Source organism: Juglans regia, chromosome 9 (assembly GCF_001411555.2).
Source record: "Juglans regia cultivar Chandler chromosome 9, Walnut 2.0, whole genome shotgun sequence".
Taxonomy (NCBI): domain Eukaryota; kingdom Viridiplantae; phylum Streptophyta; class Magnoliopsida; order Fagales; family Juglandaceae; genus Juglans; species Juglans regia.
The window spans coordinates 20,571,714-20,711,220 of NC_049909.1; the positions used below are offsets into that span (position 1 = coordinate 20,571,714).

General features: G+C 36.5%; 18 protein-coding genes, 1 non-coding gene and 1 pseudogene across 31 annotated transcripts; 10 read left to right on the forward strand and 10 right to left on the reverse strand.

The window, feature by feature from the left end:
* The first annotated feature begins 317 nt into the window (after nt 1-317).
* On the forward strand, nt 318-6,605 carry LOC108990864 (hydroxymethylglutaryl-CoA synthase-like). The gene is made up of 12 exons (XM_018964967.2): nt 318-568; nt 2,168-2,274; nt 2,907-3,039; nt 3,405-3,548; nt 3,778-3,936; nt 4,169-4,242; nt 4,347-4,422; nt 4,779-4,834; nt 4,919-5,006; nt 5,140-5,280; nt 5,378-5,527; nt 6,058-6,605. Exons 1-12 carry the CDS (start codon nt 506-508, stop codon nt 6,271-6,273), a joined length of 1,407 nt encoding a protein of 468 aa, XP_018820512.1. The 5' UTR covers nt 318-505; the 3' UTR covers nt 6,274-6,605.
* Nucleotides 6,606-7,417: 812 nt separating this feature from the next.
* Nucleotides 7,418-9,379, reverse strand: LOC108990870 (bifunctional dTDP-4-dehydrorhamnose 3,5-epimerase/dTDP-4-dehydrorhamnose reductase). The gene is made up of 2 exons (XM_018964976.2): nt 8,768-9,379; nt 7,418-8,064 (listed from the first exon to the last, which is right to left on the reverse strand). The coding sequence occupies exons 1-2, from the start codon at nt 9,221-9,223 to the stop codon at nt 7,612-7,614; spliced, it is 909 nt and encodes a 302-aa protein (XP_018820521.1). The 5' UTR covers nt 9,224-9,379; the 3' UTR covers nt 7,418-7,611.
* A 1,602-nt stretch (nt 9,380-10,981) lies between these two features.
* On the reverse strand, nt 10,982-15,696 carry LOC108990865 (homeobox protein HD1-like). 4 transcript variants are annotated; one of them, XM_018964968.2, is made up of 7 exons: nt 15,277-15,670; nt 14,820-15,144; nt 14,555-14,675; nt 12,500-12,693; nt 12,166-12,297; nt 11,304-11,440; nt 11,006-11,216 (listed from the first exon to the last, which is right to left on the reverse strand). In XM_018964968.2, the coding sequence occupies exons 2-7, from the start codon at nt 15,123-15,125 to the stop codon at nt 11,192-11,194; spliced, it is 915 nt and encodes a 304-aa protein (XP_018820513.1). In that variant the 5' UTR covers nt 15,126-15,144; nt 15,277-15,670; the 3' UTR covers nt 11,006-11,191. The 4 variants fall into 4 exon arrangements, with proteins under 4 accessions (XP_035549908.1, XP_018820513.1, XP_018820514.1 ...); XM_018964969.2 differs by having other exon boundaries at nt 14,820-15,129; nt 15,277-15,661; XM_035694015.1 differs by having other exon boundaries at nt 10,982-11,440; nt 15,277-15,696.
* A 2,958-nt stretch (nt 15,697-18,654) lies between these two features.
* Nucleotides 18,655-28,954, reverse strand: LOC108990852 (ubiquitin carboxyl-terminal hydrolase MINDY-1-like). 3 transcript variants are annotated; one of them, XM_018964945.2, is made up of 12 exons: nt 28,661-28,954; nt 24,577-24,695; nt 24,387-24,493; nt 24,216-24,303; nt 21,916-22,942; nt 21,737-21,791; nt 21,541-21,622; nt 21,281-21,361; nt 20,694-20,798; nt 20,557-20,606; nt 19,727-19,853; nt 18,655-19,152 (listed from the first exon to the last, which is right to left on the reverse strand). In XM_018964945.2, the coding sequence occupies exons 1-12, from the start codon at nt 28,815-28,817 to the stop codon at nt 19,060-19,062; spliced, it is 2,091 nt and encodes a 696-aa protein (XP_018820490.1). In that variant the 5' UTR covers nt 28,818-28,954; the 3' UTR covers nt 18,655-19,059. The 3 variants fall into 3 exon arrangements, with proteins under 3 accessions (XP_018820490.1, XP_018820491.1, XP_035549872.1); XM_035693979.1 differs by having other exon boundaries at nt 19,081-19,191; nt 28,661-28,925; XM_018964946.2 differs by lacking the exon at nt 24,577-24,695 and having other exon boundaries at nt 18,663-19,152; nt 28,661-28,798.
* Nucleotides 28,955-34,283: 5,329 nt separating this feature from the next.
* On the forward strand, nt 34,284-40,181 carry LOC108990828 (agamous-like MADS-box protein AGL19). Of its 2 annotated transcripts, none has more exons than XM_018964924.2 (7): nt 34,284-34,967; nt 37,910-38,030; nt 38,694-38,764; nt 38,875-38,974; nt 39,379-39,420; nt 39,533-39,574; nt 39,784-40,181. In XM_018964924.2, the coding sequence occupies exons 1-7, from the start codon at nt 34,786-34,788 to the stop codon at nt 39,901-39,903; spliced, it is 678 nt and encodes a 225-aa protein (XP_018820469.2). In that variant the 5' UTR covers nt 34,284-34,785; the 3' UTR covers nt 39,904-40,181. The 2 variants fall into 2 exon arrangements, with proteins under 2 accessions (XP_018820469.2, XP_018820468.2); XM_018964923.2 differs by having other exon boundaries at nt 34,301-34,967; nt 38,691-38,764.
* Nucleotides 40,182-40,831: 650 nt separating this feature from the next.
* On the forward strand, nt 40,832-42,794 carry LOC108990827 (protein STAY-GREEN, chloroplastic-like). The gene is made up of 4 exons (XM_018964922.2): nt 40,832-41,161; nt 41,303-41,476; nt 41,903-42,070; nt 42,162-42,794. The coding sequence occupies exons 1-4, from the start codon at nt 41,036-41,038 to the stop codon at nt 42,501-42,503; spliced, it is 810 nt and encodes a 269-aa protein (XP_018820467.1). The 5' UTR covers nt 40,832-41,035; the 3' UTR covers nt 42,504-42,794.
* A 5,448-nt stretch (nt 42,795-48,242) lies between these two features.
* On the reverse strand, nt 48,243-53,254 carry LOC108990871 (protein FIZZY-RELATED 2-like). The gene is made up of 10 exons (XM_018964977.2): nt 52,519-53,254; nt 52,303-52,425; nt 52,053-52,157; nt 51,347-51,526; nt 51,026-51,088; nt 50,726-50,920; nt 49,595-49,696; nt 49,455-49,517; nt 49,263-49,331; nt 48,243-48,695 (listed from the first exon to the last, which is right to left on the reverse strand). Exons 1-10 carry the CDS (start codon nt 53,047-53,049, stop codon nt 48,642-48,644), a joined length of 1,485 nt encoding a protein of 494 aa, XP_018820522.1. The 5' UTR covers nt 53,050-53,254; the 3' UTR covers nt 48,243-48,641.
* A 2,704-nt stretch (nt 53,255-55,958) lies between these two features.
* Nucleotides 55,959-56,971, reverse strand: LOC108990848. Its single transcript, XM_018964943.2, has one exon. The coding sequence runs from the start codon at nt 56,904-56,906 to the stop codon at nt 55,959-55,961; it is 948 nt and encodes a 315-aa protein (XP_018820488.1). The 5' UTR covers nt 56,907-56,971.
* A 2,560-nt stretch (nt 56,972-59,531) lies between these two features.
* On the reverse strand, nt 59,532-60,575 carry LOC108990851 (annotated as a pseudogene).
* A 785-nt stretch (nt 60,576-61,360) lies between these two features.
* On the forward strand, nt 61,361-64,012 carry LOC108990861 (histone deacetylase complex subunit SAP18-like). Its single transcript, XM_018964959.2, has 6 exons — nt 61,361-61,586; nt 61,748-61,780; nt 62,701-62,811; nt 62,898-62,993; nt 63,526-63,600; nt 63,695-64,012. Exons 1-6 carry the CDS (start codon nt 61,413-61,415, stop codon nt 63,725-63,727), a joined length of 522 nt encoding a protein of 173 aa, XP_018820504.1. The 5' UTR covers nt 61,361-61,412; the 3' UTR covers nt 63,728-64,012.
* An 89-nt stretch (nt 64,013-64,101) lies between these two features.
* Nucleotides 64,102-67,932, reverse strand: LOC108990859 (PGR5-like protein 1A, chloroplastic). Of its 2 annotated transcripts, none has more exons than XM_018964957.2 (11): nt 67,486-67,932; nt 67,086-67,210; nt 66,789-66,885; nt 66,591-66,691; nt 66,318-66,374; nt 66,026-66,102; nt 65,478-65,529; nt 64,887-64,997; nt 64,711-64,808; nt 64,504-64,579; nt 64,102-64,412 (listed from the first exon to the last, which is right to left on the reverse strand). In XM_018964957.2, exons 1-10 carry the CDS (start codon nt 67,685-67,687, stop codon nt 64,510-64,512), a joined length of 990 nt encoding a protein of 329 aa, XP_018820502.2. In that variant the 5' UTR covers nt 67,688-67,932; the 3' UTR covers nt 64,102-64,412; nt 64,504-64,509. The 2 variants fall into 2 exon arrangements, with proteins under 2 accessions (XP_018820502.2, XP_035549905.1); XM_035694012.1 differs by having other exon boundaries at nt 64,102-64,395; nt 67,486-67,930.
* Nucleotides 67,933-69,165: 1,233 nt separating this feature from the next.
* On the reverse strand, nt 69,166-74,008 carry LOC108990840 (disease resistance protein RPV1-like). The gene is made up of 5 exons (XM_018964938.2): nt 73,482-74,008; nt 71,663-72,818; nt 70,875-71,159; nt 69,827-70,789; nt 69,166-69,744 (listed from the first exon to the last, which is right to left on the reverse strand). Exons 1-5 carry the CDS (start codon nt 74,006-74,008, stop codon nt 69,166-69,168), a joined length of 3,510 nt encoding a protein of 1,169 aa, XP_018820483.2.
* A 6,871-nt stretch (nt 74,009-80,879) lies between these two features.
* On the reverse strand, nt 80,880-81,397 carry LOC108990843 (60S acidic ribosomal protein P2-2-like). The gene has a single exon (XM_018964939.2). It carries the CDS (start codon nt 81,342-81,344, stop codon nt 80,997-80,999), a length of 348 nt encoding a protein of 115 aa, XP_018820484.1. The 5' UTR covers nt 81,345-81,397; the 3' UTR covers nt 80,880-80,996.
* A 1,380-nt stretch (nt 81,398-82,777) lies between these two features.
* On the reverse strand, nt 82,778-86,346 carry LOC108990844 (glyoxylate/hydroxypyruvate reductase HPR3). The gene is made up of 2 exons (XM_018964940.2): nt 85,816-86,346; nt 82,778-83,528 (listed from the first exon to the last, which is right to left on the reverse strand). The coding sequence occupies exons 1-2, from the start codon at nt 86,299-86,301 to the stop codon at nt 83,004-83,006; spliced, it is 1,011 nt and encodes a 336-aa protein (XP_018820485.2). The 5' UTR covers nt 86,302-86,346; the 3' UTR covers nt 82,778-83,003.
* A 6,353-nt stretch (nt 86,347-92,699) lies between these two features.
* Nucleotides 92,700-98,908, forward strand: LOC108990863 (YTH domain-containing protein 1-like). Of its 5 annotated transcripts, XM_018964962.2 has the most exons (10): nt 92,729-92,865; nt 93,155-93,295; nt 94,686-94,786; nt 96,357-96,586; nt 96,668-96,919; nt 97,034-97,110; nt 97,265-97,646; nt 97,913-97,966; nt 98,469-98,530; nt 98,690-98,908. In XM_018964962.2, the coding sequence occupies exons 3-10, from the start codon at nt 94,696-94,698 to the stop codon at nt 98,757-98,759; spliced, it is 1,218 nt and encodes a 405-aa protein (XP_018820507.2). In that variant the 5' UTR covers nt 92,729-92,865; nt 93,155-93,295; nt 94,686-94,695; the 3' UTR covers nt 98,760-98,908. The 5 variants fall into 5 exon arrangements, with proteins under 5 accessions (XP_018820509.2, XP_018820507.2, XP_018820510.2 ...); XM_018964964.2 differs by lacking the exon at nt 93,155-93,295 and having other exon boundaries at nt 92,700-92,865; nt 98,606-98,908; XM_018964965.2 differs by lacking the exon at nt 93,155-93,295 and having other exon boundaries at nt 97,913-97,970; nt 98,606-98,908.
* Nucleotides 98,909-106,596: 7,688 nt separating this feature from the next.
* On the forward strand, nt 106,597-108,396 carry LOC108990866 (geraniol 8-hydroxylase-like). The gene is made up of 2 exons (XM_018964970.2): nt 106,597-107,559; nt 107,652-108,396. The coding sequence occupies exons 1-2, from the start codon at nt 106,669-106,671 to the stop codon at nt 108,255-108,257; spliced, it is 1,497 nt and encodes a 498-aa protein (XP_018820515.2). The 5' UTR covers nt 106,597-106,668; the 3' UTR covers nt 108,258-108,396.
* Nucleotides 108,397-108,866: 470 nt separating this feature from the next.
* LOC108990853 (geraniol 8-hydroxylase-like) lies at nt 108,867-110,855 on the forward strand. Its single transcript, XM_018964947.2, has 2 exons — nt 108,867-109,980; nt 110,104-110,855. The coding sequence occupies exons 1-2, from the start codon at nt 109,087-109,089 to the stop codon at nt 110,707-110,709; spliced, it is 1,500 nt and encodes a 499-aa protein (XP_018820492.2). The 5' UTR covers nt 108,867-109,086; the 3' UTR covers nt 110,710-110,855.
* Nucleotides 110,856-120,502: 9,647 nt separating this feature from the next.
* On the forward strand, nt 120,503-122,319 carry LOC108990855 (geraniol 8-hydroxylase-like). The gene is made up of 2 exons (XM_018964950.2): nt 120,503-121,451; nt 121,576-122,319. Exons 1-2 carry the CDS (start codon nt 120,558-120,560, stop codon nt 122,161-122,163), a joined length of 1,482 nt encoding a protein of 493 aa, XP_018820495.2. The 5' UTR covers nt 120,503-120,557; the 3' UTR covers nt 122,164-122,319.
* A 12,024-nt stretch (nt 122,320-134,343) lies between these two features.
* Nucleotides 134,344-136,192, forward strand: LOC108990854 (geraniol 8-hydroxylase-like). 2 transcript variants are annotated; one of them, XM_018964948.2, is made up of 2 exons: nt 134,344-135,286; nt 135,410-136,192. In XM_018964948.2, exons 1-2 carry the CDS (start codon nt 134,393-134,395, stop codon nt 136,013-136,015), a joined length of 1,500 nt encoding a protein of 499 aa, XP_018820493.1. In that variant the 5' UTR covers nt 134,344-134,392; the 3' UTR covers nt 136,016-136,192. The 2 variants fall into 2 exon arrangements, with proteins under 2 accessions (XP_018820493.1, XP_018820494.1); XM_018964949.2 differs by having other exon boundaries at nt 134,344-135,250.
* Nucleotides 136,193-139,085: 2,893 nt separating this feature from the next.
* Nucleotides 139,086-139,159, forward strand: TRNAV-AAC. The gene has a single exon. It is a non-coding gene; the product is annotated as a tRNA-Val (tRNA).
* Nucleotides 139,160-139,507: the final 348 nt, after the last annotated feature.

Genomic DNA, 139,507 nt, shown 5'->3' on the forward strand with positions numbered 1-139,507 from the left:
TGTCTATTCATTTTGATTACTGATGTATTTAAATTTTTTTAATAATTAAAAAAATAATTATTAATATATTAATATTATTTTTTTAGAATATTTAAAGATGTTTAAAAAATATGAAAAATAAATAAATAGAATTCCCAATTTCATCCCCACATGTGCCACATGGAACGGCAACATTCGTAAATATGAAGAAGTGATGTAGTCAAAAAAGGAAACCTGCCTGGCGTTGTTTGTTTTGGCACGAAGCTTCAAGTCAGAGGACTTCTCGCCAGTTGGCGCTCTCACTCGCAGAGCTTCTCAATATATATATATAGACAGATGCATACATGGAAGCACCTACATCTGAGCATCACCACAGCTTCTCTCTGAGGATCACTCGTAGATTTCATTTTCTCTCTCTCTCCTAACCCATCTTTGCCGGGAACTAGGAGCTACCCTGCGAGGGAGAGAAAGGAAGTCGTTGTTCGGAATCTGAATTTCCAAGTGAGAAGGAAAGCAAGGAGCAAAAATGGCAAAGAATGTGGGAATTCTCGCCGTGGAGATCTACTTCCCTCCCACCTGTATTCAACAGGTGACCTCTCTGTCTCTGTCTCTGTGCCTCATTATTTCAGTTCCTGTTTGGATGTTGAGAAACGTGGGAAATGAAAAGAAAGTCTAATTTGTAGTCTTCTATTCTTTTCTTTTTCTTTCTTTCCTTTTTTTTTTTTTCTGGCAATCTTTTTTAAAAAATTGGTGATTTACGCTGGTTGTTTTGGATTAAAGAAAAAAAGAGGTAAAGTTGGGTTCAGCTATTTGGATAGTTCAATTTAAGTTCGGTGAAGTGGAGGTGGAGATTTGTTTTTTGCCAAATCTTGGACTTAATAATTGGAGATTCGTGTATTGACGTTTCAATATGTGCATCTTTATATTTTCGCTCTCTCTGTTTCGGTCATTGAAACTGACGTAAAAAGGAGGAAACTCATATAGTTTACATGCTCAAGGCGTTTTGATCATTGAGCTATTCTTCAAGGTGTTATTCGTTTACTTTCCCGAGAATCAAACAGAGCCTTCTTTTCCCCCTTAAACTTCCCTGCACGTAAATGAATGAATTGTAAAAACATGTTTACGTTTTATGTATAGTGGTTTTAGGTGGCTCAGATGGGGGGTATTTTTACCTATATTATGATCCAAATTTGGTGGAATTGATTTTAATATCTCACATATGTCTATCCATATGGTTGTTATATATGAAAGTTTGGTAATTTAGTCAAAACTCTGATCCCATGGGGGTGGTCAACCACCACCGATAGACTCCAAAGGTAGTGTTAAATTACACTTAATTGCCGAATGATGACGTTTTAAATAATGATCGTTTTGTTTTATAATGGATGAACAAATTGATGGGTACAATTATTCAACATAAGAATTGAGACCGGTAGATTTGTGATGTGAACAGCTTCTTAAGAGAAAACATTTGTGAAATTTAATTCTTCTTTATCTGTGTTTCTTAAAAGATAAACGGAATAGGAATAACCAACAGTAATGAAATGTACCCAGGGAAGAACCAGGAAAGAGTTGCAAAGGTGTATGCCTATGAAATTTAAATTAGAAAATATTTTTTTCTGATAACAATTATAGTTTTTATGGGAAGATATAATAAAATTAAATTAAACACACGGTTCCTAGAATATATTCGCTAATTCCCAATTGTACAGTTATTATTTTCCTAATCACCAATTGTGCAGTCATATAATTGATATTCTAACACTCCCTCTCATGAGTGGGATTGGGCCCTCCTTGATAAGTAGAGACTCAACATATGGAATATAGATAATTAATTGAGATGTAGGGGAAGTATGAAAGTTTTTGTTTGATTCAAGATCTTTGCTCAAATACCATTTAATTCACTAATTATCCCAAAAGCTTAACCTTCTGAGAAGAGGTTAATTAAATTAAATAATTTAATTAGTTTCCTAACAATATTGAACATCCCTTCGTTATAAGACTGAGCCCACGTTTTTTCTCTAAATCTATATACTTCAACCATCATGGTTGAAATGGACATTATTTCTGGCAATTTATTAACCTGCATGTGTGTTACTGTAAATGAAACTACTTACATCTGCAGTCCTTTTGGGTTTTCTGATAAATTTTTTGGTTACTTATATCTTCCTTTTTGTATGGGAAATAGGAATCATTGGAGGCTCATGATGGTGCCAGTAAAGGAAAATACACAATTGGACTCGGCCAAGATTGCATGGCCTTTTGTACTGAGGTGGAAGATGTAATCTCAATGAGGTTGTGATTCTACATTCAACCCTCGCTGTTATTCTATACTGCTAGCAGATTTAAGTTTTGTTTGAAAATTTCCACTGCCTTTAATCTGTATTAATTAGAACATTATTATGACCTAGTGACATTTTGGGAAGTTTAATAACACAATGAAAGTTGAAAGGGTGCCTCATTAGAGGAGATGTTGTCAGTCCAATATGAAAAATTAAAATTTACAATGAGAACTGAACCCTGCTTACTCAATTCAGGAATTGGAAGACTGTATGGTTAATAAACCATACCAAGTGTATCTTCTAGTGGACTGTGGTGAAAACCCTGAAAAAGGAAAAAATATTGAGTGAATTTTCCGTCTGACATGGTATTACTGTCCTTTTCATACGAGAAAAGATTCCATTTATCTATTTTCATGTCTGCTAGAGCACCATTAGTTACGTTTGAGCTTATCATGCTGGATTCTATCCATTAGGAAGGCCCGTGTTGATATCTACTTTTACATAGAGCCTTTCACTATTATTTTTGGCATGTCCTTTGTTTACAGTCATTGGCTTCATATTTACCTTTTTGACAATTAATTATAATCATAACTTTTTCTATGCATCTTGTGTAGTTTCAATATTCATTGACTTTTCAATTCTCAGTTTGACAGCAGTTACATCCCTCCTTGAGAAATATGGGATCGATGCCAAAGAAATTGGTCGCCTGGAAGTAGGCAGTGAGACTGTAATAGACAAGAGCAAATCAATTAAGACCTTCTTGATGCAAATCTTTGAGGTTGTCTTCTGGTCATTGAAATGCATATCCTCTTGTAGTTTTTTCAGTTGCTCATTTCTGGTGATGAAATATGATATCGAATTTGTGACCATATGATGATTTTTTAGAAGCTAAACATACATGGCTAAATATATTGAATTATTAAAAATCTCAGCTGCAATATGGTTTCAAATCATGATTCCTGTTTGCTCGCCTTTGAAGCAACATTTGTTTTTGAGAGGGTTTTCTTAAATTTGGGTCCCCTGTATTGCTCTTCTACAATTCTTTATATAGTATATTTGTTTGTTAGTAGTTTAAGTCCTATCATTTTCAAAGTCCTGGTCTTCAGAGATTTCAATTGACTTCTCTCTACTTGGCATGAACAGAAAAGTGGAAACACTGACATTGAAGGCGTTGACTCAACTAATGCGTGCTATGGTGGAACAGCAGCTTTGTTCAACTGTGTCAATTGGGTTGAAAGTAATTCATGGGATGGGCGCTATGGACTCGTTGTGTGCACTGACAGTGCGGTATGACGATTTCCTCTGGATGTCATATGTTGCTTGGACTAATGTCCAGGGGCAGACTTGCTTTATTTCTTATGTGAGATAGTTATATAGTATGAATGCACAAAATTGATAACTTTTGAGTTTTTATATCACTGGTTGAATCATTCTAATTCGCAATCTTATTATTTTGATGGATTTATGCTATAATGTCTACCATTCACCATTTACTTATTGTGGTTTCCTTTATCAGGTCTATGCAGAAGGACCAGCCCGGCCAACTGGAGGAGCAGCTGCTATTGCCATTCTAGTAGGACCTGATGCTCCTATTTCTTTTGAAAGCAGATTCAGGGGGAGTCATATGGCTCATGCCTATGATTTTTACAAGCCGAACCTTGCTAGTGAATATCCGGTAATTTTACTGAATTCTGAATGTTATTATCTTGTCAATTTTAATGACTATGTTTTTGTACGGTTCATTTTCATGATTGTACTGTTTCTTTAGCTTTTGGTCGGAAATTCGTGATTATAGACATATGAATTCAACCTGTACCGTCCACATGCTTTTCAAACAATAAGATTCACAATTTGGTGACCAGTTGCTTGTTCGAGTGATTTTGATCTGTCGACAAATACACTTGCAGGTTGTTGATGGGAAACTTTCTCAAACATGTTATCTCATGGCTGTTGATACTTGCTACAGACAGTTCTGCAAGAAGTAAGATTCCCTGGAAGTTCCAAAAGTTTTTAACTATGTTCTAATAGAGCTTTTGGTGATAAATAGTGTACCATGAAAATGTCTTAATATTTTGTATTCTGCAGGTACGAGAAACTAGAAGGCAAACAATTTTCGCTTGCTGATGCTGAATATTTTGTATTTCATTCTCCATATAACAAGGTAGCATATTATCGATAACGAAATTCTCCTTTGGACTCATATTTCAATCCTTTTTTTTGTTATAAGTAAATAAATTCTACTAATCAAAGAATAGGCAAAGCCTGGTACATGTATAGTTTGCCCTAGCTAAGTAGGGGCTATAGAGATAAGGAAATCATGAAAATCTAAGCCATTAAAGTCTACTGCAATGGCCCAAGTACAAAGAGTTCTAAGAAATAAAACTTTCAATTCCTCCATCGATCTCTCTTTGTCCTCAAACGTCCGTTCATTACGCTCCTGCCACAAATTTTCAATCCTAAAATGCCTAAAGCAATAACTTGTTTACCTTACTGATTTTTTTCTTTGAACTACTGCAGCTTGTACAAAAAAGCTTTGCTCGCTTGTTGTACAATGATTTCTTGAGGAATGCCAGGTTCTTATTTCTTCATCTCTCTAGATTTTGACTCTGCCTGACACGTGTACTAGGTGAATAATTATATCTGCTTCTATTTGCCAGCTCTGTTGATGAGGTTGCTAAAGAAAAGCTGGGACCGTTTTCCACCTTATCTCTAGATGAAAGCTACCAGAACCGGGACCTTGAAAAGGTACTTTTGAACTCTGTATGTGATTATTATGAAAAAAGAGAGAAGTTATTGTCTTTTGCTTCTCTGGATAATTTTGGATTGTCTCATTCTTTGGAATTTGTTCTGATGATACCTAAATATCATTGTTCTGTAGGCAACCCAGCAACTTGCAAAGCCCCTATACAATGCAAAGGTGCAGCCTACCACTTTAATACCGAAGCAAGTTGGCAACATGTACACTGCGTCTCTCTATGCAGCATTTGCATCCCTTATTCACAATAAACATACCACATTGGTAATTTTCTAACTACTTCATATTCAACAATTTGGCTTTTTCCCTTGAATCGTTCATATTTCCTAAAGAGTTTTGATTTTTGTGTTATAACTTGCAGGCAGGTCAGCGGGTGGTACTGTTCTCATATGGGAGTGGCTTAACAGCCACAATGTTTTCGTTGAAATTCCAGGAGGGTCAACATCCCTTTAGCTTATCAAACATTGCCACTGTGATGGATGTCCAAAGGAAATTGGATTCAAGGCATGAGGTATTTCTCTTATTCTTGGACGATTCATTATGTTAATTGTACCTACCTAGAGCCCTGTCAGCATGGAGATCTTTGATTTACTCCTATTTTTAATGTCCTAAACTTTTGACCCGTCTTATTCTTGATGGCACAAGGGGTCTTAGTTTGATAATGTTAAAATATAAATTAAATAATTAAATCCATCTCTTCTCAAACTTTTCAAACGTGTGGCGATTTATCATGATATTAGCTCATGCTTAGAGGGAGAATTAGAATATAAACTAAGTGATTTAATTCACCTCTTTCTATCAGTTTAAGCTTTTAGGATAAGTATTGAATTAATAAATATCAGTATTTAGGGTCTCTAAAAGAAGATAATAGAAAATAATTTGGGTGCAAGAATATACGACAGATGATGAAGCCATAAAAAAGTTTCTTGTTTTTTGAAAAACTTATAATATTTGAATAATGAATCATTCCTTACAACTTTCTACCTCAGTTGTCCATATGTGGTTTTCAAGCATTTTAATGTTAGTGCGGTTCTCATGCAGTACTCCCCAGAGAAGTTTGTTGAAACCATGAAGCTAATGGAGCACAGGTATGGAGCCAACGACTTTGTGACAAGCCAGGACATTAGCCTTTTATCTCCAGGCACATTCTATCTTACTGAAGTTGACACCATGTATCGGAGATTCTACTCCCAGAAGGCTGGGGACAAGGCCAATGGCACCAAATGTGAGAAGGGTTCTCTTGTCAATGGTCGCTGAGAGTGAACAAATTAGAGCACGTGTGCCAGAACGTTGGCTGACGTGTTCTTAGGTGTTGTTTGTCGGTAGAAAGAACATCCTTCCATAATGAAGTTTTTATGGCAAAGCAAGTAGTTTGTCAGCTTATACTGTTTTGAGGTTCGTTCGTTCTTTGTTTTTCACTTCCTATTTCCACTTTTCAAATGTAAGTTTATCTTAATAATCATTACCCTTGTTCAAACCAAAATGTCATCTCTCTGGATGATGATAATGTAACAAACGCTGAAGTTCTTGATATTATTATACATGCACTCTGTTGAATCAACCGGAACGTTGTCTTGTTTTCAGTTTTCATAGCCCTTTTAAAGAACTGATTACAAATATCTTTCCAGAAAGGAAAAGAGATCTGACTGTGTGACATCCTTTGATGAAGAATCTACCATTATTTCTTGTGATAATTGCTTTTGTTTCTACTTTCCATGTACGAGTGAAATTATTAAGCGGCCTCCTAAAAAGCTTCAAAAACTTTTCATGCTGAATAAAGATAACAAAGGTCGACATGGTATTTTAATAGAGGGATTTGTGTACAGGGCAGAGCAGCCTCGAGGATATATATATATATATATATAATATATATATATATTTTATTGGTACCCTTCTTGGGAGTGCACAGACTCTCGACAAGGAATTTCCTGCAAATGCATCTTGGATTTAAGGAAAAAGTCTCACAGTCCAATGACTCCTAGAGATTATTTGCACTCAAGGAGATTTGAACCTTAAACCGGAAGAAGCATATCCCCAAGCCCAATGCCTTTACCACTTGAGTCAACCCCTAAGGGTTCGAGGAGATAATTCTGTTGCATCAATGCACCATTCCATGCTAAAAGAAGTACTTTGAAGGTTAATAGTTAATGTTCTAATTTTTCAACGACTCCATGTATAGATAGTCTTGGAAGTTTACTTCTAAATGTCTTAACAGTTCATAACTCAGAAATTTTCCATTGAAAACAAAAACTTAAACCCAATGGAAAACAAAAACGTAAATCCCCAGGGGACTCTTGAGGGTTCCATACTTCCTCAACCACTGCAGGAAGGGACATACCTGGAGTGAGCTACCTTGGGATAGCTCAAGGAAAAGCAAGAGGTGGAGTTTTACTAACTACAATGCAACTCAAAAGAACACTTCCAATTAATTTATTCATCCTCAAATTACAAATACAACATTCAAATACCAATAGGGCAATCGTGTGTCAAATGGGAAGAAGGGGGAACCCATATGGTGGATACATCCCATCATCCCGCAAGAACAAAGTAAAGCAAATCTCAATAAGTAAACTGACAAGTTGGAGCATAAAACTTCTAGGCTCCAGCAGTCTTCTGATTTGGCTTAAATACGTACTTAATGAGTGACTCCTTGATGGATAAGAGTTCGGGGAATTCTGCCTTCAATTTCGAGGCATCGAGCTCATTGTTGCTCCTTGGGGCAATGATCACCTTTGCTTGCTCCTCAAGATTAAAGTTCTTCCATGTGAAGTTGGGGTCAATGTATTCCCTATACATCTCTAATATCTCATTGTGGCTGACCACGCCAGGGTTTGTGAAGTTCCATATTCCAGTAAGATTTCTCTTTCCCATTTCAATGGAGATTGGGAGTAGTTCATCCAAGATCGTCATTGAGTTTGGTATGTTCACTACCTTCTCATACCTAGTGATCTTTGTAATGAAGTTCCGAGGGTTGGACAAGTCCGACGAGATGGGCATTCTGACGCGCAATGTACAGACATTATCATAGTTCTTGAGAAGTTCTTCCACCTTAAAAACGTCAAATTAGACCCACAATCAGTATCAAGCAATGCACGCATATGCCGAGGCTGCAGAGCCATTAACTATACTTCTTGCTCTTTGTTCCTACTTCATAAATCATGCGTGTCGAAAAATGAATCATCAATCTCATAAATTACACAAGAAGTTTCTTTTAACCGAGAGAAACGAACACAAATAGCTAAGCAGCACAGATCACCAGCAGAAACAAACAGCTTGCAAATTGAACATAACCGAAAACACAAAGAAACTCGAAATTTGAGTAGGGATTTAATTAATTGAGTGGGAGGTGACGTGGATATAATGGACCACATTCAAAGCACAATAAATCACTTCATGGGCTGACATAAACGTTATTTACATTAATTACTTTAACAATGCAGGGCTATAGAAATCCACCATAATTAATCATACGATCAGCTCAATTTCCACGTACAAGTTACACATTCCAAAACCTCATGCTTTTTCAAGAATCAATAGAGTATATCAGATCTAGATTTGCTTAAGCATACATTCACATGACTCATGTAGCGTGCAAAGCTGAATACTTGGAACGAACTCTCTAACCGTCACCAGAAGCCCAGATCTAAGCCTTAACATGTTAAAAGTTCATACAAGGTATAGCATTTTCGCATCCATTAGAGTACTTAAGAGAAATAAATCATAATGGGAAAAAGAGAAGAAAAAAACACACCATGGCCTTGGTCTTGGAATAGAACGATCCGACGAAGTTAGGGGTGTCCTCCTCCTTAAACCCGACGCCGGAGCCAAGCGGGTGTCCAGAATCGTACTCAAAGATACACCCGGTGGCGTAGTTGATCAAGACGAGGCCCTTCTCTCTGCAAACGTCGGCCAAGGTGAGGGTCCCGACCACGTTGGTCCGGATGGTCTCGACCTTGTGGGACTCGCACCAGTCAACGTTGGGCCGGCCGGTGACGCCGGCAGCATTGAAGACGTGGGTCGGCTTGACGGCCGCCAAGTCGGCCTCGAGCGACGCGCGGTCCTCCAGGCGTCCGGAGCCGTAGGTGAAGTCGATGCCCTGGGACTCGCAGAGCCTCCCCAGCAGCCCACCGATCCAGCCGGTGCGACCATAGATCAGGAATTTGTATGGCTTGTCGGTTGCCGAAGCTCCGTTGGCTGGGAAACCCATCACAGATGCAGAAAGAGACTGGAGAGAGATATGGATCTGGTGGGATATATTTGTGAACGTCGATACTTGTTGGGTCGGGATCCCAAAAAGAATATATATATACCGAACGGTCTCTCAGTTTTCTGACATGAACACTGCTTTCTTACATGAACACGTACGAGTAAACTCATTTTTCTCTTGAATTTTATTATCTTTAATTATACTTAATTTCTTTTAAAGAATTTCTTTTTATCGACCATTAAAGTAATAATTATTTAAATATGTGTCATCAGTTTTAATAAAATGATACAGTTATATTTATTGATTATATAAAAATATGCTGTATAAAAGTTGTAAATTTAAAGAAAAATTATATGTAGAATATTATGTATTTTTTTAAAAAAAAGTTAAATATGGGATTCAAATTTTCAAAAAGATTATGCGGTTATAAGTGTAAGGGAGGCGATTGATAAAATGTATGGTATATATCACTATAAATAATATATATTTTTTATACGTGATTATAAAAAAATAATTATGTATCATAATTTTCTTATATAAAAATACATGTTTCTTTAACATTTCCGTCAATCTGAAATGTTATCTTAGAATGACCTACATGAGAAAAAACAAATCAGATAACTATGAAAGCTTAAAAATATAAGAAGAATTTATATAATGAAACTAAACAAATTGTATTGTAATTTGTACACAAAACAAATAAAGAGAGATAGATATAAAATATTTTATCGCTTCTACTTCTCGTGTACGTCTATGGTGTTGGGGGTAGACTATCGAACTCTGTGAATTTTTTTCTCGCTTTGTTTCCTCTCAATCTCAAGTCTGATGAAAGGAATGGCATTTGGCATAGAGGTATTCAAGTAGGCTTTTTAGCATGTCGTGTCAATGCTACTTTCTCGCTACTCTCAAATTTGTTTGGCTATGTCAGTGATAGGCTCAAAAGGTGAAAGCTGAAAGCATCATGTCAATGTGTGAGTTAAATTTTTTTAATATGTCAAATTAAAGTTATTATGTTAATGAATTTAAGAGTATTTGAATAATATATTGTATTTGAGTGTTGAAAAATAATCTTAAATATTTTAAAAATATTTAAATTTAAAATTACAATTATATAATATATAAAATTAATTTTTAAAACTTTTGGGACAGTATAATAATTCTACAAGTTATTCGTCAGACTATGACTTCATCTAGTATTAGTCAAAGTTTAAAACTTGTAAGTAGACTTTAAACAAACTAGTAATTAGCACTTCTATGGTTATGAGAGTTAAGGAAAAAGATCCCTTCAAGTTCTTGTAGGATTCACATGTGAGAAAGAGTGACATGAAGTGAGTTTTATAATACTTATGTTGCTCGTATTAATATTTTGGACAGTAATAAATGAACAATAAATATTATAAGGTATATGTACTTTGTTATCTCTCTTTCACTTGAAGTCACGCATCAAATTCAGACAAAAACTCTGGCGCATATATATCTATTTAATTACCTATACATTAAAAGAAAAAGTATGCAACAATATTTGCAAGAATCGGGTCTCTCAAAGTCATGTGGATTTAAAGGAAACACAAATGAAGATAAAAGATATATATATATATATATATATATAGTAATGATACGTGCATTCGTGGAGTGCACACGTGCCGTGCTGTCACTTTGAAAAAGAGTGAGATCTACTATTAATTTTTTTTTTTTTTTACGTAAATTTCGTATTTATTCACTTTTTACAAAATAATTATACGACGTTTGCACACTTACTACTGTAATTATTATTTATATATATATATATAGCCATAAGGGATCTTTACAGTACTGTCGATCGAAACCACGAAGATACAACATCATCACATGTTAGCCATATATGTATTTTAATACAACATTAATCTACTACATAATTCTGTGCATGCATGCTTGATTTCGAATTTTACAAACATTCCAAGAAAGTTGCCTTCATGGCTTCCAACGGAGTCAGCTTGAGTATTTACCACCCGGCCTGGTCAACAACATTATACGTAGTACTGTTTATCGACATAAAGAAATTAAGTTGGTCTGTCCTCTTGTACTTCAAAGATTTGTCTACCTTTTGCGCTTGGACTTCAAAGAGGTCACAGAATGAGAGTTGCTGTGCCAGTTGCGCTTTCTTTGATTGATGAACCAATTATTGATTTGCTTCAGCTGCAAGCCTGTCTCCTCTACAAGTTTTGCCTTGTCATCTTCCTGAAAAATATTACGTACGTAGCTCCTAGTTAATGTTATTGACAGAAATTAAATTATATATGAAGGTACGTACGTAGTCCTAGTCCATATCCAGTATCCAGGTAATTATAAGATTTACTTAGATTTAGATCTGGAATTACGATTTGGTAGAATGTGATCAGAAATTAGCTGGCTAAGATCAATGAAAACTCTTGTTTGAATTAGTTATATTCATGATTTGAAGTTTGGCATGCACTTCATAGAGAATCCCAGTACTGGAATTTCATAGTAATTCCGGCCCTGGGATTATATTTGCGTCAACTTTTCAAAAAACCTGCAACCAAAAGTGATACCATGAAACTAAATTTGAGAGAGAGAGAGAGAGAGAGAGAGAGTTAAGGATTAATCGTGCATGCATGGTGGCTAATTGCGTTAACATTTTTCGTTCATCTGTCATGCATGTTAAAAAAAATAGCGTTCTCAAGAAAACAGTGCAGAATGTGTGAAACATGTTTTGGTCGTTTCTATTTTACCCATTATCTAATATTCATGTTGTCGTTAGGCAGTAAACAAATTAATGATCAAGACATGATCATCTGGATTTTATATGAGGAGCAAAATGAAATGCTTGACCGGAAACCAAACAACTGAACAAGTAGGAATATGAACATTATCATTGCTGATCATGCATGAGAACCGTAAATGAATGAGATCATGATCATGAGATCGGTTGCGCGCTTGCTTACAGTAGGGTAAGGCCATTTTGAGTGTTCCTGCCACCAATTCTTCAATACACTTGTTGTGTCACCCGGTAATTTTCCTGCCCTTCTTTTTCTCAGTATCTCCTCCCTTACATCTTCAATTCTTGACTTAAAACCCTGCAAAACAATACATAGATATTCACGTAATTCGATTTACCCTTCCATGCATGGAAAGAGTACCATAGGTGAAATGGTCATGCATGCATTCTTTTGTTTTTATCAATGAGCTCATGCATGCATGCATGTCTTTTCATGAAAGAATAATAATCTTTAAAAGCTTTTCCAACTACGCTGATCGATCAAGATCGAATACGATCACCTGCTTCAGTTCAATCTTTAATTCCTGCCTAACTCTCTCCATCAGCGACCTTTCAGATTCTGTCGGAAGCAGTGGACCAAATCCCAACATGTCATGCCCATCAGCACCGGATTGATCTAAAGCGAAATCCATGATCTGCAGATCATCCTCATCATCCGACATTGTTCCACCCGTACCTTCATCCAGACTCACCCCTGGAAATTAATTATGTTACACACCGCTAGCTAGCTAGCTGATCAATTCATCAAATTAACTTAAAATAATGTAAAACAATTTTAAGAGAGATACGATCGAGTTCCTTTTCATCTATTAATTTTTTTAAAAATAATATTTATAATCGTAGACTTAATATTTATAGTCGTAGACTTACATGCGAGCGCCGCGTAATTTTTTTAAAAAAATAAGTAAATACAGCATCCACTTGATGGCATTTAAAAGCATATATAGCAGTAAAAAGGCCTCCGAAGACCTGTGACTTTCCTGGAAGTCACCATTGATCAAGACAAAAAATCCACAACCAAACCACCTACCACAAGGACTTCTTATATATTCAAAGCATGCAATTAGAAGGGTTAATAATTCCATTCCAAATTTCCATATAGACTAGCTTCTCTCTCGACAGAAGAATACCAAATATACATCAAGTATTTCAACAACCAAAGAAAAACTAAAGTACTACTACTGCCTAGGCAAAGGTAAAATGTAGCAGATCAAAGCCAATTAAGAATTTCATTTTGCGATTAAATTCAAATATTAATCATATGGTTGACTTACTTTTAAATTGGCTAGAATGGAATATTAATCAGTATTTCTATTAAAAAATTCATTCACATATATAAACCGGTGCCTAGCTAGCTAGCTTCTTGCATTCAATCATATTTTAGTACCCTAGACTCCGCTAGCTAGCTAGCTAGCTGTATCATAAATACTAGATGAGGATAATCATGGTCAGTATTAATTTATTACAATCTATAGTCTTGTAGATGGATGCAGGTGTCATGCATACAGCACGCATTAATATCAAGTAGTTAGTTGTACATGTGTGTATATATATGTAACACCATCGGCCGCCAGTACGGCCTTCATGCCAAAAATAAATAAAAAAAATTCTGAGCATCACATGATGATCATCCGTAGTTGAACAAAAGGGATTTTGCAAGTTCTTAGAGATTTTGCATGGAAATGTTATAAACCTCTCGATAGCACGATATTATATATAGATCAAAACAAGAGCAGAAGAGCTTAATCAATCATGTGATCTACGATATTATATAGATGCAAGTTCTAAGAGATTTTTTTCATAGCTAGCCCATAATATTAATTCCCAGAGATCAGTATGATTAAGCTGTAATAATTATATATAATGCGTCTTTATGCCCAGTAGTCCGAACGAATTGCTCCAAATTCTAGGTCAAGAAGTCAGGATTTGCTCACGGTAATATATATATCCATCGTAATTGGAAAAAAACATGTGCGCAAAACCAACGGCAAAAGATCATGGATTCTATGAACTTATACGACCTTTAAACAAAGTCTTGACCGATGGACGAACCAAATTAAACATGACAAAATTAAGTTGATGGATATCATGATCGCTTAAAGAATTCTTTCTAGAAACCAAATATTCTCGGATCAACCTTATCGATCGTTTGGTGGTGGTGGTGGGAGTACCTTCCTCACCAAACTAACTAATCCTTTTTCCAACCGTAGGTTATAGATATTTTCTTTCTGGCATGAGGGTAGGTCCTACAGCACCCACTTCCTCCAGCTCGGCCATCCAAACTTGCAAGAACCCCAGAAACGTACAGTCTCTTATCTTTCTACCTACCGAAACTCAATATCAAATTGCATCAAAAGCAAAGACAGAAAACAAATTAAGCATGCATTATCATCTTCATTACATGACAAAAACGTCAAATAGAAGTGGTGCTTCTTTGATGGCATGTTGTATCTATTGAATTGTAGCTTTAGATTTTAGCAAATGATACGAAATTGAGAAAGAATAATAATAGTAACAAGAAATTTGCATTGAGATGGATAAAGGGAGCTGGATACCAGTGAGGGCTTGCAAGGTATTTTCAATTTCACGGCAACCCACGACAGCCTCAACGGCGTGGACTCGGACATGTTGTTGAAGCTGTTCTTTGAAGCTGCACAAAACTAACAAATATTGTGCCTGTAACAAAACCCACAAAAAGATCAAAACCCTCAGGTTAAACCTTAAAACAATCAAGAAGATAATACAAATATTCGAAGAAGATCGAGATCAAAGCTGAATCAAAGATAGCATGTGTTATAAGTGAGAGACCATCTTACGTACCAAGAAGTTGTCGAGCTCTTGACGCTCATGGGGAGAGAGGGAATGGGTACGCAGCGAGGCATACGACCGCAGAAGATGGTGAGACTGATCTAGCTGCGCGTCGATCAATGGTAACTGATCAATTGGAGTGGCGACACGGAGGCACGCCACATGGGCCGCCAGAAGCTGCTCACAAAGTGGGTGAGTGGCTATCTCCGCCTTGAATTGGCGTTGGTGCTCACCGGAAACTGCCACTTCACCGCTAAAACCACCGGTACTGCCACCACCAATCATTCCCAGGTTCGGTGCTTGCATTTCTATATCCATAAGACTAAACGAGGCGCTTCTATGAGAATCGAAGAGACAGAATTAGAGAGAGCTAGCGTTCAAACGGGCGATAGAAACAAGCGAGGTTTGAAAGAGGGGAAAATTATATAGAGAGAAGAAAGAAGGGGGTGTTCGAGGGTTGAGGACTTACCACGAAAGAGACCCTTTTGCAGTACTGGAACTTGAAAGTGGACTATAAATTGTTCTGGTGTTTTGTCTGTTTGTGTTCCGGACAGCTTTAAGATTTTATCGTTAATGGTGTAAGAGATCGTCCGAAAGAGGACGTACAACGGACTAATTTGAAACTTCCTGCACCACGTCCGAGAGAAACATATCCATCCATGAAACTGATGAGAGAGAGAGAGAGAGATGGCTAGAGAATCATAATTACTATGGAAGAACTGGGCTGGAATCGAGAGTCAGATAAAAAAGAACACGGGATATAAAGCTGCTTCTGTGGTGTGACAATTTGATGGCCTTTTTCGTTCTTCTTTTCTTTTTCCCCTCTGAATTTGTTGGGATTTTCCTTTAGCTTTTAATTTAAGATAACCTTTCGCAAGTGGTGGTTAGGTTTGTATTTAAAGAAAAGAATTGGATTGTGTATACAAAGACGATGAAGCCAAAATATTATCTGAATATTTTAATATTAACGTTCTTCGTATGCATGCTAGCTAGCTCCATCATTCACTCATAAAAGGTTTGAAAATTATTAGCAATCGTTTGGGGCACTCCACAATACAATAATATGTCGAGCACCCCCTTTAATTCAATGATTAATGGAGCTAATTAAATGTATAAAAATTAAAAACATACAAAAAAAGCTAATTTTTTTTTATTACTATTTTAGAAGAATAAGTTTTCCAACTAAATGGGTTGCTGATGAAATTTATAATAATCGAATCTTCAATTCATTTTAACTTTTGTATTAATGATATAAAAAAAAAGAAGAAAAAAAGTCATGATCTTTATTATAAGTTGAGATGTCACTGTTCCACCTCCTAATTGGCTGGTGTGAGTATTTGCGGAAACAAGAAAAAAAAAACTAATTATATATCAGTACTTATTGATTAGGTTCAAACTTCAAATACAAATGACAACCCACCAACTACGTGCATGCATGGCATATAGCTCCGAATTCTGGTAAATTTGTGTAATCATTTCCATGAAGAAGTAAATTAAATATATTCGCCATTATTGTTGAGCAAATAATATCAAATATATATATATATAATAAATAAAGTTTATATAGTTGTAATGGGTTCTATATATAGTAATTTAATAAGTGCGTGCATGCGCTAATTACAAGTAATCATACGGATAAGGGTTTAGTTAATATCGATATATAGCAAACCTATAATTTAATAAGTACTTACTCATGTGTACGATATTAAACAACATGCAAAATTATTTACGTACGTAGAATGACAAACGTATTAACGTCATCATTATACAACTGATCATGTGTTCGTTTTAATTTAGAGAAGATGAGGATCAGTAATATCTATTACCTCCACGATTCTAAAAACAAATTAATTATTTAAGAACTAATGAAAGCTCAGTCTAGCTAGCTAGGTTTATATATATATATATATATATATAAAATCTCGACATGGAGTGTGTTGTAAGAAAAAAAGAAAATGTGACCCGATAAGATTTTTGGGATATTCTTAAATAATCCGTTAATAACGTGTCAGCTTTACTAATCTAATTCCAGTCTAATCTATTACAGTAAAAATTAAAATAAATTTGGACCCCCTTGTCATGTCGATGATCAAATGTCTACATACAGGCAATTTAAGCATTTTTTTATTTTTATTTTTTGGTTTTGTTCTTTTTCTTTTTCTTATTTTCCTTCCGATTCGGCCTTTGGCACCAAATATTACTGTAGGAAGAAGCCAAAAACAAGCACATGCAAAAGCAAAAAAGCATGCACTTATATGTACACGAGAGAGAGAGAGAGAGAGAGAGGGGTGGGTTTCCGGTGATTAAAAAGCCAACGGCGTGCTCTCCAAGCCCACAGCGGGGTCAACCTCACAGCTGTCGCTTTGTCGTTTTCTCAGCCCCCCTAAAAACAAGAGAATGGTCCCACACTCCCACCACGAGAAACTTGGAGATGAGTCATCATATGATCCAGAGTCCACGCTCTCACCGGGCCCTACAATCCTCCTCACCTTGTCTTTCTCTTACTCCACAAAACAGGTTTTTCTTATAATTATTATTCTATTCCCACGAATTCTTTATAATACCTATATATTTTACAACACTGAATAATTAATATGTGTGATTTTGAATCAATCAATTTGACAACGACACGAATTTTTCTTTTTCTTTTTCTTTAAGCACATTCGTCTAATTCATTATACTTATTGCGATGGATAATACTGCAAAGACAAAATACAACTTCAGAAAATACAACGACAATAATGGTGGGCTGGTTGTCGCTGGTGCTGAGTCATACGTATATGACGTGCCAGGATCTAGACCGTCCTTTTGGTTCCTGGTCGTAGGTCCTACCTACATGAAACAAATGTTGATTAGGTGGATAACTATAAGCGGCTGGTAGACCAAGGCTTTTTAATTGACAGACAAACTGGATTCCGACATGTGGCAAAACAAGATTGTTCGCATTAGACGGAGAGAGAGAGAGAGAGAGTGGGCTGGCCACGGCCTAAAAAAGGACTGGCTGGTCACGAGGGAAAGGGACTGTTGCTTCAAGGGAGGGCACCTGAGTTAAACTCTTTAGTCTTTATGCATAATAGATGAATTATGTAAAATCATCTAAGATAAATTTAAATATGCTTAGATATTGAGTTGAGTGAAATCAAGTAACCAAACGAGGCCTAAGTGAACCAACGGAGATTTGAACTAGTAGCATAAAACCTCTTTAAAAAAAAAAAAAGGTAAAACAGATGATATTTTGAAAGAGGTCTTCTACACATCTGCTTAATTTTTCACATACACTACACAAGGCGAGATGTGGATTTTTTTTTTTTTTGTAAAGTTAAACGTGCGTTTAAAGAGAAACACTAATAATTAATTAAATCGTTTAACTGTAGACATTTCATCTTCTCTAGAGCGTCTCTCTTTGTTCTTTTCTTTAGTTTTCTTTGATAAATCGTTTATCTGATTGCTCTTCATGTGTTTCTCTCTGTCAATTTGTCTAATTGGATTTTTGCACAGATGAGTACTAGGAGAAAAAGGAGAGCGTTTAGTCTTGATGAGGCTATGGGTTTCTAAACCGTCTATAGCAGAGAAGCCTTTACATCCATACTTGATTCCTCTAATATTGCTTGCTTAGGCTATTGAGAGATGAGTTTTCTCTTTCTCCAATTGGGTTCCACTCGCCGTTGCTGTCTGGACAACCATCGAGAGTCATTTGATTTCTGTGTGAGTGGTCGAGAGGAAAATCTATTTTCAGGGAGGGAGAGTCGAGATGGACCGGAGGAAGAAGGTGGACCCAGTTTGCCACATAGTTTTCGTGTGGCGTGTGATCAGTAGACCAGACTATGAATAGATTTCCTCAGTTTGAAATCAATATACAGTATAAACATTATATTTGAATGGAAACACCAATTATACAAAAGGTTTTATACAGACAAACTTGTGGGGTTCAACGTGGCCTAAAGTGGTCCTCCTCCATACCATTACCATTCCACCCAACACAAATATCTCCAACAACAAAGGCTATCACAAAAAGGACCTACCTACCATTATCTTCAATCTTCTTCGAGGTGGTCGAGAGAAGAGGCTATTATTTCAGGATTAACAAAAAACAAAAAGGGAAAAAGGGAAAAAAAAGGGGGTTAAGATTGGTGGGCCATGCACTATTTACAGCACAAAACTTTGTCTAAAACCATGTGTATGGTAAATAAGGTTCGAGTAATACCATTGAATACAAAGGGACCCACACACCATTTACAGCAAACTGCATATTTCACATCACCGTACACTTCTCTTTTGATTTTGCTTCAGGCTTGGGGGACGAAGACGAGTACGGATTCCGGCCACGGCCATTGTTTCTTGGCACCTGCCAAATGCCATTCGTTCAAGAAATCCATATATTTTCCTTGCAATCATGAGGTAATAAAATCATTGAAGAGGACTAGAAGTCACGCTCTGGTTGATTGTAGAGTATAGTCAAAGCGAACAAAAATTAAAATGAAAGATACTACGGCAGAAACATACCATTTTTATGCGAAATGATGTAAAATTTCGAAAGAAAACCTAATCTCAAATGCTCAACTGAATAAGAGAACCTAATCTCATAGAAAAGATTAACAGCTGAAAGAAAATGCATGGGTTATGACTATCCTTTCACTATCTCCTGACATCATATCAAATGATTGGCAAATAAATAAAAAATTTCTCAATCCCACATTGCGGGATAATAAAAAGATGACAGTTAAAAAATTATAAATAGGATTTCCCTAAAATGTTTATTCAGCAAAAGAAAATACAAGACTTTATATCAAAATGAATTTTTCTAGAACATCTTCAAAAAATATTTCCCCACTGCATTTATATGAGGTATCAGAAGAATAAGAAGTCCCATTAAACAAATTCAGGAAGATATAATCATCCAAAGATTAAACAAACTCTACCTGGGGACCGGTGATCAGCCTTGAACTTCCACCACTAACGGATGGTTGCTGCAAATTTTGTCGTTGTGGTTGTGGTTGTTGCTCAAACTCTTGTTGTTGCAGAGCAATTGCCAATTGCAGATCAGAACTGCCATAACAAAGTATAAATATTTTAACTACAAATTGCAACTCCACCAGCAAGCTATACTCAAAGGTACTAAAGGAAAGAATAAAAAAGAATGAAACAATTCTGAACTTTAATGTCTAGAAAGTAAAACAAGATTGATTTTCACATTTTTCTGATTATATTCAATTATTTTTTTTTATAAGTATTACATTCAATTATATCAGGCATTTAATTATCTCATACTGAAACAATAATTAACAAAAATATTGCACAAGTCATAAAGCCACAGACTGATCCAAATACGAATGGCAGGCAGGTTTGGGGGGAGGGATGAGACACAAAATTCCCATCTCTTCTCATCTCATCATTACACATTTTCAAATCTCCATACAAAATATAATAAACAATTCAACTTTTTCAAATCTCAATTCAACTTTTTTAAATCCCAAAACAATAATAATACTAAAACACTATTTTAAACACTAAAACAAAATACAAAATCCTCATCTAATCTCCCAAACCTGAGTTTTATGATTTTCTTGTATCTTTTTCTCCTACATAAGTTTATTTCTTGTATACTACCAGTATAACTAAGATTGCGCCTTTTAAAGAAGTCTTATCACTCATCAAAAAATGAATGGATCTAGAGGTCATGGGTCTCATCTGTTTTCAAGCAAGAAATAAATAATCAAGTATGCACCAGTAACAAAGTCAAGATAATTACCTAACATCCAAATCCGCTTGTGCAGAGCTATTGATGGTGGCAAGAAAGTCCTGACGTATTGAATTCAAATTAGTATCATGGACAGAACTGCTGTCAAGCTCACAAATCATGTAGGTCCAGAAAACAGAAATACATACAGCAGTGCTGGTCATAGCATTATGTTCATCCCAAGTGTCATTTGAACAACTTTCTACGTTAAATTCCTTAAAATTACCCGTCATGAACAAGGTATCCCCATTGACCTGAAATGAAAAGCATGGGAAGAATTATAATTAGGACATCAAAATTCAATATAACATCAAACTGTCCTAATATTGAAGACACCATTTGGTAATCATTTTGCAAGCATCTTCCCCATTTAGAATCCAAAAAGAAAACAAATCGCACATATTGGATTTCAAAAGCTTCTCCAGTCTTTGCATGGCACTCCGAAAAACTTACATGAAAAGATTTACATAATACATAACTATGGCACCTTCCAACCCTGGAAAGAAGCATAGCCCTGCATTAAACCCATTTCAAGAAAAAAAGAAAGGAAAAAAAAAAATCTACTAAAGATGAAATTACAACACATTGTGACTCTATAAAGAAAGTATTACTCAAGAATCAGCACATCAATCAGGTTTTGACGAGGATTAAAGTAATTACTAAACGTTGAAAACTTGACAATAATTCATAATGTGGCCCACTGAGCCAGAAAAAGATCACAGAGTAAGCAGTTTACCTCGTTTAGTTTTTCCCACACCAAATCAGGCTGATTTATGTAACCTTGGTCTGTAGCTAGAAGATAAAGTTCTCCATCAAGCTGCAATGAGAAGAGATTTGGGTAGCATCTAAGTTTTGACGTTCAGGAGCTGTCAAACCTAAAGCTTATAAAACTACACATGTTTTCTTTAAATTTTCAGCATTAAAAAATGCAACCAGAAGTTCAAAAGCATAATTACTGAACCCTTCTAAAAGAAGAGCCGCAAGGCTCTTACTGACCTTAAACATGGCACTGAAGTGATTATTACGGAAAAAAACACAAAGTTCACGTTCTTTAAGACCATCGCGTAAGCAGAAAAGGCTGCAAAAGCATAAACAAGAATCATGTAGTGAACTTTGTGGTATCCAACATAGCAAAACCCATGGATTAAAAAAGAAACTAGGAGTTATATGGCAAAACAGTAAATCAACATACCCATGAATGGTCAACTGACTAGCATTGTTTTTCAAAAAACTCCTGATAAGCTCACCTAAAGCCAATCAAAAGCAAAAGAGTCTTTCGTTTATATAAATTCAAGATCATATTAACTGGACATTGATAGAAATAGACATTTCACACACATCACATATCAACTTCTTTGATACATCACTGACCTTGTTGTGGAGTGATTTCATCTTTGGACCTCGGACTGCAGTCATCTATGGTGCTTTTGTCAGCTTGTTTCGCAAGAACCATCTCACCTTCATACACAGGCTCCCGGTCCTCAAGAACTGCATTTCTTGATTCCAATATACATTCCTCTCCTTCATATATGGGCTCACTGCCATCAACACTTGAATTCAAAACTTGGGCAGCATCAATGTGCTGAATTCTGCCAATAGGTAAATCTGAATTGGCACTTAGTGAAGATAGGCGTGATAATTCTTCTGCGCCACCACCACCTAGTTTATCTGCAGAGGCATGAACATTGGTTGTAAAAGTGGATTGCTTCCTAACTTCACGCCCTCTAGAAAGGGAAGCAGTTCCACTTTGGAGCATCGTGTCAACACCATTATTCTCGAACACATCAATGTGGAGGGTACTTTCTTCAGATTCCACAAAAGCTGACCGATCAAGGTGGACTCCCACATCAGTCTTTAAGGATGAAGTAGCTGCTTGCCTTGTATTATTTTGTACAGAAATAAGATCATTGCCATTGCTTCTGGCATTGCAGTCATCAAATGCAGACAGTTCCAGTTTAGGGAAATTGTTGTCTTCAACGCCAACACACTTCTCCAATTCATCTACAGGCATAACATCCTTGAGGCGCACACTTTCATATGACCTGACAGTTTGAGTCCCTCCATTAATATTGTCTAGAAGACTATCACCCACTGAAGTTGGCATTTCAGCCTCAGTCTGCTTCAATGCTCTCAAAATCTCTGCTTCCTCTTCAAGGTCTCCTTTTCTCGCTTTCTGGTGATCAGTGACCGGACACGGAGAATCATCAAAAGATGTAGCTTTTGAAAGGCATGGAGAAGGAACTCCTAAAGTTGCAGTTGTTGCAGCAGCAAAATCAACGCAATCTTCTTCAAGGTTGATCTTAGATATTGCCTCCATATTGTGCGTTTCAAGGGCTACAAGCTCTCCTGTGAGTGCATTGTAGGACTTTGACCCAATAGCAATAGCAGTATCACTATCCTGAAAAATATGGAAGCTTTTTTTGGATCAGGTAGGTTTGGGGAGTGAGATGAGAATTTTTAGTTTTAGATGAAAGTTTAAAATATTATTTTTAAATATTATTATTGTTTTGGGATTTGAGAAAGTTGAATTGTTTATTATATTTTGCTGGGAGTTTGGGAAAGTTGTAATGATGAGATGAGATGAGAAATACCTAACTAGAAAAAGGAAAAAGATCTAGGAGATCTTGAAAAGTATAAATAGAAAAGGCAGCACCATTCTCGGCCGCTATCCAATGACACAGGGTTTTGAGAAAGAATGTCTTGAGGTCTAACATCAACTTCTCATAATCTTTGAAACTGAGTTCATTTCTCTCTTTCTCCAATACACATTGTTTTTTACAATTAACAATACCACTTCCATCGAAAAAGAGCTAGGGAAGAAACCCAAGTACACTGGGGGTATACATAGGCAAAACACCTACTTTAAGGAAGGTTAGGGAAATCACCACATAAGCATGGTGAGTTCAGGTTCCACACAATGCAGATTGATGACTACCAAACTGTTCTTTTCAACATGTTAGAAGATCCACCATTGGACAAAGGACCCAATCTATTCTGATAGAAGGCAAAAGGTTATGTTCACGAGACCATTAAACACCAGGGATTGATGAAACCTATGAGAACCACTAGATAGATTTTCTCTTGTATACATCTTGTGTAGTTGGGCTTTGTGTGATACCCAGTACTGAGTACTGACAGATGTGTGTAGGTGGTGTATGAGATCCCACATTGCTTGGGATGGAGAAGTTCTTGCTCCTCATAATGGTTCCAACGAGGCTCCAATTGTGCCATTGATTAGTCTTTTTGAAGTAGTAGCTCGGGCTTTCCCTTGGGGCATTACACTATTGTCTTTTGAGTTCTTCAATAAACTTCTCAATTACTTATCAAAGAGAGAGAGAGAGAACCAATAGATAGATGACAACAGAAAACATTAAGGTAAAGCATGACCATCCAAATTCTTGATAAGAGCACAAAAAATGACCAATGAGAGGTTTGCAAGTTAAATATTCTGTAGAAGGACAAACTAGATATATAGGGCATGCAAAATTGTAGGAATCCTATTGCAAATCATCAAACCCATTGAGTAGAAGAAACATCAGTATTTTTTTATTTTTTATAAGGGTAGAGTAAACATCAGTATTATTCCATCATAAGAGCAACCCGAACTAGTCTCTGTAGAAACCATGCTAAATAGTATGAAATAGTATGTATGACGCCAGAAAGGTGCAAACCTGTGGATCAACTATCCAGCCATGATATAGTGGAATATCCAGTAGATCAAAAATGGCACACTCCGGAGTAAACTCAAAATCATCTATTCTGCAGGTATTACAGAACATATGGTCAAGACTGTAAGGAAAACAACAACAAAATGATCTACAAAAGAATAAAAAGCTTCAAACCTCCTAAATTTTAGGTTCACATCAATGCCAGTTGCAAGTCGAGGAAGCAGATCGATTGCATCAGCAATGTTCTGTTGTTGATTTTCAACATAGCCTGCATCCTTATTCTGCAACATAAGAAGAAAAACAGTTCATTTAGGTACACCAGCAAATTGCTGGCTTATTAGTGACAAAGAGATAGTGATCTTACATTGAAATTACTGTTGGAATCAATTAATCTTTCCGCAACTAATGAAAGCAATTTTTCCTGTGATACTTCCACAGTATCCGGACTCAAATTCAAGTTATTCCTTAGCAAAAGAACATTACCTGCAGCAACCCTGAGAGTAAACCACCTACTTGGCGGTAAATACTAACAAGAAAGACCCAAGAAGATAAGCGCAACAATTAAGTACAGTAGGTTTTTAAATTACATGAAAAAATAATATCATTTGGACAAGCATCACGTGGAAAGATTATTCCCAATCAACTTTCCATAAAAACAGAACCGTTGACTAACACTAGCAAATTATTTCAAATCCAAATTCAGACTGAAACAGCATTAGGTGATAATGGAGAAAATCACATTTTGAATTTTCGCCTCAACGTTTTGACAGAAAATTATACAATTATGGAATTTCATTGGCCCTTGTACAGTTTCCAAGAAACCAAAAAAAATTAAAAAAGGGGGGAGGAAGGGGGAAGGAAAGTTTTAGAAAGTTTAGAGCTCAAGGGTTCTATCAATTCAGATTTCTCAAATGGTAAAATAGATGGTTTCAACTCCAAGTCAGCTCCTATTACTCCCTCGGATAAATAAATAAATTGGGAAAAGGAAAATGAGCAAAACGGAGTGGTGCAAGAAGCAAAGATGCTAAATATTGAAAACTGAAGATCTTTAATAATAATTTTATTGAATACAAAAAGAGCAGTTTAACTTCAATGAACATTACTTCCACCAATTTTTTTCCTGAAATAAAAATTATAAAACTATTAATGATTAATACCTTAGAGGATGCTAATGAGATGATAGAATCACACAGAATTCAGATAACTATGAGACCAAACATAAATAAAAAAAATAAACTATCACCAAGAGATTCAATTTCATTTATTTTGCCAATTTTTCCCATCAAACTTACAGATTACCGGAGAAGGAAAATAGTAGAAATGAGAGTCACAGAGAGAAGAAAAAGCCAATAGGGTTCCTATGTACACAGGAAGTATACAAAATAAACACCTAATAACATTCTAGAAACAAAAAACAAAAACAAAAATTCACTAGCAGACCCTCCATTAAGCACAATGGCGGAAAACCATTGAAGTAAAGAATACACAAAAAATTTCCAGATTTCCTCTACAGTACGCTCATTATTAAAGCACCACTCATTCCTTTTCCACCAAATACACCACATAAGACACAAAGGAACCATCTTCCACACAGCAGCCACTTGAGGACAGCTATGAAGCCCATTCCAACACGCAAGTAAATCCACTACTTTCATAGGCATTACCCAGGCCAGCCTAGCTCTGCAAAAAAGGCCATCCCACAAAGCCTTAGCCACCTCATAGTGTAGAAGTAAATGATCCACTGATTCACCATGTTTCTTACACATGAAACACCATTCCATAACAACCAAGCCACACTTCCTCAAATTATCGATCGTCAAAATTTTCCCAAGTGATATTGTCCATATAAAAAAAAATGACTTTGGACGGCACGTGAGACCTCCAAATACACTTCCAAGGAAAATAAGTGCAATGCTGGACAGTCAACGCTTTATAATATGACCAAACTGAAAACTTTTTACTCCCCGTATGCTTCCATAACATTATGTCCCTCTCATTACCTCCAATACCCAGAGAATACAAGAAGCTGAAAAAATCCGCATCCTCACCAAGTTCCCAATCCTAAACAGCTCTAATAAAACAAACATCCCACTGCAAGGCTCTATTAGAACGGATCAACAAATCTGAAACGGATGCACGCTGATTAGCTACCATGCGAAAAATAGCCGGGAACACTCTAAAAAGAGCATGCTCACCACACCAAACATCAAACCAAAAACGGATCCTTGAACCCTCTCCAACAACAAAATTAATATGTTTAACGAAATCCTCCCACCCCTTCCTAATGAATTTCCAAAGGCTCACACCATAAGTCCCCCTAACTTCCTTAGAACACCAACCCCCCAATCACCTGCATATTTCCGATCAATAACCCCCCTCATAACAATTCCTCTTCCAATTGATTCCTCCACAACCACTTCCCCAATAGAGCCTTATTAAAACTACTCAACTTTCATCTCTTATTAATCCTTTTCATTGATAAAAATAAAAAATAAAATAAAAAATAAAAAACTATTCAACTTTCGAACCCCCAAACCTCCATTTGCAATATTCCAGCTCACAAGATGAAATTTATTCTCCTCTCCCACTCCACCCCACAAAAATGCACAAAATAACTTCTCAACCGGGTTTTCCACTCCTATAGGCAATGAGAATGAAGAAAGATAATAAGTCAGAAGGTTGGAAATAGTACTTTTGATAAGAGTAATTCTACCACGTTTTGACCAATATTTTCTCAATCTTTTCAACCACCCCATCCCAAATATTCTTAGCCTTGAAGGACGCCCCCAACGGAAGACACCTCACCTCTAACAATACCTAATACAACTAATGGACTAATGTATGGTAATTTTTAACTTTTCTGGAAAGCGGAACATCTAACAGAAGACTCAATATTTCAGTCATCTTTTGTTAATTTAGGTCCCATTTGGATGTTGAAACGTACTGAGATTAACTCAGTTCAGTCTAATTTTAAACTGAATCTAACATCCAAACATTCAACTCTTAAATCACTAAGCATCACTCAATTCAAAACCTCTTTACACATTAAACCTACAACATTTTTTAACTCAACACCTCTTTACACGCGGGACTCACAACCTTTTTCAACTTCTCATAAATATATCTAAACTCATCTTAACATCCAAACACATCTAAACTCATCTTAGGTGGGTCCCACAAAACTCATTCCACAATCTTAACTCACAACTATTCATATAGAACTCAACTCATCTCATCTCATCTCAACTCAGCTCAACATCCAAATGGGACCTTAATTTACTTAGCAACCTAATGGACAATAAAGAAGAAAAATGAAACATCATGTTATGAACCCACTAGGTAAAACTCACCCTTGAAAACTAGCTTACAAGGGAAGGGTGCTTAGGGCTTATAAACCATCAACTAATCTCATACTTAGCCAATGTGGGATCGTAACAACCACCACGCTCCGCAACCGACGTCCACAGCGGTCCCAGCGCTCACACGGGCTGGCTGTGCGCTAGGTCTTTTTCCTAACTCCGGGCGAACACTGTCATGCTGGCATCACCCCCGTGCCGCACGATTGCAACCGTCGCAACATGACCTTAGATGTGGGGTGACTCTGATACCATTTGTTATGAACCCACTAGGTAAAACTCACCCTTAAAAACTAGCTTACAAGGGAAGGGTGCCTAGGGGCATATAAACCATCAACTAATCTCATACTTAGTCAATGTGGGATCGTAATACATCACAATGAGTATGTGGGAGCAAGAGAGAATAGAAACCCTAAAAAAACCCTAATATCACGATCTTTACTAGGAAAGTGAATCAAGGTATGATAATTATAAAGATAAATCTCGATCTTGGCGCAAAATATTCAACAAGACTTATCAAAAAAAAATATTCAACAAGAATCCATCTTCATCCTGGGAAGCAGAACATCCAACAGAAGTCCCGAAATCTCAGTCCTCTTCCTCTAGGTTCATTACTGAGCAGACAATAAAGAAGAAAAATGAATCATCAACATGTGTGCGGAAGCGAGGGAATAGAAAGTAGAAACCCTAAAAATGAAAAACAAACCTAATAGCACGATCTTTACTCGGAAAGTGGATCAAGGCATGATAATTAAAATGATATATCTTGATTCTTGGCGCAGAATATTCAACAAGAAACCATCAAGTATGAAATTAATTGAGTATCCAATCAATCATCTCCTTTCACGTTTAGTCGACAAGAAGTTGTAGGAAAGCGGGAGGAAAATCTACATCTAAATTTTCCAATTCGGACAATACCTAACTACCCCTAGCGCATACCATTCCCCTACGATTGCCACGAAATTCTCGACTTCCTCTAAAATCAAACCAAACATTCTTTCTCCAGTTCCACAGAACCAAACCAGCCAAGAAAATAAAAAGTAGAAAATACTCGGAAAAAAACTAGAGGGGGAGCGAGACAGATGAAAGTACAAATGGCAAGAAGAGGGCAGGGGCCATTGTCGTTTTGGAGGACAATAGGGGTGGTGCGTCCCAAGAATTGAATGAACTTGGTCTTGTGCACGCACTCCTTCACTTGCTGTTCCTGCCGCTGCTGTGCTTCTTCGGGGGAAGGCGACGGCGACGCCATTTCCGCCAGAGATTTTAGCGACGGAGTGCTCACGCACTCGGGGTTTCTAACTTCCCGTTTTGTCTACCGTCTACACAGAGAGAGAGAGAGAGAGAGAGAGGGGGGGGGGAGGTAAGTAGGAACGGTATATGAAAGGAAGATGACGAGACTCTACGGTGTGTTGGGACGGTGAGTTAAGATACAATGAATTGGGATAAAAGTAAAAAATTAAATATTTATTATTTAAAATTTAGAAAAATATGTTATTCATTATATATGAAAATTTATAAAAATTATAATAATAAAATAAAATAAGATAAATAATTTCTTGTATTCAAGTGAGGGTTAAAATTTAAATATGATCAACCCACTTATATATATATTTAATAATTAAGAAAGTGATTATTAATAAATTGATATTGATATGTTATCTTTTTTTAATGATTAATAATGTTTAAAAAATACTTTACAAAAAATAAACTTATTTACACTGATGTATATATTTAGGATATACATCTTAATATTGTCAATATCAAAAGGGGCAATGCTAAGCCTCTTGATTCTGGGTTCCGATAATGGATCTCGATAAGTGTAATTTTTTTTTATATATATTTTTTAGTCTCCTTAAATATTTAAAAAAATAACAATATAATTAAAAAAATACTTTTTTATTCGTTAAGTAACAAAAAAAAAATCGAGATCCATTGTCGGTGACTTCAATATTTTCCTTGTCCAAATGCTTTTAATGGTTATTATCGCGGTAATAAAATTAAAGTTTGTAATATTAATTTTTTTTTTTCAAGTCAAGTTATATATTTATTGTCATAATGTTAATCGTGAGATTTATGATTCTTTTGAACACTTATAATATCTTATATTATTTGTAAATGGTATTAAAATAGTTTGTGAATAGTAAATAAATAGTTTGAGTTAAAATATTTTATTGAATTTTAGAAAATGAGAAAAAAAAAGATTAATATTAATGTTATAAAGTTAAAAAATGCTTGAATATTAATTTTTAATATTAATTTTATTTTAAAATTTGAAATAATTATATTATTTTATATTTTGTTTTAAAGTTTATAAAAATTATAATTATTAGATAATAATTATATGAAATAATTGAAAAATATTTGTATTTGAATATTATTTAAAAATGAAATATCTAAGAATATCTTATTACACAACAAGGCCTTAATTATGTTGAATATATGGTGATAAATACATATTGGGCAATGAGTAATATTACTATGTCCCATAATTTATACCATTCATTTTATCTTATTAATATGACAAGGACAATTTATATCACTCACTTTATCCTACTGACAGGACACCACTTGGCTTACTAACAAAATTAAAAATACAAACATAAAAAGGTTGAGGGAATGAACGGTTTAAGTTTTATTATTTTTATATTTTCGAGCATCATTTTATTTTAAATATATATTTTTTAAATTTTGTAATGAGTCACGGGAAACTATTTTGTGGTGTCACATCAATAGACAAAATGAGTTATATAAACTAAGAGGTATGGTAGTATTAGTCATTGGCCAATATATATTTATATTGAATGATATATATTTTTTTAAGGCAGAATAAACACAATTTATTCATAACGGGACATTATAATTTTAACTTGAGATATACATAATACAAGTCAACTATTATTTTTAAGGTTCTCCAATACGCAAATTTTTTTGTGACTGACATGGTCTATCTATTGTTATAACTCTTTATAGACAAACCATCTGAAAGATATCACTCTGTCCTAAGACAAATTTAATAAACTCTACATTTTGTCTTAAGACAGAATTAAGCAATTTCACATTTTGTCTAAAACGGAGTAGAGGACACACTCTATGAACAAAAATTCAAGAGATTATGTGTTTTTTTAACCTAAAACGAAGGAAATAACAGAAAACATAAAATATACAAGAAAAATAACGAATTACAGTTTGAAAAATTGTAGATTTGTATTTTCAACTTTAGAGGAAATAAAAAATACAAATACTAAAATGGTGGCACGTCTAAAAATATGACGGAACATCAAGTCTGAAGAAAACGATAATCCTGATCCCAAAAAACACACAAGATACATAAAAATGAATACTTTTATGATTACAAAATATTAACAAATTAATAATTATTATGATTGGTCATCCACCAAAGAATGTCCATTGTTATCACGTATCCAAGAGTTATTCACAAAAGGTGCATGGGGCCAGGGCATCACGGGCAGGACGTGTTCCCATTTCTCTAATCTTGCATTTCCTCCGTTTTAATAGCCAAATGGCAATATAGAAATATTCTAAAATTCTTTATCAAATTTTAGGTTAATAAAGGTTAAAATTGAAAGTGAGAGAAATAAACATAGAATAATATTAGCATATCCTCTCATTTTATCTCTTCATTTTGACTGCTGATGTATTTATTTATTCTTTACTTACTGATTAAGAAAATGATTATTAATATATTGATTTTTTTTTATAATTTTTAAAATTTTTTAAAGATATTAAAAAAATGAAAAATAAAAAAAAAATTTTGAGTTTTACCTAGACGGCACGTTAGCAATCACTACTAATCGGAAACCTAATATTACTCATAAACACATGAAATAAGTTCAATAGTATTTATTGGACATTTAATGCTGCGTGAACAATTCGTTGAGGCAATTATAAACGTTACAGAGTTAATTTATGTGTCAATCTCTTTTCTATTTTAATATCGAACTTCGAGAAATCCAAATTTTACTTGAATAAGGATGAGATTTTTTTCAATTCAGTCCCGTCCATACATGGGCAATGTGGCAATATGTTCGATACTTCCGTCCATGGGCTGGACATTGGGTAAAGAGTAAATGGATTACACAAAGTATCTTCAGGAGCTTTGGGAATATTCATGGGAATATTCAAGTATTCAACCATTCCCATAAGAAAAAGTAGACATTAGGGTAATCAGGCTCAAAGCCATTTAAGCTGAAAGGCCCAAAGTAATTAAAGCCTTTATACTTTCACAATATCTGGGCCCCCACCACTCTATCCGGCAATAATCTCAAGCGTTACTTTATACTTTTTGTTTCCCTTTCCTTTTATTATTATGATCGAGTCGTCCAGGGGACCAGGGGTTTAGCTGGTTCAGAGTAATGTGAGTAGAAATACTTTAATTCTATAAACAGACGTAACTTAATGTAATTACTAATTCGTTAATTCATAAATTTATTTTTATTATAAGAATAAATATAAATAGAAGTCACTATTGAGAGCATCAATTTTACACACATGATGTGATATCATATAGACTACACATCTCTCAAAGTGAGTATTGTGAACAATCAACTAGAAGCAGTCATGCAGTGAGTGTAAAGTGTATACTGCTATAATAACTTCTGTCTAATGTTACTCTTATTATAAATTAAACTTAACTGATTATACAAAATTATATTAATTTATACGATTATTTTTGTGTAATCTCTTTATGATTACAGCAGTTATATAATGCGAGAGCACATTCACGCCATGGGATAAGATGGAAAAAAGATAGCATTTTAGGTTCAATGGGTTTTTTAACAAAAAAAAATAAAAAATAAAGTTCGCAAGCCTTAGACTGTATCTATACTACAAAATACATTCACGCCATTATCTGGTGTCCAAAATGTGGTCAGAACTCACCGGTACTAGCGAAACTACTCGTGTCTCGCGGTCCTATTGCTTGCCGTATTGAGCTGGTGGCCATTCTCCAATCTTCATCGGACCTTATTTTCGGAGGATGTGTTTATGTCTCATTCATTTATTTATGTGTTTTCCCAATAAAAGACCTTTGAAAGGATAAAAAGTGGTCTTTTATCTTAAAAGTGGACTTGGGAGTTGTGAGTGATGATCAAATTAAATGACGTGTGATTAAATGATAGATTGAAATATAATAAATAATTTTAAATTATATAATATCTTATTATAAAATGATGTGAAAATAAAGATAAGTAAAAAAAATTATTAAAGACAGGATTTCGTTTGAGCACTAGATAGTGGAGTGACTAGCACTAGTCTCCAAGTGGCCCCAGCACTCTCAATGGTGAAGAGGAATTTTCCTCTCCCATAAAGAGTTGAAAGTTCAATGGGAGGGCTTGCCGCTTGTCCCAACTAATTATATAATTTAATTTTAAAAAAAATTTAAACTTTAAATTCTATAAATATGATAAGAATATAATAGAAGAGTGATGCTAGAGTCACCGCTGGTGGCTCATGCTAGAAGCCACTGCTGGCTCTAGCGTGTATTTTTTTATGTATTTTTTTTATAATTATTTTTATATAGATGTTTTTAACAATTTTAAATATTTTAAAAAAAATTTTATAATATTATTAAAAAACACTTCCTTAATCATGAAATAAAAAAAATATTAAAAAATACTTCTTTAATCACGAAGTAAAAAAAATATTAAAAAATATTTTTTTAATCACGAAGTAAAATAAAAAAATAAATTTTTTTTTACTTCATAATTAAGGAAGTATTTTTTAATAATATTATAATTTTATTTATTTATTTTTTAATATTTAAAATTATTAAAAACATCTATATAAAATTAATTGTAAAAAAAATATATAAAAAACACATAATAGAACCAGCGGTGACTCCCAATGGTGCGGTGGCTCTCTCATTTTCCTATAATAGAATAACAATTATAACAAGAATGCATAATTTGTTTTCGGATAATGATACTTGTCTCTCAAACTTGTCGTTCAAATATTTTATTTTATTTTTTATTTGATAATTAAATATATATAAAATATTTAAAAAAAAAAAAGTACTAGCAGCCGGAAGCCCACCTTTTTGCCTACTAGCTTTGTCCTTTGTTTTTTCATTTAGAGATGGTTTAGATTGAAAATGAATTAATTATCTTATTATTATTCATAAATTTCAGTACATAAATTTTATTTTTAATCATAATTTATCTCATCTCTCGTCAAACTAAAATGTTAATTTTAATTTCCTAAACATTATTTCTTTCAAGTTCTTTAAATTATTTTTTAAACAATTTTATCTCTTTTAAAAAAGTTTTGCAGGACTTTCACGGGCATTGATGGGAGTGGTAGCCACGTGACGATGCTCCACAGCATCACCCACACATACTGAGTTGGCAACTCATGATTGGTTTATTTTCTTTATCTCCATGTACGGAGGCTTCCACGATCTTGTACGGATAAACCACGATCTTTTATCTATCTCCATGAGGATGCCACGAGCAAGTGCTCCAAACTAGCCAGCAACTTCAGGGTCCCAACTTGTCCGGCATTAACTGGCAACCGACAGGAATGTTCACTGTCGTTCACCTCCAAGCCTCTATTCATCTGGAATGTTCACCGGATGGAGAAGTGGACGTTCTCTGTCCACGTTGCGCCAACATACGGGAAAGGCACCAAGATTTCCATGCCTCCAAAAGAAAGTTTTCACAGGTTTTGGCATATATATCCCTGTTTTTCTTTATTTGGGAGGTTTCCATTATTTTCTTCCCTTGTGTTTTACCATAAAAAGAAAGAGATTAGGTTCTTTCATTTTTCTAATCGGTCTTTCTTTCTTTAATTATTTATAAGTATTCTAGGGTTCTAGCAAGTAGCAGGTTAATCTTTATCAAAATGAAAGCCAGTTATGGTAATCAAATCAATCAATCAGTCTCGTGGGTTATTTTTTCTCTGAAATTTTTTGACCCGGGTTTCTGAGATTTTCTCCTCTTTCTTGGCTCTTTGAGATCTTCCTGGGATATTATTGTTCTTTTCTTTATTTTTTACTATTATTCTTGCCTAGATTTCCTCAACCCTATTCTATTTTTGGAAACCGTATCTGGGTCTTACATAGTAGCTTGTAATCTTTGATTTTAGATCCACTGTCCATTAGTTTCAGTTCAGTTTTCCATACAACCTACAACTTTTTCTTTTCTGGGGTTTTCCCGGAATTCGTTTTTTCCTTTTTAATTCTTGGCCTGGAGGTGCCGGAAATGGTGAGGGGGAAAACTCAGATGAAGCGCATAGAAAATGCAGCAAGCAGGCAAGTAACCTTTTCAAAGAGAAGAAATGGGCTGCTTAAGAAGGCCTTTGAGCTATCTGTTCTATGCGATGCTGAAGTTGCACTGATAGTTTTCTCTCAAAGTGAAAAGCTCTATGAGTTTTCAAGCTCCGGGTATGTTAAACATACCCTATTTTATTTCCGTTCATCTTCATCATTAACGTTCTAAACCCATGGATCTAGAAGTTCATTATGAGCTATTGATGAGCCAAGGCTCTCTACATATCAAATGTGTCTGATGTGTTTGTATTCTTTCTTTTATCTTTTTGGAGTCAGATGGTACACTAGTGTCTGCTGTTTTTGTTCACTGCAATGGTTTACCTGTTTCAAACAGAAATTTTAGCTAACTCATTCCATGGTCCAAGGATATTTCATGATCTTCTTCAGAGATCTTCATGTACTGACGGACCTGAAAAAGATAATTATTTATTATAATTACTTGATGAGAGAGCTACTAATCAGCTCTGTTAAAAAAACCTTAAGTAAATTAAGCAACCGCAAAATTAGCTCCGTTTTGATTATCAGCTTCGTTTTGGTAACCCTTCAAGAGTCCTTTATTTTCCGACGATTCATGAAATCTTCCGCTGTATAAATATAAACACTACCCTTGTACTTAATTACCCACAAAATAAAACACTCCCTTGTCGCGCGTGAATTAAGTTATGACGGAACAGGGAAATAGTTTCTTTTTCTGAAGTGGGAGTACTACTTCTGACTTCTGAAAAAGATGTTCTATTCCCTGTTTTCACTATCATGTATAGTGATTAGCATGTTATCATCCCTTTTATAAATTTTAATTCATCATCTTTGGAATGTATTCGACCACAGCTTTCTGCAACATTCTACGCATATGTTTAAGTTAATCTTCTGTTGGTGTTCAATGTTCTAGCTTGAATTAATGTTAGCAATTACGTTCTATGTTTTTGTCCAGTTAGGGCCCTTGGGGGGATAAGGGTCAGCAAAATATCTTAATAATCTGCTTCATTTCGCATAGAGATAACCAAAACTCAGAGAATTAAGCTTCTGTACATACGGAACGATCCCTCTACCATTAATTTCTTTCAAACCTCGAGACGTGTAGGAAATCATTAAATTATTACTATGGAACTGTTAATATATAAATAGTAATATTTTGTGAATCATATTGATATGTATTTAAATATATGAAGCAGGTTGAGAATTTGAGATATGAATTTGAACGTATAAAATAAATTGAGATATGTTTAACTTTTTAATTATGAGAAGTTAAAAAGATAACAAATCTCAATAATGACCGATTTGAGATAGGTTAACATGAATTTAACGTCCAAACATAGCCTAAAAAACCATGAATTAACTTCTTACTATTCATATCTCAAACTACTAGTTCATGATTCTTTTGTCATTGAAATGCACGCTTGACCATAAAGAGAAGATCTAGATTTGCATTTTAATGGGGAACTGATGCAATTGGCTCCGCTAAAAATCTCTAGAAACTGAGCAAAGATCACATATATACGTCACTATCATGTTACGGTCGATCGTGCATGGAAAGTCCACAGTCTTGCATGGAAACCTTGAGTCGGACGTACGTTATTTAATGTTGGTGGCCAATCGGTCAAACTAGATGTCTTTGTTGAGTGTGATAGATGTTAGCCGTAGGCATCTCTTTTGAGGCAGAGTTGCATTTAAATGGGTGGTTGTATAGCTTTAGGTATCACTTTTGCTATCTCATGGAGTCGTACTTGCACGTGCCAAGTCGTGAATTATATATGCTAGTGGTCAATCGGTCCAACGTCTAGACTTCGTTTATGAGTGTCATAGGAGTTGGTTGTGGGTATCACCAATTAATTTGCTATATATCTCATTAAGAAGTTATGTATATTCATGATAAATGTTATTCAAATATATTTATACTATACATCGCATCTATATGATATAGTCTCATTTATAAGATTTAAATTTTAAAATTTATCTTCTAAATCAAATTATATCAAGTTCATGCGTGGTCATATAAAGACTTTTGAATAGAGTTATTTTATGTATATTTGAGTGTTGTTAAACTTGGAGACTTATTAAATTAGGAGTTGAAATAAATCTCGATAAAAATTTGCCATTATTGGACTTCTTGAATCTGGGGACAATTTGATCTATTAGTTATGATCTCTACCTTCTCTTCTTTTATTTTCTCAATCATATATAATTTCGTCAATTCACCCAAAAACAGACCCATCATTTATATATTAATGTTCTCATATCACAAAATCACTCCTATTGGTGTGAAATTATCATATTTTAATGTTTTTGGCTATCGATCGATCAGAGTGGTTTTAATCACTTCTTGTGTATCGTGATTGGGAAATATGCTTATATGCACTTTCATTCTTGATCGAGCCTGCAAATAAGGTAGTACTGCTTGTTTATGAGAAGTAGTACTTATAGTTTATTGTCGACATATTTTCTCATTTAATTTGCTTCCTTTTTGGGTCTCCGTTGCTAATCAAGCATTCATGCTAAGATGGTGGGAAAAGGAGCATTTATCATCATGTCAAAAGTGCAAATGAGATAATCGGTTTGATTCTTTATTAAGAAGTTTAGCTTTCTATTCTAATTACCGTGCATGTAGTTGTTTTGACTTAATCCCTAGCGCATGGCCGTGAATTAATCTTCATGTTTAAATATTTCATCTCATTTCTAACTTGCTTAACTAAATAAAGTGTTACAGCCACAAAGAAATTTTACAAAAATAAATCTACAAATTGACATGGTTTCATATGATACATACGTTAGATTTACTTCACAATAAAAATAATTTTATAGTCTAACATACCATATCAAGCCACGTCAATATAAAGTTAAAAACCGTTTGTTCTTAAGACCAGCTATAATGTACCGGTTCTTAAATTTTAAATCACCACAATTCTAATTTGATCATGGATCACCCTTTGTTGAAGGCAATAATGAAAGGTCTTAATTAGAAACCATGTGTACCAATGAAAGGTCTTCAAATGCATTTTTTTTTTTTGGTAATCCTTTCTCATGTATTCTAATCTTCTCGTGAACTGAATGTGCTTCAGTGTAAGCAAGACAATAGAGCGGTATCGGAAGAGAACCAAGGTGGACGATCCAATTTCTATGGGAGTATCATTCCATAACTATGCAGGGAGTATCACCGGCAAATCTCAAGAAAATTTGCAGGTTTGGGCATTCCATAACCATGGGAGTATCATTTTGCAGCTTTCAACGCATTGGATTTAATATATATATATATATATATATATATAACTTGCCAAATAATATCATTGATCCTATTTTTTTGTCACTGTACATGAACTTCGTCTTTATTCATTGATTCACCCAATTCAGTCTAACAAACTAGCAAATCTGCCACAGTTTATTAAATTGTGACATGGGAAAGGTTGTAACTTGATGGATTTTTATGCAGATATAGCAACGTTTTACTTTTTTTTTTTCATTTTTCTTTTTCTAACTTCTTCCTGTTGTCATATGAAGGGTTGCATTTTTTCTCTTGAATTGCAATTTCATGTGCGGATGATGGTTTACGATTAGGAATACTATTCTGATGGGTCTCTTAAAAATATGATCCTTTTATATCACTACAAGAAAAATAAATATTTGTGATGGATTATTTACAACAATAATGACTATTTGTAACGAAAACAGACTACTTTTAACAAGAAATAGTCATTTTCGCAGGAAATTATAACTAACCACAAATTATAAGTAGTTTTTTTGTAGTGTATATACACCATGTATCAAAAGAAAGCTTCATTATGCATGCTAATACTTGGGAAGAAAATTAGGTTATTAAATTCTAGTCTTTGGTTGTACATGCAGCAGCATTTGATCAAAGAAGATTATGAGAGTGTTAGCTTGGCAAAGAAACTCGAGATTCTTGAAGTATCCAAACGGTAATTAGAGGCTTAATTAGTTTGAGAATTAGCAATAAATAAGTAATTTGAATATTGTACTACAATCTACATGCTTATAGTAATTCATTGAAATAATTTGAATATTGTAGAAGACTCGCTGGAGAAGGTTTGGAATTATGTTCAGTTGATGAGCTGCAAGAGGTAGAGAACCAGTTGCAGAGAAGCCTTTGTAAAATTAGGGCAAGAAAGGTACGTAAACCCAATTGATCTAAAAATATCATGATGAACAATATTATATATTAACTCCAGGTTAATTAGTATTTTTTTTTTATATATAAATTTTGCTACTTACAATCCGATTTTATTATAGAATTCACTACAGTTATCTAAAATAAAAGAAATAAAACTATAAATACGTTTTTACGCGAGATGCCACATCAGCTATTTGTATACAATAAATGGTATGATATTAGGTTTGTCAATAAGTGATGTGTTTATACACCGACTTATAAGTAGCTGAGTACAATTATATTACTCCCTCAAATTAATGGGATATATATATATATATATATATATATAGCTGAGGACATTAATTTTAATTAAATAGTAACAGTACTGTAACGCAATTGATATGATCTTGGCTGTGTACTCAGAATCAATTATTTACGGAGCAGGTGGAGCAGCTCAGGAAAGAGGTAAAGGCATAAAACTAGTGTTTCATGTGTTCTGTATATAATTCCGGTAATAGCTGATAATGCAAGCATGCATGCATGTTGTTTGTTTGTGTAATTTCCTTTTATTGATCAGGAGAGATGCCGACGGGAAGAGAATGCAAAGTTACGTCAGAAGGTAATAATTATTAATTTTTCTCCTCCTATATATATTATGGGCAATATTCTGAGACATTGTACTTGAATTAATTACACATGAAAAATGACCCTTTCTCTATGATTAAAATTGTAATTAATTAATTAATTTTTTTATTAACCTCGAGTGTTTGAGAATAAAATCTCCACTAATGACGAAATCTAACATTATTTATTAATGATGGTATGCAGTGTGGGATGCAGCCTGCAGTAGTACATGACCCAAACCACCAGTCAAGCAATCAGCAAGTTCTCCGCTCAAGTAGTTTGGACGTGGAAACGGATTTGTTCATAGGACCCCCCAAAAGATAATTAAAAAAAAAAGGTGGTCACTACCCATATATATATATATATATATTCTCTTCAAGAGATAGAACAATTAAAGGCGTTATGATCTGTGATTATAATTAAATGTGTTAATTAACGTCGGACAAAAGGAGTTTAAGTACCATATAACAATAATAATTAAGTGTTGCTTGTTTAGTTGTGCAAGAGTGTATGTATATATGAAATGACCAAACCTGTATATGCATGTATCTCTTTCGGATCCCCACCACAAAGTTCAAACAGGCCGGCTACTATTTTACTTTTGTCCATATCCTTGAATTAAAATTATGATTCAGGGTACCTTCATACCTACAGTGGGGACTATTAAAAGGATGCAAAATAATACATCATTTATTATCATCCTTCCTCAGTCACCTGTCACCCTATCAACATTAATATCTATATTATACATGATTTATTTTTTTATTTTTTTCTCTTATCGAATATGTTATGTTGTATATAGATGATGAGTAGATCAAGAGTTCATCTTAAAAATGCTACGGCCATAAACAAATTTCGTAAAAACAAATTTAGATTAACATGATTTTATATAATATATTAGATTTATTTTTTTATAAAAATAACTTTATAATTTATATAATTTATTTATATTTAAAATATTTCTAATTTTAACTTTATTTCTCTCAAATCCAGTTCGAATATTGTGGACAGACAACAAGCTGAGAAAAAAAAAAACATGTATTTGATAAATAAAAACCTGGAAAATATCGATACGCTTTTTTTATTTTTTATATTTTAATTAAGAGAACCTCATAGAATGACCGTAAGCTGTTGAGTGGTGGTTGATCAAGTTTGGGCTTTTAGGCAGTTGAGTTTACTACTCATACACGTCACATTTTATTTTATTTTTTTAAATCTATTCCTAGAAGGATCCAAAATCTTCCGAGCTTTTAGAGACGCTGATCTAACAAGCAAAGCATAAACCCAAAGCTAAGGATTCGAAAAGCACAAGCAACCCAAAAGCAAAAGCCTGGGGACTGAGATCGTTCAGAGTTCGTAGAGATAATTAGTACTGTCAATATTTGGGTGTCCTCAAAGATTGGAGCTGCTACATAGACTGGTCTAAGCCGGTCTCATTCATACTCAGTCGAGAAAGATGGCTGCTTTGACTGCCCTTCCTCCTCTTTCATCAAAGCTAAAACAGCCTTCTCTCTTTGAGCAACAAATCTCTGTTCTTCCTTATGGAAAGCGAACCAAGAAGAAGAACCTGTCTATTGTTCCTGTAATAATCCTTTTCCTTCTTCTTTTTTCGTTTTAACTTTTTTTGGTATTTTTGGGAGTTTTTTAACAGAAAATAAAAGGGGTTCTACTAGTTTTGATCGGGAATCTGTATCATTAGTTATTTTGGGTTTGATTGGCTCAGGTAGCAAGATTGTTTGGACCGGCGATCTTTGAAGCTTCGAAGCTGAAGGTACTGTTCTTGGGAGTGGATGAAAGAAAGCACCCGGGGAACCTTCCAAGGACCTATACGCTTACGCATAGTGATATAACTTCTAAGCTCACTTTGGCCATCTCGCAGACAATAAACAACTGTCAAGTAATCCTGATCTCTAATCTCTGACACGGTGACAACCATGCATACATTCATACATACATGTTCCCTTTTCATCGTTTGTGTATAAATCTTGTAGTGTTATTGTTATTACGGTTTGGATCACACTCTCGGTCAATAGTGGTGGGTAAGGAACGTAAGGAAACAGGGTCATCTAGTCACGACTCACGAGAGTGAGTGAAAGAGATCATGGGCAGGGAATTGTGAATCTGTTGTTTAAAACAAAGTTTGGGAAAGGAGTATAAAATTCTGCAAGAAGAAAAAAAAAAAAAAAAAAACAGAGGAAAGCAGGGGATTACAGAGAGTAAATAGAATTAAGAAATTGTTGCTAACATGTTCTTTTACATTTATTTATCGTGAAATAATGTCTCAGAAACTAAAAACTGGGGTAATTCCGATTTAGAATTTCAGTTGCAAGGGTGGTACAACAGATTACAAAGAGATGAAGTGGTGGCAGAGTGGAAGAAAGTGAAGGGAAATATGTCTCTTCATGTTCACTGTCATATAAGTGGAGGTCATTTTCTCTTGGATTTGTGTGCTAGGCTTAGGTACTTCATCTTCAGCAAAGAACTCCCTGTGGTAAAGTTCTTGTCAAGACCTTTAACCATGAACTAATAAGCTCTTCTAATTTTGTTAAATCAATGTCTTAATGCAAGATTTGCATGAACAGGTTCTGAAGGCCTTTTTCTATGGAGACGGTAATTTGTTCAAGCAGTACCCGGAATTGCAGGAGTCTTTGGTTTGGGTTTACTTTCACTCAAACGTTTCAGAATTCAACAAGGTGGAATGCTGGGGCCCGATCAAGGAGGCTGAAGCACCAACCTGTGGCGTGCACAAGGACAAGATGCAGGCAACCCCACCAAGCAACAAGAGCTTGCCCCAACCATGCCAAGAAAATTGCGAATGTTGCTTTCCACCAATGAGCTTGCTCACATGCTCAGAAGAACCACCACGAATGAGTGAGAGTGAAAATGAAAATAGTTTTGGGACCCAACATAGCCGTGAGCGGTAGACCCAACAAATCTAAAGATGATCTGTCCCTTTTCTCGTTCATTAATGTTTGTCGCAACACATTGAAAATATACGCTCTAATGTAAATACACGCCTACCTCTTTAAAATTGAGTAGCAGGGTTGTAATCGGTTGGGTCTGTCTTGGACATATTGTTGACTTAAATCAGTCTAAATCGGTTTTGGAATGCTGAGAATTGAAACCGACGGGTTCATCTATAGAACCGGTGTTAGAAAGTACAGTGAAAAAATACCTTAAGTTTAGTTTATAAAATTGCTTCAATAGTTTTTTCAGATTGATAAATTTTAAGCGTTTTTTTTTTATGGTGAAGTGTATTACGTAATATAAAATTAGAATAATATTTAATAAATTTATAATTTAAATATCTTATTAAAAGAGAACAAAAGATTAAATTTTTGTATATTTCAAGTAATTTCAAAAACTAATTAAAGAGGACTATTTATAATTTACCTACATACGGCTGGCCTTAAAGGCCAGCCTTCAATTGTCAAATTAAATGGCAGTACGTTATTAGCTTTAAGCCATGTATTACAAGTAAATAAAGCCATGCATTACAATGCAATGAAGGAGGGTTAAAGGAGGGTCAGCCCCACGTGGGCCCCTTCCATAGTATATTAGTTTAATTAAAACATGCACTTAATAATGCATAGAAAAACCTATTAAAAATTGCATAATAACATTCCTACGGGCAAAAACTGAAAGCCTAAAACGTGCATATAAAAAACAATTAGCCAACATAAACAAAATCTTAAAAAATATACTAAAATAATTGCAAATGCTTCCACCAAAGTGTAAAAATGTAAGTCACTTCAAAATGTTTAAAAACGTACTTATAATATATATATATATATATTATACTTATACCATATTATAAGTATGTAACTTAATATGTAAAGATAAAGAATAGTATGTTAATAAATTAATATTAATAATCATATTTAAGAGTACATTTATGTCAATAAAATATAAATAATAAGATTAAAATTTTATGTTATATTAATTTTATAATATGTATAATATATATAGCATATAATATATAACATAATACATATATATATAGTTCGGTTCCATTCGGTTGATTTTTTCTTTCAACCTTAATGAGAAGGGTAGGGCTGTAAAATGTAATAATCTTATAATTCAATATCATGTTTATATATTAGTTGCAGAAACTTCATTAAATTTAATAATTTTTTTTATTTTATAATTTGATATTTTTAATGATTTAATTCATCAAAAAATAAATAAAAGAGTACAAGCAAAACTTGAATAATAACTTGACTTGGCTTGAGCTCGTTAAAGAGCACGGGCAAAGATCAATAAATAACTCAATTTGGCTTGAACTCATGTTTGATTAACTCGAGCTCGGCTAGTCTCGGCTCGCTTCGTTATTTGAGTCCAGCTCAACTCAATAATCTAAAAGATAGACTCGATTCGAATTGATTATAGCCCTAGAGTGGCGTTACAAATAACGGACGGAGTTATAGTTAAGAAAAAAGGATTGCTCATGTTTTCTTTTTTTCCTTTTTTATAAGTAAGATGTTTTATTTATAAATATTACGAAATTGTGGATTTTTACCATTGTGAAACACGGTAGAGAGGTGGCAAATAAAAAGGAGTGTTTCCTATCCATGAAGAGGATGCGGTCCATTTTGCCAAGTCATGCACTGCAGATTTCACACTACCCAGAACTTGAGAGATGTTTCAATCAGGGTTTGCTTTCAGAATGGCTGAGATTGTGTTGATGATGGGAATGATTTTTCATCTTGACTCTGTAGAGGGCTTACAAAATGCCTTATGAATGTTTTGCGAGTCTCCTTCAAATATGATCTGTCTAAACTTTTTGTTTTGCCCTTCAGAAGCCACAAGGACTTGTTAGTTCAAAAATTTTAAACGTGACTCGAATGTGAGCAATCTTTTTTTTTTCCTCCATATGAATTTGTCCATTTACTCATCATTTTTCTCGGTGAACCTCACTAGCTTATGATTTTAGGACTTTGACTTTGGTGTCTGATGTAATAATCCAGTGCGATTTGTTTATCCTTTTGAGGGGCAGTGGTCCTGTAGGCATATGATGCATTCTTTTCAAGTTAAAGAGCATGAGCAAAAATCAATAAATAACTCGACTCGACTTGATCTCATGTTTGATTAACTTGAGCTTGGCTCATCTCGGTAAGCTCCTAGCTCCAGCCTTAGCTCAAGTTATTTGAGTCCAGCTCGATTCAGTAATCCAAAAGATCAACTCAATTCAGATTGATTACAACCTTGGCTTTGTCCAGGCTTGAAGACGGAGCCAGGCTCCCGACATCCCCGCTAAAAGAGGAGGGGCTAGCAACTGCAAGTTGCCAAGAAAAGTTCGGGAGCGACCCCTCAACTCTAGATGCAGGGGCCAGAGGCGATTGGAGATGGAGGCCCTAAATCATCATCATCACTTAAGTCAACGAAAATGAGAGGATCCAGGGAACCTCCCGCAGGACCAGCCATACTTGGCCCCTCGGAAGAAGGGGGAGCGGCATAGGTGAGGGGGGGAGGCGGACCCGGCGATACCCTCTGGGTTTTCGACCTCGGAGGGAGGGGGGGGGGGGAACGTCCTCATGTTCCACCCCCACTTCTCTTTCCCCCTCATCTTCTTGGTCATCTTCTTCCTTTTCGACATCATCTTGGATGTAGAAGTTGGGATGTCTCACTTCTTTTTCCTCCCCTCTTCTTTCTTCCTCCTCGCTCGCAGCCTTGGAGGGACTTCGCTCCTTTTTCGGGGTTCGGCTTAGGGACTATGCTCCCATTCTAAGCGACCAACTTCTGTGAATGGCTCGGAAGCGTCACGAGCCACCGCCACACGCCCCCAAGAGCATATTCAAAGGTTGTGAACAGCTCGGATTTGCTGGGTCTGCGAGGATGGGGTGCACAAAGGAGCTGAAAAAAGTGCGCCTGGAGGTTGCACTCATCCAGTTCTTCCTCTAAAGGTAGTAAGGGGTCGAGGAGAGATGCAGAAGGAGCAGGTTGGGGACACGTCATAGTGGAAGGCCCGGTAGATGAATGTGAACTTTCCGGAAATGACGTGGTTCCCCACGTCGGAGGAACCCGAATCCCTGGGCGCGTGGGTTCTTGCCACCCCTGCTTGTGGGTGTCCTGACCCTGGGAGGCCCCGGCACGGCTTCCTGATTCCCCAGCACGACCGCGGGAAAAAGAAGAACCCCCGACCTCACCGCTTTGCTTCTCCTGGGGCGAATCATGACGTAGCTTTGATCGTTTTGCCCGACGACTGGAGGAACTCAATGAGCACTTCCGGGCCCAAGGAGAGAGGATACCACCCAAGAAATTTCTCCGATAGCATACGAGCGATTTGGCGTGGATAAGTAATTGTGGATGTTCTCGTTTGAGAGGACCAGATCGGTCTACGATTCGTTAGGATGGGCTCGCACCCAAGCTGTCACCAACTCCAAGCGAGCCTCTTCCCTTCGATTGAGGGTAAGTTTCATGCTCTTCGCAGAAGTGGGGAATCCCCTTGTGGGCGGCCTCCCCCTTGAGGTACTCCCAATTTGAGCCCAACACGAAGAAAATTTTTTGGGACCACTCCTTTATGCTTGAGTGGCACATCTTGAGCGAGGTGATCTTCCGGCTCGGAGATTGAGCTTGGAAACTACATATGCTTCCCGACTGGTAGTTGAGGCGGTATATGTACAAGAACTCCTGAGCCGTCAGATTATGGTATTCTTCAGGGGTCTAAAGAGAGAATGAGAGAAATGGCAGGAATACAATGGATGGAAGGAGGAAATGGGTGAAGAAGAAAGGGAAGTGAGCTTTCATATAGTGGATGAAGGATGGAGAGTGCACAGGAAACGAAGCGACTCTGACAGCAGCAACGTCAGCAAGCGCCACGCGACACACCGAATCTGAAGCGACGATAGGAATGGCAGCCGTTGTGTCAAGAGAGTGGGGGGCATGGACCAATGAGGTCCCCGGACACGAAGGAAAGGGCAGTCAGCACATCCAATCGATTTTCGGGAGACGGGACGACCTTGGGAGAGGAAGAGAGATGCCCATTGAATGGGTGGATGACCTCGGGAACTTGAAGCGATGGAAGCCAAACGGGTGGCACCATGATTAAGGGTGCTATGAATTCCCACCACGTGCTCATGATAGGAATTCGCGGGGTACTGTGAGGGAGGGCCCCATCCCAAAAGGGCCCAAGCCCAAGGAGGTCAAGTTACAGAACCCTAGACCCTTAGACGAAACCCTGTCGTGGGATAAGAGCCCGGGCCAAAGGACCGCGTGCTGAGGCCATAATCGCAAACCTACCCGGAAAGGCCTTTCGGCACCAAGGAGAGCGTCTCGAGACTCAGCAGCCTACCGAACTCTACCGTATGGCACCGTGTAGGACGCCCTATTGTACGTTGACGGTTGGACATGCCCAATCGTGGCCTCATCAGACTCAAGGCACGTCGCATTCAATGCATGTGTCAGAAGGCCCAGCACGCACCGACGTGCCACCAGAGTACGCAGGCAGTAGGAAGGCTCGGTTACGACCTGACACCCAACCCTGGCAGAAAGATGGCAGCATGTCTGACCAAATACGACTTGACACGCCACGATCTCCCTCGGCCGCCTAAGCTGCGGACTGACATACTATTGCAGTTGGAGAGGAGTGGTAGCAGGTCTGACTCGGGTATGACTCAACAGTAGAGCCTGAATCAGGTATAAATAGCAGCCATTCCTTATACGGGAAGGCTCTCTCGAAACCCTTTACTATTCTCTCTAATATTTTGAGCTTTTCTCGTCACTAGAGGATTATTCACTGACTTTGGTATCCGAGTGACTCCGGATGTCACTGGAGCCTTTTCTCCCTCTTAGTTACAGGTGGCGTGATCTTGGTTATCGCAATACTACTTGGACTGCGAAACAAGACATCAATAGAGTGCGATTTGTTTGTCCCTTTGAGGAGTAGTGGTCTTGTGCCATGAAGCATTATTTTCGAGTCTTGTGCATGGGATTCTTTACAATGATCTGTGCCAGAGATTTTAACTACTCAAATAAAGATTGACATTACATATACTCAAAATATTAAATGTTGTTGGTAGATAATATTATTTATGTCTGTTTCTTTCCTGATTATAGGGAAATATTTGATGTGAAAAGTTGTAGGAAATCCATGTCTTATCTGGGTTACCATGTCTCTGTTTGTGTAAATATATATCTTTATGTATATGGATATAAATGTTCAGAGGAGTCTTTTATTAATTATTATGCAAAATCTCGATGCCATTGTCATGGCAGACCGTTTGGGAGTGAAATCTCCCAGCAGGGCAGCCTCTTGAGAGGGATTTCGGCCATCAAATGCTGATACTGAGAAAACAGAAACCCTTTTAGGTAAGAACGAAGAGAAAATATTCAGTTTGTGGATTGAAGACCCTCTTGTCATGAGGAAACATGTAAATTTACACTGCCCCATATGTCTTAACAACATGGAGCCTTGCGGTGAGCACAGAGCAAACTATTAATTAACCACAGACCTGAATGGGCAACTGAAAACATTAGAACCACTCGGATTTTGATCCCTAAAAACGGTGTAGAAACGTTATAGCTTTCCCTCAATTCTCAGCAAGATAATTAATTATGTGTGAGAAATGGAGATTTATGAGACATGCTGATCGAATGGGCAAAGGAGACATTTTCAATAGAAAAAAACCGCCCACTCTGCTCTCTGTGTCATGGAGACAATGACAAAAGAAAATGATAGTCATTTACATATATTACAGAAGCATGCCATGGTCAGACCATGCTAGTATTCTTCCTTTTCAAATATACAACGGAGCTGTTAAAATAATTGTTTAACACCTCCTCCAGCAACAAAAAGAAAAAAAAAAAAAAATTCACTGCTCGTGTGAAAAAGATGTCCAAAATCAGGGGTTCCATCACTTCCAACTCCCATCCTAGCATTGTTAGGTCCTTGCAAGTTCTCTGCATATTGTGGGTTGGGTCAAGCAGACCAACTTGAGTCTCTCTTAGCACAAAATAAATTTTGAACCCGAGGAATATATAATGTCTTATTCCCCATTGACAGAGATGTCAATCCATGGTATAAACAATCGAATTATTTCCCTTAAGCCAAATGTCGGCGATGATTATCGAATTGTAGTTCTTCCCAGAAATGATGCTCCAATCTCGCTGTCTGTGTTCTGCATTAACATTTATATTCATATGAGTTGTTTTATCTTCACTACTGCAAGCTACTTGATCCAGATTTTATTACCAAGGTGCCAAACTGGAAATAGATGTGGGCGGAGCTTAGGTTATGAACAGTTATACGGATACAGTTCTTTACCCATTGATGCTTCTCCACTTCTCAATAGAGTTGAAGGTACAAAAGGTGCAGGGAAAGAAGCATGAAACAACTAGATGTGATGAGGGATGTTTGCTCTATGTATGTGCTCCATGCATGTATTTAGGTAGGTACCGCATGAAGGTGAACTGGCCACTTTCCACTGAAAAGGCAAAACAACTAATACAAAACACTCGTCCACACTTTTATCTAAGAAAATAATGTTGTACCTCTCCAAAGGATGTGTACTAAAAGCAGTAAAACTGTACAGCAGAGGGGATATCTGCTGGAGTTGAGAAAACAGTTCTTAAGGTGAAGGATATCTATATCAACAGCAATTTAACTGGAGGGAGACCGGACTTAGGACCTAAATGAAAGCATCAAATCTACCAAAAATTTAGGACTCATCTAATGGATCATTTACCTGTGATTTAGCGGAGGGGAACACATTCCAAAACCTAAGCGTTTCATCTCCAGCTCCTGTGACAATGGTCTGTAACAACAAGGGTTATTACAGTTAAGGAAGAGCATAAAAATGGGAAATAAAATTACATATCTGGCCTATTTGTTAACACAAAATCTCAATGATTATTAAAAAAAATAAAGGACAAACTACCTGTCCGTCAGGTGAGATGGCAAGATAGAGAACTCGAAATGTATGGCCCGTAAGAGTTGCCAACTACATGAGAAGAAAAAAATTAATTAAAAAAAATAACCGATAAGATATACTGGCATCACAGCAGATAAACTTTGTACCTTTGACATGGCAGGATATCTCCAAACTATTATCTGATTTTGGGAGTATCCATGGGTGCTGACAAGTTCATTGACATTCTTGGACCAAACAAGATTGCATACCTGCCACATGCACAGTGGAGATCAGTACATCTCCATATTGAGAGAGAGAGAGAGAGAGAGAGAGAGAGATCTCCTCAATTCTATGATAACCATAAATCATTATTGTATTTACTCATCAATAGTTCCAAACTAACAAGTCCAATATATCTAGATGCAACTTTGAAGAAATATTTTTAAATGGTAGGCTATATGTGTAACTCTTCATTAGGATTTTTTAGCAAATTTTCATTTAGGACTGAGAAGAGTGAGTATTTGACTAGTACAGATGCATAATTAACACATATAGGTCGCAGAAGTGTGAGCCGCGGGGATAGGTCTCATCATGTGACAATGGATTTTGATTGGAAGCAAAAAAACTACTTTAGGAAATAATAATGATAATAATAAAAGCAGTGGATCATCTATGAAGGATCTAATATTAAGCTAGTATCCTCTTTTAACACAAAGTAAACTTAGTTCAGGCCCCACATATAGTTCGACTAGTCCAACTGAAAAAATACCAGGAATGTCCTCCTCGTACTACCAGCATTTCAAATGCATAAACTAATGACTAATGCTATATATACCACACTCCCATTCCACCTTTCATCCCACTATGTAAAATGTGGCATTTTTATCACCCTTGGATTATCCTTTATTTATTTTAAAGAAAAACTCAAGGTTGATGGGCAATGTCACCTCATCATAGTGGGTGAAAATGGGATGAGAGTGCTGTTTGTACAATTTTCCTAAACTAATAATTATCTCTAACACTGGAGTCTAAATTTCAACCCCATATATTCAACCCTCCAAAATGGAAAATGAATCTTTCAATGCAATGTACCACATATTTAAGCCCCATATTAAATAGCTGATATTGTTAAATGTCATAACTTTACAAACACTTGAAAATATCATCTTTCTATTCTCTGTCATTGAGACAAGAAAGTGAAAAGACAAGGAAAATAAAGGTTTACATAATCCATGAGTATACCAGAACCACTAAAAGGAAATCATTGAGGTCAAAAAATAAACTGGCAAGCAGATTACCTGACTTCCAGTGTCCATGCAACTCAAGTGTGAATTTGTGGTTGTATTCCAGAAACGAATACATCGGTCTGCAGTTCCTCCCCCTGATGCAAGAAGTCCATTAACATGGGGAGACCATGCAATAGCTTTAACTGCTGCTGTATGCTCACAGTATTTCAGCACAGGCTGAGTTGAATTTTGATTCCAAACAAAAAGCTACACATATGTGCAACAAACTATCAGCCAAGAATGCAAAGAGCAATGAACAAATAACTGTGAAATGCAATTAATCAGAAAAGAAAATGAAGTGCCATCACATACTCTGTTATCATTGCCTCCAGATGCTAATTCACGATTATCATAAGACCACTTTAGTCCACAAACCTAAAACACACAAAATTAACACTCAGGCTGGGAAAAAAGATCTTAAATATAAATGAAAATTCAACAGACATAGGCAATGAAGAAGATGGCAGAAACAGCAGCATATACATATAGCGATTTCTTGCATTCACAAAAACTAAAGAAGATGCATCTGAAAGCAGGATGAAGGTACTGAAAGAAGCCCTGCCAGCAGGGGAAGGGGGAGGTTGATTAAGAAAGAAATCAAATTAAGTAGAACACGATGTATGGGAATCTGACCTCTGACTTGTGTCCAGAGAGTTTACTAACAAAATCTTCCTGAGCACGTATATCTCGTTGAAAAATACTCTTGTCCCGGCCACCAGAAGACAAAAGAGATGAACTCCAAGCTAAGGCCCCGACACGGAGTCGATGACCCTCCATAGTTCTTACCCTTTTACACCGAGATGCATCCCAAATCTACATAGGATGTTGTCCAATACATTAGCTAAATATGATAGGTAGCACATATTATGCCAAAAATCTCAAAAACAAGTAGGAAGTGTTTAATTGACCAGTGGGGGAATGAACACAATGCATTTTATGAATAACCCTCACTTTTCAGAATCGCAGAAGAAGAGCACGCCCAAGCCACCCTGTGCAGGGCTGGCTGGCCATGATGGCCATGCTGGTACCAGCCAATCAATTTAAAGGAGACCACTAGCAAGTTGCACTATAACTCCCCACAAGCTTTTCATTAATGATCTAACCGAATACCATCTAATCAACAATTGCAGATGTAATTGTTTGTGGTTTTCAGGTTCACTTAAAAAAAGTTTTAATCATAAGAATTCATCATGTCCTCTCCCCATGGTTTCAAATATAAACCCTCCTATATACTGTCTTCCCAAATGAAAAAAAGGGGGAATCACCCGTTGTTTAATCAATCAATAAAAATATATGAGGTTGAATGCAATAAATAATCAATATTCATAATGCCTCTAACCTGAACTTTTCCATTGCTGGTACCAACAGCAAGATGTGTACCGCGCTGAGCCCACCCTACCGAACAGACACTGTCGTCGACTCCCAAGTCACACAACTTGGTTACCTGCAGCATCCAAATAGTATCAACAAAGACATAAATTTCAAACCTGTGAAATTTCGGCAGATATAATTGCCTAGGAGGCAAGTTATTCATGATATAGCGGAATTAAAGACAAAACAAAATTTTAAGAACAGAGCAAAAAAGTCACCTTGCTACTACAAGCATTCCACAAGTAAACGCAGTTTCCCAATCCCACCGCCAAGACGTTATGCGCAGACCAATCCACCAGATTTAGATAAAAGTCATCTTGCAAAGCTGGCGCGTCTAAAACCTACAAAAAACAGTTATGCCCATAAACACGACAAAACCAATTCACAAAATCCAAATCCAATTCCACCCAAATCAACCAACCCCGGTAATTCACCTTATACGGCGACCGTGGGATCTTCCTTGGAGCCTTTACCGGGCTATGATTAACCCCGGGCATTGCATCGTCAGACCCAAATGGAAAAAGGGAATGCAAAGCCTGGCAGGTATCCGTCTTGTAACGGAAAATATTCCGGCTGGGGGGGTTCATCCAGTCGCTCCTCTTCTCGGGCGTAACCGGCGAGACGACGCTAGATTCAGGGCCGAAGAGAACCGTGCGAAGGAGCGTAGAATAGACGCTGGTGGAGCTATCCTCGCGGCCCTCGGAAGAGCTGGACTGTCGCGGCGCTGGGAGGTGGAAGAGCCCGAAGTTGGAGCCGGTTCTGGTGGGAATAAACCTATCGGAGTAGATCGTCCTCGACGGCGATGGGTGGTGGTTGGCGTTGATTAGGCGTTCGATGTAGCGCGAACGGGCTGAGTCCTCGTCGGACATCGTCGGAGCTAGATTCAGCTGCGAAGATGAAGAAGATGGAGTTGGGGTTCCGGGAGCAGGTTGACTGGGAAATCTTTGAATCGCGGGATCTTCCATAAAAAAAAAAAAAAAAAAAATCCTTTTCGTGAGGACGATAAACAAACCCTTTTTTGCGTTTCGGCGAGGAAAACTTGCGACTTTATCTCAGATTAGAGAGTTCTTTGAGAAAACATGGATTAACAGAGATTTGAACGTAGACAAGACAGTCAGAGAAGAGAGGTTTTCCTTCTTTCACAAGTTGCGGTTATCTTTCCCGGGAAACCTTTGCAGACCGCTCCGTGAGTCTCAATAATTTAGAGCACGTGTTATAAATAAGAAAAATTATTTACATAGTTTACTGTTAACTGTAATGTTAGCGGTAATCGCAGCACACTCGAGGCTCGGATTGAATTCACAATTTATCTTAATTTATTTTAATTCATAATTTATCTTAATTTATCTCATTATTATTTATTATTATTTATCAATTTTAATTTATAAATTTTATTACTATTCATAATTTATCTCATTATTATTTATAATTCATCTTTAAATCTAAATGAGACCTTAATGTATTGAGTTAAAAAAAAAAATTCATGTAAAGTATACAGAAAAAAAAAAGAACAACAAAAACAATAATTAAGATGTTTATACCTATAAAAATATGTTTATACACTTCTATACGAGGAAGGATTTTATTTTTGTTGGTTGAACTGTGGTTCACTCGTACTAGGTTTTTTTCTAGTATAATTGAGTTTTAACTCTGTTTTAAAAAAATGATTGGCCACAACTTAACATAATAAATAGTTTATAATCACTTAATATTACATAATAAAAAAATGATAAAATCGATGATGGATGACATTCTTTTTTATATAATTTAAATTATTAATTTTATTGTATTTGCACTCATGATGTTGAAGAATCATTTGTATCAATGGCAAAGAGGCATTGGATTAAAACTACTAGATTTTTAAATGTTTTTTTTAATATATGGTCAAGATATTATTCACCAAAGTTATCCCAGTCGATACAAAATTAAGCTTAAATAGTTGTTAGGAAATTAAATCTAATAAGAAATTAAAAAGTAAGAAATCAAATCCGGATGATACTTGGGCTGATAGTCAAAATAAGATGGCAATCCCAAAACAATGAAAACAATCCAAACTCTAATCATAATTAACAAGAAATAAAATAAAAAATATAGAATAAAAAATAAGAATTAATTTTCATTAATCCAAAATCCTGTAGCAAGTGCGACGTGTTTTTAAATGGAGAAATATTTTACTTCAAAAAGATTTTAATAAAAATAAATTAATAAATTGATATAGTTCGATATGATTCGTCTAATTGTAAAATTTTTTTATTATAAAATAAGTTTAATATATGATATGAAGTGACGTGAATTTATAAATTTAATTTTATAAAATTTGTTTATAAGTACACCACTTCACTTATCAATGTCTCCCCACTCTCCATCAACTTTTTCGGAGTAGAAGAACCCGAACCCGAACCCATTTGTATGAAGGAGGTCGGTTCCGATTCTACGAAGTACAAAAAGGGAATTGGCCCAATTTGATTCAAAAGAATTGATCCAAAATTCAACCTGCTGAACTTCATCCACACCCAAATTCCTTTATGAAAACTATTCCCATTGAAAGAAGCCCATAGAAATAATATATAAAAAGACCAATCGAATTATGTTTAAAATTTGTTATGATGGCTTTTGTCATGTCCAGGTTAATGTGGTACGTGTCACAAGTGAGGGCTTAATAAAATCTTTGAGGGTGTCGTTCCCTTGATATTAAAATGATATTTATAATTTTAGGATATTTAAAAAAAAAAAAATTTAAGATATATGAAAAAAATCATGTTTTTAATAATAGAACTAATTTTTTTTTTTTAAATAAAGTGCACGAAACTTACACACATAAAGACTGAGTCCGTTTGGATACACATGTAAGATGAAACACCTCATCTCATTTAATTTTAACTAATAATTTTATTGTTATTCACAAACTATCTAAACTCATCTCACTTTTCAAGCGAGCCCAATTTTCCGTTAATCAAAAGTATTATGTCGAGGTGTATTTAGGTGGATTTGGGACTTTAGGCCCTAGAGTTGGGATGAGAGATGAGAACTCTAGGGAATCTAGATCTCCTTTGGATTCTCGTCTACTAAGTTTTCAATTTGTATATCAATATATATAGCTGCGCCATAGGATGCTAAAACAATTTGTTCCCACTAACTTCCAACCTCAATGATGGCTAATGACATCTTCATCTTCAAGCATCTGCGAGCATAATTGCTTTGGGCACCATAAAGAATGGAAAAGTGAAAGACTTTCATGTGCTCAAGCATGACATCTGATTTTGCTTTTGCGTAGAAAGTAACCATATAGAAGGAAGTATTTTTCTTCAATGTTCTTTTTTTTTTTTTTTTTTTCTCTGGCAAGTAGTGATCTTCATTAAAACCATAGAGTAATACACACTTATGAAACTCCAGTATGCACTGTGTTATTTTTATAAGGAGAATGCTTCCATACAAATTGTTTGAAACCGCCGATTGCGTAATGAAATGAGTGCATCGATTATGAGAACGATGTATTTTGATCCAAAGTTGAAATGGCTACTTGGGAGGGTCATTTTGATTTAATTGCTATCTAGCTTTACTGAAATACCTTCTTTTTTTTTTTTTTTTTTAACTTTCTGGGAGGGTGATTTTGACCCAATTCATCTTTACTTGAATATTGTAAAACCAACCAACTTATCTGACTTCGATATGCATTGGTCCCAATTGCAACTTATTCGAAAGTTGAAGGGAAAAAAAATGAATATTTAATCAATCATCAGGGATGAGAATCAGATTTGTTCCTCTTTCAATATGAGGAACCTACAAACATATGGTTGAATATCTTTTTTTTTTTTTTTTTAATCTAATAAAACATACAATTTTTGTTCATCAGCAGATGTTACAAAAAGAATAATCACAAACAAAAATGAGCAATTTCTTGAGGAGAAGGTACATACTCATGCTCAATTGTTGTAGGCAACGTTCGAGTAACAGCAGCGGTAGGAGCTCTCACATGTCCTACCATCGAAACTTGCAAAGCTTCGTCTTCATAGGCCCTTCTCTCCATCTCTTCCATTCTTGATTTCTTCTTCCCTTTAACAAGCAATGCCACCAGAAGCAAACCCAAAAGAAATGCACCCAATGCAGCTCCTACTGAACTTCCGACCACCAATTTCCACCGGCTAATCTTTTTCCTCAACTGCTCCGGCGCCATCTCAATGACCAGTCCAAAATGGCCATGCCTCTTTGCAACACACACATATGGTGATACCTGATTTGCTAGTGTGACTTTGCCATCACTTTCAAAACTAGCACAATATGGCCTATTTCCCTGCATGTTGGTTAACTTTGTAGTATTGCTGAAATCTACTGTGATGGGCTTTTCTTCTGCAAGAATTCCAAGCTCATAAGGGTTGCTAAAATTCATGTTGGATCCAGCATTATATGCTAGAAGACCTAAAATAGGGGAAACGAGTTGATACCCAGATATGTCATAATTAGCATAGAATATGGAAGACCAATTATACCCCAAATTTTGTCTAATCACCACGACTCTCTCCACACATGGATGCACTGTCACTCCAACATCCAGATGAAATTCCCTAACCTGTGCACCATATCTTCGTAGACTGCCACACCTGAGTCTCAACATGTCGACCCTGATGCCGGAGAAGTTTGCTGGTAAACGTACAGTGTGCAATATTCCAGTCCTGATCAAGTGTTGTTCGTGGGCCTGAAACGTGTAGTCTCTAATGTATAGATCGAGAAGACGATCTGAACTGATTCCTTGAGCTTCAGCCTTTATTGACGTTGATGATGCCCATGAAAGAATTATCAATGTGAGAGAGAAGAGGGAGCCCATTTGATAATATGAAATTGGTTCAGAAGATGTTGGGTGAAAGTGTTATCTTGTATGGTTTTTCCTGATGTTCTGGGGCTTGAAAATATAGTAGTATGGTTTTTCCTGATTTTTCTGGCACTGGCACATTAAAGGAAGAGCTTGAGTGATAACCAGATCTAGATGCTTTTGCTGTAGATATAACTGGACTGAGGCTGCAAAGAGGAAGGCTTGGACTGTTCGCAGCAATTTATATAGCCGAAAATCTTTGATGGATAAAAGAGTAAAGAGGCAAAAAAAGAGAAGAAAGTTCTTATATTGCTTCTATCATGTTTGAGTGCACGACAGAATATACGTTTGGTGGCTGTGAAAGTTCCTGACGCCAGTTGTTTTAGAGGAGGTGGGGTTATGAAGAACTAGTAAAATGGATCATGAATTGTTCTTACGAAAAGAAAAGAAAAAACAGATCATGAACAGTTAGACAGCAGCATAATCAGAGTGAAAATCTTTGGTTTGCAAAGGTTGGCAAAGGTACTAGGGTCATATGACAAAGAATGGGAGATATGATTTGGGAGCATGGGCTGCTGCTGCTGATGATGATACTTCATGGCAAAAATGAATTGAAAAAGGGGACTGGCGTGGTTAGGGTAAGAAATGAGGGCATTGTTCACCTAGGGGCTCCAATGCTCTTAATTGTGTCTGATAACATGTCTGCCACTCAAACAACTTTGTGGTTATCATCTTAGCTAACCATTACATTCCATTTTTGTTCCCTTAAATGGACCCAAATATTCAAATGGGGTCACCTGAGATGTAATAAAAAAAAATGTTTGGATTTTTATGCCCAATACTCCCTCAATTCATTCCTTGTTTTCATTAACATGAATTGAAGGCTCACGAGAGGAATTCTGTGCTTTTAATTTGGCGAATTTTCTTTCATGTCATTGGCAGTACCTCACGGATTGCACTAGTTTTTTTACTTCATCACTTTACAAGATCAATATCGTTGAAGATGTCGTCTTCTTAGGCATATGTGATATTGTTTTTTTTTGCACTAATATAACAAAAAGAAGAAGTCGGTTTGATGAAACAATGACATATTCCATAAAAAGTTCAGGAATAAAGTTTTAGTTGACTTTAGGATCTTGTACTTGATTCTGTGCAGGAAATCAGGTAAACCCTGTCTCTATTCAAACCTTTTAACCCTGTCAAAGTATTCGAGTACTATAAAGTTTTGACACACAGAAATTGTACCAACAGAAATTGTTGGCACTGAGTATCATTGATAAAATTAACAAGCAGTAGTAATACTTCTCTTGGCATGAACATCTGCTCTCATGGCAGCAGCTGAAGACTCATTGGTGACTAACAAAGAGTCATTGGTGATCAAAAGCATGTACATCAATGGAAGTAAACATTTGTCTTATAGGTCAATTTCACATCCTAGAATAACCGAACAACTACCTAAAATTTATGAATCACACACTTATTTTTTCCATTATTCAAGTGACAGAAAACAGGTCTTAATCTCTCAAATCTTACATTTATGGGCAATTAAATCCTAGTTATCCTTCTAGTTCTAGAGAAGTACTACTAAGCTAGAAGACTATAGATATATATAATCCATTTTCTAAGTCCAAACTTTTCTCCCCATATCACAGTTCAACTAGGCATATGATCATATATCAATGTACTACTACGGATTCTGCACTTCAGGAGAACTCTGTATAAGTTATTCGCCATGGAAAGTCCTTAATTTGCTTTTCAGCTGGTAAGATTCGAATGCATTTCAGGTCCAACACACTTACTTTTTGTCAAGACTGGCAGAGACTAGCTAGGCTACTAGCTGTGGTTTTTCACCCGAATATTGTAGTGAAACTTGCATACGTTCTTTCTTCTCGAAACAAGATGATAGCCAAATATATATAATAGCGTGGAATGAGTACCCATGCATAGTCTCGCAGGCAGTTTCATCGCCATAAAAGGTGGCATGCGCAACCTGCCTGCATGGGATTGGTCGGAAGATTACGGGTTTTACAATGATGGCTTGCTCATGATGATGATTGCCAGTAAAGAAGGAGCCAAAGCACCGTGATTGAAGCGAAGAAGCCATACTGCTGCGTTGATCATCTACTCTTGGTAGAGCTCAGTGCAATGCCAATTGACCTGTTCGTGCTATCTTACATGATGTATACACTTCTAATTACAAGAGAATTCATGAGCCTCACGAGGATTGAGTCATGCTTTCAACTTATATATTAAAAAATATAATATTCTGGTGTAAAATTCAAATTTAAGTACTAAAATATGATTCGATTTGGGTCTTTAAAATCCAAATCCCTCCATCCAAACACAACATAATCTCCAAGTTAGAAATTTGAGCACAAGCAATCATCAGAAAATTCCATGTTCTTAAAGTGAAATAGCTCTTCAAACAATATCAAGTACCCAAATAAAACGTTTACAATAATTACCTTTGTCTTTTGGAAACTGGAAAGTTAAAAGCATTTGCTCAGGAAAATTAAAAAAAATATATGGAAGTGAAAAGATGGTGCATGTTGCTGTTCCAAAATAGGCATCATCTATTAATGTCTCCATTTTCCCCCCAAAAAAATTGTATATTGCTTTGTTGATGTATGTTGGAACACATCAACGGAAGTTGATATTTGCCTTATAAGTCAATCCTTGATTCCAATTAGAAGGAGCGACGTCCCATGCATAGATAGTCTCCTTGGTTGTGTAGGAGGTAATCATGAAAGAAAGAGATTGGCCTCCCAGCGTAGCAAATGCCTGGTACGATGCTCCCCAGTTATGGCTCATGCTTATCCACCCTGTTTTGCTCCCTTTCACCCACATCTGGGAAATGTCTCCCCCACCTCCTACGTTCATCACATAAACCAGCAACCAGTACCCATTTCCTTGGAAACTGAATCGAAGCCCATCTCTCCTTGCGCATGGTACCCTACGATTCTACACGATTTTTGTGCAGATACAACAGTTTTGGAAGTGACAAATTCTACACGATTTTAAGTCTTACCTGCGGTACATGATTGGAATAATGCCAGCCTTCCATTGGGCAATCTTCATGAAAGCAGGCTTGGAGAGGTCAAAGTGGGTTCGAGGTGGGTTGCACCAACCACCAGCATTGGAGTCCTGAGACCAATTTGGTGGGCAAAGGTTTGTAGCCGTCACTGTGGTGAATGCGACGTCCCCTGTAAAGCACCACGGGGATTGAAAGCACTTTATCTGATAACAACTCCCGCATGCGTACCCATTGTTGAACAGGATTGAGCTCAAGGCTGCTGTGTCTGTTCCGTAACCGTTGGCATAACAAGTTTCCATATCCACACGCTCCTCCTGTACGTGACCCATGCATAAATGGAACATTAACATTTGCATGTTAATTTCTGACAGCTCTACAAATTTCACAAAAACGCCCGCCATTAATTACGGTCAAAAACCCAAAATCTGTTTTCATAAAAGTTAGCTGTGCATGATGTTAACAACTTTATGTACGTACGTACCCATGGTCTCGGAGGCTGTCTCGTCTCCATAAAAGGTTGCATGGGCGAGCTGCCATAGACTGGGTTGAAAGACAGCAGACGTTAACTTGCAACTGATCATTAACAGTATATTTGCCATTAACATGAAGAAGCTAAAGCTCCATGATTGAAGCTGGGAAGTCGCAGCCATATATCATGTATATGCTTCAATTTAATGAGAGCATAGATATTAATCGAGAGCTTCTGCGACGACTGATTGCAACAATGCAGACGACGTTGTCTTTGTACATACTACTAACTTATATAATGTCCAACATTAACAACCATTATTGGAGAACATGAGATGTTGCCTGGCCTTCGTGGTCCTCACGAAGACAAAAAGTCTTCCAACTTCAAATACATTTTTTACCGTTCAAGAGCTAATCTCCTATTTGTTGGAAAGAAGATAGGATATGATCACGATCCTGTCTCATACATTTATGATTTTTATACTCCTAGCTCGCACCGCAACGTATATAAACGATAATTTTGGTTCAAGCTTGGGAACGTGCAAGCATGAACCTATTTGGCGTGCTTTCCTATATTGTTTTGTTAAACAGAGCAAAATATAATCTCTCTGTTGGTTAATTTGGAAGGAAAGTAATAGCTTTGATGCTTAGATGGTCTAATGAGAATTTTTTCCTTATTATTTCCTACAACACATATTTATTATTTTTGTTATTTTATTTAAATACACACATATTAATATATTAATATTTATATTTAAATAAAATTATAAAAATGATAAATACACGTTGATACGTGATGTAGGATGATAAATAACGTTTCTATAGTCTAATTAGAACAAAATCAATTATACTACATGGCTCATTGAAGCCCGCGGACAAAGCCCAACACCGATAAGAAGCCCAATTGGCCCAAGAAAGCGTCGTTTACGTGAATAATATATAATATATATTCAAGAAACAAGGATTTGGGTAGGAGTAGATCCGAATCCAAAAGAAAAGTCCGGATCAACTGAAAGGTCATGGACAAGAGAAGCAGAGACGCGAAAATGGCTGCAGCCGCCCAACCACCACAGACTAGACCCTCTTCTTCGACTAGACCACTCCAGCCGCCTCCTCCTCCTCCTCCTCTTCAGTCCAGGGCTCCACCGTCACTTCCTACTCGCCCTCGCTTCGAACCCGTCGATCGTGAAAAGGTCTCCTTCTCTCTCACTCCCCTTCTCTGTCGGGCTTCCTCTAGGGTTTTTTTTACCACAGAAGAGAATAATTTTGATTTCACCTGTGACATTATGAGGTTATGAATTCCCTTTTATAAACTTTGTATTGATTTCTTTTCTGGCATGAAAAAAAAATGCAGACTTGCCCCCTGTTGCTTCGAGTTTTCACTAAGGTATGCTCCTATTTCATTCACCAAGGAATTTTGATATTTCCCGTATAAGTATACATTGTTCTATTACGCTTAGAAAAAGCCAAGAGCTGAGATTTAGAAGACAACTTTACCAAAGTATTCACTTTAGGCAGTGTCCAGAAAAAAATATAATAATAATAATTTGCGTATTAGAATGTATGAACCCGATTTTCGTTTATGGAAAACAGTATATTGCTCCGAAAAAGCAACCAAATACCGAGGTGCGCTTGTACTCGCAAAAGTTTCTGGTTACTTGCTCACTGACAGTATGTTCGAGATTTCTGGCTTGCGTTTAAGGTTTAGGTTTAGTCAACTAGAGTGCTAACCGTGCAAAACTGTGTTCAATTCACTGTCTTTTTTCACCTATAAACAAGGATGCTGGAATGTTTATGTGGACAACTTTGACTGCAAGAGTCTTTGCGTGCTAAAATTTAGTATTTGAACTGTTTATATTCCTCTTACTTTCTTGTTGTTCACAACCAATTTTATTCACCTCTAGGATGACTGCACGCTCTGCCTTTGCACCCTTGGCATAGTTAGTGCTTTCTTTCACTTCTATTGTAGCATGTGAATCTTTGTGAACTTGTTGGACTGGTATCCAAACCTATCAATGAAATTTGGGTGATCAATATGTGATCATTTCTAGGCTCATCAACGTGGTACGTGTGTTTTATATTTGTGTTATATGCTATAGGTCCACAGAGGTATTGCTGTTGTGGTTTGTGTATCTCTTGTTTGTTCTCTTTTTTGGCTACGCCCCTTTCACTTGACAGCCTCTGATTTTATTGTGTGTGTGTGTGTGTATGTGTGTGTTGCATTTAATTGGCTGATGTTATTAGTTTTATATATATTCTTTTTGTTTGGAAAGTTTTTCTAATTAGTTTGGTTTTAACTTTCTGCAGATTGGAGGTCATCATAATGAGGAAGATTTTGCAGTGAGAGGCAAGGAACCCAAAGATGAGGTTCAAATTTATACCTGGAAAGATGCAACACTCCGTGAATTAACTGATCTTGTATGTTGTACCCCCAATCCAATCCTCTTATCTTTCATAAAATTAGATGCTCATTTGTCCTGTAGATGATTTTAGTTCTTTGTCAGGTTAAAGAGGTTGCTCCTGAGGCTAGGAGAAGAAATGCCAAATTGTCTTTTGCTTTTGTATATCCTGATCAACGTGGTCGTTTTGTGTTGAGAACGGTACACACAATTTTCATTTAGCTGGTCATACATATATTTGTTCTGCAATTACAGTAGAACTGCTGCATCATCTGCTCATGTTAATTTGATCACTAATAATTGGCCCTGGGTTCTTAACTACTGATATTTTGTTCAATTATTAATCCTTTGAAGGTCTTAGGATGCTAGTATGACCCACTTATAAAAAATAAGGATGCAAGTATGACCCTATAACACTTTCTGGTGAGCTACCATAAACCTTTAAGACATAATTAATTCTTCTAAAATTTGCAATCACCTTTATTTGCGAGATATTGAGTATCCCACTGCACGGAGGTATCCAGTCTTTGGGCAGATGTAACACCCTTCTAGTTGTAGTGGGGAAATCAGGTAAAAGTGAGGTGCAATCAAGCCGTTGACCATAATTGGCATAGATGTAGCATGAACCCGCACAAAGAAGAGTTATTGCAGTTTTTATTTTTAAATTGCAAACTTACATATCTTGGGTCCGAAGGTGGGAATTACACTTTCTTTTTCCTTTATTGATAAATAGGTGGGAATGACACATTCTTATGGAAACAGCAGACGGGTGGAGGACAGCAAGTCATTGGGTGAACTTAGCTTCCAGGTAAAATAAAATAGATGTATCCATATACAATTATGCATAGAATATATTTTTAAGTTCAATATGGATGAGTTGACTCTTTTTTCCTGGACTGTAGATTGGAGATTACTTGGATGTGGCAATCTTGTAGAGGAAAAGGTTGTTAATGGATGAAGTGACTATGGAGTTGTTCTATGACTAACTTGAGAGGTGCTGTTATGCATTAGTTTTATTTATCTCCTGTCAAAGAATATGTATTCCAAGCTTTTAAATGCTTTAACTCTACCGGCATGCCCTGTGGTTTTTGCAAGCAGTTTATGTATCTGCAGACGATTTGACCGATCCTCTCCTGCCACATGTCTGTTAAGAATGTGGTTAACCTATATATTTTTTAATCATATATAGTTGTTGTCCAGCTGCCAAAACAGCTCCAGCACAATCTTTGTGAAGACAGCTTTTGCTTGGTGTGTGTGTGTGGGGGAGAGAGAGAGAGAGAGAGAGGGGGGGGGGAGAGTAGCCTTTAGAAATATGAATTTTAGGACTTTATCCTAAGAAGTCATGATATATTAGGAATGAATACGTAAGGTGGAGAAACTTGAGTACTTCTGACAGCGTGCCTCCACTTATACAAAGGAGGAGAAGCTGATATAAAATTTTGGCATTCACGATTGGATAGGATGTTGCATCAAAATTCTGGCATTCACAATTTTTGGCTCTCCGCAAACGATGACTGTTGGTATATACAGAGGCGACACCCTTTATCTTCAACTTCTCAAGTTAGTAACAGGCGTATGACGGATCACTTAAACCGGATATGTCCTGCAACTCAAGAGTAGCTTCAGATTTGTCATATTAACGTCCGAGTATTATATATACATATATGTTTGTGTATATATATTAGATTCAGTGGGTAGACAGGGTGTGTACCTCCAGTCAAGCGTTACTTCCTTCTGGCAACGTAATCAAGCGTGTCTTTGAGTCATATACCAATACAGTTTCACAGCTGTGGAAAAATTGAACTTAGTTTTAACAGTTAAAAGCATGTAATATAAGCCTACCTCCCTCATAAATGTGAAAAAAACTCACAATGTTAGTCAGTTAATGCATGCAGTGAATAAAGATCTGTGTACTTACTTGGAGCATTTGACAGTGTTGGTAGAACCACCACTAGAAATTGAAAGGATGGTCCCAAAGAAGGAGCCATTCTCCGTACCACAATTTGGACATGCGCCCTACAAATGAAGAGATGTCAACACTCTGTTTAATTGGTTGTTCTGTCAACTTGGAAGAGATGCCAACAGATATTTTACCTTCAAGATCAAAAAGTCTTTCACAATCGCATTTGTGAGTGATAGAGCTAGCCAAACTATGAGGGGCACAGCAGCAAACCACGTGAAAATGAAACTGAATGGCTCGGGGAGCTGCAATTCATCATTCCACAAACCCCATGTGTCAGCAGTAAACAGTAAAAAACCCGTGAAATGCTCCCCCCCCCTATATTTATTATTTGCAATATCCAGATCAAGTTTCTGACTATCTATACATCTGTGGTTCACGAAGATGATAAAACAAGCCAGTTTGATTTCAATGGCATCGCTGAGGGCTGGCTAAAGGAACGAGGAACTGTGTCCAACTTGTTTTTCCTTTTTTCCTTTTTTAATAATGCTAGATATAATCATGAATTGTACAATTACTATGTACTTTTTTTAAAAATGAGTGGAGTTCACTTTTAAAAAAAATTAATTTTTTTTGTAGATCATATATTTATTCATTTTTTTAAAAATAATTACTAGATGCTTGTTCACTCTACATATATTAATTTTTCTTTTGCATCCATTGACCTTAAAAGACTCCAAAGATTCATAAAGACACGAGGAAAAAAGGCAGCATCAACTACTTACCTCCAGTAGATATGTAATCTCAAATCCGGTGAGATCATCGAGAAAGAAAAATCTGGTAGGACATACACCCAAAAAATAAACCAAATTAATCATTTATTTCTTTAGAAAAAAGGCACCTGGCATCCGAGATTCCTGACAAGCAAGCCAACTGTAAGATCAGAATCCATGGGCCTTTCCCGTTGATCATTCAAGGCTATTAAGAATATGATGAAGATAAATATATGAAGGGTCATGGGCCTTTCCCGTTGATCATTCAAGGCTATTAAGAATATGATGAAGATAAATATATGAAGGGTCATTTGACTTTGGAATTGAAAAAAAAAAAAAAAAAAAAGGATTTCTCTATTACACGGGTACCTCATCTTTTGCAGCATTTAAACAATATGAACAGCAAGAACACTGCACTATTTTTACCTATTAGATGTACTTTTGTTGCATCACAGAGAGCAGAGAATTATAGAAACTGATCTCGAAACAACTGTGAGATGGTTATAATCACATGAATTCAAACATAAATTATTTAAAAAAAAAAAAAAAGTGCCACTTACAATCCTAATGCAACAACAGTCGCTGGAACGTTCAACAGAAGCATCTTCAAATAGTCAACTGACAGGTCACTGTAAACCTATTGTTAGAAAGTCCAGTCAGTACAAATTAATTCATGATCTGCTTGCTTTAGTATTTTATAAGGAGTAATACTAAAAAAAAGTTCAGAATATGCAAGCACGTCCAAGTTGAGGAGGTATATATGCACTCTTTCAAAATGAAAAAGAAGAGATCACGGAGACCTAGGAAGACAAGAGCTCAATCAGAAACATATATAGAGCATGCAGCATTTACCTTTCTACTTCGGAGACTGCATCGTGGACCTTCAACAACAATTTCACTGCCTTCAGTCTGAAAATTAACCATTATGGCTATGATTAAAGACCATTCAGTCTATGAATACCGTTCAGACCCCAAAGTTAGTATTTACCTCTGCTTTTTGTTAAATAAATTATGAAAACATACCTAGAAAGTGTCTAGAATTTGGTTCCGTGACACAACAATCTGTATCTGCACTACTACTCTTTGAGGTCGACATGATTAACAAAGGAACAGACAAGCACAAACCTTTAGCCGCAACTTCAATTGATCAAACTCTTCATCATTCATAATTGGTTTCCCAGCTACATAAGCCATCGAAGCTTCAAGAAACTTCTGTTCATCTGAACCTGGATTGTGAAATTAACCCAGAAATTCATCAAAAGTTTAGCATCAGATTTACTTATTGAATAATTTGATGCTCCTTTTATAAAGACCAGTCCATACTTAGCATGACAACGCTGCTTCCTTCCCACATCAATTCTTCCTTGAGATTATCAAATTCCTCATTTGACATAATAGCTTTTCCCTCATAATAGAATGCCTGTAGAAGATTACAGAAACAAGCATGCATGTTTCAGGAATTACAGCAACAAAAGGGAAATCACCGATCGTGATAATTACAGCGCCAGGTGTAAACACATCGATTTGAGCATGAAGCAGAAACTGTAATATTTGTCTCATTATTATGTATCGGAGAGCAAAACACTAGAAAAAAGAAGTTTAAAGATTCTGTAGACATACTTGCAGTGCTTGCAGAAACTCTTGTTCAAGTTCACCAACTGACTTCTTCTCTTTTTTGTCAATGCTACAATATGGCAGGATTTTGCTGTCGACAACCTCACCCCCTTGGGCACCTTCAACCTGGTCTGGAAAATTAAAAGAGGAACAAAAAGAGTGAGCGGCATAGATTTTCTCATTGAAACCAAGCGAAATGATAAAGAAGAAGAACCCTTCTACCTTAACCGTTATGTATCTAAAGCCATTAACTAACAAGCATAGCTGCATAACCCTCGACGTCAACTATTCATTTCTCCATTAATTTCCACAACTACACGCAATTCATAATCCTTGATTAACATATTTCATCCACTTTTTCACTCACTATAATTCCAGAAGCACTGGTAATTGAAACCATACAAACCTTGTTGATCAGCAGTGGCCTGGGTGGGTAGCACCAAACTTCGGCGCCGAAGACGTATGTGCCTTCCATTGAACAGAACCGACTGAAACCTTATAGAGGAAGACAACGAAGAAACCGATGAAGAAATAGGAGACAAGGGTCTTCTAACAGAGGGCGGGTGCAAACTTGGGGAAGATAAAGTAAAGGCTAACTTGGTAGCCATTAGAAGTTGAAGGGTGGTAGTGAAGATGATCAGCAATAAAAACGATGGTGGGTACGGAGGAGCTGTGATGCAGGGTTTGTGTGAAAATTGAAATGGTTCTCAGGTGCGAGTGAAAATGGACGCATTTGGGATTATATTAGTTTGCATCGCGGGGGTAAGTTTGGAGGGAAAGAAAAGACGGACACAACTCAGAGATAAGGCAACGTCGGAATTTGTGGAAGGAAATGAAACTGCTTCTTTGTCACTCGGTTTCTAAAAGGAAAAGAGAAAATCTGGTTTGGGAATGGGAGGGACAATATCTACCACGTCATCACTGCATTCGTCGGGGGAAATCTATAGGATGTCCTCTGTAGTGGACACGTGACGGTTCACGTGGTTGGGTGGGTCCTACAATCCTTTCTTTCGTTTTTGATTGGACAGATTGGGTTGGACGATAGGTTGCAGAGAAATCTGCTGTAAAGGTCGTCTTCTATGGGTCCTCCTAGAGGATTACATCCGGGCTCCTTGAAAAGGTACATCCCCGAACAAAAATCCTCTTCAAGTTCAAGGAACTACTCCTAGGTTATGAGCTTGCCCCCATCTTATCATCCATTCATAATATGAAAATTCATTAAATTCTAAAGTCTAAACACATTTCATTTTCTTTCATTTATTACATTTAATCTCGATACATAATTGACTAAGCATTATTTTTGTTCATCTTAATATACTGTCATTTATATTTGTATAGTTCTACATGTACGTATTCGTACTATTTGAATATCCACCTATTTTTATCTTTTATTAATTTATCATTTCAACAACACATCAGCATATATAGTTATTGCACGTAAAATTATTAGTATAAATATTATTTTTCTTTATTTTTGTGTAAATAGTATTGTACATTTTCAGGCCACCTTTATTTCATTGGTAAAGACTAAACATATATTTTTGTGTAAATATATATATATATATATGGTCATTATTTCAAAATAAAAATGGGTACGAACATATATGGTTCATCGTACACAAAAGTTTATGGGGCCTAAACCAGGGCAATAGCAAAACAAGAAGAATGTCTTAGAAAGTGTACTTTAGAGTGAAGCAACATGAGCAATACCGTCAGTCCACGTGAGTAAGGTTATATGATAAAGTCCATATATATTGTCTTGCCTTTTTTTCTTTTTGAAAAATTCTATTATTAAATCGGCAGATAGAGCATACAATCAAAACATAAATTTTAAAACTTGATTATTGCAAATTAAATCTCACCATTAGAAAGTAATAACTTTTTTTTGGTATTAGAAAGTAATGCAAAAAAATAATATGCAGAGAGAATGAACAAAATTAAAACTTGATCTTATAAATCAAATTATATTATATGAATAGTACGTGGTGTAAATACTTTCAAATAAAATTATTCTTCCAAAAAACACACATGAAAGATATCCCAACCAAAACATAGTATGAACAGGGCGACTTACTTACTTGGATTATCATTTATTGAATTGCTGTTGATCAGGAGTTTTTCCAACATCATTGGCTTCATCTATTTTTCTTTTTTTATTTGCTCTCCTTTCATTCTTGTATACCACTTTGGCTCTGTAACTTTCATAAAACGGCACCATCCCAGCATGACGATGATTGGGATAAAATTGAACTCGCAAATTGTCCAAAACTTTTAGCTCAAAGGATTGTAAATTGGAGTACCCCACCCATACAGCATATTCAGTCGTATTTCCCTTTTTGAACCAATCGATATTAACCAATCGTACCCCTTCTTGAATAAGGCATACATGATTTGAGCCGTTACTAGTTATCTTAGCATCACCAATAATTCTCTCACAGCTCGAAGTATCTTTAAAAAATATTACAATAGATAATACAATTCCGCTTATCTCCTCCAAATAATGCGGCCCCTCAATATCTATTACCCATCTTTTTTTTTTCCTCGGTCGGACATCAGCACTAGGCACCTTCACCATTTCATTATCTTTTAAAAACTCATGAACATAACTGAACCAGTCTGGAATATGATTTTCCCGCAACAAAGTAGCATCATAATCATAAAGTCCCTGTTAAATCAGTACCGTCATCATCATCATCAATTCAATTTGAGTCATGCATGCTATTAAAAATGAGATCACACATACATACCTTACACAATAAAGGGTTTTGCACTTTATCATTCCATATATTCAAATGCATTTTGTCGCAGCCTCTCAAATCAATACTTCGTAGCGATCTAATGTGGCTTCCATTGAATTTCAATATTTTTGATACTTCTCCAAATCTTTCTAGTGACTTGCATCCCTTGACATTCACTTCTATTATATTTGGTGGAAGCTCTAATATTTCTTCAAGTTTCTCACAATCGCGCAAGTAAAGAATAGTTAGTTTAACAAATTCTTTGATGCTCGTGGGAAGGCTAACAATTTCAATCTTCGATAGATCTAACATACCCAAACTGGCCGAGGAATTAAACATGGTAAAGAAACTATATAGTGGAAAGAAATTTGATTCTGAATGGAAACAACTACTTTGAAGATTCGATACTTGTAATGCAGTGCTCCCATTGCTTGAGTTTGATATATTGTCTTCCATTGTAGAATTATTAGGTAGATCAAGGGATTGTCCCTCATCCCTCATCTTCTTTACAATATTTGTACAACCACCAACAAAAAGCAAGCCTAAATGTTGCAACTGGATCAAAGCAATTGGGAGACGCATAAGGTTTTTGCAATTCAATAGTTGTAAATACTGGAGCCCAACGAGATTCCCGATGGATAAAGGTAGTTCTTCTACTGCAGTGCCATATAGAACCAATATACGTAAAGATTCCATTTTGCACTCGATTTCAGGAAAATCACGAAGGCTTGAGCAATCATTAAGATTAAGCATGTGTAAAGATCTCAACTTAAGGCTTCTTGGAAGAATTCGGAGTTTAGAGCATCTCTGAAAAGTCAGATTAAAAAGCTTTTCTAGGAATCCAACGGAATTATGTACCTTAACTAGTCTGTGACAAGATTTGACAGTCAATTTCTTCAAATTAGAAGTGCTTGAAAGATCTGGAATTTCTGTTAAGTGACTACAAAACTTGAAAGCCATGATCGTCAAATTCTGTAAAAGAAAAGAAAAAAATTTGAATGGAGTTTACTAAATAACGTAAAGAAAAAAAAATATTGATGATTATAATCGTACGTACCTTGGGCTTGAATCCGTCCCCTAACTTCTTGATGATGCTATCACGCATTTTAAAGACAATGAGATTCTTCCCTTGAAAATTATGTGGCAAATATGGAAAAGGATAGTTATACCAATTAAGGACTCGTAACTTGTCGGAAAGATAATTAGGTCCATGAGAAAAACGTGCATTATGATTTATAAAGACCCTAAGGCTTTTCATATGTCGAAATGCTTCCGGATGTAAGCTTATTTTCTCATCACCTTCAGGTAAATCTACTATTATGCCTTCAATTTGGTTTGACCCCTGATATAAGAGAATGCATATACAAGAGTGTCAGCAAAATTAGTGCATAAAGTCGTTCATAAATTACAATTTCCTTAAGTTAATAATTTTTTAGTTGACTATATATTATTTCATAAAAAATACTACTCTCTCGTTATCTTTATATGCTATTTTCCAATACTGAATATTCACACGTTAAAATATAAAAGATTGTTTTTTCTTTCCCAACTTACGTACAGTACTCTTTTAACTTTTCATGAAACAAATGCTAGCTACCAAAGAAAATAGACACTAAACTAGAAAATATTCAGATATTTGAAACGAAAAAGGACATTTAGATATGGTTCTTTTATGATTCATCTTAATAAATAAACTAATTCTATTTATAACTACAAATTCATTCTTGATCATTTAAAGGTTTTTTTCACTAGGTATTAATTCATAAGTCAATATTTTTCACTACATTTCACTTTTAGAAAAAGGAAATAAATGTAAAACCTGAGAACTTCTTTTGTGATTCTTACCATATCTTCTTCGAACACTTGACGAACATCCTCGTGAAACCACAATCTACTGCGTTTGCTAAGATCTTTGGATGATTTTTCTCGGACAATTTCTTGACCCATATATTGGAGCAAGTCATGCATCCAAACATATTCATCGTTATCCCGTTTAATAGTAATAAGACACATGTCTATAAGCCTCTGGATACCATGAATCGGAAAAAAACCACAACTATCAAATATTTTCATGACATTAGCCAAAGGTTTTCCCTTAAAGAAAAATGCAATATCGAGAAACATGTCTTTCTCACTATCTTCCAAACTATCATAACTTATTTGAAGTACTCTTTGAATATTTCGGTTGGGAATGTTTTTATACTTATCCAATGCGCTTTTCCATTGATGTATACTTTGACCTTTTAGATCCGAACCTAGCACTGTTAAAGCTAGTGGAAGACCTTGAGCATATTTTGTTACTTGTTTAGAGAGGTCCACATAATCCTTCAACGGTTCTTTTTCCTCGAAAGCATACAAGCTAAACAATTGAAGAGCTTCAGTGTCATCCAAAGTCATCACCTCGTATTTTGAATCAACTTTAGAGTTATCTAGTATATGTTGATCTCTTGTTGTTATGATGACTCTACTTCCTAAACCAAACCAAGCACGATTTCCAGCTAATTTTTCTAATTGGACCATGTCATCCACATCATCAAGAATTAGTAGAATCTTTTTAGATTGAAGTCTATGCCAAATTACACCGACTCCTCTATCAACATCATTAATATCTAATTTTGTTCCTAAGATCTCGAAAAGAAGTGTATTTTGCAGCTGAATCAAGCCTCCTGCTTGTTTTGAAGTTTCTCTAATATTTCTCAAGAAACAACTTCCTTCAAATTGAGAAGAAATCTGGTTATAAATATCGTTTGAAATAGTTGTCTTACCAATTCCACCGGTTCCGAATATCCCTACCATGCGTATTATATCATTCCTTTTGATACTCAAACGTTGATAAATGTCTCGTATACGAGACTCTATCCCAACTGGATGCTTGGCAACGCTTAAAGGTGTTCGGTTTACTATTTTTGGATTCATCCATAAAATGATTTTTTGGATAAATTCTGACTCATCATCCCTATCAATAAAAAAGAGAAAAACAATAAATTCTAACTCAGCATCCCTATCAATAAAAAAGAGAAAAACATTTAAAGAGTAAGACATTTCATAGATAAATGACATATAAATAAGATTTGAGTTGAAGTATATATTATTTTTCCTTCCTTAAATCTGAATATTTTCATATTAGATTGTGCATTTGTTGTGACCTTTTGCCCGCGTTGCCAGACTTTTATTTTCATTCTTTTGTATGTATTTAATTATAACATACATTTTAACTAATTCTTTTTTCCATTGTCAATCTGTCCTTCCCTTGAATCTGAAACGTATAATTTAAGAGTATTTGTAAACCTTGAAACAAACTGAAACTAAAACCCCTACTGATTGGCTATTTCTTCAATAAGCTTTATGAAGAAATAGTGGTAGTAGATATTTCTTTAATATTTCTTCAATAAGCTTTATGTGAAACTAATGTAGTAGTGGTAGTAGATATTAAATCCCTGAATCAAAAAGGATTTCTAAATTAATTTTGCTATGTTTTGCATAAAGTTCAATTCCAAAAATAATCGTAAACATCAAATATTAATTTTCATTTTCTATGGTATTTCATCTTTACCAATTTTCCCAATGACAGATGCTGGATTTGTGTCAATTTAATTGCCCCATGATAAATATCTCAATAGCATCATATATATGCGCACACAAACATGATATAGGCAAAACTTACCCAATGGCTAAATATTCCAATCCAGACAAATTGGCTATTTCTTCTAAAGCTTCCTTCCAGGATTCCAGCAGCTTTATGTCATTCTTGATTTTCTTTTCAAGTTTAGTGAATCCTTCTCCAAATCTTCCTTTTTGTTCTCGTACTTCCGATGGCTTTACCTTATAGAATATTGGTAAAACAATTTGTTTTATTATTTTCTTACACTCAATAATCTTCAATAGCTCGTCTAAGCACCATCTGGATTCTGCATAGTTTTTAGAGCATACAATGATTGAAATCTGCGAGTCTTCAATAGCTTTGAAAAGATCTGACGAAATCTGTTCTCCTCTTTCAAGGTCGACGCCATCCATGTAAGTCTTGATTCCACTTTGACGTAAAGCACGATTTAGATGAGAAATAAACTTGTGGCGAACATCTTTACCTCTAAAGCTCAAGAATACATCATGATTCCATGGATGGATGGAAGGAGATGAAGAGGATGAAGAAGAGAAAGAAGCTCCTAATTGAAAGGCCATGGAAGAAGTCATGCTCTCAAACTCAGTATGCACGATTACTATTTAATTACCAAGAGGTCCAATTATAGAGTAGTGTTATGGCAAATATATAATTATAGAGAAGTGGGAAGAAACTTCTCGGCAAGTTCTTGGCAATGACGTCGTCGACCATGCATGCTAATTAACCAGCAGTTAAATCGATCTTACCACTCCATTCGAAGGGATATATATGGTTTAAATTAAACTAAATGAGGCCTTAAGCATCATATCGTATAAGAAAATAATTTTAGAATAAGATAAGTTTGATGTAAACTCTTTAAACAAAAGAGACCAATGTGATAAAAAGTCTGTTTTTTATGGTACATATCTCTCTCTTCTAATCTAAGAACTTAAGTATATATAATGACATACGAAGTCAGCACTCGTTCTAAAAATTTAAGTTAAGAAGAAGATCATATAAATTTAATCATTTATATTTTTCTTAATAAAGATTGGGTCAACCATTATATCCAAACAGCATAGATGATAGACAGAAATTGAGTTCAATTTATCATTTTAAAAAATTAAATTATATATGTACAAATGTGTTTATAACATGAGTATGATACATGGCTTAGGTATATAATCTTAAAATAGAGTTGCCACAATTCGATATTTTATGTGACACCATATTATTACAAATAATATAACATTTTATTTTATTTTATTTTTATTGGTAAGCCAACTAACACTCATATACGGGGTTTTGAGGTTTAAGTATGTGCATGCGTAAAACACACGTCCAAATCATGAAATCACCCATGCTTTACGATAATTATACAAGTAATTTTATGTATTAGTTATTATTTATTTTTATATTTTATATTTTATATTTATAATTTTTTTTATAAAGTGCGTGAGTATTTTTTATAAGATGTAAGGTATAGAATAATGAATAGTGGCTGATGAAAAAAAATTTTTGTAATTATATTTGCCACGTGAACTTTAGAGGGGTACTTTTGGATTCTTCTCTCAAACAAATTTTCATTGAAAAGCATGTGCTAAACATGCATGGCAAGATAGATTACATTTAGATAGTAAAATGATTTTAGATATTATGTTAATAGTAGTGAAAAAAAATAATGATAGAATATTAAATAGTAGTAATAGTAATAAATAATAATAAAAAGTAGATAAAAAATAATAATTAAATAATAAATAATAGTTGAATATTCTCACTATTTAAACTAGCCCTTAATCACTGAGGATGGACTGGTTAAAGAATTAATTAGAGAGTATACTGATTTAAAACAAAGGTCCGGATCTAATATCAATTAAGATTATTTTAATTAATTCTTAATTTAAACTTAAAACTTTTGGGATTTGCTGACGTTGGAGCATTGAAAAAAACTCATCAAAGTAAGTTCCAGTTTGGCTACCCAGATGAAATAGTAAATACAAATTATTTCATCCGAGCTGTACGGCTTGTTTGATCTGGCTATCTAAGCAAGTAAGTGTTTATTTCATCTCTACGTTTTCAACAACTATTTGGAAGTTTTCAAATTATAACTTAAATAAATAATAAAATACAGTATAAATTAGTCACAGTCTTCTTCGGTGAGCCCCGCAGCCCTTTTTTTTTCCTTTCCATTTCGTCCATCCTTCCTCTCTGTCTTCCACTATACGGTCTTTGTTTATAGATTTTTTAATAATAATTAATTATTGCTTTTCAAAGTTAAGTGTACTATCTTCTAGCATACGGTCTTTGTTTATAAAATTTTGTTTATAGAATTTTGTATTAATAATAAATATTACTTTTTATTAATATATTTATAATTATTATTTAATCATTATTAAATTCAATAATTTTTAATTATTGGTGAGATCCATCCTTTTATTAAATTCTAAAAAGTTAAAATTATCTCATCTCATCCTCATTATATAAATACACATTTTTTTACAAATCATCTTAACTTAAAAATTTTACAACTATTTAAAATATCTCATCTCATCTTAAGTGCGTAACCAAACAAGGCGGAGGCACAAATTTGTGCGAAACTCTTTTTGCAGTTCCTGTATATAACATTATTATCCAAGTTTGGGTTGGCTATTCAAAAGAAATATGTTGTACAATAAGATGAAGAGTTAATATTAATACCGATCGAACTGTTTTTCCCATCAATAGCTCTCCAATGGATGACTTCCACGTAGACAACTCAACTCACCCCAACCCCATGGTATTACGCACGATTTCTATCTCTCCATTCTCTCCCCATAGACTCAACCCAAAATCGGTTCCATTCTCTCCCATAGAATTGTCTCCGCCATGACAACAACCCTCACCGCCACAACAATAGTCCATTTCTCCGTCGTTGCATGAGGAATGCACGAGGAACACCCCTTCTCTCCTTTCTCTCCCATAGAATCGTCTCTGCCACGATGATTGCCCCTCTCTTCGTCGTCGCATGAGGCCACTCGAGCCCCCTCTCTCCATTGTCGCATGAGGAACTCGAGCCCCTTCTCTCCATCGTCACACGAGGAACTCGAGCCCCCTCTCTCCATTCTCTCCCACGGAACCCAGACGACGGTCCTCTCCATTTTAGGGTTTTTTCGTGTACGACCACTGGTCATGTTCTTCAAGTTTTAACAATCATTGATTTTGGCTCAAATTTTTTTTTTCTAGCCCATGACTTATTTTTTGGAAATTAGATGTTGATGTTATTTTTTTCCTGCTGGAGTTTGAATCGGTTTGTATTGGCTTCAGTTTTGTTTAGTTGCTAATAAAATTTTGATTTGATTGTGGGTTAATTTTTGGGAGAGGAGATGGAGATGATCAATGGATATGGGAGAGATTGACGACAAAGATGGGCAACAACGAGGATGATGGGCGGCAGAGATGCTTGGCGACGACGGCAAGAGAAGGTGAAAGGACTGAGAACATGGAACATGAGGGGTCTAGGATCATTCCGATGAATAATCTGGTGTGATGCATTCTATTAACATAATGTGAAATAAATGATGTGTCAAAATTTAATTGAGGGATGTTTATGGGTGAATAGCAGACTGACCATTCCAAAGTGGTTCCCTAAGATGAAACTAGTCGCTATCTGGGCCGATGTATGGGGAAAATTTGTTAATTTCCAATTCTATTGTTATTTTTATTTTGTTCATGACTTGTGATGTTGTTTAAACATGGTCTTCTTTAATTATTAATTTTTATAAATCACATATATGTGAAAGAATAAAATGTTTTCGACCTTTTTAAATTCTCATGACTTATAAAGTTATTTTAAAATTATTCCTATCTTTACACAAAAATAAAGGAAAATGTTATTTATACGCACATAACTATATGTGCTTATGTGTTGTTGAAATGATAAATTAATAAAAGATAAAATGAATAAAATAGGTGGATATTCAAATCGTATACGGTATACGTATGTACATGTAACACTAAACAAAAATAAATAACAGTAGTAGATTAAAATGAGTAAAAATAATGCTTAGTCAATTATGTATCGAGATTAAAAGTTGAAATGTAATAAATGAAAGAAAATTAAATGTGTTTAGACTTTAAAATTAAATGAATTTTCATATTATGAGTGGATGAATGGATGCAATGATGTAGGTCCGTTTAGATAATGAGATGAGATGGTTTTAAATGAAAGTTAAAAGTTGAATAAAATATTATTAGAATATTATTTTTTAATATTATTATTATTTTAAAATTTAAAAATGTTGAATTGTTTATTATCTTTTATGTAGAAATTTAAAAAAAATGCAATGATGTGAGAGAATAAAATCTCGAAATGGAACCTTAAAAAGGAAACAAAGATTCTTGTGTGAAAATTTGAAAAAAATTGTAATGATGAGAATCGAGATAAGATGAAATGTGATGGATTGAGATTAACTTTCAATCTAAACCGAGCCTTACTGTTAACTTCCGAAATGAACTTACTTTAGATTCTTTTTTCTTGATTTTCTAAAGTGGGGAACAATTTTTTTTTGACCTGATTGGATTAAGAGTTGATCTCAACTTATCTTATCCAATTATTATAATTTTCTTAAATTCTCACATAAAATATAAATAAACAATTCAATTTTTTTAAATCTCAAAATAATAATAATATTAAAAAATAATATTTTATTTAATTTTTTTTTTTTTCAATTCATTTTATCTCAATTCACTATCTAAAACTAACAGCAGTACTTCGCTTTCAATCAATCACATTAAAGAGCATTGAAAGTCACAAAAGTTTATCATTGTGAAACACATGTTCCATATATTTTCTGTATATACAGCTGCTGGAGCCGCTCCTAGTGTATTTTGAAAGTTTATTTTTCATATATATATTTTTAATATTTTTAAATATTTAAAATATAAATAAAAAATTTATAACATCATTAAAAAATATTTATTTAATTACTAAGTAAAAAAAATAAAAAAATAAAAAACCCCAAAGAGAGACCCTAGCGGGAAGGGCTAGCAGCACTTTCCATATTTTCTTTATCCTTTAGACCAAATTGATCAAGTTAGTGTTAAGTACCTACTCGAACATCTATTTTTGGCAAGCCGATAATGTTGTTTGAAGAACATAGAATCCACACTTTTTTTCCCTGTAAAGTCAAAATCCCATGTCACTTTGATCGACTTGCATGTATATTTCATATCTGACAAACTACATATATGTTTGAAATCATAATGTTTTATAAATTGACCATCCAAAATCAACGTCATAATTTATAATAATTAATTAGCTTCCTTCCTTCATTGCATTGGACACTTCAAGAAAGTTGCCAATTAAGATCTTCATCATCTTTCTTTTATCGCCTGTGACCCAACTTGTCTGCTTTCTTCTTTCTTTTGTTTATATTAACTAGAGATTGAGTTGCGCGGCTTCGCCTTCTATTTCTAAAATGGGGAGATTCACTTTTCTCTGGTGAGTAGTAATCAGCCTTCCATACATTACTTCCTCCATGTCCTCTGAAAGAACTTCTTCCTCTTCTTCCATCGATCGATGGAGTTACGATATATTCTTGAATTTTAGAGGTAATGAAGATACTCGCACTAATTTTACTGCTCATCTGCACAACGTTTTATGTGAGAAGGGAATCTGTACTTACATAGATGAAGATGAGCTTAGATGAGGAGAAGAAATTTCTCTAGCTCTTTGCAAAGCCATTGAAGGGTCGAGAATTTCCATCATTATATTCTCTAAGAATTATGCATCATCCACATAGTGCTTGGACAAGCTGTTGACAAGCTGTTGAAGATCTTTGAGTGCAAGGAAACAAAGCAACAGGTGGTTCTAAACTTCTACCGGTGTTTTACCAGCTAGATACTCAAACTCAATGTTCGTTAATATAGTCTGGGTGGGTAGCATATACATATACCATGCACCAAACTTCCATATCATTAACGGTCCAAAGCTAGCTTACATGGATGTTATGAAATTACTATTTGTCTCAAAAAGAAACTATTAAATGAAGTATAGTGTAAAGTCATGATTCAAAAGCCTCTGCTCTAATACCATTTAAAATTACTATTTGTTCCAATAGTTTAAGATGATAAAAAGAAGTAGATTTAATTATTTGTATTATATTCTTAGCATATATCATGACAAATGAATTACTTCAACAACTACTCTTCTTAGGGAATCACCCTCAACAGTAACATGTAAAACTTGTGGCGAATCCAAAATTTTTGGGGGCGAATTAGTTTAGAAATAATTAAAATTAATTCTATATATCTTCTGGTCTGAATCTTTGGCTTCATTTGGTATTTTTAAGAAAATAATAGTTTTTAAATAAATTTTGATTTTTTCATTGTTTGTCAACACAAATGGATCATATTATTAACAAGGAAAATAAAGCTTCTAAGGCGAAAAATCATTTAGCCCTCTAAGGAGGGGTAAATCACTTTTACAGACCCAGTGTAATGAAAATAATATGATGTCATCAATTAGAAAATGTGATATCCAAAAGAAAATTTAGATGAAAAGAATTTCTTTATTCTTGGATATATTAATCTAATATGAAAACATGGGATTTGTTATGGTTAAATTAGTAGTTAGAATCTCATTTCAACTTCAATGTCAATTTATGAACATATTCTTCAACTTAAACACGTTCTACAACTTCATCGTTCAAATGACAAACCTAAACACGATCGAACAATTTCATGCCGGGAAATATTCTTTCAAGTGATGTACTGATAGGTCACATGGCCCAAAACCATCTAATTAAATTCTACTTCATGTCTCTTAGTAGAGACATGAGCATAACTGTGCAGTTTATCTGATGCTGGAGGCAATAGTTTCAAAAGAAAACTTGGCATCCAGAGGTTTGCTTTTCCTTGGAGTTTGTGTTCTATGACTATATGATTGCCCTAAATGAATTAAAATACCATATGGCGTGTAAGTTTAATTAGTTCTTGTTGCTTCTATGACTCTTTAGAAATATATCTCATCCCATTTATTCATTGTATCTCATCTCATCTCAGACTGTTTTGCTGTTATTTATGATCACGACCATGTTATGCTGCTTTCCACAATGAAGGAGAGGGGGTCCATATTATGATAGAGCCAATAAAAATAAGTTGCGGGAGTCGTACTCGTACGCATTAACTTTTGTGGCAAGTTCTATAGAGTCGGTGGAATTAACAAATCCGACAATAGGCAAGTTGAGAACCGATTTGTAATGACCCGTCATATTGTCGGACGGATCGAATTGAATAAATCAGACCAATCGGCTCGTCGACCCATGTGCACAGGCCTATCTGACACTATCTTTTTTTTTTTTTTTAAACTCCAAATACCACTGGGAATTAGTAGATCATATCAATATCTCAAGGACCAGAAAACAACGTGCAATATTCGAAAGAACAATACCAAGTTAATCTGTAAGATTTCTGCCCCAGTCTTAAAAGAGAACCAAACATTAAAAAAAAAAAAAAAAAACAGCCTGCAGAAACATGAACTTGTGATTTCTACCAAGCCCTGAATTGGAGTAATCTTGAAACATAACATGATATCCTAATTTCTCAATCAAACAGACTGAAGCCCATATCATCATCTGATTCCTCTTTCTCTTCCACCTTTTCCTCTTTCTTTGGCTCTGCTGCAGCAGGAGCAGCAGCAGCACCGCCGCCACCACCTGTTGCTGCAACTGCAACAGCACCACCACCTCCAGAAGGGACAGATGCCAATTTCTCTCTTCCAAATGCAATAAGCTCAGTAATGTCTTTACCCTTCACCTCAGACAGGAGCAGCTCAATCTTATCATCATCAACTTCAGCTCCAACGGATCCAAGGATGTCTTTCAAATTCTCAGCTGAAGGGCTGATGTTCCCTCCCAAAACAGCCAGCAAATACGCAGCTATCACCTTCATTTTACTTTATCTATGCGGGCTGGTGAATCCGAGAGAATGGAAATGAGCGCAACACAGCCTATCTGACACTATCTTTCATTGTCTTTCATATCTTACATCTCCTGTAAAGTTTCACCATTTCTAACCATTGATATACCTCAAGAAGCACAAGTTCCAAGTGTTCAGGTTCATCCTTTACCTTTTACTCTCTCTATCCCCTCCATTGCCTTTGCACCCTTTATACTCATCTCTTCCAATTTCTTTCTTTTATGCATTAAGAGCCCTTTTTCCCATGGCGAAGACTCCATTAAAATGCCATAGAGAAGAAACCCTTTAGAATGTGTTCGGTCTCTATTTTTCTAGCATTGTTTCTCTGCTTAGGCTTGAACAAATATCATTATTTGGGACCTTTGAAGTCCGATGCCTCACCTAACCCGGCGCCAACTCAACACCCGTCTCACTTCCATCGGTTCCTGATTATAATTATGTTCTGCCTGCTATTTCTACTACTCCGCCTGATCCTCCAACGACATCCAATCAAGTTCCGAAAATATGGATCTCTCCTGGGGAGTTGAGTGCCGAATAAAAGGCAGGAATAGTGATTGGAGTGTTGGCCGGTGTGGGTGCTTTGTGTGTGGCAGAGCTGTGGTACAAGAAACGCCATTTCTACGTAAGAAGGTGGTTTGGAAATGGACCCAAGAGAGCGATTCTTTGAGGTTGCAAATGAGTCCTTGACTAACTAAATGAATTGAAGTTTAAGCCCTTTTGAGATAGTGTTGTTCTTTTCGGCAGTCATTCGAACTCCAATGGGCTTCATGTGCGGCTTCAAAAGATTGTAGTTAGCTAGGCTCAATTTGTCCCTACCCAGAAAAAAAAGGCATTTTCGTTCATCTATTCGTGTTTTGCTGTATTACTGCATGCAATTATTTAAAATAAAATAAAATAAAATAAAAAATATTTAAAAAAAAAACTTGAAAATTTCACCCGATCCGAATGGAGCAGATCAGATTATATTAACCTGTATATGGTTATGCAATTTAGATGGATGAGATAATTTGTAAAAAAAATATTTATTTGAATAATAAGATAAGATAAGATGATTTTGATTTTTTTAAATTTGATAAAGGGGTGAGTGAGAGTCTCACTAATAATGAAAAATTATTTAATAATTATTAGATAATAGTTATGAATATATTAATAAAAAGTAATATTTATTATTAATTAAAAAATTTATAAATGAAGACGGTGCATTAGAAGATAGTGCACTTAAGTTTTGAAAAGCAATAATTAATTATTATTAAAAAAAATCTATAAATAAAGACCATACACTAGAAGACAGAAAGGAAGGAAGAATGGACGAAATCGATAAGGGGAAAAAAAAGGACTGCAAGAATCACTGAAGAAGATAGTGACTTTACACTGTTCCTTTTACTTTTTACTTTTATTTCAGTCATAATTTGAAGACTCTCAAATGATTGTTGAAAACGTAGAGATGAAATAAAAACAAACTTGTTGCCGTTTGGATAGCCAGAACAAACAAGCCGTACAGCTCAGATGTGGTATCCAAACCGGACCCTTAAGGTTTTAAGAACAGATCAATGTTAAAAAAGTTATTGAAATTGACCTTCTTTTATTGTTGGGAGCCTTCCGTCAATCCATCCATCTGTGAATACTGCTACTTCATTCATACTGGACAGGCGAGAGCAAAGGTTTATTTGAAAAGAAAGCATTCAAGTTGGCTGTGATCACCTCACGCACTGCTTCAAATGATTCTGGGGTCAGGACGGCACGATGTGGGGACAAGACCACATTATCCAGTGTAAATAGCTCTTTAGGAACATCAGGCTCTTTCTCAAACACATCAAGACCTGCACCACCAATCTCCCCTCGGGTCAAATATTGCACCAGTTCCTTCTCATCAATAACAGCCCCTCGTCCAACATTAATTATAACCCCTCCCTTTCCCAAAGCCGTCATAACATCTTTGTTGATTATATGGTGTGTTTCTTTTGTTAGTGCACAGCAGACAACAATAACATCACTATTAACAGCGAGGTCACAGACATTGGCATAGTAAGTATAAGGTGCAGATGGCTTTTTGTTCCTTGAGTTGTAGGCGATCCTGCAGCCGAATGCCACTAGCCTTTTTGCAACTTCAGATCCGATACTTCCTAGCCCCACAATACCGACTCTTTTCCCACCTAACTGCAATCATAGCCACTCAATATAACAAGTGACAATCAGATGATGAGGATAGAAGTGAACAGAGAATCCCGTAATCTCCTAAATAATTCCTAAAAAGCAACAAAGGAAATATGTAGAAATAGAGCAACGGAACATACCATTAAGCACATTAAATTTTACACTGCTCTCTTTTCTTTTCTTTTGATAAGTAATAAAGAAGTTTTATTGGATCATGTAAATAGGTATAACCCAAGTACACATGAAGTAGCAATTTAGATAATATCAAAGAGAAAATTAGCAATTTAGCACATTGATACCCCTGAATCATCTATGGGGTATCTCTTTTCCAAATTCTAAAGTTTGGTTTGAATAAAATTTCACCTAAGAGTATTGACATTAACTTCATCAAAGTCATCTCCAAAATTTGATGAAAAGTACATATTTTCTATAAGTCCAAAACCTCCTGAGCCATTACCCCCACATTGGATTCGCCATTGGATTCATCAAAATAATAATATAATATTATTTTTTTAATAATAATATTTTTAATTTATTTTTTTCATATTTTGCAATTACACTTACCATATATTAATCAATAATTTAAATTAATATTTTGTAATTACACTAACTATATTTTACAATTACACTAATAATATGTTAATTGATAATTTTTAATTATCTTCAAGCTCATCCCCCAGTGAAGACTACAATCATGTAGTCAACAATTCTGCTACCAAACTATGTCTGCATGTAACGAATTACAGCTTCCTCTTCTTGAAAGCAACGCATCAAGATTTCAATGACCAAACAAAAAAGTCCGTAGCTCGGGAGTCGTTCTTCCTTATTTTGGAATAAAAAAATTCTTTGGCCTGTGAACAGTATTACTTCAAATTTAAAGAATGAATTAGTTTCATTGTAGCTCAAATGCAAACGCTTTCAACGATATATGCAAAATTTACATTTCTAAACTTTTGATAAAGCAATACCAGCGCTGTTAGCTACTAGATGTTCTACATTTTGCATCTCAAACTATCACAACTGATACAGTGTACCTAAAACTAGGAACTGACAAATAGCACTCTTGGTCTAAATTTGACGGCCAAAACAGCAAAAAATAGGCAACATGGCACAATCTTGATGGTCGGATCTTAATGGAGGCTGCTATTTGACAGTTGGCAATATTTGATGGGTGTAAATGTCAATATTGATAGTCTGCGTTGCAAAATATAAAACACCTGGTAATTTAGGGGTGAAAAGTGTATTTGACCCATAAAGTTTTGAGTTGCGGGTGCCAAGCACCAAAAATTGAAAGCTTCGAAGTTACATTGTAAAAGGTTTATAATTTGGGGGATTTAAGTATAATCTTCTTTTATCCTAAGTTACACACGTAAGAACCACATACGGATGCTTTCAAGTTTCAATCTTTTTTTTTTTTTTTTTGAAATGATTCATTTTACATTTTGCATTATAATTCATTTTATAGTTGTAATATATCACTATTTAGCCAATTAATACCTAGATTTGTAGCCATACAAAACACCGATCCTCCTACACTAAGCAATATACAGTCACCCATTCAGTACTATATACCCTCCTGAAACGACCAAGATTGAGACCTGTTTTGCCTCTTATCCTATCTGTTCCTAGGTTCAGCATGGTCTCAGCTCTAAGATGAGCCCATTTCCCCGATTACAATACTTTCTAGGTTCACATTCAAAGTGGTAAAGATCTTGGTCTTGGTGGTCCCTCTAAGTCTAAGATTCAAATCTTCTTAGATGTAAACAATTTCTAGAGACTATAGAAGAAGGAACTTCCTTTTGAATTATCCAAGGTGTACGCCAGAAACCCCTTGTCAAGTGCCTTTGCACCCCCGAAAACGACCAGATTTAGCAAATTTCCAGCAAGGAGTCATATTCGCTTGCATTTATTGTCCAATCTTTCCCGTCAAACCATAATGTCAAAAACCATAAAGTACTGGGAAATTAAGGTCAAAACTCACTTTTTCATTATTTCTTGTCACGGTTGTAGATTCTACAAAATTTCCACTGAGGGGCAACGAGCCACGTCTTAATCAACATCATAACGTTTCCTATTTTTCCCATATTGAATTGACTCACAAAGCATTCAACCTGATACAGGATATACTTGCGCAATCCTTTTTGACAAGTTGGAGAGCATCCTTCAATTTCTATTCTATCAATAAAACACCTTCATGATAAACTTGCAACTTTCATTTTTCGGCTTTTGGTTTTGTAGTCATCAATCCTAAGAGGGAAAAAAAAAACCTACACAGAATAAAGTCATATACCTTAAAGCCAAGCGGGTACTCTGGCTTTCGAGGCCACGACCCGGTCCGAACAAACCGGTCAGCGGCCGAGATTCGACGAAATACATCAAGCAACAGTGCGACAGCGTAGTCTGCAACGTCCTCCGAGTAGGCGGAGCCGGCGTTTGTGACGGCGATGCCGCGGCGGCGGCAATCAGTAAGGTTGATGTGATCGACGCCGGCGCTGGATCCCACCACGAGACGAAGGGAAGGAAGGAGATCGAGAAGGTCAGCGTTGACAGGGGTGGGGCCCACGGTGATGAGGGCGCGGATGGACGGGGCGTGGCGGGAGAGGAAGTCCTGAGGCGACTCATCGGTAGCAGAGGCGATTGGGTCGAGAAGGCGGAAGGTTGTCCGCATGTCGAACGGGAGAGCGAACCTGGGGAGGCGGTGTACCAGCACGAGAGGCCGGCGGTCTGCTTCTTCTTCGTTCCCACTTGGGATGTTGACGTTTTCATGAGCAGGCATTGTAACAGACTACAGTACGACACAGTAAAGGTCAACGAAAACAATTCCTTTGTTCTTATACTTTTTACTTTTTAAGCATGAAATAATATTGAAAAATAATATTGGAACCAACCTCTGTTTTGTGTAATCTGGATCACAACCTGTGTGTCACTAAGTAAAATAATCAAAAACACATTCATAACAAAATCTACTTCCATCATTCACACATTTTATTTCTCTCTCTCTACCCCGTTTCGCTCGAGTCCCCCGTCCTCGCCCTTCACCCATGTCTCCCCCCACCCCCACTATTTGCTCGTGGGAGCCTCACCCCCACCCAGCGTCGGTATCCTCTCCCCCTCCCCCACCCCCACCCCCACCCGGCTTCTGGAACTGTGGGTGGCGGCGTACGGCTCGGTAAGGGGCAGAACTCGTATGGGTGAAATCTATTTCGAGAAAGATAAGGAGAGAGCTGCCGTGCTTAACGGGGCTAAGGGAAGGTCAAAAGGTTCGGTGGTGCTCAACGATGGGGCTGGAGGCTGACGACAGTAGCGATAATAGCGTCAAACTGTGTGGGAGAACCTATTTCGAGTTTCGCGTGGGGGCGCTACAAATGGGACTTCTGTGGAGGTTTGAAGGTGGTTGGAGGTTGTTAGCGTGAGGAGGAGCCGATGGTGGTGGGCGGTGGCACTACAGGTGGCGCACGGCGGGACTGGGTGAGGCAATGAGCCAAGAGAGGGAATCGAGTGGGGGAGAGGGAATCGGGTGGGGGAGGGGAAAACAAGATTTTGATTAAAAAAAAAAAAAGCACACGCAATGTGTGCTACGGATCAGCCGTGAACAGGAGCTGATCCGTAGCATTACTCGTGAATGCTATCATTTCCAATAAAATCATTTTGAATAAAATTTCCTACCTAAAATATATCATTCTTAAAATTTTATCCTAAATTTTACTAATTTTTTTAAAATTTTCTACATTTCATTCCATATATTTTTTCTATTCTATTAAAATAAATTTTTCTAATTTTTCTTTATTATTTTTTTTTTCTCACTTCTATTTACAATCTTAAATCACTCTTTTATCTTTTTTCGATGTGGAGCAAGTTCAATTTCTACGTAAATTTTTAACACGAAGTTAATTTTTTTTATCACAGTACGATAATAGTTTTGAAATTATTATAATTTTACAAATAATAAATATTTACTTTTTCCAACGGTATTTTATTTGTTGTAATGGATAAATAAAAAATAAGATTTTCATTTTTTTGCTAGATCTAACGAAGATTGAAATGATCTAAACTTTAGGCACACTTGATAAATTGCAGATTCATTCTCAATAATTGAAATACAAAATTGGAAAGAGATCAAATACATTTATAATATTTTATCAATTCTATGTACAAATACTACTATTGCCCATCCACACTAGCCCCAACACACAAATTTAATGTGCAAACAATAAAACTATATTATTTTTACAATTATTGAAAATGTCCATACACCGAGCCCAAAAGTTTAGTACATGTCTCCATAAGATTACTCAAAATTTTTCAAAATAAATAACCAAGACATCGAAATCAAAATAACCAAACTGGTTTTCTCCAGTTTTCTCTTTCGCCTCTCTAAATCAATTTTTAGTCGATGTGTATTGAGGCTTGTATCTTATGAAGTTTGATTTTTAATCAGTTAATTGTCTTTTGGCCATATGCTATTAGTTCTAAATCATACCACTAGAAAAATCTGCAAGCTTGCCCAGCCTGCACGATTGACAAGTATTGAAATCTGTAAGCACAATAGTACCACAACAATTCAGCAAATAAGACCACCAACAAATATAAAATTACCTCATAGTTTTGGCCACTGAAAAATCGGCACCCCTCATTATCCACAGTATGAGCAGTTCGTCGACATGCTTTAGTACCCTAATAACATACTAGGTATTCATTCTGACGATAGTTTGTTGAGTGTGAGATATTGTTAGTATTACTATTTGACCCAAATATTGGATAGTGTTGTCTTATGTTTTGCTTCAAGTTTGTAGACAAATAGTGAGCATTTCCATACTCAACTTTCTCCTGTGAAGTCCCCAAATATACCCAAACCACTAACTCATACAAAGTGGCTCAGAAAAAGAATAGTAACATATAGGAAAAAAAACATGCTTGAGTGGCTACAACAATAGTTATCTTTGTGATTGGTCGTCCGGTTTACCATGTCGTGATGTATGTTACAAATTTTTTGTATTCCTACTCAACTTTATTATCATACTCAACTTTATTATCATCACGGAATGAAAACAAAGAAAACATAAAAAATGGTTAATAATGCAAACCAACACGGTAACATTATGGTTAACAATTTCTCCAATGCAAACCAACACAAAATTTAAACCAACACACACAACAACATTATGCAAACCAACACAGAATTCAAACCAACACACACACAATTTAACAATCTAAAAAATGGTTAGCAATGCAAACCAACATGGTAACATTATGGTTACTAATTTAACAATGCAAACCAACAAAGCCAACACGATTATATTATGGTTATCAATGCCAACCAACACAAAATTCATTAATTATAGATTGTCAAACAGAATGAAAACAAAGAGAAACTAAAAAATGGTTAAAAATGCAAACTAATACAAAATTTGAATGGCCAACAAGCAGTGTATGAATGGATTCAAAGGTACAAACAATTTTCTCAAACCAGAATAATGCAATTGATGAAATTAGTCTAAACTAAACTTTATTGCCCCTCGAATGTCTGACATGAAGAAAAATTAAGATCCAAATTCAAACCCTAGAGTAGCTCACAATGTAGGGTTTTCGATTTTGAGTGTCCAAAGATCCAAATACATACATACAATAAGTCGAAACTGTGTAATGTCTCAGATGAAAGCCATGGTAGTTCAAAATTTGGGTGTGTTCGATTTGTGCGAGAGAGAAGGATAGAGTTCAAACATGGATGAAACCGAAACAACAAGTGTATTTGTGCAAGAGAGAAAGGCAAAGACTCACATGAAATCTGACCGATGAAGAGGGGCCTTTGAAGATGGTGGCAAACGGTGTGAGAGAGGGCCGATAAGAACAAGGGGAATCGAGACTTGAAATAGATTTTCACGCAAGACCAACAACAGGAAAGTCAAATGGGTTGATTGAGGATGTATATTGGTTTCCCAAATATGAAGAATCACTGCATCAACCCTAAATCAAGTCTCTTATTTAGGGATCCAAAATGGATGAGATTTTTGAGATTTTCCTAAATTTGTTTCCCAAAATATAAAGATAAAGGGCGTTTAGGGAAGCGGATGTGAATGTTTTTACGTCTTTAATTTGAACAAATAATTAATATTTGTTTTTAAATCTTCTCAATTAAAAAAAACACATTTTACAAAAGAGTAAAGCTAGATGTAGTATTTTTTTTAGGAGAAAACCTGAAAGCCGGTCCGGCTGTTGTTACTCAATAAACAGCCCTCCAATAGCAGGCTAATGTTGCAGGCCTCCACATTAGCCTTCTATTGTACATATTGTAGAGTTGCCTACACCTGATTAACTCATCACAGTCCAACCCTCCCATGCTCCATCACATGAGATCTTGACCCCACACTCATCCCCGATAGCAACTCGATCCCCCAAGCCAGGTGTAGGATGGAGGTCGACCCCGAGAGAAAATCTCACCACAACTCGACGGACGACAACTGTGAGATCTCAACCCCAAATGGTGTAAATCAGTTTTGGGTAAATCAGTTTATGCCCATGACGTCTCTCTCTCTCTCTCTATCTCTCTCTCCCTCTCGACCCTCATCACTTAGATTATGAAAACCATTTTTCTCAAGATCCAAAATGGTGTAAATCAACTAAACTTAGATTAATAAGAACATGATTCTAGTTTGGTTGGGCATATCACAATCACATCTCAATTTAATTATCTAGGTGGGTTGGGTGTTGTTAGGACTTGGGTTGATATTTTGGGTAAAAAAAGAAAAATCCAAAAACATGAGAAACAGGCCAATGAATACGACTTGTTTCTTTACCTTGCATAGACGTTCCCCCTGTCTCTTTTGCTTTATTCGCCATCGTCTCTTTTTTGCCGTCGTTCACAGTGCTGTGAAGTGTGGAAGGGGCTTTGGTGAGGAAGGCATGGGTTCTATCTCTTTTGTTGTGGGGTGAACGGTGCTCTTTTCATTTGTGGGTTTTAATCATATGCGGGCTTGTGTATTGTGTATTTTTCCAACTTTCTAATGTGTCTTTTGTGTTATTAGAAGGCTGTTTTTCTCCCATTACCAGTTGGACTATTCTAAAGCGCTTCACTTTTTTTAAAGTAGGATCTGTCATTAAAAAAATAATTCTTTTTATATAGATTTTATATTTATTCATTTTTTCAAATTGAGTGTGCAAGACTTGTACGCTCTAGAACTATAAACATCATTTTTCTTTACAAAAAATAAAATATTAAACATATTTTTAATAGATCACATCACTTAGAAATGATTTGGAAATTATTTATACAATTTTAAGTATGTAAGTTCCGTACATCCTTTTAAAAAAGAAATAGATAAATATTGAGATTCAAATAAAAAAATTAATTTTCAATGGTGAGGTGACTCCTACTATTTTTTAAAATGCATAAGCAAGATTGCACAACTTAAAACTCTTAACTAACATTACTTCTTTTATAGACTATAAACATATTTCAAACTGTTCAATTCGGTAGAACTCCAATTATTTTGCACAAAACTTTGAAAATATTCATCTAACGAACTTCTCAATAGTTTCAGAAAATCTCAAACAAATTTTCAATGCAAACATGAAATATAATTCCTTGGAATAGACTTGTTTGGGTGTCAAACCCTTCTCAACTTATTTCAAATTAATTATTGATGAGACTTAGTATTTTTTTAACTTTTCATATAAAGTTATATATTTCAGCTTACTTCATACATTCAGATACATATGTTAATCCACTTCACACATTTAAACACATTTTAATGAAAATCACAAAATATCACTATTCACATATCAACTTAAATTAGGCCTGCTACCCGCATGGTGCGGGGCGGGGGGTGCCCTTCCCCGCACCCCGCTCCGCACCATGCGGGGTTGGGGATTTTCTCCCCGCCCCGCACCATCCTTATTACTAAGTCTCACATTGCTTAAGGATAACTATTGTATTGCCTTGGTCTCCTATATAAAGATTGGCCTAAGAGGCCAAAACAATCCAATGACTTGAATATAATTTTAAGTCTTTTATAAATTGTGTATATCTATATACAATATATTTATTTAATATATATAAATAATTTTTTTTTTAATGTGGGGCGGGGGCGGGGCGGGGCCCCGTCCCGCCCCCGCTATGCCCTCCCCATGGGTGGGGGGGCCCACCCCTAACTTAAATCATCTGAAATAACTTCAACAGCCAAACATAGCCAAGTAAACAGTTTCGAGTTCTTGGACTATGGCTCAAGATTGAAAAAAAAAAAAAAAACATGGTTTAAACTTTTGTTTGTTGGGAAATGATTTGGTCGTTAACTATCCATTCAAAATTATAGCGATTTGTTAATCCAATATTATATGTGACATTTCACGTCTAAGCAATCGGGATATGACATCTCAAGACTTGAATAAATGTAAAATACACAAAAATATAAAAAAAAAAAAAGTCCAAAAGATTAAAATTAAACGAAAAAATAATTTTTGAATTTAATAGCGATACTATGTATTCAACCATAAAAATGACATTGTACGATTTGTATTCCAATTTCCAATGCCTAAACCTTCCTATGAGAATAATTGGACATGTCAACACGGGGGCTTTGAAGTAAGGCCGAAAGTCCACATGCAGGCTTCAACTTCTTGAGGCCTATATAAAATGGGCCAGATGTTCGGCCCAAATTTTCTTGCACATTGAATTCGAACCTTCCTTCCACTCACGTTACGCTGAGTGGCAAGAAGGTTTCAAAAGTATTTTTAATTTTATGAAAAAATATTTATATTTATAATATATATTTGAAAAAATATTTTAATTTTTTTAAAATTTAAAATTATTTATAATTTTATTTTAAGTAAACTATATACAAATTTTAAATAAATAAAAATAGGTCTTTTATAAAAAAAAATTAATCATATTAAAAATAAATATTTTTTTATATCTTTTCACAATAAATTTATTTTACAAAAAAATCTATACAAATTTGTTTATTTAGAATTTATACATATGATTACTCTTTTCTACTTATAGTTTAAGGCATCATCTTTAAAATTGAGGGGTTGTTGGATATAAAAAATCTTAACGTATTTTATCTAATTATTATAATTATTATATAAAATATAATAAATAATTTAAATTTTTTATATTTTAAAAGAAAAATAATATTTTAAATCTCGGTTATAATATAGGGTGAGGTGGGTTCGTATATTTAAAATAATAATAATAAGAATAAGAATAAGAAGTTGGAGAGAGACAAAGAGGAAGAGAAAATAGTTAGGGCTTATCGGAAGTTGCAGTAACTTATCGTTCCCGAACGACTTTGCTTCTTCTCCTTTCTTTCATTCGCTCTCTTGATCTCTTTATCTAAAGAAGGTACGCTTTTACTTCTCTTCCGAATCTTGGTTTCACTTTCAATCTTTTTTCCTTCGTTTTCTTGCTTGTATAACATTCTGTAACTTGTATTATATGCTCACCTAATAAAAAAGTAATTTGTCCTATAAGCTCTGTTTGGTTGAAGATAAAATTTTGGGAAAGAGGAAAAGATTAACTTACTTAAGCTTGATTTATTGTTAACTGTTATATGTGAGTTGATTGAGGCTGATTCAATGCAACTGCTTCTTTCAATTCTTGCGGCTTTTACAATATTGCCTTTCGTATATAGGAGACTAACGGAATGCAATGGATGAAACTTACTCGGAACTGGGGGGAGCTTAGTGAAGTGTGTTTTCGTAGTATTGGCTTGATGTTTATTAAGCAAGTCAAACTGCTCATGATTGACCAAAATCCTATATTTCGTGAGTTGGTGGGTCTGATCTTCATAATATTATTGTATGAGATGTGTTTTATTTGAATTTTGATGTTCGGGGGAAAGGAAGTGGTAATTGGTATAGTTGATTTCTTTGTTAGAGAGGATACGAACGAAAGGGCATATTGTAGTGGTGTCGGATAATGTGTACTTTCTAAATATTTGAGCCCTTAGACACTTGCAGAGTCCCTCAAATCAATAAATGATAACACTTGATTATGAAAGTCAAGGGTTTAGTGAAAAATGGCCAGGCAGGGGGTTTCCGTTTCATGTTTTGCTACCAAAAAGCTACACCAACAAATCAGGTGTTTAACCATATTGTTGGGTTATTTCTTGGTTGCCATAAAATGTTCGCCTTTGTCACAGTAGAGGTGAAAGTCCTGGTAGTTGGTTCATAAGTTTATAGCATGCATTATATACTGTACTGGGAGTCGTGGTTCCTACTAGATTTGGAAGGTGAGTTGGCATTTCTTATGCCCTTTTTTCTTGGGCCTGACCTCCACCCATTCATCCGAGCCATCACCTTTAGAATCCTTGTCCGCTGGTTTTTGGCTTGATTTAAGTAGAGGACATTGGACATTGGTGTGTCCAAATACTTTGCAGTGTGTACATACTTGAGGCTTCCAGTCATTCTCGTTTATTCTTGTGAACTAGGGGTGGGCAGCGGGGCCCCACCCCATTTGCCCCACCCCCACATGGCGTGGCGGGCAACCCTACCCTGCAGGGCAAGACACTTGCTGGGGCGTGGGGCGGTATGGCCCCAGCAAGGCCTCGCCCAGTCCCTCGCCCCACACCCAATTTTTTTTATATATAAATATTTATTATTTTTACTATATAAATATATTAATATATATTAAGTATAACTTTTACTTAATACTTTGTGTAAATTATAGCATAGTAGGGTGACCCTTTTATAGATTGTCTTGACAATACAAGTCTCACACTTAAACAATGTGAGACTCTTGTATTACACTACAACTTACACAAAATATGCACTGGCAAATTTAAAAATTACAGTTTTTTAAATTATTAAAGACTACAGTTTTTTAAATTATAGTCATATTTACCAATTTAAATTTACAATTTGAGTCCAAAAATGTGTTTTTGATCACTTTTGGACCCAAAAATAATTTTTGGGCCTAGTGGACTGTAGTCCATTATTGTCTATTGAAGTGGGCGGGGGGTGGGGAGGGGGCTACCCTGCACCGTATGGTGGGGGCAGCACCCCCTATTGTGAATTTATACCTATACTTGGTATTGCCTGTCTTTTTTTTTTTTGCTCAGTAGTTGTTCTTGGGCATTTAACAAAACTATTCTATAGATTTCTGATGCCCTATATTATTTTCATGCAATAATATTTCTATTTTCTTGTCATCTCCTACATTAGGTTGTTGGGGATGTCTTCTGATACTGCAAAAGAAAATGCATCTGTAGTCGATTCATCAGTGACTGAATGGAAACAAGATATGGGAAATTCGGATGACCCAGGTAATAATTGATGAAAGTTACTTATAAAAAAAAAAAAAGAAGATAATTGATGCTAGTTACTCTATTTTTAACTAATTGTGTAAAACAAGTTTTGGTGCGTTGCATTGTAATTATGTATGTTATGTTTACTTAAATAGAGTCATTAGTATCTTACTCCAGTTTGCACGTCAATCTTTTGATAAATGTTAGATTTTCTGCCTCTTCATTGGGATTTAAAATCATTAGTTGATGAACAGTGGATGCTTGTCAATTAAACATCTTAATTGGGGAAATATCCTAAAATATTCAATCCAGCCATATAACTAATTGAAAAATTCTTCTTATCAGCCATATAATTGGGGAAATATTCTTCTTATTCAATCCAGCCTAATTATGTGGATTAATAAAGAGAGAATCTTCGGACAGGTCTGGTGTTGAACCTCAAATAACACCTTCCAATGAGGTTGTGCCACGTTGTCATCCCATTTGGCTAGCCGCGCATACACTGAATCGCAGGCTGCATACACAGAAACTCTCTCCCAAGACCATCATCTTAAGACCCTCCCATCTCCAAGACTCTCTCTACCAAGACCTTCGAAGACCCACCCATTCTTCCATTGTTGTGACCCTCTCTCCCTACCGTTAGCTTCTCTTTGGAGACCCATTCTTTCGTTGTCTTGACCATCGAAGCCCCTCGAAGCCGAATCTACAGCAGTTCAAACCCACAATAATTTGCAATGAAAGCTCAAATTTGCAGTGTCCAAATCCACAATAAAAATCAAAGAGATTAAATTGCAATCCCATTACATTGACAAACCCATTAGCCAAAAACACAATCACACAAAAGAATCGTGTTGCAAAGATTTCTAAATCATTGTTGATAACAACATTTGCAAGGAAACTAGATTTTCGGCATAGGATTCAAAATAGTAGTGCTATAAACCAAACACAACGTACAAAAATGTCCAGATCTTGAGATAAATGCCCATATCTCCTTTCGTCAAATGCTCGCAGATAAAACCAGAGACAACATGCAAAAACTCCCAAACAAAATGCACATTTTTGTACACCATTTTATACGTTGTGTCAAAAATGCCTCAAGACATTGCCTATCCCCTTCCGTCAAATGCCCAGATCTTAATTTGCAAGGAAATGGATAACAAGAAAACACATTTCTTTACATACACACATTTGCATTAGAAAGTCTATGAAAAATTTAACCATTTTATGTTTTTTTAGAGGCCGACAGGCTTGAGGAGAGAGAGAGAGAGCTTGAGGAGGGAGAGAGAGAGAGTGAAGGAGGGGGGAGGGACAGAGCAGGTGGGGGTTGGGGGAGTGACGACGATAGGTGTCGAACAAAGTGAAGATCGGGTTGGGGGGGAGGGGGGCATACACTGCATGCACCTCCAGTTTTCATTTTCCTAGAGTTTCTATGTGTCTTACTGTTATTAGTGGGTATAACATGAAGTTTTACACCCATCCGGCTGGTGGCTTCACCCATTAATAAATTATTCTTACTTATATATAAAAAAAAAAAACTCATTGAAATCTGAATATTTGACGTAGGAATAATCTGAAATTTTCTTGTCAGAGAGCTTTAGTTACAAAGGTAATGAGGGCAGCTACCCATCAAGGGCGGAAAAAGCAGGGAACTCTTGTGATCTACTTGGGATTTCAACTACTAACAAAAAGGGTAGATTGTACAATACAAGATATTTCATCATTAAGAGTTTGAACCATCATAACATCCAACTCTCAATTGAGAAAGGAATTTGGGCTACTCAAGTCATGAATGAACCTATTCTTGAAGAAGCCTTCCATGTAAGATCCCTTGTTTGCTTTCATGTACTGCTTTCTCATCTATTGATGCTTTATAGAGAGAAGCATATGGTTGTCTTGCAGAACTCTGGTAAAGTAATTCTTATATATAGTGTAAACATGAGTGGCTTCTTCCAAGGGTACGCCCAAATGATGTCTTCTGTTGGTTGGAGGCGAGACAATGTTTGGAGTCAAGGAAATGGCAAAAGCAATCCCTGGGGGCGCAGCTTTAAGGTCAAGTGGCTGTGTTTAAATGACTTACCTTTTCAAAAGACTCTTCATCTCAAGAACCCATTGAATGACTACAAACCCGTCAAAATTAGCCGGGATTGCCAGGTGTACTTTTATATCAAGTGCTTTTTTCTTTTGTTTTGTTTTATTTTTTTTTTGGTGGGGGTGGAGGCTTTGAATCCAGTTTAAGAAAATGACTTCGAGTCATGTATTCTTCAGGAGTTATCTCCAGATATTGGAGAAGCTCTCTGTGAGCTCCTTAATGCGAAGAGTGATGTGGATGACTCGCTGAGTAGGTATGTCTCTTAAGAAGCTGAGTGGTCAACGTGCTTTTTATACAAGAGCAATGCCTAAGCGTGCTTTTTTTTTTTTTTTTTTTGTGGAAATTTTTTTTTTTGTCAAATTCCAAGTTGATTACTTATTGGTTATTATTGCTTTATGCTGGAGCAGTCTTTACAGGAACGATCTTCCTTCGAAAAGGCTTTGTGTAGAGTCTCCATGTTCTTTAGGGGATGAAGACTATAATGTGCCTCAAATGCATATGTCATGGTCCAGAACGCCCATCCTTTATCCTTCACTGCTGTATCCACATCAGGTTGAAGCAAATAGAATTGATTTAGCAAACCAGAGTTCTACAGGGGTTACTTTTTCTAAAAATTCGCCTATGACTACTGGTGCATCAAAAGTTGAAAGGATGAAACGTTCCCACATTAGTGGAGACTTTACCAATTTACGAGTGGAAATGGATATGTCTCCTCGTTTTGATAGTTGGGGTTTGTCAGCAGAAAGCCCGCATGCTAGTACTCTGACAGAGGATGATTTCCTTGAAATGGTATTAGTGTTCTAGCTTAGTTTCTCTGTTCTAATTGAGATCACTAATCTCTCTCTCTGCCTAATTTGATGTTGAATCCCAGTAAATTTTAGGTTTTGCATTCTTTATCCAATGCTTGCTTTGTGAATTATCCGCCAATGGAGCCTTATCCTTGGTGTCTTTTTTTAGTTCGATTTACATGGTTATTGAGAAAATTTCTCATGATGGCTTAGGATTGGAACTTTTTCGATTCCTGATAAACTGCATTTCGTGGTTTCTTATTGCAGTCTTATGAAGAATATCTGGAGCATACTAGAAGCAGCAAACAGTTATGCCTCCCTGTCAGTACGGTTATCTTACTACATTTCACAGATTTTTATCTCCTTTTATTTCTAATTAGTTGCTCATATTATTAGTTTAAGACTACTATATACCTTCCGTGTGGTGACATGTCTATTGAGCATGATTTATAATATGGACCTACGCACATTGTCTCTCATACCTTTTTTGGATAATTAAAGTGACCTGTTCGTAACTTATGCGGTTCTGTTTTTATCATTCTAGAGAGTTATTATGGTTATTGTGGATAAATATCAGTGCAGTAGTGATTTATCCACCATCTGATTTTAAACCAAGAGGTATCTTGGGGCCTATCAGTTGGATGTTCCGAATCATGATGTGAGCGGAGCCTAAATAGCAGTCACCGGAGCTGTTCCAACCGGACATATCTCTTGACTCATTCTATTGTTTTGAAATAATTAGAATCTAGTCAAGCGGGACAGGTGGGTGGACCATCCCGATGGTCAAACAATCCTAAACCGAGTCATTACTACTGTCTGACAGGTTGCTGGACCGTCTGGGAAAATGAAGGAGTCATCAAGAAGCAAAAAGCATGATGAAAATATGTAAGTCTATTTCTGAAAACCGGGGCTTCATTTTCTCAGATCACCATTTGTTTTACTTGGTGAAATGTTGTGCAGAAATTCAATCTCTAAAGCTGACCAGTGTTGCTCACGTAAGAGGACTCATTGTTCATCTCAGAAATAATCGCTTCTTTGATGTAGGAAAGCTTCTTTCTCTCTCCGGAAGGTGTTGCTGTTTTCAGGAGTTTCGCCATTTCCTGCAAGGCAATGACCAGTGAAGTTATTTGTTCTTTCCCCAAATTGGGACTCGATATGTTGTTGTATAAAATCGTACTATAACATAAAATCTCATAACGGGACTTACTGGGGGCTGGTTGCCAACTTGTACATATATTGATGCAGCATTGGCTCCTCTCTCTCTATCTCTCTCTCTCTCTCTCTGGTGATACGTCTATAAATCAAGAGCTTTGGGGAATGAAAGCTATGGCATGATTGTACAATTTTAAGTATGGATCCAGAATTTTCACGAGTTTGAAAGTAGGAGAAACAATGCTAAGAAAGTTAAAAAACAACAGTCTGTCTTGTATTCACCCCCAAGTCTCTTTTGCAGCTGTGTTAGAATGAAAGACCTCAGAAAATCCACCAGCAATTTTAAAATCAATTTATTGTAACGTATTGAGATTTTTTTAGTAGAGAGAAGAATGAGTACAATAAAATAATCATACAAGATATAAGGATTTTATTCTCTCTCTCGTAAAAAGAAAAGAGAGAAGCTACCGGTTAGGTGCCTATCCCGTTTTTACACCCGCCAAAGATGCGCTGTCACGTAGGAGATGCAGGAGATTGTATTCTACACTTGCAAGCATTATAAAAAAAAATTCACATCTTCCCCTCTTTCCATGGAAATGGTGTATCTCATACCTATCAAGTTTTAGAAGAACTGAAACCTGCAGGTTTCAGTGTATGAATCTCAAATCGTCAACCAAAGATCATATTCCTGGTTGTTTGTTGATCAACGACTTGTCGCATATAAAGTTTTTGCAGATGTGGAAGCATACGTACGTAGAACCAATTTACGTATACTTAGTTTTTGCTAGAGGTGTCTCTTTAGAGAATTGTCAACGAAGTCCTTAAAGTTTTCATTACTCAAATCCAGATTTCCCTCTTCTTGAATCTTCTGCTGGTCAAATTTCAAAATGGACAATGAAGTCCATAGCTCTCTCTAACTTTTGGACAACATATTGGTTTGAGCTACATCTTTTGTATTACGAAGGAGAGAAAGGATGTCATGGATGGTGTGATCAGGCAACGGATGATAAGATTCATGGATTCAACTATTTGGTGCATGTTGTAATCTTTTCTATAGTTTTCTGCTAACAAGAAGTATCAAAACAATTTCTATCAAAATGTTTCACATCTTATTGCAGGGGCGTTGGGAGAGAGAAATGGAGAAGGGGAGAGGAAAACAGCGCAAGATGAAGAGAAAAGATAGGGGATACTGGGCGAGGGAAAGGGGAGAGAAATGACTTTTTTTTTTTTATCATGCATGTAGGTGTAAAATGAAGTTTCCTACACCGCCTAGGTGGCAGCGCGTCATTAGCGAGTGTAAAAGTTGGGAAGGCACCCGTCTGGCCTTGAGCTTTTTCCAAAAGAAAACTGCATATTCATTGCAAAAAACATCAGTTTAATTGGGAACCCTAATTATTATTTGGCGAGAAATATGTTAGCCACAAATAGATTATATAAAAATAATCTTACAAATTGATGTGATTTTATATGATTCGTTTTGTAAAATTATTTTTATTATAAAATAGATCTAACAGATTATATAAAATATAATCTACTTCAATTTGTAAGATTGATTTTGTATAATATATTTATAGCTATGCTTCCAAACTCTGAGGCGACAAACAGACTCGTTGTTATCATTGTATGTATTATGACTCAAGTCTTATCAGTAGGGAATTCCATGCCATGTCATCCAGGGCAATTTTGAGTAATCGTTGTTAACTAATTTTCAAGTCTGTCTCAGACTCTCATGTGAAACTTCTCCTTAGCGCCGATGAAAGCCTCTTTCTTGCCGTAAGTGCAAGTTATTATTTCTCTACTTTTTGGAATGTGTTTTTTTTTTTAAAAAAAAAAAAATCTTTCTAGTGTTCTGGTTGTGTACTTGCAATGGCGGATGATCTTACGGAGCGATGAAGTTCCCTTTCATTATCTGAAGCCAAAAAATCCATCATACGCCTGTCTAATTCTATGGAGTCAAATAAAGCTTTTGACACTATGAAGTGTTATCTATTTAAGTTTCTGACTGTGAAGTTTTATAACAAGGAGGCGTTCAAAATGATGACGAAGAACTTATGGCATCCTTTGGTCGATTTTTAGATTTATGACATGGGAGAAAATCTTTTTTTGGCAGCATGCTCTACAAAAGGTGAAAATGAGAGGATATTATCCAATGGACCCTGGACTTTTGGAAACAGTCTGATAATATGCACTAATTATGATGGGACTCTACAGATAACAAAAGTTCCTATGTTATTTGGTTCCTTCTGGGAAGATATGATTTACCTCTGGATGGGATGAATGCACAAGCAGCTCAAAAAATTGCAGGAACTCTGGGTGATGTTGAAGATGTTGACCTTATTGAGTCAAGACCTGGCTGGGGGGAATATGTTCGTGTGCACATATCTTTGGATACAAGTAAACCATTGCCGCTAGGTAAATGAGTTGTTGTGGGTGAATTGGATTTTGTATGGGTCCGTTTTAAGTTTGAAAGATTACTATAATTTTGTTATTATTGTGGGGTACTGGGACATGGGGAGCGTGATTGACTGCAATGGATTAACAATAAAGGTGCTGTTGGGAGTGTTGATTTTCCTTATGGTTCATGACTGAGGGTGGGGGGTGTTCTTGTGCGAGCACATAATTCTCTAGGATTGTCTAATGAAGGAAGTACAAGCCACCCTTCGCCTGAAGATGATGTTAGGAGCAATTTGCCAGTGAAGGATCCGATGGCAGTTACTGCTTCTCCATCTCAATCGTTGATGATTGCAAAAACGGAGTAGTTGTGTAAAACTGCTAAGGGGAAGGAAAATAAACTAACGTTTATAAGGTTGATGGGCCTTGTGTGGGCTAGGGGCCCATTTTGGATCCAATTGAGTTGCCTTTTATACAAACGCTGATCAAAGCCCACCCAAAATCAACGTCTTCTTCTTCTCGTAAGGGCAAACAGAGGATATCAAAGGTGGGTCGCTCTCGTTGTGCACGTTTATCTCAGCTTCCATTGGTTCCTTCAAAGCGTTAGTCAAATGAGAAGGTTTTGGGAGATTCAAGTAATTCAGTCTAGTGAAAAAAACATAAATCGGTTGGAGATGATTCTCTGGTGGATGTCCTTATCATATCGGCAAATCTTGTCTTAAATTCCTATTCTCAGTTTGATTTTGATATGTTTGTTTCAGACCCAATCTTTGGATTTTTTTGGCATTTATCGACAATATATGGGCATCTGGAAACCAATCTCAGAAGAGATACTTGGGCATTGTTACGTTTATTGAATGATCAATTTAATGGGCCATGGTTATGTTGTGATGATTTTAATGAAATTCTAGACAATTCTGAGAAACTAGGGGTACAGAGTGTCCTGCTAGCTAGATGAGGGGTTTTCGGGATGCTTTGGATTATTGTCAATTATGTAGTATAGATGATGTTGGGCCTTTGTATACATGGAGTTATTTGAGGGAGGGGTTAGCTCTTATTCAAGAAAGGCTGGACAGATTAGCTAGTAATTTGGAATGGTTTGATTTATTCCCCTCTTGTAGAGTCTGTAATCTTATTACTTCAATTTCTGACCATAGTTGTTTGGTTTTGAACACAGATGGATTAGTGCACAATGTTTTCAGGAAGCCTCAATTGTTTATGTTTGAGTCCATATGGGTGGATGATAGGGGCTGTGAGGAAGCTATTGCAAATGCATGGACCAATGACTCTGCTATTGCTTTGTCTGATAAATTAGAATAGTGCCATAACAATCTGACAGTTTGGAATAAAGAATCTTTTGGTAATGTTCGACATAAATTGGTTATGAAGAGAAGGGAATTGGAACTACTATAGAATGCACCTTATATTTCTTACTCATTGGATGGGATAAGTCGTGTTAAACATGATATTAATTACTTCTTAGAAAAAGAAGAATTGATGTGGAAGCAGAGGTCCCATGTACAATGGTTGGGAGATGGGGATCAAAATAGTAAGTTTTTCCATTTTAAGGCTTCTCAAAGGCAGCTGCGCATGATTATTTTTTAAAAGTATTTTGTACCACTAATCCTTCTGACTTTGATGGAGTTTTGCAGCCTGTTCAGCCTTGTGTTTCTGATTCTATGAATGATGATTTAGTGCATGACTTCACAGCAGCTGAGATAAGGGCAGCCTTGTTTCAAATGCAGCCATTGAAAGCTCCAGGCCCAGATGGTATGTCTTCGTTATTTTTCCAACAGTACTGGCATTTGGTGGGAGATACTATTATTAACTCTGTTTTACAAGTGCTGGTTTTGAGTGTTATGCCTTCTAACTTAAATCTTACAAATATTGTATTGATTCCAAAGAATAAACAGCCTGAGTATATAAAGGATTATAGACCCATTAGTTTATGTAATGTGGTCTAGAAGATCATCACTAAGGTTTTAGCAAATAGGCTAAAATTAGTATTACCTAGAGTTATTTATGAAAATCAATCCGCCTTTGTTCCTGGAAGGCTGATTACAGGTAATGTTCTAGTGGTGTTTAAAACTGTGGTTGATATTAGGAGAAGGAAACGCAGAAAGAAGGGTTGTATGTCCATTAAATTAGACATGAGTAAAGCCTACGATAGGGTTGAATGGTTTTTCTTGGAAAACTACTGCTGCGTATGGGTTTTACTTCTCAATTCATTCGTCTTATAATGATGTGTATCACTTCAGTTTCGTACAAAGTTTTTGCCACTTAGCCTATTAAGCCTACACGTGGTTTACATTAAGGGTGCCCTCTCTCTCCCAATTTATTTGTTATATGTGCTGAGGCACTATCTCTATTGTTGAAGCAAGTTGAAGAGCAACGCCATCTGAGGGGTATTAGTGTGTGTCATAATGCCCAATGGGCCAATCACTTATTCTTTGCAAACGATAGCATTATTTTCTGTCAAGCCATCTGTTTCTGAAAATCAGCATATAAAAGATTTTCTATCTAGTTATAGTGTGGCATCGGGACAACAACTGAATATGGGAAAAACATAACTTCTTTTTAGTCGCAATACAAAGCCAACTATTATGAATGTTTTTAAAGGAGTGTGGGGTGTTTAGGATGTTCAGCATCATACTAAATATCTTAGTCTACCATCTTTTGTGGAAAGATCCCGATTTCAAACTTTTAAAGCAATAAAGGATAGAGTTTGGATAAAGTTACAGAGTTAGAAAGAAAAGTTATTGTCACAAGCTAGCCGAGAGGGGTTGATTAAAGCTGTAGTATAGGCCATACCCACTTATACAATGAGCTGTTTCAAGATTTTAAAGGGCTTTTGCCAAGAACTCGAGGGGATGATTGTACAATTTTGATGGAGACAAAGCGGTCAAGAAATGATGATTCATTGGCTGAAATAACGTCATATGTCATTTATGAAGCAAAATCTGTAATACAAGCTGGTTTATGTTGAATTAGTAGAGAAGATAAAATTCGGATATGGAAAGATAATTAACTTCCTGATTTTAACTCCAAAAAGATTATTACTTGCTACAATTCACTTAGAGCACTCTCATTAGAATAGCTAAATTAAAGTACATTTTTTATGAATATAAGATGAATTTAACTTTTAACTATTCCATTTATATAAATCTCCACATTGGAATAGCTATTTTTTCATTATATGACAATAAAATAATATAAGATGAATTTAATTTTAACTATTCACATCAAATCTCCAAATTGAATTATCCATTTATTCATTATATAGTAATGAGTAATTAATAATTTTGAAAATTTTTTAATTTTTTTAATTATGAATTTATTTTATTTTATCATATTTTACTATTTATAATATTATATATTAATTTGTAATTGTATTCTAATTATATTTTTTCAATTGTCATTTAAAATGGAGAGAGAAATAATTAATATTAAAAGGAAAGAGAAAGAAATAATATAAAAAGAATTTTATGAATGAATAGTGTGTTCCAAATTTAGAAATTAGTTTGGATATTACCGTAGCTATATTTCAAATATTTAGAATATAGCTAATTCAATGTGAGTAATTTATCCACCTAATAGTTAAATTCTCATTGGATTTAACTTTTAGCTAATCCAATGAGAATGCTCTGAGGATGCTTGTGTGGCTGACTTATTGGATTCCTCGTCTCGGTGGAATACAGATTTGGTAAAATAGAGTGGGACTCGCTGATATGGAGATTTGGTGAATCTAAGCAGGTCCAGTGTCTTAATCAACGAGGCTAAGAGGTTGTGCATGTTGGCAGACATGACAATTGCACGCCTACTAGCTCGACAAAACAATGCATTCATTCTCACACGCGAGAAAATTATTATTTATTTGTAGGGCACAGTCTGGTCAAGCCCTCGTGACGTCATCTCGTGCGTTCTTTATTCTTGTCGTTTGCGGCATTGCTTGGTAGAAAGAAACGGATTGCTCATTTTCTATTTTGTTTCTTTTGTACGAAGGAAAAGTAGTCATCTTTTACTGTTAGATTAGATTGACAGTTTGATAAGATAAAAGATAAAATAAGATATCATGTAATTTTAAATGAATTAAATAAAATATTATATTTTAATATTATTAAAACGTTTGGAGCCGATCGGGTGATAAGAAAGATTTACACCGTCAAACAATGTTATGCCACATATGTATTCCTACAATGAAAAAATAAAGCCGATTGCAACTTATCTCTCCCATTCACCTCCTTCGTTGCTCTCTCTCTCCTCAATACTTTTCGTCCCTCTCTCTCTCTCCTCGAAGCAACTGTTGTTTTCATCCTCTTATCTCTCCCATGTCCATACAATGCAACATCCTTGCAAGAGATTCGAGAATTAATAACATTGAATAAATTAAAGAATGAATTGAAAGTAGATGTGAGCTTTAATGGCTTTCTTTCCAGCAAGAGTGATTGATATTTTCTAGATGTGCGACAAAACTCCAGATTTGGATTTATCACTACTGGTATGTATATCTTTTCCATCCTTGATTATTTACCCAAAAAGTTTTCATTTTGACGTTATTTTATTTTTAATTTTTGTTGTGAAATGAAGAATTCCATTTCCTAAATGGTAGAAATAGAGAGGGACCAAAATACCCCGTGCTGAGGAGAGAGAGGGGAGAGAGAGAGAGAAGGGAGAGAGCATACGGGAGAGAACTTGCCTACAATAAGTTCTATTTGTCTTTTATAAAAGGATCGTGCTACAGTCCTCGCTGGAGCTCCCGTTGGAGTGCAGTGTATTTTTGTATGTGTTTTTTTTTAAGTTGTTTTTTATATAATTTTTTTTAATATTTTTTAATATTTTTTAAAAAATAAAATAAATTTAGAACATTATTAAAAACACTTTCTTAATCAAGAAATAAAAAAAAATTATTAAAAAATACTTCCTTAATCACGAAGTAAAATAAAAAATCATATAAAAATATTTTATATTTTACTTCGTGATTAAGCAAGTATTATTTAATAATATTATAAATTTTTTTATTTTTTAAAAATATTTAAAATCATTAAAAATATCTACATAAAAAAAAGAATTAAAAAATACACATAAAAAAATATACTAGAGCTCCAGCAGGAGCCCCCAGCGGGAGCTCTAGCATTTTCCTTTATAAAAATAGCATACTCAGCATAATATTATTGGAGGGTGTAAATATCTTCTTTAACATATTTTTCTTTTTTAAGTTTTTCTCAATTTAAAGAGTAATCTTGCGTATAATCGTAGAATATATAATTATTTTATAATTATTTAAAAAAAAATAAAATTTATTTATAAAATATTAATTTTTTTTTATATAAATCTCATATTTATTTTTTTAAAACGATTATTTATTATAAATATCTTATCAAAATATCTATCTAACTGCGTAAGCAAACCCGCGTTCGTCTTTGTTCTTTAACTGCACTTTGTCCGTGGATTGTGGAGTATTCGAGTGACTCCACACGAGTATGGATTTCTTAAGCGGAATCATCTATCTCTGCCTCTCATGGACCTTAATCCAAGCCTTACGCATATTTCGAAGAAGCAAAGCGATTCCCAAAAAGCTTCCTCCAGGTCCCAAACCTTTTCCGGTCATCGGAAACTTGTTTGCTCTCGGCGATAAACCGCACAAGTCCCTCTCCAAGCTTGCCCAGACTCATGGCCCCATAATGAGCCTAAAGCTTGGCCAAGTAACCACCGTAATCATCTCTTCAGCGCACACGGCTAAACAAGTCCTCCATACACACGACCAACTCCTGTCCAACCGAACCGTCCCGGACGCGCTCCGAGCCCACAAACATAACGAGTACGGCATGCCCTGGATGCCCATTTCGACCCAGTGGAGAAGCCTTCGTAAGCTGTGTAACAACCAACTATTCTCCAACAAAATACTCGATGCCAACCAAGATATCCGCTATAAGAAAGTGCAAGAGCTCCTTGCCGAAATACGTCAGAGCAGTGTAACCGGCGAGGTAGTAGATATCGGCAGGGCGGCTTTCAAGACTGTGCTTAATCTGTTATCGAACACCGTTTTCTCAGTGGATTTAGCCGACCCAAATTCTGAAACTGCTACAGTGTTCAAGGAGATTGCCTGGAATATCATGATTGAAGCAGGGAAACCAAACTTGGCAGATTATTTTCCTATGCTCCAAAAGATCGACCCCCAAGGCATAAGGCAGCGCATGACAGTTCATTTTGGGAAGCTAATAGGACTCTTTGACCGCATGATCAGTCAACGGTTGCAGTTGAGAAAAATGCCTGGTTATATCACCAATAATGACATGTTAGATACCCTTCTCAACATCAGTGAAGAGAACAACGACGAGATGGACAAAACTAAGATACGAAGTTTGTTCCTGGTAACTATTTTATTCTATGTTCTTCTTGGGCGTTGATGAATATGGTTGTGATGTTCAAAGACTATTCTAAACTGTTTTATTTTCCAAATTAGGACCTATTTGTTGCGGGCACTGATACAACTTCCGCCACACTAGAATGGGCAATGGTAGAGCTACTCCACAACCCAGAAACTTTGTCAAAAGCCAAAGCAGAATTGGAACAGGTAATTGGCAAAGGCAACCCAGTAGAGGAATCGGATATCATCCGGCTGCCGTACTTGCAAGCAATAATCAAAGAAACATTCCGGTTGCACCCAGCAATTCCTTTTTTACTGCCGAGGAAGGCCGAAGCAGATGTGGAAATCGACGGCTATATTATCCCAAAGAATGCACAGTTGCTGGTGAATGCATGGGCTATAGGACGAGAACCGAGTTTATGGGACAATGCAGATTCATTTATGCCGGAGAGGTTTTTTGGGTCAGAAATTGACGTTAGAGGGAGGAACTTTGAGCTTATACCGTTTGGTGGGGGAAGAAGAATATGTCCTGGTTTGCCATTGGCAATACGAATGTTGCACTTAATGTTAGGTTCGCTTATCCACTCCTTCGATTGGAAGCTTGAAGATGGGTTTGAAAAAGAGGACATGAACATGGAAGATAAGTTTGGCTTAAGTTTACAGATTGCTCATCCAGTGAAAGCTGTCCCTATTCCAGTCTGAAGATGGTTGAAGAATTTACTTGTAGTCTAAAATAATGTCCCCTCCATTCCAAAACCAAGCTATGTAAAGGCTATTTTTTTCTTTTGACTTGTTTGTACTTGAGGTGTTATCGTGGAATAATATGTTTTTATTTGGAGGATTTTTTTTTTTTGTTTTTTTACTTAAAAAGTTTATGAAAATTTGACTGAAAATGCTGAAATCTACTTTTTCATAATGGATAGTAGATACAATGCATCTAAAATTTGAAGACAAGTCGCCCATGGGATGTGAATGGCAGTGGGACCAAGTCATGGGCAGTAGTCCTTCTCTGAATTATCAAATCACTTCCCTATTTTAGGCTGCTATCTATGTATATATCCAACATTACAAAGCTCCTTTCCTAAAAAAAACAAAACATTACAGAGCTCCACGTGCGTTTCCTTCCTAAAGCATATGTGTCAAGGATCAGACTTAGGGTGAAATTGTTATTGAAATGAATACTCACTTTCATAATTATTAAGTAAAATTAAAAATTAAAAAAAAATCAAATATAAAAAATAATAATAATAAATAGTAACACTAAATTGGAAAACATCTTGTTGTCAAGGACTTTGAACCGGCCTTTCCTTATTTTATCCTTATGTTTGTATCAGTACACACACTAGCTCCTCTATTATTGACTTTAAAAAATTATATTTTCTTTTCTGGGAAACTGAAGAACAGAAGCTGTTATCCATCTTCGCATACCGTAGCATTGACATTTCCGAGCTGTGTTTTTACTGTTGGTCTACAAAGGAATAGAAGTCATCTTCGTTCTCTGATCTCTCCGTTGGGAGTTCAATAGACAAAGATGGATTTCTTGAGCAGTATCATATATCTTTCCCTCGCCTGGACCCTGATCCAAACCTTCCGAATGTTTACAAGAAGCAAAGCAGTTCCCAGAAAGATTCCACCAGGTCCTAAACCTTTTCCGGTAATCGGAAACCTCTTCGATCTCGCTGTTGACAAACCCTACAACTCCATTGTCGAGCTTGCCCAGATTTATGGCCCCATAATGAGCTTAAAGCTAGGCCAAGTAACCACAGTGATCATTTCTTCAGAGCACATGGCTAAACAAGTTCTTCAAACACACGACCAACTCCTGTCCAACCGAACCGTCCCGGACGCGCTCCGAGTCCACAAACATGACGAGTACGGCTTGCCCTGGATGCCCATTTCAGCCCAGTGGAGAAATCTTCGTAAGATATGTAATGGCAAACTGTTCGCCAACAAAATACTCGATGCCAACCAAGCTGTCCGATACGACAAAGTGCAAGCGCTCCTCTCAGAAACTCGTCAAAGCAGTTTAATCGGTGAGGCGGTAGATATTGGCAGAGCAGCTTCCAAGACTGCGCTTAGTATGTTGTCGAACACGATTTTTTCGGTGGATTTGGCCGATCCGAATTCTGACACGGCTAGGGAATTCAAGGAGACCGCGCGAGATATCACTACTGTGGCAGGAAAACCAAACTTGGTAGATCTTTTTCCTATACTTAAGAAGATCGATCCCCAAGGCGTAAGGCATCGCATGGCGGTTCACCTTGGTAAGCTAATGGACATCTTTGACCGCATGATTAGCGAACGTCTGCAGTTGAGAAAAGTATCTGGCTATATCACGAACAAGGACATGTTAGATACCCTTCTCAACATTAGTGAAGAGAACAGTGAGGAACTGGACAAAGCTAAGATGAAAAGTTTGTTCGTGGTAACTACTATTACTCTGTTCTTCTCGGACTTCTTCCCCCCTTGGAATCATTTGTTTACTTCGATTTTGATGGCAGTTTCTGATGTACAAAAAATAATCTTAACTTTTTTGTTTTTGGGTTAGGACCTATTCGTCGGGGGCACTGATACAACTTCAGCTACACTAGAATGGGCAATGGCAGAGCTACTCCACAATCCAGACGTGGTATCAAAAGCCAAAGCAGAGTTGGAGCAGGTAATTGGCAAGGGGAACCCAGTAGAAGAATCGGATATTACTCGGTTACCTTACGTGCAAGCAATAATCAAAGAAACATTCCGGTTGCACCCGGCTTTTCCTTTCTTGGTACCCAGGAAAGCCGAAGCAGATGTGGAAGTCGATGGCTACGTTATCCCGAAGGGTGCTCAAGTGCTAGTGAATGTGTGGGGTATAGGTCGAGATCCAAGCACATGGGAAAATGTAAACTCATTTATGCCGGAGAGGTTCTTGGGATCAGAAATTGATGTTAAAGGAAGGCACTTTGAGCTTATACCGTTTGGTGGCGGAAGAAGAATATGTCCTGGGATGCCATTGGCGATGCGAATGTTGCACTTGATGTTAGGTTCACTTATCCACAACTTTGATTGGAAGCTTGATGACGGGGTTAAACTTGAGGATATTAGTATGGAAGGTAAGTTTGGCTTAACATATCAGATTGGTAATCCGGTGAGAGTTGTTCCTATTCAAATCTAAAATTGGTTTAAGAATTTACTAGGTTGAAGTATAGAAGTATTGCCATGAAGTGTGAATTGTCCCCTATATCCAATAAACTTATTTGGGAACAATGTTTTGTATGATTTATGCGATAAATTCATACTCCAATGTGAATTTGGCTGCCTCAATATATTGATAAATAAAACCCCCTCCCTCCTCGTGTGGGCATCGCAAGGGGTCGTGGCAAGGCATTGGAAGGTTTCCTCTACCATGGCAAAAAGAAAATTGACGAACTACACGTAAATTTACCCATGTTTGTTGTTGGAACCTTGAACTTAAGAGCAATGTTTGGGTAATGAGATGAGATAATAAATTTTCAAGACTTCTCACAATTTTCTTCCCAAATATCACTCAATCACAAACGAGTATTGATACCCCCACTACAGTATCTCCCTCATAACGAGCAGCATGTTAAGTCTATGAATCTACATTTTTGCTGACGTGGCGTACTTTAGAAATTCTCTAGGGATTGGCGTTGCTCCTAGGGTTTTGCATGGTTCAAACCGTCACCCTGCCGGCTCCTCTAGCGAGCCAGCCTTCTATTGTGCATCAAGCAAAGATGGTGATACATTCTACGGATGGTGGGAAATCTGAAGGGATGGGCCCTGGTCAGTGTTATGCAGATATTGTCATGAATCGTCCTTTGCCTCTGCCGGAGGTAGATATTCCATTCAGAGAGCCGCGTTTTAATGAAGGAGAAATGTTTTTCTTGTTTTCGAAATATGAAATTGTGCGATCTGAGGAGCCTTTTCATTTTGTGGTAGTTTTGAAATTTTTATGCCGTCGAACGTCTTTGGATCACGTTAGAGATTTCATAAAAAATAGGTGGGGCCTGCGTTCCATGTCGGTGGTGGGTCAATTAAGGAATCCCCGCAACCTTTTGGTAAGGTTATCGAATGAGGAGGATTTCATGAGTATTATGTCTCCAGGGAATGCGGAGATGGAGGGTATCCCTTATAGGGTCTTTCATTGGACTCCTGAGTTCAAGGAAGAGGAGGAGTCGCCTATTGTTCCTTTGTGGATTTCATTACCAGGGCTGCCTCCAAATTATTTTCATGGTTCTATTCTGAAAAGTATTGGAGGAGGGTTTGGTAGTTTTTTGAAACGTGATGATGCGACGGCATGTGTTACTCAACCAGAAGTAGCACAGATATATGTTGAAATGGACATATCAAAACCGTTGCGGAATCATTTCTGGCTGGGTTCTCCAGGTAGTGCTACAAGTTGTTATCAAGAGGTGGTTTATGAATCTATTCCGATGTTCTGCAATTGGTGTCGTGCACAAGGTCATCTGGAGCAAAAATGTGTTCATAAAAAAAAAAAATAGCGGAAAAAGGAAAATCACGAGTCGTTCCAGAAGATGGTGGTCGTGGGCATTTAAAACAGAGTTGGAAAGTGGTAGGGGAAAAGAAGAGAGTGGAGGGTGGGGAGGGTGCACGTATGGATGAAGGAACGTTCAATAAAATCAAATGTGAGGAAATTCTTGCCCGGGTTAATAGCTGGGAAAAGTTAGATGACAATCGCTCTTTGTCAGTATTTTATGTTAATTCGAAAGGCGATCTTTTGTCTGAAGAACAATTTAGTCGGGAGATTACAGCAGTGGAGAACAGGGACAGAAGGGAGTTTGTGGAGTGGAAATTATCGAACCAGGATGAGTCAAATGAAAGGAACCACACTGGATCTTCGATGGAAGTGCAGCATAACATGAAAAGTTGGTTTGAGCAATCAGAGCAAAGAACAGGGCAGGATGACTCTGTAGAGATTATCGATGGTTTTCCTAGTCCGAGAAGCTCGCTGAAACTTATTGATGAAGCATTGGAATTTGAACTATGTGGGGTGGCGGATTCAGTGGTGGATGGGGGAGAGAAGATGATGGCTTTCGATCATAGGAAGTTTCATTCGCTATCTGATAAAGAAGATGAGGAGGAGATTGAAGAGTTGGCAACTAAATGTTATGAATCGGATAGTGAGTTGGATGTTCCTATTAAATCCCTTCGAGGAGTGAAAAAGAAAAAAACATCTGTTGTTCTGGAGAGGACAACACGTTCTAATAAACATTATTAATTTTAATGAATAGTCTTAAGTGAAATATTAGAGGTATGCTTTCGTCGAAAGCTAGATTGGGTACTATTTTGAATAAACACTAGCCTTTGGTGGTTACGTTATTAGAACATTTTCTTTCAATGAATAAATGTCCTCGTTGGGCAAGATGGCTTTGTCTCTCGAATTTTTGTCATAATATAGATGCTGGTGGGAAATTTTGGTTATTTTGGGCGGATGGGATTGATTTTCAGTTGATCTCGGCAATGGATCAAGCTTTATCAGGTTGGTTTTCTTCTGGAAATGATAGGGTGTGTACAACGTTTGTCTATGCAAGTTGTTTTCAACAACATAGAAGAATACTTTGGCAGTATCTTTGTGGTGTGGAGGTAGATGGGTGTCCATAGTTCCTTAATGGCGATTTTAATATAATTTGCGTAGAATCTAAGAAAATTGGCTGTATATTTCGATCATCTCGTGCTATTCGGGAATTTAACACTTGCATTCAAGAGTGTGGGTTACTAGATTTACCTTCAAGTGGACAGCGGTTCTCTTGGTGTAACGGCAGGCTAGAGGGTCGAAGGATTTGGGTGCGGCTTGATAGAATTTTGGTTAACACAACATTCATGGCGTGGTTTGGGGATGGACGGATGATTTATTTATCTAGAACTTCTTCGGACCATTGTCCAATGGTTGCTCAGCTGGATTTTGTCTGCAGAAGTGGGGTTGGGCCTTTTCGTTTTCAAAGAATGTGGTGTACACATGAAAATTATCTTAATGTTGTTAGAGAATGTTGGTTGCAGGAAGTTCTTGGTTGCCCGATGATTCAGATGAGTATAAAGTTGAAGAAGTTAAAGCGAGTGTTGAAAAAATGGAATAGAGAGGTTTTTGGGAGGGTGGAATCAGAAATCAAAATGGTTGAAGCAGAGGTAAAATGGCATTATTGACCTGCAAGCAAAAGCATCTTCTTTCTTTACATAGAGAAGAATTATGAGTTGTTAGAAATCTAGAATAAAATGGTTGGCTGAAGGTGATTCGAATACTGTTTTTTTTCACGCTTCAATGAAGTGCAAAAGAAAAACAAGATGGTGGATCACATGGAGCTTGAAGATGGGAGTTTGCTGGAGTCAGCGGATGTTGTCCATGAGGGTGTGGTAGAGTTTTTTAAAAATCTGTTATCAATGCAGCCTGTGGAAGTGGATAGTCCAGGTATGGATTTACTAGTGCCCAGTATTTCGGATGAAGAAAATTTTGTTTTGTGTGCAAGTCCTTCGATGGAGGAGGTGAAGGAAGCACTGTGGTCTATTCCACAAGATAGTAGTCCTGGCCCGAATGAGTTCTCGACGAGTTTTTTTTTTTCAGAATGCTTGGAGTATTATCAAAGAGGATTTGCTAAAAATGGCTATTGAATTTTTTGAAGGAAAGCTGTTATCCACTTTTTTCGACTTATTAGCTTGTGTTCTGTTGTATACAAAATTTTGGCAAAAATTATGGTAGCAAGATTGACGCCGTGTATGGGTAAAATCATTTCATAGGAGCAAGTTGCTTTTCTAAAAGGGCGTAGTATTTTTGATACCATCGCTATTGCTCAAGAAATGATTGAAGGTATTAATAAGAAGGTGAGGGGGGGAACATTATGATTAAAATTGATATGGTGAAGGCCTATGATCGGGTAAGTTGGAAGTTTTTTATGGCGGTATTGAGACGGTTGGGTTTCTCGGAGAAATGGAGAGATCTCATTTTCAATTGTATTTCTTTCACAATGTGTTCGATTATGCTCAATGGAGCGACGAAAGGTTTTTTTCAAGCCTTCACGGGGCCTTCGTCAAGGGGACCCATTATCTCCCTATCTTTTTATTTTATCCTAAGAATTGTTATCACGGTTGATTCGGCAAGAGTTCAAAGGGATAGGGTGAAACCATTTATTGCTCATGGGGGTACTTTGATTAGCCATTTATTCTATGCCGATGATGTCCTTATTTTTTGAAATGGGGGGAAAAATTCTATACACAAGTTGAAGGCTATGCTGAAAGCTTATGAAGTCATCTCCAGCCAATTGGTGAGTCCTTCTAAATCAGCTATTTTTTCTCCTCGAAAATCCCTCCTTGTAGGAAGTTAGAGGTGTTGCGGCACTCGGGTTTTGTGGAGGGTCTTTGGCCCTGTATTTATTTGGGGGTGCCTTTGCATGTTGGACGTATGACTATTCGGTTGTTTGATTCGTTGATTATGAAAATTCAGAAAAAGTTGGCATGGTGGAAGAGTAAAATCTTATCTTTTAGAGGTAAAATTACTCTAATAAAGCATGTTTTATCTAGTGTGCCAATCCATTTGTTATCAGTGATGAATTTGCCAAAGGGAGTTTTTAAAGCTCTTAATTCAATTTTCTCCAACTTTCTTTGGAGTTCTGGTGAAGATAGTAGAAGGAGGAAATGGGTAGCTTGGAAAAAGATTTGCTTACCAGTGGAGGAGGATTGGGAATTAGAGATCTCTCAGAAGTGCAAACTTCTTTGTTTATGAAATTCGCATGGAAATTACTTGTGGGTAATTCACTTTGGGCAAGATTTTTTAAGGCGAAATATGTAGGGGATAATCATCTGGCGTGGGCGATAAATAGTTGTCGAGGTTCCAGATTTTGGAGAGGTGTGTTAAAAGTGATGTCGCTTGTAATCAGGAACTCAAAAATGATAGTTCGTCGTGGGGAAATAAATTTTTGGAATTGGATGGGTGAGGGTGCTATTGCTGAAACTCAAGAAGTGGTGGGGGATCCAAGACTGCTAGTGCGGGAGCTTCTAACTCCAATTGGGTGGGACGTAACAAAGTTGAGAACGCTTGTTTCAGAAGATTGGGTGGATAAAATTCTAGCATGGGATGGAAGGGTGCGAGAGGGAGATGATGTACGAATTTGGCAGCCCACTTCGGATGGTATGTTCAATACAAAGTCAGCTTGGCAGTTAATCCGAAAACAGGGGAGTTTTTGTCCTTGGAGAAAATGGTTATGGCATAAACATGTTCCAAAAAAAAATGTCTTTCATTTGTTGGCGAGCTCGTAAGGGAGCTTTACCAGTGGATGAGGAGATTAGTAAACTGGGGATCCCGTTAGCATCAAAATGTAATTGTTGTTCAGAACCAAAGTCGGAAACAATCAACCATGTGCTATGCGAACGTAAGGTGGCTTTTAGAGTCTGGGAATATTTTTCGGCTATGTGTGGAATTCGGCTCCCACAAGTAAGTCAATGGCAATGTTATTTAAATGTGTGGTGGACGAGAGCATCTTCAACCTCACAAGCAGGGATGTGTCGAGGCATATCACCAATATTAATTACAAGTGCATTGTGGCGTTCCCGGTGTGCAGCGAGAATGGAAAATGTATGTGCAGAATGGCGGATTATGGTGCAGAATGTGAAAGGGATTTTGTTAGATATCTTTTCTTAAGTGAAGAAGTTTAAGTGCCTCCACGAAAGGGATAAGAGCATTTTTACGGAAATGAATTGCCCAATATTGCAAATAGTGAAAAGGCCACCAATGGCTGTGGTGTGGCTTAAGCCGAGAAGGATGCAATGGGTTTTGAACATTGATGAAAGCTCTTTTGGCAACCCAGGTGCCGTAGGTGGGGGTGGGATTATACGGGAGGCGGGGGGATGTTCAATTGCTAGTTTTGCAAAGTTTTATGGGTCTTTGACCAACACAGTTGTAGAAGGAAGGGCCTTACTAGATGGGTTGAGACTAGCAAATCAACTTGGACTATACAATCTATTGGTGGAATCTGAGTCTGAGTGGTGGTGAGTTGGATTAAAACTGGGGTTTGTAATTCTTGGTATATGTGGCATTTTTGGGAAGAAATTAAAATGTTATTTCGCACTCTTCTTTGCAGCATTTATCATATATATAAGAAAGGAAATATGATTGTTGATTATTTAGCCAAGGAGGGAGCTAATAATAATAGTCTTCAATTTATTGGTTCAGATATTGGTCCCGGGAGACTTCGGGGTTTAGTGCGTACAGATAGTTGGGGACTTTCTTATTTACGATGCTGATTCATTGTTTATTCTTTAGTTGAAGTTGCTCGAATAATGCTTCTAAATTTGGGTTTGGGTCTTTATTTATTATTTTGGTGTACTCCTCAAGTGTGTGGATGTCCTCAAGGGTCTTTAATAAATTTGGGATAGGGGCTAAAAAAAAACTCCAAAAAAAAAAATACCCCCACTACCATGCACTACACTTCACACAGCAGTCCTAATAGAGCAGCTCGCCCTTTCTTCCCCAGCCCCTCTCATTTGTATAAACATTATATAACAAAAAGTTTTAAAATTATGTTATATTGTTACATAACATAGCATTTGATGTGACATTTGAATTCAACACCATAGGAGCCACTGGAATTGAGGTGTAAATTGGACAAGCGACGAGTTTTTAAAGAGGTCTAAAATAAGTTATAACGCATGGCAAAAATAAAATTGAAGTACTAGTAAGTAAGTAGATTTAGCCACAAAGTTTGTTGCTGGGAATTTGGGAGCATCGGGGATTCGGAAACATGATGCTGAGAAATGCCACATAATTATAGATTGTGTAAGCGTCACACGCTATTTTGAAAAAAAAATAGAGTTTATCATTAAAAAACTTAGTTTTTTTTGTAAATTCTATATTTACTCACTTTTTCAAACGCATTTGATAATGTTTGTACTCTCTTCATTTCTTATCACCAAGCAGACTGGCCGAGCCGAATCCCACCTCATATATTTCAGATGGTTAAGAAAACCAAAGCAATTTCTACAGTTCATCGTTCAACCCAAAATAACATTGCAGTCAAATGCATCTGAAAAATATCACAAGGGCTCGTACATGTCATTTCCCCAAAGACATTGAATTCAAGCGAGCTTTTTACAATAGAGCTAGAAATGAGATTTCTATGATTCCAAAAAGCCAAAACAGTATGGAACCATGAAAAACGGATATATACAGACATCTGATAGTCACCAAGAATACTAACTTCATTCATAAGTTACTTTTCTGCTAATTTGATCATTAGTCCACAAAGAACAAAATGGATGTGAATGGCAAATAGGGGTGAGCCTGTAACAACCCGACCCGAAAGCATTAGAGGTGAAAGATGAGTAAATCCTATTGGACCATGATTACTTTTAATGGGCCAATATCTCAAAAGAAAAACCTCAAGCGAGATTTTCAAAATAATTTTGGATAAGCACACGGACTACAACTCTCTAGGTTAGCTGGAAATTTATTAATTTCGGCCGTATGTTCAAAAGTTATTTTAAGACCTATTAAAGTTTAGTAAAATATTATTGAGATGATATTAATGAGCTAAGTTTTTAGGAACCCCAAAAGACCAAGAACCCCTATAGGTGGTCCAAGGCTTAAGCCTAATTGTGATTTTCCATCCCATGTAAAAAGCACGTACACAGAATTTCGGGTTTTCAACTACCTATAAATATACACGTAAATGCACGTATTCATGTACAGGCCTTACGCACCTTCATCTTCGTCCTCTAGAGTCTAGGGTTGCTGCCACACACGATTTCCTCCTCAAGCCACTTAGCCTTCACGATTTCATTCCTCTAGGCCACAACCAGAACACTGGTAGCAAACAAGACACCCCTAAGCCCAATGCATTCCGTCGACCCAATGCTATAGCCAAGCACCACTGCCCACCGCCATTACTCTGTTATTCCAATCTACAACTACCACCTTCTGAGCCTCCTCCACACCGCAGTAGCCACGTCCAGCCCTTCATGCCACCCATTGCACAGCAATGCCATAAGAAGACTGAGAGCCACGCTGATGTAGGATCGCTACTGTAACGTTCTAATGGAACGCCCAAACCACATCGTCTATACTCTAAAAGGACTAGTCAATAATACAATTGGATCCCAATTAAAACCTTATAAATAGCAAGAACTTCTTCTTCCTAAGAAATGTGAGATCTCATACACCACCTACCCTTATTCATAACATATAGGGTATCATAGCTACAAGCCTCTACCGAAAGCAACCAAGTTGACCAACCTCAAGCCACTTTCATGGAAGCACGCACACGAATAGAAGGAACACCAGCCGACATCCTTTGTTTACCACAACAAAAACAGAGCAGTCTTGAGACAAGTTACCTCCCCGTCTCACCCAAGAGCCATCGTGCAGGGCCATATCCCACTTGGCCAACCCCTAGCCAGGCACGGGTGCCCACTATAGCTTCACCATCGTACCATGTTGCAACCATCACAAGCCGCTACAAACCCAAGTCGAGAGCTACTCGACCATCTCTAGCCCATGTATGTAGCCACTGTTGAAGCGCCCATGGTTGCACCGCTGTGAGCAACCTTCACCCGGCTTTGGCCTTCCTCTCTCTCACGTTAGTCTCTCTCTCTCTCTCTCTCTCACACACACACACACATTTGTTCTCCCTTTAGCTCACCGATATCCCTCTCTCACAAGCCCATAATTACCATTTCTTAGGTAGATATCGATGATGGTATCACATGTTAGGACGTACTTGAGCGTAAAAATTTTTCGTTATGGCTTATATGAATTTGTGAGAGATCGGCATGAAATGTTAGATTATTTTTGGAAAATGAAGGAATGTCGGGAAATTGATGTTGGGTCACAAACATTAGGTTTTTAAAGCAGATATTGCAGGAAAAATCATTTTTGAGTTTATTATTTTATCGTGATATGTTTGATGATGAAAGTCGAGAGAAAATAGATGTTGGACTTGGTAATATTTTTTGTGTTTAATAATATAATTATTAGAAGAAAATATGTGAAAATCAAAATATTTTGGGGAGAGTTGATATTTTAGGGTTCCTAGGATTTTAGACATTAAGGACATATAGATTTATATATCTCAAGTTTTAATTATGAAATATGTGTTCAATTTAGAATCTATGCAAGTTACATGATTATTTTATAGGTGATGATTCATGTTCTTTTGATATTGTTGTGAAGAAATTTAAAAAAGTTAAAAAATCTGGATAAGCAGTATTTTCATATTAAACTTTACATAAAATGAACAGATTAAAATTGATTATATTAAAAAAAATATACATATTTTATTTTGGAAAGAAACTCGAAAACAACCTCTGCCAAGGGTATATAGTATTTGCTGAATTATCAAATCACTTGACTTTTTAGGCTGCTATGTTTCCAAATTTCCTCCACGTGGGTTTCTTTTTTAAACATATGATCAAGTATTAGAAGTAGGGTGCAATTATTACTCAAATTGGGCCACATCTATTTCTCACTTTAAACCCTCCTCCCCTAACTTTGTCCTTCATGTTATCCATCTTCATTACACTGCAACTAATTACTAATTATTTATATGACATATATAGAAAATACTATTTATAATTTTTATTTATATAAAAATACATACTTACATATATAAGTTATTAATATGCTAAAAATTATAAAATTTTAAATTAAAAATTTTAAAAATAGATAAAATAATTTTATAAATAAAATTATAAATACATATCACATCATTCTTTTTATTTATTTTGAATTCACATAAAAATAAGCATAGCCAAACTAGTAAATTAAAGCAAACATTGACTATAGTTATGTGATGGAATGGAGCCACGTCAACAAAACAATATAAATGTCTTTTCCAAACGAATAAAAGCGCCGATAAAGTCAATTTGGCATGCCGTAGCATTGATATGTATAAAGGTTAGACATCTGTGTTTACTTCCGAGCTGTGTTTTTACTGTTGGTTTACCAAGGAATAAAGTCATCTTCATTATCGGATCTCTCCACTGGAGTTTCCACAGACAAACATGGATTTCTTGAGCAGTATCATATATCTTTGCCTCGCCTGGACACTCATCCAAACCTTCCGAATGTTTACAAGAAGCAACGCAATTCCCAGAAAGCTTCCACCTGGTCCTAAACCTTTTCCGGTAATAGGAAACCTCTTCGATCTCGCTGCTGAAAAACCCCACAACTCCATTATCGAGCTTGCCCAGATTTATGGCCCCATAATGAGCTTAAAGCTAGGCCAAGTAACCACAGTGATCATTTCCTCGATGCACACGGCTAAACAAGTTCTTCAAACACACGACCAACTCTTGTCCAACCGAACCGTCCCGGACGCGCTCCGAGTCCACAAACATGACGAGTACGGCTTGCCCTGGATGCCCATTTCGACCCAGTGGAGAAATCTTCGTAAAATATGTAATGGCAAACTGTTTGCCAAGAAAAGACTCGATGCCAACCAAGCTGTCCGGTACGACAAAGTGCAAGCGCTCCTCACAGAAACTCGTCAAAGCAGTTTAATCGGTGAGGCAGTAGATATTGGCACAGCGGCTTCCAAGACTGCACTTAGTCTGTTGTCGAACACGATTTTTTCGGTGGATTTGGCCGATCCAGATTCTGACAAGGTTAGGGAATTCAAGGAGACCGCGCGAGATATTACTACTCTGGCTGGAAAACCAAACTTGGTAGATCTTTTTCCTCTTCTTAAGAAGATCGATCCCCAAGGCGTAAGGCATCACATGGCGGTTCACTTTGGTAAGCTAATGGACATCTTTGACCGCATGATTAGCGAGCGTCTGCAGTTGAGAAAAGTATCTGGCTATATCACGAACAAGGACATGTTAGATACCCTTCTCAACATTAGTGAAGAGAACAGTGAGGAACTGGACAAAGCTAACATGAAAAGTTTGTTCGTGGTAACTACACTTACTCTGTTCTTCTTGGACTTCTTCCCCCCTTGTAATCATTTGTTTAGTTCGATTTTGATGGCAGTTTCGGATGTACAAAAAATAATCTTAACTTTTTTTGTTTTTGGGTTAGGATCTATTCGTCGGGGGCATTGATACAACTTCAGCTACACTAGAATGGGCAATGGCAGAGCTACTCCACAATCCAGACGTGGTATCAAAAGCCAAAGCAGAGTTGGAGCAGGTAATTGGCAAGGGGAACCCAGTAGAGGAATCGGATATTACTCGGTTACCTTACTTGCAAGCAATAATCAAAGAAACATTCCGGTTGCACCCGGCATTTCCTTTCTTGCTACCCAGGAAAGCCGAAGCAGATGTGGAAGTCGATGGCTACGTTATCCCGGAGGGTGCCCAAGTGCTAGTGAATGCGTGGGGTATAGGTCGAGATCCAAGCACATGGGAAAATGCAAACTCATTTATGCCGGAGAGGTTCTTGGTATCAGAAATTGATGTTAAAGGAAGGCACTTTGAGCTTATACCGTTTGGTGGCGGAAGAAGAATATGTCCTGGGATGCCATTGGCAATGCGAATGTTGCACTTGATGTTGGGTTCATTTATCCACAACTTTGATTGGAAGCTTGATGACGGGGTTAAACTTGAGGATATTAGTATGGAAGGTAAGTTTGGCTTAACATATCATATCATATTGGTAATCCAGTAAGAGTTGTTCCTATTCCAATCTAAAATTGGTTTAAGAATTTACTTGGTTGAAGTTTAGAAGTATTACCATGAAGTGTGAATTGTCCCCTATATCCAATAAACTTATTTGGGAACAATGTTTTGTATGATTTATGTGATAAGTTCATACTCCGATGTGAATTTGGCTGCTTCAATATATTGATAAATAAAACCCCCTCCCTCCTCGTGTGGGCATCGCAAGGGGTCGTAAGGTTTCCTCTACCATGGCAAAAAGAAAATTGACAAACTAAACCCGTAAATTTATCCAAGTTTGTTGTTGGAACCTTCAACTTAAAGAGCTATATACGTTTGCTAATTTGATCATTAATCCACAAAGAAACTAAATGGATGTGAATGGCAAATAGGGGTGAGACTGTCAACCCGATCCGAAAGCATTAGAGGTGAAAGATGAGTAATGCCTATTGGACCTTGATTACTTTTAATGGGCCAGTATCTCAAAAGAAAAACCTCAAGCGAGATTTTCAAAATAATTTTGGATAAGCATACGGACTACAACGCTCTAGGTTAGCTGGAAATTTATTAATTTCGATCGTATGTTCAAAAGTTATTTTAAGACCTATTAAAGTTTAGTAAATTATTATTGAGATGATATTAATGAGCTAAGTTTTTAGGAAGCCCAGAAGACCAAGAAACCATGCAGGTGGTCCAAGGCTAAAGCCTAATTGTGAATTTTCATCCCACGTAAAAAGCACGTACACAGAATTTTGGGTTTTCAGCTACTTGTAAATATACACCTTAATCAATTAACAAGTAACAAACTGTCGAAACTGCCCTTTACATGCTCTGCTAGGGTTTCGTGTGTTTCCCTTGGCCTCTGCTTTGTTGAGGCTGCATGGCAGCCGTGGATGGTCATTCTTCTGGCCGTCCAACCTTCGTCGAAATGGTTGTTGCGGCACCACAACCCCTCCCTGAAATCATTGTAGCCCCTTGTGCACCTAAAGTTATGGAAGCGAGATTTTTTTCCAGTTCTCCAAAGAAGAAAATCAACCGCTCTGCGGAGCCTTTCCGTTTTTCTATAGTGATCAAGTTCCTTCGACAACGACCTTTGCTGGACGCTATACGTGCCTTTATCTCTAGCCGGTGGGGTCTGTCATCTACCCCGGTGGTCTCCTCTATGAAATTGCCCTGCAAAGTTTTCGTTAGGATCACGACGGAAGCGGATTTTGTGAAAGCCTTGTCCTGTGAATCCTGTGAAGTGAATGGAGTGGCTTACCGTGCTTTCCACTGGTCTCTCGATTTCAATGAGAAGCATGAACCTTCTAATGTACCTATGTGGATTTTGCTTCCCGGATTACCTCCCAACTTTTATCAAGAATCCTTCCTTCGGATTTTCACTGCACCGATTGGTTGATTTATATGCAAGGATAACCCCACGCGTTGTGCGACCCAGACTGATGGAGCTAGACTTTGTTTGGAGATGGATGCTGCCAAGGAGCCGATCTCTTATTTCTGGATTGGTACTCCTGGTCTGGCTACAAGTAGGAAACAAGAGGTTATATATGAGACGTTGCCTGCATATTGTGGAAAATGCAGAGTGCAGGGTCATAATCCTAAGACATGTCGTGTAGGAAAATCTAAGCATGGGAAGCAAAGTCGTGGACGTACGAAAGGAGATCAAGAACCAGGTGGAACTAGTTCTGATAATAAACAAGGTGGTGCGATAACCAACCATCTATTTATTCCTCCTAAGACAGAGTCCACTGAACCAGTTGCGCCAAGTGAGGATGTAGGAAAATCTAAGCATAGGGAGCAAAACCATGGACGTAAGAAAGGAGATCAAGCACCTGGTGGAACTATTTCGGATAATAAACTGGGTGGTGCGATAACCAACCTTGTGTTTCTTGAGATTGAGTCTAAAGAACCAGTGGATGAGATCCCGAAACTAGTTAGTGCTACTCTGGAACCGTTTGTTAATAATTTGCAACCATCCCCTGACCAGGGAAATTTTATGGAGATCAATGCTCACGATGATGGTGGGGTGCTAGCGCCAAGTGAGGATGCAGGTACTCTTCGGAACCATAATAACATTTTTTCCTTTAATGTTAAAGCACCCTCGCCTTTGATCCTGGAGGATTCTGCTAACATTGAAATTGAGGAAAATGAACTCTGTTTAGCAATCGAGACTCTCAATGAAAATATTGGCAATTATCTTGATGATATTGCTTCTGAGCCTGATCCTGATATCCCTCAAGAAGTGCTCCCTCAGTTAAAGGATTACCATTCGGAATCTGAAGGTAAAAAGGTTAAGAAAAAATATCAAATGAAAAGTTTGAGAAAGTTAGAAGCTCCATTCGGGTCATTATCCGTCCTTCTACCTTATCTTTATGAATAACTCTATTATTGTTTGGAATGCCCGTGGCATTGGTACCTCTCGTCGAAGACAGAAGAACTTAGTTTGCAAGTTTAAGCCTCAAATGGTTGCGGTTCTGGAACCTTTTCAAAATCTGGACAAAGCTATATGTTTGCAACATCATTTACAATTTGATTCCTTTACTTCGAATGTAGATGTTGGTGGTAAAATCTGGATTTATTGGGCCAATACTCTTGATATTCAAGTGGTGAGGTCAAATTTGCAGTTTGTTTCCCTTCGTGTTATCACGGGGTCATATCAATTTTTGTGTACTATCATCTATGCAAAGTGCAGTATGTATGAAAGGAAAATTATGTGGGAGGATCTTAGTTCTCAGGCTATGGGATCGGAGCCTTGCCTTTTTTGCTGGAGATTTTAATATCATTCGGAATAACTCGGAGAGAAGGGGTGGATCACCTCGATCAAATGTGGCGATGGAGGACTTCAATGACTAGATCCACCAAGGTGGCTTAGTTGAGATGAAGTCTAAGGTCAGAAATTTTTCTTGGTGTAATGGGCAATCGGGTCTTGCTCGGTCTTGGGCAAAGCTAGATCGAGTTCTTATGGATTTCTCGTTGCTCTCTTATTTTTCGAATGCAGTTTGTTCTTATTTGCCACGCACCACGTCCGATCATTCTCCCATGGTTATTGAGTTCAAGATGGATCATTTTTCTTATGGCCCTTCGCCTTTTCGCTTTCAACAAATGTGGGTGGATCATCCTCAATTTTTGTTGTGTGTTCGTCAGGCTTGGTCTACTACTTTTGATGGTCATGGGCTTACAAAATTGGCTTTTAAATTGAAGAACACTAAGATCGCCTTGCATGAATGGAATAAACAGATTTTCGGTCATACTAATATGCATATTAATTCTCTCGAGCAGCAAATTGAGGAGATTGAAAAGAAACTTCAGCAAAATTGGGATGAATCTACGGAGAGGGTTCTTATGGCCGCCTCTGCGGAATTAGATAATTGGCTCCGTCATGACGATACTAGTCTGAGATCATGCCTGCCTTGCTAATAAACGGCGTAAAAGAGTGGTGGACATGAGATCATCAAATGACATGGTGTTTAATTCGCCTGAGAGTATTCATCAGGGAGCTGTGGATTTCTTTTCTTCCTTTTTGCAGGGCACGCCAACCAGATTGTTACTTGATTTATTGACTCTTATCTCACCTATTATTTCTGATTCTGACAACTCGATGTTGTGTGCGGTGCCTTCTATGATTGAAGTGTTTTCTAGTCTGTCTTCTATTCCTTCTAACAGCTCCCCAGGTCCAGATGGCTTTAGTTCTGGTTTTTTCAAAAGTTGTTAGGAAATTGTGAAATAAGATGTCTTGGAAGCCATATCTGATTTTTTTAATTCTAAACAATTCCCAAGATTTTTCACTGCTTCTTTTTTTGTCTTAATTCCAAAGGTTGATACACATTTTGGTTTTGATAAGTTTAAGCCTATCAGCCTATGCTCGATGCTCTATAAAATATGTTCCAAAATCATTGTTAACTGTTTGACAGGGCTCCTCTCAAGAATGATTTCGTGGGAACAAGGCGCTTTCATTCTAGAAAGAAGCATCTTTGAAAATATTAGTATTTCGCAGGAAATGATCCACACCATTAATAAGAAGGCCCATGGTGGTAATATCATGATTAAATTGGATATGACTAAAGCCTATGATCGTGTGGATTGGCTATTTCTTCTGAAGGTTCTTCGCTGTTTTGGTTTTTCCTCTAATTTTTGTGCTCTTATCAGCACATGCATCTCGACCCTTTGGTATTCTATTATGATGAATGGCACTATTAAAGGTTTTTTTCAAGCAGGCCGAGGTTTGCGTCAGGATGATCCCCTTTCCCCTTATCTCTTTATTATTCTTCAAGAAGTTCTCTCTAGATTGATCAAGCAAAGTGTGGAGGCTCGAAAATTTGGTCAATTATCACAGGCCCGAGGTACGCCCATAATTTCTCATCTTATGTATACTGATGATGTAGTGATTTTTTCTAATGGTAGCTCTCAAGCCCTAAGGGAGATTTTATTTGTGCTTCATAAATATGAGAGTTGGTCAGGTCAGTGTATCAATCACTCTAAATCAGCCATTTTCTGCTCTCAAAAAATTTCTTTAGCTCGTAAAAGCTTATTATTACAGAAGACTGGATTTTCAGAAGTATCTTTCCCTTTCAAATATCTTGGAGTGCCTATTATTTTGAGTCGTCTCAAACAGGTACATCTGGAAGATATGGTGTCTAATATTCAAAAGAAAATATCGGGATGAAAGATGAGATTTCTCTCGACGGGTGGCCGTCTTATTTTACTTCGTCATGTTCTTTCTAGTATGGCTCTTCATCTTTTTGCTGTCCTTCAGGTCCCTCAATCCGCTATTAAAACCTTTCATCGTATGATGAGTACTTTCTTCTAAGGGGAGGATAATGGCAAAGGTAAGAAAAAATGGGTGGCCTGAAATTCTATCTGCTGTCCCGTGGAGGAAGGCGGTTTGGCTTTTAGGAACCTCGATGATATGCAGAAAGCCCTTCATGCCAGATTCGCTTGGAATCTTATTCAAGGTAATTCTTTATGGGCTAATTTTTTTAAGGGTAAATATGTGGATTTTAAACCTTGGGCCCTGGTTGATCCTAATAAGGGTACAATGTTCTGGAAAATGATTGTTAAATCCCTTCCTTTGGTCTTGGATAATTCTAAGTGGCGTCATAATGATGGTAAGGTTTTTTTCTGGTATGATAAATCGAGGGACAGAGGTCCTTTGAGTAATGATATGAATATTGTAGGGCATCCTCATCTACAAGTGAAGGATTGCAAATTAAATAATGATTGGGATGTGGATTTTATTCGTCAGTTAGTGGGGCCGGATCACTTTGATGGTATTTTAGAGGATATTTGTAAGGCTAAACCAGGTTTGGATGTTCTGATTTGGACAAAAAATGATAATGGTTTGTTTTCCACTAAGTTGGCGTGGGATTGTGTTCGTATTAGAGGTGATACTATTGAGGGGCATTCTTGGATGTGGCATAAGAGTCTTCCTCTTAAAATGTCTTCTCATATGTGGAAAGTTTGGTATATGGCCCTTAGTGTCGATCATCATCTTTGCTGTATTGGCATTCCTATTACCTCTCGTTGTGATTGTTGTGCTAACGGTCACTATGAGGACCAAAATCATGCTCTTTTTGTAGGTGATATTGTGAAAAATACTTGGCACTATTTTGGGGCTAATCTTGGGATCCCGATAGGCCGAAATTGGAAAGACACAGTGAAGATTTAGTTTTGCCGAGCGATTCTAGCGTCTCAAGTTGGCATTAGTGTGGGAATTCTTCCGGTGATTATCACTTGGAGAATTTGGCGGAGGCGCTGTTTGGCGCGTTTGGAGGGTCATTTTGAATCTGCCTCTGACATTATTCACTCTATTCGACACTGGATTAGTCTTATTTGTTGAGATATACATGCTAGTTCTCACATTTCTAGTTTTGATTTGCAGGTACTGGAAAGTTTGCATGTCCAGCTCGTTCTTCCCCCAATTCGGCGTTGCAAAGTTATTGCTTGGCGACGTCCTTCGGCGGGATGGGTTAAGCTTAACACAAATGGTAGTAGTTTGGTAATCCGGGTGCCTCAGGTATAGGTGGGATCATTAGAAATAATCATGGTAAGCTAATTCATGATTTTTCCTCGTTCATTAGTACATGTTCTAATAATCGGACAGAACTTTTAGCTCTTCTTCATGGACTCCAGGTTTGTAAATCCTAATCTCTTAATTATGTGGATATTGAACTTGACTCTATGACTATTATTTCCTGGTGGAGGAGCAAAAGATGTGGGGTGTGGTACCTGAAGGATTTCTGGGAGGAAATTAATGACATTATGACCTCCATGACTTGCTCGCTTCATCATGTTTTTCGTGAAGGAAATAAAGTTGCAGATTGGTTAGCCAAACATGAGGCTTCTGGTAATGATTTAGCTGTCTCTCAATTACTGGAGACTCCCCGAGCGTTGCGTGACCTTATCCACATGGACTACTCTGGGTTGCCATCGTTTCATTTTAGTTAGTTTCTGATGTTTGTGATTTTCTATTTTGTTTGTTCCATGGTTATTTTAGCTTTTTCTTGCTTGGTTTTTTTTTCTGCATGTTGGGTTTTCGTTTGTACTCCAAATGTTTGTTTTGTAACCACGATTTTCCTCCTCCATAAGTGAGGATTATTAATAAATTTAGGGAGGGGTCACTCGTGGACAGACGACCCTAACTCTTTAATAAATAAATAAATAAAAATAAAAAATAAATATACACCTAAATGCACGTATTCATGTACAGGCCTATGCACCTTCATCTTCATCCTCTAGAGTCTAGGGTTGCTGCCACACACGATTTCCTCCTCAATCCACTTAGCCTTCACGATTTTGTTCCTCTAGGCCACGACCAGAACACTGGTAGCAAACAAGACACCTCCAAGCTCCATGCATTCCGTCGACCCAATGTTATAACCAAGCACCACTACCCACCGCCACTACTCTGTTATTCCAATCTACAACTACCACCTTCTGAGCCTCATCCACATCGCAGTAGCCACGTCTAGCCCTTCACGTCACTCATTGCACAGCAGTGCCTTAAGAAGACTGAGAGCCACGTTGTCGTAGGACCGTTACAAGCCTCTGTCGAAAGCAACCGAGTCGACCAGCTTCAAGTCACAAACCGAGGGAACACCAGCTGACGTCCTCTGTTTACCACAACAAAAACAGAGCAGTCTTGAGACTAACTGCCTCCCCGTCTCACCTAAGAGCCATCGTGTAAAGCCACATCCCACCTCGGCCAGCCCCTAGCCAGGCACTGGCGCCCACTATAGCTTCACCGTCATACCACGTTGCGGCCACCACGAGCCGCTACAAACCCAAGTCGAGAGCTACTCGACCATCACTAGCCCATGTACATAGCCACCATTGAAGCACCCATAGTTGCACCGCCGTGATCAACGTTCACCCAGCTTTGGCCTTCCTCTCTCTTGCGTTAGTCTCTCTCTCTCTCTAGCTCGCTGATATCCCTTTCTCACAAGCCCATAATTACCATTTGCTAGGTAGATATTAAGGGTGGTGTCACGTGCTAGAACATACTTGAGCGTAAAATTTTTTTGTTATGGCTTATATGAATTTGTGAGAGATCAGCGTGAAAGGTTAGATTATTTTTGGAAAATGAAAGAATGTCGAGGAAATTGAAGTTGGGTTACAAACATAGGTTTTTAAAGGGATATTGCGGGAAAAATATGTGAAAATATGTTGGGATTGGTAATATTTTTAGAGTTTAATAATATAATTATTAGAAGAAAATATGTGAAAATAAAAATATTTTGAGGATAGTTGGTATTTTAGGATTTTGAGGATTTTAGACATTAAGGAAATATAGATTTGTATATCGCAAGTTTTAACTACGAAGTATGTGTTTAATTGAAAATTTAGGCAAATTACGTGACTATTTTATAGGTGATAATTCATGTTCCCTTGGCACTGTTGTGAAGAAATTCAGAAAAGTTAAAAAGTTTGGGTAGCAAGGTTTCCATGCTAGACTATGCATAAAATAAACAGACTGAAGTTGATTTTATAAAAAAAAATATGCATGTTTTGTTCTGAAAAGAAACTCGAAAACAATCTCGATCATTTTATCTGCATTACTCATGAAATCTACATAAGAAGAGAAAAATATTTTTATTTTCTGTCATGACTGGTGTAAACATGAGCTATTTTTAACATTCTATTTCTGAACTATGCAAGATCGAATTTGAAATTTTTTGCATGCTTATGTGGAGATGCTCTGAATCTATTATAATTATGAAGATGATAGGATTCTGTTTAGTACTCTGTTTTGATAAAATGTGGCATCTGAAAACTTTTAGCATGACATTCTGATTCTATATATAGTTTTGTTTCTGCTCTGCTTTGACCTTACCACGGGTGCAAAACGATGGCCTCTGTTTGGGTTGGTACCAATTTTTCTGTTTCCGTTGCACCCACTTTGGAAGCAAAGTGATTTTATGCGTGGTCTTTCCTGTGTGCACACTCGAAATTTCGAGAATAATAAGAGGAATATTTCACATTCTATTTTTGTTCGGTTGACCGCCGGGGTTTGCACAACCCTATCACATGGGTTAAACATAGAATTTTGTTATGATATGATGCTTAGTTATGCTATACCAAAGGACTTTTGAATATGAATATTTTGAATTATCGCTCTGATATTTTGATAACATGTTGTGGTTCTACATTTTGAAACTAAAAATGTTTTGTTATGCCTTCTAAATTATGTAAATGTTCATGCTTACATACTAGTATATATTCTCTGCTTACTGAGTTTTTGATAACTCACCCCTTATCTCTACAATATTTTCAAATAATTTTGACGGTTCAGCTGGAAATCAAGAGTAGGAAGTATAAGTAAAATTATATGATCGTATAAAAATAACAGCCAAATGGTACAAGTAATTATTAGAGAGTCTTATTCAATAGATTTATTATTTTATATTGATTTGAGTATTTTGAGATGTGAAAATTCTTTAGTCTTTATGGAAATTTTAGTATGTTATGTTGAGATCTTTATTTGGTGTCCTTGTGGAGGAATATATATATTTGGTTTAAACAAGTAAATTTATATTTTATGGAATCTTTGGAGTATATATAATTATGTTATATGATTTTAGGTGACAAGAGCTTATTCTCCGACCCCTACGGGATTGAGGCGTTACAGAGCCAGCTGCAAATTGACACCAAAGTCACGCCCTTCTTGTTTCATCCCATTTTTAGGCTTCAGATCAAGACCCACTCTTGTTTCATCCAATTACAAGCTTCCAATCCAGGAAGTGAAAAGTAAAGCCGGCATTAAGCGAATTGAGTGGTGTTCAGATGAAAAATGGGAAACCCAGGCAGAATCACTAGCCCGCGCTAAATGGAACCAACTTAAAAGAAAGAAAATCCAACCCCTGACAGAAACCCATTGGGAACAAAAAAGTTAGGATTTTCCCATGCGCATTGTTTGGGGAAAAAAGCTAGATGCAAGCGAGTTTGCAAACACCCTTGTGCACGAAGAAGACCTGGCATGGCCAACTGGAAATTGATAAGGTAAGTTTCAATGAGTGATGCGTTGAGGCGGGAGAGGAGAAATCTTCATGAAGCCCTGTATTTTTTCATTGCTCAAGCTTGAGTTTCATAACCCTTCCTTCTGCCAATATAGAAATAATAAACGAAAGCTGCAAGATTTCATGTAAAGTTGTTGGACCCAAACCTGCCACAATCAATTTTTTCACTGCTTAAGCTTGAGATTTCATATAAGAAATTCAACACTAACTGAACATTATTGTGCAAAATGAGACTACAAGTTAATTTGCCAATTGCAAACAAATTTATTGACCTATCCAGCAAGTCTCCACAACCCACGACTAGAACAAATCCACCACCGAAAGCCCTACTAGGCGGCACCGTGAGAAACCAAAACCAAGCAATGCCCTCCGCACTGTGAGCCTCTCCTCTGTAGATGAGCAACCGAAGACAAACCGGAGCAACCATAATGACATAAGACATGCTCCACCATGTTCTCTGTTTCGGGAAGTAAAAAACAAAACAAATTCTCTTGGCCTTTAGCCCAGCTCTGCCTCGCACATAAACTTCTGACCACCTTGTGGGTCAGCGTCTCAACAGACCAAGCCATTGCATACTCCTCCACAAATAACCTTGACTGTTCCGACCCCACTACGTTGCCACCCTGCACCATGACCCACGCTACCCAACCAGCACCAGAGGCCAAACACCATAGAAACTGTCACAACCCTGCACTGTGAGCCACCATGGAAACAACTGACGAAAAAGTCTCGTTTTGTTACCCCTTAAACAGAGCACCCCTACGCATAACCCAACCCCAATTGCTCCCTAGAACTGCCGCACGTAGAGGCCAACAACCATGGATGGAGAAGACTGGCCAGCCCCACTAACTCACTACTCAAGTCCTTGTTGCACAACCAACCAATCCTTGTTGCACAACCACCCAACCCCGTGTACATACAACTCGACAACAAGAGGAAGAGAAGCTAACTACCGTGACCCCCACTCCCATGTTTCAAGATTTGTGAGCAAAGCATGGGTCGTAGAGGAATGAGGAAAGTGAAAATGGGGTGCGAAAATCAGTTTAGGGCTGACAAATGGAACCTAACCAGTTCTTCTAATTATATCTGGGAATGGACACAGTGAATGAACCTATGTTGTATTCTTCGTCGTGTTTTTGTTATTCCCTTTTGGTTCTTTTGTTTGTTTTTTTTTTTTTTTTAAACAAAGCTAACGTGATGGGTCATATGGGGGCGTGCACAATTTTGTGCGCAAACTCGCATGTATGTAGCGAGATTGTTGTTTGAGACTATAGTCTACTTTCTAGACCGCTTGTTGAACTTCTGTCATGATTCCAAGATTTTCGAGTAGCCTTGGCATTCCCTATTCCAGTGTCATTGATGTCGTACCAGTTCCTGCAGCAAATAGGTTCTAGACTTGTGAATTGAGATAAGAAGAATTAAAATAAAAATAAAATAAAATATTATTTTTTTAATATTATTATTATTTTAAAATTTTAAAAAAATTAATTATTTATTATATTTTATGTAAAAATTTAAAAAAAATATAATGATTAGATAAGATGAGTTAAGATTAATTTTAAATCTAAACGAGGTACAATATATATATATATATAAATATTATAACTACATATTAAGTTACATATGCATGTAATTCTGAACTGAAAATAATGTTTTAAGTTCTAAAACTGATAACATTAAAAAGATTATTCGTATCAATTTTAAATTCAAAACCGAATCACACCTAGAAATTCCCTTTCCCCAGATAATCTGGTCCAAACCTCATAATCTTAAATTCAAGAGTACGTCCAAAATTAAACCTAACTCAACTCCCCTAGTCAAGGGTAAGTAGTATTTGCTGAATTATCAGAGGAACTGTTATGGTCCGAAATTCGGGATTCAAAATGTGTTTTGAATAAATTTTTTTTATGTATTTTTTTAATTATTATAAATATTTTTAAAAAAATAAAAAAATAATAATATTATTAAAAAATATTTTTTTAATCATTTAATAAATAAAAAATAAAAAATTTCATTCGTGACACATTTTGAATTCCGGATTCGGACCAAAGTATTTCTCAATATCAAATCACTTGCCCTTTTTAGGCTGCTATGTTTCCAAATTTCCTCCACGTGGGTTTCTTTTTTAAACATGTATTCAATTATTAGAAGTAGGGTGCAATTATTACTGAAATTGGGCCACATCTATTTCTCATTCACTTTAAACCCGCCTCCCCTAACTTTATCCTTCATGTTATCCATCTTCATTACACTGCAACTAATTACTAATTATTTATATAATATATATACATATATAAAAAATACTATTTATAATTTTTATTTATATAAAAATACATACTTACATATAAGTTATGAAAAATTTAAAATTAAAATTTAAAAAAATTAATAAAATAATCTTATAAATAAAATTATAAATACATATAACATCATTCTTTTTATTTATTTTGAATTCACAGAAAAATTAAGCATAGCCAAACTAGTAAATTAAAGCAAACATTGACTTTAGTTATGTGATGGAATGGAGCCACGTCAACAAAACATTATAAATATCTTTTTCAAAAGAATAAAAGCGCCGACAAAACCAATTTGGCATGCCGTAGCATTGATATCATGTATAAAGGTTAGACATCTGTGTGTACTTCCGAGCTGTGTTTTTACTGTTGGTTTACCTAGGAATAAAGTCATCTTCGTTATCGGATCTCTCCGCCGGAATTTCCATAGACAAACATGGATTTCTTGAGCAGTATCATATATCTTTGCCTCGCCTGGACACTGATCCAAACCTTCCGAATGTTTACAAGAAGCAAAGCAATTCCCAGAAAGCTTCCACCTGGTCCTAAACCTTTTCCGGTAATAGGAAACCTCTTCGATCTCGCTGCTGAAAAACCCCACAACTCCATTATCGAGCTTGCCCAGATTTATGGCCCCATAATGAGCTTAAAGCTAGGCCAAGTAACCACAGTGATCATTTCCTCGATGCACACGGCTAAACAAGTTCTTCAAACACACGACCAACTCTTGTCCAACCGAACCGTCCCGGACGCGCTCCGAGTCCACAAACATGACGAGTACGGCTTGCCCTGGATGCCCATTTCGACCCAGTGGAGAAATCTTCGTAAAATATGTAATGGCAAACTGTTTTCCAAGAAAATACTCGATGCCAACCAAGCTGTCCGGTACGACAAAGTGCAAGCGCTCCTCACAGAAACTCGTCAAAGCAGTTTAATCGGTGAGGCGGTAGATATTGGCACAGCGGCTTCCAAGACTGCACTTAGTCTGTTGTCGAACACGATGTTTTCGGTGGATTTGGCCGATCCGAGTTCTGACACGGCTAGGGAATTCAAGGAGACCGTGCGAGATATCAGTACTGTGGCAGGAAAACCAAACTTGGCAGATCTTTTTCCTCTGCTTAGGAAGATCGATCCCCAAGGCAGAAGGCATCTCATGGCGGTTCACTTTGGTAAGCTAATAGACATCTTTGACCGAATGATTAGCGAACGTCTACAGTTGAGAAAAGTGTCTGGTTATATCACGAATAATGACATGTTAGATGTCCTTCTCAACATTAGTGAAGAGAACAATGAGGTACTGGACAAACCTAAGATGGAAAGTTTGTTCGTGGTAACTACTGTCACTCTGTTCTTCTTGAACTTTCTCCCCCCTTGGAATCATTTGTTTACTTCAGTTTTGATGACAGTTTCTGATGTACAAAAAATAATCTTAACTTTTTTGTTTTTGGGTTAGGACCTATTCGTCGGGGGCACCGATACAACTTCATCTATGCTAGAATGGGCAATGGCAGAGCTACTCCACAACCCAGACGTGGTATCAAAAGCCAAAGCAGAGTTGGAGCAGGTAATTGGCAAGGGAAACCCAGTAGAGGAATCGGATGTTACCCGGTTACCTTACTTGCAAGCAATAATCAAAGAAACATTCCGGTTGCACCCGGCACTTCCTTTCTTGCTACCCAGGAAAGCCGAAGCAGATGTGGAAGTCGATGGTTACGTTATCCCGAAGGGTGCTCAAGTGCTAGTGAATGCATGGGGTATAGGTCGAGATCCAAGCACATGGGAAAATGCTAACTCATTTATGCCAGAGAGGTTCTTGGGATCAGAAATTGATGTTAAAGGAAGGCACTTTGAGCTTATACCGTTTGGTGGCGGAAGGAGAATATGTCCTGGGATGCCATTGGCGATGCGAATGTTGCACTTGATGTTGGGTTCACTTATCCACAACTTTGATTGGAAGCTTGATGACGGGGTTAAACTTGAGGATATTAGTTTGGAAGGTAAGTTTGGCTTAACATATCAGATTGGTAATCCAGTGAGAGCTGTCCCTATTCCAATCTAAAATTTGTTTAAGAAGTATTGCCATGAAGTGTGAATTGTCCCCTCTATCCAATACATTAATTATTTGGAAACAAGGTTTTGTATGATTTAAAAAGTTTGTTTATAGCTAGTTTATACTCCAACGTACGTGAAGTTGGCTGCCTCAATATATTGATAAATAAAACTCCCTCCCTCCTCGTGTGGGCATCGCAAGGGGTGGTGGCAAGGCATTGGAAGGATTCCTCTACCAATTTTCTTGTATTATATATATATATATATATATATATGTTGTTGTTGTTTTCTACTTTTAGATCTTCTTGTACATTTTTATACTTCTTTTACTTTTAAATTTAAAGTTTTAAAATTATGTTATATAATGTAGCATTTCTTTTGAATTCAACACCACACGACGAGTTTTTAAAGAGGTGGGAAATAAGTTACAACGCTTGATAAAAAGAAAAATGAAGTGTAAAATTGAAGAACTAAATAATAACATTGAGAAGTTGATAAATGATGTCCACAGTGGAATCAATTAGAACCAGAGAGGTTTGAAGGATTTCCTGGCCCAGATATAAAGAGCCTTAGAAAGAAAGGATATGATTCAGATGGAAGAGAAGAGAGAGGTTTGCAGAGGAAACGATGGAAAGGATAATCTTTGCTTGCGGGTCAACCACATGAAGAGTCGTTTGGGAGTTGAGAAGGGTTTTCAAAGACTGGAGGTGATGGGGGCGAAATGAATGGTGTCGAAGGGAGTCTCTAAACTCAGCCCAGGCTTGAATAATACCTCGGGCTGATGAGGGGGAGGAATATGAACTATGAAGAGCCGACATTGCTGCTACCGCCACTAATGCTTCTCAGCCATTCTTCAAGGAAAACGGTACTGGCTTGTTTTGCCATCTCACAGTTCCCAACTGAAAAAAAAAAAAAAATACAACATTACTCATCCCCACAAAAGAAAAAAGGGCTACAAATGTCAAATTTAAATATGTAAAATCTCGAATGTTGGCTTCAGGTAGAGCTGGTTGAAAACCTCCTCCTCCCCTTATCTCTAATAAACTCTCTCCCTTCTGTCTAAAAACCTCTTTTGCAGATCCGGCTTGAGGGGTGGGAGCTTCGGCTCCCTCCCCCTCCCTCCCTCCATCCTCCTCGTCCTCCTCCTCCTCCATCATTTCTCTTCTATGTAGTTTTTGTTTTATATTTTTGTGTATTTTCAGGCGAAATAAGAGTGAATTGCCGATTTGGGTCTTCCCGCCGCCACAGGCCAGCACGCACCCCGCCATGGTGATGCCCTGCCGCCGATCTTAAAGACCACCGAATGCGGCACCAAACAGAGCGGCGAGTAGCCCACACGCGCGGCTCGAAATTTCGGCGTCGTTTGGCGCGTGGCCTTCACGCACCACCCAGGAGCCCTCTGCCAACATCACGAGCGGCGTTTTTGGAGTCTGTGAGTCCGGGATCTCCAAGGTCGACTGACGGTTCCCTTCCCAGAGTGGCGCGTGTACTGCACGCGCCACAGCAGTCTCTGTATTCTGTTTTCTTTTGTTGCAGTGTTTTTTTTGTAGTTTTCTTTGTGTAATGTGTAGTTTTTAGGTTAATAAAAATCTTAAAAAAATTAGTACCTTCGAACTTTAATCCGAATGGAATATTAGTCCCCCCTCCGCGTTGACGGGGTTGTTGGGGTTTGGTATACTCTATCCTGCTTAGTCGAGGTATAGGACTTTGTAATCTCTGTCGTAGACAGATGTGATATTTTCTCTAAAGTTCTAGATCTTTAGAGATTTACTGTCTGGATTAGACCATGTCAGTCACGAAAGTGTACTGAGAAGATATTAACTTTTGTAATTGATTTATTTTTCAAATCAACTTTGTAAGTCATCCTCTTTTAATGAAGGTTAACACCCGTTTACTCAAAAAAAAAAAAAAAGTAGAGCTGGTTGAAGTTTTACAGCCAAGTGATCGTATTACTGAATAGCATACAAATTCGATACATTCATGATTCAACAAAGCACGGTACAAAAATAACTAAATTTGTACCTTGTCAATAAAATCACCCATAATAATGTCCCCGGAATCACTTTTATGTAACAGTGCTGACAATACAGATATTACTTATTGGGTTTTCTCCATTCATCTCTTAGTGAAAGTTCTATGATGGTAAAAAAAAAAAAAAAAATTTTCAGAAGTATATTAAATATGGAAAAATCATCTTATAAGTGAGTTCGAACGTTAAATCATGCATCAATACTGACATATAAGACATTCATTTAATAAAATAGTGTAAATTAAAAACGAAAATAATTTTCATAAAATAAAAGACTTTCTTCTTTTCTCAATTATTTTTTTTAATAAAAAAAATCACGTAAGCGTCAGTACGTGATTTGGTGTACCAAATCGCTTGTACCTAGTAAGGCTCTTTTATTATTAATTTTTTTTCTTAAAATTAATTTTATATATATATATTTTTTACAATTAACACCCATTACATAAGATCTGTGAAAGGGAGTAGGAAGAGAGAAAAATAAAAAATAAAATTAATTCCTTTGGTGGAGAGAGAGTGGAAGGAGAGAGAGAAAATTAATAAAATAATATTTGTAGAATAAACAGTACAAGTATTTATTGACACTGTTCATAATTATAAAAATATTTACACATTTATAAGTCAATATAATAAATTTAATCATCTAATTATCTAATTATACAAATATGTTTTTGCATTTACATATACAACCAATGCTAAAGAGAAACCCAAGGCGGGTTAGTCGAGGATTTATGCAATCTGGTCCGAGTTCTAAACTATACTCCGGCATCTGAAGTTCTGATCAACGGCCTTTTCCTTCCTCTCTTTTCAAAGAGATTCCCTCTTGGTCGACTCAACTCGGACGAAGCCTACAAAGAACTAGAAGTTCACCCAGTCACCTTCGTGTTGTTCTGATGGGTAATTCTTCTCTATTTCTATCTCTTATTGAGAGAGCGTAATTATTCTCTCGTATGCAATTCATGTATTTCTGCTTTCAAATCGATTTCTACAATGTTTGATGAGCTAGCGTTTTCTTTTGCCAATATTATTATATTTGAGAAGTGATTCTACAAATGGTGTCGTGGTGTAGTTGGTTATCACGTCAGTCTAACACACTGAAGGTCTCCGGTTCGAACCCGGGCGACGCCAATCTTTCTCATATTAGGCTCTTTCTTTTTCTTTTTAGCAAATCCGGTTTCAATACAAGGCAAAAGAAACCCTTTAATGTGAACAAATCTAGTTTGGATACAAAAAGTCTCAATTCATCTCATCTAATTATTAAAAGTTTTTAAAATTTTTACTTAAAATATGATAAATAATTCAATTTTTTCAAATCTTAAAATAATAATAATATTTAAAAATATAATAAATAATTTAATTTTTTTAAATCTTAAAAAAAATATTTTGTTCAACTTTTAATTTGTATCCAACCTTTCTCATATTATGCTTTTTCTTTTTCTTTTTCTTTTGAGCAAATCCGGTTTCGATACAAGGCAA

Coding starts and splice junctions, on each gene's coding strand:
- LOC108990861 (XM_018964959.2), top strand. CDS start 61,413: ATGGACAAGAGAAGCAGAGACGCGAAAATGGCTGCAGCCGCCCAACCA. Junction 61,781..62,700: donor TGCTTCGAGTTTTCACTAAG/GTATGCTCCTAT, acceptor AACTTTCTGCAG/ATTGGAGGTCATCATAATGA. Junction 62,994..63,525: donor GTCGTTTTGTGTTGAGAACG/GTACACACAATT, acceptor ATTGATAAATAG/GTGGGAATGACACATTCTTA.
- LOC108990854 (XM_018964948.2), top strand. CDS start 134,393: ATGGATTTCTTGAGCAGTATCATATATCTTTGCCTCGCCTGGACACTG. Junction 135,287..135,409: donor AGATGGAAAGTTTGTTCGTG/GTAACTACTGTC, acceptor TTTTTGGGTTAG/GACCTATTCGTCGGGGGCAC.
- LOC108990871 (XM_018964977.2), bottom strand. CDS start 53,049: ATGGAAGATCCCGCGATTCAAAGATTTCCCAGTCAACCTGCTCCCGGA. Junction 51,089..51,346: donor TCTCTGGACACAAGTCAGAG/GTCAGATTCCCA, acceptor TGTGTGTTTTAG/GTTTGTGGACTAAAGTGGTC. Junction 50,921..51,025: donor CTGGAGGCAATGATAACAGA/GTATGTGATGGC, acceptor ACATATGTGTAG/CTTTTTGTTTGGAATCAAAA.
- LOC108990859 (XM_018964957.2), bottom strand. CDS start 67,687: ATGGCTACCAAGTTAGCCTTTACTTTATCTTCCCCAAGTTTGCACCCG. Junction 66,886..67,085: donor AGTTTCTGCAAGCACTGCAA/GTATGTCTACAG, acceptor AATCTTCTACAG/GCATTCTATTATGAGGGAAA. Junction 64,998..65,477: donor AGATTACATATCTACTGGAG/GTAAGTAGTTGA, acceptor GATGAATTGCAG/CTCCCCGAGCCATTCAGTTT.
- LOC108990866 (XM_018964970.2), top strand. CDS start 106,669: ATGGATTTCTTAAGCGGAATCATCTATCTCTGCCTCTCATGGACCTTA. Junction 107,560..107,651: donor AGATACGAAGTTTGTTCCTG/GTAACTATTTTA, acceptor TTTCCAAATTAG/GACCTATTTGTTGCGGGCAC.
- LOC108990840 (XM_018964938.2), bottom strand. CDS start 74,008: ATGACTTCTTCCATGGCCTTTCAATTAGGAGCTTCTTTCTCTTCTTCA. Junction 71,160..71,662: donor AAGTGTTCGAAGAAGATATG/GTAAGAATCACA, acceptor CTCTTATATCAG/GGGTCAAACCAAATTGAAGG. Junction 70,790..70,874: donor GGGACGGATTCAAGCCCAAG/GTACGTACGATT, acceptor TTTCTTTTACAG/AATTTGACGATCATGGCTTT.
- LOC108990864 (XM_018964967.2), top strand. CDS start 506: ATGGCAAAGAATGTGGGAATTCTCGCCGTGGAGATCTACTTCCCTCCC. Junction 3,937..4,168: donor ACCTTGCTAGTGAATATCCG/GTAATTTTACTG, acceptor ATACACTTGCAG/GTTGTTGATGGGAAACTTTC. Junction 4,423..4,778: donor TTCATTCTCCATATAACAAG/GTAGCATATTAT, acceptor GAACTACTGCAG/CTTGTACAAAAAAGCTTTGC.
- LOC108990855 (XM_018964950.2), top strand. CDS start 120,558: ATGGATTTCTTGAGCAGTATCATATATCTTTGCCTCGCCTGGACACTC. Junction 121,452..121,575: donor ACATGAAAAGTTTGTTCGTG/GTAACTACACTT, acceptor TTTTTGGGTTAG/GATCTATTCGTCGGGGGCAT.
- LOC108990865 (XM_018964968.2), bottom strand. CDS start 15,125: ATGGATATAGAAATGCAAGCACCGAACCTGGGAATGATTGGTGGTGGC. Junction 12,694..14,554: donor TACCTTGCAAGCCCTCACTG/GTATCCAGCTCC, acceptor ATTAATTTCCAG/GGGTGAGTCTGGATGAAGGT. Junction 11,217..11,303: donor TTGAAGTCCAAGCGCAAAAG/GTAGACAAATCT, acceptor GTTGTTGACCAG/GCCGGGTGGTAAATACTCAA.
- LOC108990827 (XM_018964922.2), top strand. CDS start 41,036: ATGGCTGCTTTGACTGCCCTTCCTCCTCTTTCATCAAAGCTAAAACAG. Junction 41,162..41,302: donor AGAACCTGTCTATTGTTCCT/GTAATAATCCTT, acceptor TGATTGGCTCAG/GTAGCAAGATTGTTTGGACC. Junction 42,071..42,161: donor TCAGCAAAGAACTCCCTGTG/GTAAAGTTCTTG, acceptor TTGCATGAACAG/GTTCTGAAGGCCTTTTTCTA.
- LOC108990848 (XM_018964943.2), bottom strand. CDS start 56,906: ATGGGCTCCCTCTTCTCTCTCACATTGATAATTCTTTCATGGGCATCA.
- LOC108990843 (XM_018964939.2), bottom strand. CDS start 81,344: ATGAAGGTGATAGCTGCGTATTTGCTGGCTGTTTTGGGAGGGAACATC.
- LOC108990863 (XM_018964962.2), top strand. CDS start 94,696: ATGTCTTCTGATACTGCAAAAGAAAATGCATCTGTAGTCGATTCATCA. Junction 97,967..98,468: donor GCAAACAGTTATGCCTCCCT/GTCAGTACGGTT, acceptor ACTGTCTGACAG/GTTGCTGGACCGTCTGGGAA. Junction 98,531..98,689: donor AAAAAGCATGATGAAAATAT/GTAAGTCTATTT, acceptor TCTTTGATGTAG/GAAAGCTTCTTTCTCTCTCC.
- LOC108990844 (XM_018964940.2), bottom strand. CDS start 86,301: ATGCCTGCTCATGAAAACGTCAACATCCCAAGTGGGAACGAAGAAGAA. Junction 83,529..85,815: donor AGTACCCGCTTGGCTTTAAG/GTATATGACTTT, acceptor CTATGATTGCAG/TTAGGTGGGAAAAGAGTCGG.
- LOC108990852 (XM_018964945.2), bottom strand. CDS start 28,817: ATGGCGTCGCCGTCGCCTTCCCCCGAAGAAGCACAGCAGCGGCAGGAA. Junction 24,494..24,576: donor ATTCCAACAGTAATTTCAAT/GTAAGATCACTA, acceptor CTTATGTTGCAG/AATAAGGATGCAGGCTATGT. Junction 20,607..20,693: donor ATGCTATGACCAGCACTGCT/GTATGTATTTCT, acceptor TCAATACGTCAG/GACTTTCTTGCCACCATCAA.
- LOC108990828 (XM_018964923.2), top strand. CDS start 34,786: ATGGTGAGGGGGAAAACTCAGATGAAGCGCATAGAAAATGCAGCAAGC. Junction 34,968..37,909: donor TATGAGTTTTCAAGCTCCGG/GTATGTTAAACA, acceptor AATGTGCTTCAG/TGTAAGCAAGACAATAGAGC. Junction 38,975..39,378: donor GTAAAATTAGGGCAAGAAAG/GTACGTAAACCC, acceptor CTGTGTACTCAG/AATCAATTATTTACGGAGCA.
- LOC108990853 (XM_018964947.2), top strand. CDS start 109,087: ATGGATTTCTTGAGCAGTATCATATATCTTTCCCTCGCCTGGACCCTG. Junction 109,981..110,103: donor AGATGAAAAGTTTGTTCGTG/GTAACTACTATT, acceptor TTTTTGGGTTAG/GACCTATTCGTCGGGGGCAC.
- LOC108990870 (XM_018964976.2), bottom strand. CDS start 9,223: ATGGGTTTCCCAGCCAACGGAGCTTCGGCAACCGACAAGCCATACAAA. Junction 8,065..8,767: donor ATTCCAAGACCAAGGCCATG/GTGTGTTTTTTT, acceptor GACGTTTTTAAG/GTGGAAGAACTTCTCAAGAA.